Source organism: Elephas maximus, chromosome 14, assembly GCF_024166365.1.
Source record: "Elephas maximus indicus isolate mEleMax1 chromosome 14, mEleMax1 primary haplotype, whole genome shotgun sequence".
Classification (NCBI taxonomy): Eukaryota; Metazoa; Chordata; class Mammalia; order Proboscidea; family Elephantidae; genus Elephas; species Elephas maximus.
The window spans coordinates 23,497,110-23,641,288 of NC_064832.1; the positions used below are offsets into that span (position 1 = coordinate 23,497,110).

The 144,179-nt window shown below is 43.4% G+C and overlaps 1 long non-coding RNA gene across 1 annotated transcript; it reads left to right on the forward strand.

Moving 5' to 3' along the window:
• Positions 1-23,730: 23,730 nt before the first annotated feature.
• On the forward strand, positions 23,731-99,835 carry LOC126058368 (uncharacterized). The gene is made up of 3 exons (XR_007513210.1): positions 23,731-24,047; positions 26,797-26,873; positions 99,331-99,835. It is a non-coding gene; the product is annotated as an uncharacterized LOC126058368 (long non-coding RNA).
• Positions 99,836-144,179: the final 44,344 nt, after the last annotated feature.

Consider the following 144,179-nt stretch of genomic DNA (forward strand, 5'->3'; position numbering starts at 1 on the left):
TTTCCACACCTTTCTTCTTGGGCTGTCTCTTAGAAGAATACTGTTTGGCCCAGTTAATCATTTTCTGACCTTGTCTGAACACTGCTCTTGTGCCAGGCTACCTCCCAGGCTGCAAGCCAGTAGAAATTCCTCCCCTGTGAGTCCCTGCACATGGGCCAGGTCTCATCTGCTGGTGGGCAGAGGAGAGTGTGGCAGGCCGTGCACGGTGGGGCTGACAGCGCCCCTACTAGAAGCCTGGGTATGGCGGACAGCTAGGATGCAATAGATTCTCCTCTATTCACCGACTCTGGGGTGGGCTTAGGGAGTTACTGATACTTTTAGAACAGCTAGTTGTTGAAAAGAGGAGGAGTTTTACAGCAAAAAAGGAATTCAGTAAGATTTCTACCATGATTTGTAGGAAATGAAAAGAGTTTTCAGACTTATTTAGCTCAGGGAACAAAGGTGTGAACTATATAACAGGGAAAGACAAAATCTAAGAAGGCTTCTATTTGTTAGGGTGCTTAATAACACCCTGCTCTGAGCATCCAAAATACTGAATGCATCGAGAAAACAAGCAAAGAGGTCAAAGAGATGGAAGTCAAGATATCAGATTTATTGATTGAAGCCACATTTGAGAATGTGGCTCAGACCAGTAGTCAAATGGTCTAATACTTCCTAATACTTTGTACTTCCTGTTGTTGTTAGTTGCTATCAGTCGGCTCTGTCTCACAGTGACTCGTTGTCTTAGTTATCTAGTACTGATGTAACAGAAACACCACAAGTGGATGGCTTTAACAAAAAGAAGTTTATCTTCTCACAGTCCAGTAGGCTAGAGGTCCAAATTTTCAGGGTACTGGCTCCAGGGAAGGATTCTTCGCTCTGTTGGCTCTGGGGGAAGGTCCTTGTCATCAGTCTTCCCCTGATCCGGGAGCATCTCAGTGCAGAAACCTCAGGTCCAAAGGACAGGCTCTGCTCCCAGCGCTTTCTTGGTGGTATGAGGTCCTCCTGTTTCTCTGTTTCATATCTCAAAAGAGATTGCCTTAAAACAGTATCTAAGCTTGTAGATCCCATCAATATAACTGCCGCTAATCCATCTCACTATCTTCATAGTGATCATAAGGAAATCACCTCAGATGACAAAATGGTAGACATACAATACCAGGAATCAGGACCTAGCCAAACTGACAGATGTTTGGGGGACGCAATTCAGCCCATGACACTCACGTACAACATAAAGAAACATTGCTCACCTTCACAATCATTGGCGTGCTCCAGTCCGTTGTGGTGGCCACTGTGTGTTTTGAATGCCTTCCAAGCTAGAGAGTTCATCCTTCAGCACTATATTAGGCAATATTCTGTGATCCATAGGGTTTCCATTGACTGATTTCCAGAAGTCGATATCTAAGCCTTTCTTCCTAGTCTGCCTTAGTCTAGGAGCTCCCCTGAAATTTGTCCACCGTGGGTGACCCTGCTGGTATTTGAAATATCAGTGGCAAAGCTTCCAGCATCATAGCAACATGCAAACCACCACTAACAGATGGGTAGTGGTAATATTTCCTTTTTTAATACTTTTTAATATTTCCAGATATTTCACTATGGGGCAGTTCTACTCTGTCCTATAGGGCCACTATGAGTCGGAATCAACTTGATGGCACACAACAACAATAACAATACTTCAGTCTGGAAATAGTCATATTTACTTACCTAGTTATAAGCCACACTGTAGTCACTCTGCCCACTCACCCCAATAAGCTTGCTCAAAGAGCCAGAAGTGAGCAGACCATATTCCATGACCAGACAGGAACATGTAACAAGTGTTTCCTTTCCCAGTCTTGACAGGTAAATTCATTCATTCCTTCCTTTTGTGATGGGTGAAAAGAAAGGGCAGATGTCTTCACTTCATGGTTGAGATAAGAATGCAGAGATGGAAAGAATATAACCCTAATAGGTGCCTGGCCAGAGTTCTGTATCTTCTTTTGAAAATTCAATGAGATAATAAATTTACTTATTTAGCAAAAATTTCAAAGCACTTGCTATAAACAAGCAGTCCCTGCCCTCATGGAGCTTAGTGTAGTGGGGAGGCAGGTGCTAAGCGTATCATTAGACACAGGTATACAGTTAGGATTGGGGTAAACGCTTTAACAGAAAAGCACGCGGTACTATGAGAACAATAACAAGGGTAACTCACCTCGTATGGAAATGACGGGATGTCAGGAAAGGCTTCTGTGACGAAAGTTTTTTTGTGCTCTGATCTGAAGGCAAAGATGAGGAGATAGAGCTCTAGGTAGAGGGACAGAGAGTGTAAAGATTCCAAGGTGGCAGGGAGAATGGCCATTCAAAGGATTAAAAGGAAATAGTGTGCGGTGGGACCATGAGCAATGGGGAGAGCACCAATGACAAAATTCCCCCTTCCACTCCAAAACCACTGAGAAGTCCACACCAGAAGAAACGCAGCAACCAGCAAGGCCTGTAAAATATTCCAAGCAGTTAACACTCTCGGCTGCTAACTAAAAAATTGGCGGTTCAAGTCCACCAGGGGTGACTCAGAAGAAAGGCCTGATGATCTACTTTTAAAAAATCAGCCATTGACAATTTCTCACACTCAAAGCACTGTTGTTGTTGTTGTTGTTGTTGTTAGGTGCCATCAAGTCGGTTCTGACTCCTAGCAACCCCATGCACGACAGAACGAAACACTGCCCGTCCTGCGCCGTCCTCACAGTTGTTGTTATGCTTGAGCCCATGGTTGCAGCCACCGTGTCAGTCCATCTCGTTGTGGGTCTTCCTCTTTTTCGCTGACCCTCTTTACCAAGCATGATGTCCTTCTCCAGGGACTGGTCCCTCCTGATAACATGTCCAAAGTATGTGAGAGGAAGTCTCCCCATCCTTGCTTTGAAGCTGCTTCTTTTCTGGCAGAAAATACATCACATGGTGCCTTCACCACTTTTGTGATGAAAACAAGGGCTTTAGACGTAGAATAAACACACAGACATGCACGTGCAAACATGTGCCACAGCCTCAATCTCGTGTTTAACTTGGGGAAAGAGAAAAGAATTTCCTGTGGATTTTTTTAATGCCCCTCTCTGGTTTGACCCGAACTCTGCAGGAAAACCACTGTGACTAAGACACACATAAAGCCTGCGTAAGTGTTTCATGGTTTCAGTTCAATTTCCGTCCTCAGACTTTAAAAATGAGGTCAAAGAAATGACCAGAATATAAAACAAGGAAAAATATTTGATTTTTGCTCAATGCTTAATTTATTTTTCACTGTACCGTTCCAATGATAATATTTATAAAATCCAGTAGCATGAATGCTTCTCCGTAGTAATACTCATCTTGTGCCTTTTGTCTGCTTTCTTAAGACCAATTGTCCACACATTGTAGGTATTAGACAAACATATTTCAATTAAATACTCTAAAAAAAAATCAGTCACTGAAAACTCTACAGAGCAGTTCTACTCTGACAGTTTTAGCATCCAAGACAAAATAAGTTTTTTTTCTTTTTTAAAAAAAGAATTACAAAACAAAAACAGGAGTTTGAAAAAAGAAAAGAAGAATTTCAAAAAGGAGAAGTGATCAACAGCAGGAAATACTGCTGAGAAGTCAGCCAGGGTGAGAATTGAACACTGTCTCTTAGATATAGAGACAGGGTGGCCATTGGTCATGCTGACAAAAACCATTTTAGTGGATGGAGGGAACTGAAGCCAGACTGGAGTTGAAGAAATGGGGGCAGCTGTTAATCAGAAAAGAGAGATGGGGTGTCAGCTTGAGGGAGAGCAGTCAGGGAACTGTTAATTTTAGGCACTTGTAAAGTGCTTAACCCACCACCTGTCAGTGTGTCATCCTGTGGGGGCTTACATGTTGCTGTAATGCTGGAAGCTACGCATCTGGTATTTCAAACACCATAAGGGTCACCCACGGTGGACAGGTTTCAGCACAGCTTCCAGACTAAGCCAATGAAAACACAGAACGCTGTCCGATACGGTGCTAGAAGGTGAGCCCTCTGGGTCGGAAGGCACTGAAAACGCACAGTGGCCACAACAATGGACCCGAGCACCCCAACAATCGTGAGGATGGTGCAGGGTCAGGCAATGTTTCCTCCTGTTATACGTGGAGTCTCCATGAGTCAGAGCTGACGTGATGGCAACTAACAACAGCAACAGAAGTGCTTAGCAGTTTTAGGCCCATTCACACACTCAATTCTATAGCCTCTTTTCTTTCTTTTTGAGAGTACAAGGTCACCTGAAATCTAGGAGTGGATGGATCTTGCTCTCTGGTTGCCAGTAGAGCTAAGAGAAGCAGCTCTAGAGTTAAACTGGATCTACTGATTCTCTCATTCCATGGGATTGTATTCAGTTTATAACCCCAAGGCCCCCTTTGCACTTCTGGATAATACTTTGTGTAATAACATTTCTGAACTCAAAGAACATTTATTGAGCATTTAAGGTATGCTGGCCCTATGATAAGAACGGGGCATCAGGATTGGAGGAAAATTTGTTAACAACTTGCGTTATGCAGATGACACAACCTTGCTTGCTGAAAGTGAAGAGGACTTGAAGCACTTACTAATGAAGATTAACAACCACAGCCTTCAGTATGGATTACACCTCAACATCAAGAAAACAAAAATCCTCACAACTGGACCAATGAGCAACGTCATGATAAATGGAGAAAAGACTGAAGTTGTCAAGGATTTCATTTTACTTGGATCCACAATCAACAGCCAATGGAAGCAGCAGTCAAGATTTCAGAAGACCCATTGCATTGGGAAAATCAGCTGCAAAGGACCTCTTCTTTCAAGTGTTAAAAATCCAAGATGTCACTTTGAGGTCTAAGGTGCGGCTGACGCAAGCCATGATAATTTCAATTGCCTCATATACATGTGACAGCTGGACCATGAATAAGGAAGACCAAAGAAGAATTGATGTCTATTAATTAAGGTGTTGGCATAGAATATTGAATGTATCATGGACTGCTAGAATAATGAACAAGTCTGTCTTGGAATAAGTACTGCCAGAGTGCTTCTTGGAAGCAAAGATGGTGAGTTTTCGTCTCACGTACGGACATGTTATCAGGAGTGATCAGTCCCTGGAGAAAGACATCATGGTTGGTAAGACAGAGGATCAGCGAAAAAGAAGAAGACCCTCAACGAGATGGACTGACACAGTGGCTGCAACAATGGGCTCAAACATAGCAATTGTGAGGAGGGTGCAGTACTGGACAGTGTTTTGTTCTGTTGTACATAGGGTCACTACGAGTTGGAACTGACTGGATGGCACCTAAGAACATCAACAGCAAATATGATGCTTTATTGAAACCAACAACATGAATTTGTAAGAGGGTTGGCTGCTGAACAGAGAGAAAACAACTAGCCAGCATGAATAATGACCCCATTGCCATACTCTTACAAGCATCCTGCTTGCAATACTGAAGGCAAATTACAATACATTGAAATAGTAAAAAGTTAAATTCAAAACACATGACTCCTCCAATGTTCTTACATTTTAAGGAGGAAAACACAAATGTTAAATGTGTGAACACTTAACACAATAAATACCAAATATGGGAGTTCATTTTTTAAAAAATATTTTATATTTTCTAATTCTCTGAATGAAGTTTGAGAGGAGGGTTGTTAAGTCAAGGTCAGAAGAGAGGTCAAAGCTGGCAGAGGGATCAGTAAAATGAGGACAAATCATGGTAGCTCATTAGGGCGATAGACTCCAAAGCATTTACTCAAGAGTCAGGCCTTTGGGGAGAGCTTATTTATGAATGAATTGAAGTCATTTGTCCTCACATAAAAGAACTTACGCATGGAAACATAGTTCAAAGATCAGCTCTAATGACCGAGCTACCCGGCTCAGCAATAAAACTTCCTACATGGAAAAACTGGAGCCCTGGTGGTGCAGTGGTTAAGAGCTCAGGATGCTAACCAAAAGGTCGGCAGTTGAAATCCACCAGTTGCTCCTTGGAAACTTTATGGGGTAGTTCTGTTCTGTCCTATAGGGTCGATAGGAGTCAGAATCTACTCGATTGAAAAACTTAGGAATTCCAAAAGTTCACTTCTTGAAACTCTACGCACCAAAGCCTCCTCCTTGCTCCCAGAGGAGCAGATGGATACTGGTCTGAAACCTGAACCAGTTGTTAACACCCAGTGAAGGTGACAAGTTCAGAGCTTGTAAAGATCCATTACCCTTTCTGCTCTCAGAAGTGCTATTTGTTGAAGACCGTTAATTGACATTCTGCTAGGGCAGGGTCCTTTTTTTTTTTCTTTTTTAAACATTTTATCTTGTTTTTGGTGAAAGTTTACAGGAAATTAGGCTCTCGTTGAACAATTTCTATACATATTGTTTAGTGACATTGGTTATATTCTTCACAGTATATCAGCATTCTTGTTATTTCTGTTTTGGATGTCCTGTTTCCATTAATATAGCTTCCCTGTCACCCTTGCCCTCTCATCTTTGGCCTAGGGTAAATGCTAAAAATTTGGTTTCATCTAGATGATTATTTTGAGGAGCACAGTACTCACAGGTGATATTATTTATTTTATGGGCCAATCTGTCATTTGGTTGGAAGGAGACCTCTGGGAGTGGCTTGAGTTCCCAGTATAAAGAGTATAGGTTTTCAAGGGCGCTAGTCTCGGGGGTTCCTTTAGGGCAAGGTTCCTAACTCCTTTCAGCTTGGTGGTTCTCAGACTTTGGTATTGTTGTTAACTTCCGTTGAGTCAGTCCCCATGCACAGCAGAACGAAACGCTGCTCAGTCCTGTGCCATCCCTGTGATCGGTCGCGGATTAGAACTTTGTGATCGATCATTGGCTGATTTTTGGAAGTAGATGGTCAAGCCTTTTTTCCTAGTTCCTCTTAGTCTGGAAGCGCCTCTGAAACTTGTTCAGCAGCACAGCGACATGCCACCGAGAGCCGGGAGGTACACTGGCCGGGAGTCACACCCGCATCTCCCACGTGGAGGCCAAGTACTCCACCACGGAACCACCGCTGCCGCTTCTCTAACTTCAGGGCAGGGGAATCACCCCAACAGCTTGTTAAAACCCACACACAGGTCCTCACCCCCGGAGTTCGGGATTCAGCAAGGCTGAAGAATTGGCTTTTCTAACATTCCCAGGCAATGCTGCTGTTGCGGATCTGGGTAACACACCTGGAGAATCTCGGCCTAGGCATCCTCGATTCTCCTGAAATTCCACGCACGATGTGTACAAATGTGCCTGGCTGTTTCAGTCCCAGAATGTGCTTCACAGTTTCCAGCAGAACCTCAATGAGAATTAAACAAGCAAGCAAACAAAAGCCAACAACTTTAAGAACATCTGCCAAGGCAAAATATAGACTGAACCCCTAGGAAGAATACTGATCCCCAAGAGAGGGGAACACACAGCAGTAAGAAAAGTGTGTAAAGTCTTTGGATGGAGAAGGGTTACTTCCACCATAAGTGCTCAGACTTGTATTTTTTTTTTTTTTTTCTAGTGTATAGGAGCTGGTAATAGCTGATAGGCACAGTTGAAATAAAGAGATCTGGATAGGAATTAATAGTCTCACCCTGCAGGAATTTATTTTTAATTATAGGTAATTATGCTGAATTGCAACAAGGTGATTTGAAGCATTACACTAATTCAGGAGTAATAAAGTATAAATTAGTGATGCAATCTTTAAAATAGAACCTATCAATCAACACTGGAGCAGCAACAGACAAAAGGCTGTGATCTCACATTATTATTTTATGGTGTCATAGTTAACACTGGCCTTCAACTTACCCTTTATGAGCCCCCAGTGGGCAATGAGAGATGCCAAATACCTATGGCTCCCAGTGGAGCGGAATGAAGGTCCTATATCCCTGCAGGCTGCTCTCCCCACTGGTTGGCTCTTGGAATCACTTACTTTTTAGAGGCAGTGGAACACAAGGAATACAACCATAGACTTGTATTCAGCTAGACTTCGATCGGATCCCTGCTTTGACTTCCACGAGCTATAGGCCTTGGGAAAGTTACTTCAACCTCTCTGAGCACAGTTGCCTCATCTGTGAAATGGGAATGATAGCTGGACGCATAACACTCTTCTGATGATTTAATGATGTAAGTATAAAAAGCCTGGTACACAGTGAGAATTCATCAAATGATGCCATACAGCAGGTTCTGCCCTGTACTATGATGTTGCTAGGACAATCATATTTGGCTATTATGTTTAGAAACTAGAACCTAGTCTTCCAATAAGTCCTTTCAGACACAGTTTTGTTTAGTGGGACGTAGTAGACTACCTAGTTTTCGTGTAACTAACATACAACTTTGAACAGGTTTCAGTGGAGCTTCCAGACTAAGAGGAACTGGGAAGAAAGGCCTGGTGATCTACTTTGGAAAATCAGTCAATGAAAACCCAGCCTGATCACAATGGTCTGATCTGCAATCCATCTCATGGCGATGATGCAGGACCAGGACCAGGCAGCGTTTCCTTCCATTGTGCATGGGGCCAGCCGTGAGCTGGGGCTGATTAGATGGCTGCTAACAACAACTTTTTAACAACACCACGGGGGTTGTGGTTCACAGTGTAAGGACACTATCCGAGCTCGCGGGTCAACTTCTGGGAGGAAGCGATCACTCTATTTGCTAACTACATCCTCTGCCCAGTATGTATTGTCTCCCCTGACTCTAAGAGATCACAGGCTGAAGAAGAAAAGAAGGTGGGGGTGGGGGTGGGGGGCGTAGATTTCAAATCCCTTCCAGAGACTGACTGCTACATCCTATAGCAAGAAAGCTGGTGCCTGTGGCTACCCTACTCAAAGTGAAATAATTCATGAGGAAGGGAAGGAAAACCAGGACTGAGCACTACCTAACGGCCAGTTTTGCTTGCATGTTGTTACATGATGCCCTTTTTGTAGAGGAGAAAACAAAAAAATTTGCCTAAGTCCATTGAGCCAGCAATCAGTAGCCAGGATTAAAGCCCAGCTCTGCCTGACTCTAAACGTCACATGCTGTTGGTTACACCACCCTGCCTGTCCCCCAACAGCTGATTTCTCCTGCTTTATGCCATCACTGTTTTAAGTAGAAGAAAAAAAGATGGTTTGGGTATATAGAGAAAAGAAGCCAGAACGTACATATAATAATCGAAAATACGTACATAAAGCAGCACCTCTCCCCAGACAGCCAGTACAAGGGTTAATGACCAAACCCAACAACATCCATGATCTGTCTTGTACTGTGAGCAAGACCTGGTTTCTCTTGGAACCCACAGGGCTAACAGGGCCCCTGGCAAAGCCAATGACTTCAAGGGCCTGATGAGGGCAGCAGAGAGTCAGAACTAGATGAGAGTGCTTGGCTATCAGACTCCCAGAGAGGAAAGCCAACAAAAAGCTTGGCTTGGCGAGATTTTTTTTTTAAATAAGACTTTTTCCAAGATTTTTTTTTAAATAAGACTGGTTTAATAGTGTAGGTTTAATAAAAATAGCTTTATCTTCTGAGCTATTGCATCAAGCATAATACAAGCATACCTCCTTTATTTAACTCTTTGTTTCCTCTTCCCACCAGGTCTTGGTAACCACTAATCTTTTGTCTTGATGGAGTGGTGCAAATGGTTAACATGCTTGGAAGCTAACCGAAAAGGTGGAGGTTTGAATCTTCCCAGAGGTACCTTGGAAGAAAGGCCTGGTCATCTACTTCTGAAAAACCAGCCACTGAAAACCCTACAGAGCTCAGTTCTATTCTGACACACATGAAGTCGCCATGAGTCAGAATCAACGGCAGCTAGCTTTTAAATATTTCACATAAGTGTGATCATACAATTTATGTATGCCCTTTTTTTTCTTGCCTAGCAAGCTTGAATTCCTGTTCAAGAATTGGGCTTTGTGCGGAGAGGTGGACCGGGGTTAGGGTGCACCTGGAGACAGGATCCAGCCAGGCATTTGCACTTGAGTCAGGGTGGCAAAGGGCCTTCACCAGGGAGCAAGCTGCCTTAGCATAGCTGGTAGAGTTAAGAGCCCTGAAGCTGATGTACACAGCAGACGCATGAACATACTCAACTCTGCTGGCTCCAAGTAGAGGCACAGCCCACCAGCCCACAAGCCAGATGTGGGCTTGTTTGGCCTTCCCAGGGTTCCCTCGTGGCAAGAATATGGAGCTGGGTAGGCACAACCCTACTTAGTTACTAGCCTGGTCCCTGAAGGCACGAGTTGGGGTCTCCTGGTGTTGAGAGGACCTTCCCGTGTGAGATGACTTTGAACCTGTCAACACTACTGGAATGTCAGAAGTCATAGACATAGATGGACTTCAGAGCCTGCACGATGGAATGAGTCACTGGTGAGTAGATTTGCCAACTAAAGAACAAAGACAATGTCCATGTTCTCACTCATATCATAAATGTAAGGAGTGCCCATTGGGGGCATTATGCTCAATCCTGTTGCTACAGAGATATATAAGTCAAAAGAACTGTAGTAGTGTAACTGAGGACATAGAACCTATATGTAAAAAGGCTTGAAACACCACCTGGCATTCAATGCTAAGTAAAAGTTTAGACAGTAAGGGATAGAAGTGTCCAGGTGTTCATTGTGGTCTGAAATAGTGTAGGTAGCCTTCACAAAGGAGGTAGAATATTAACTGGATCCTGGAAAAAGGTTAGTCTCAGAGGAGTAGGACAATAGAAAGGAGGGGATTCCAAGGCAGGAAACTACAAGGGCTTTGGGCAAGAGGCAGGAATGCGTGTGACCAGGCTGGGAGACAATGAGTGAATCAGCCTGGCTGAAGTTGTGGAATTAATAGGGAAAAAGGAACGTGTATCCAGGAATTTTAACAAGCAGCTCACACGCAGATTTGTGAGACCATATGTCATATCATGGCCCCTAATTTTTGGTTTGAGATTATTTTCTCAATTTATTTGGTTTGATTATTTATTTGATCATTTTAAACATAAAATATTGCCTTTATCTATTTTACTTGTATAAAGATTATCCATAAATAATTCATCTGAAATAACAATTCTGCTGCTTTCAAGCAAAATGACGTTTGATGGTTTTAAAACCCCTGAACTAAAACATGCAGTTTTGCAATCACCTTGGAAGCCTAGCAAGGGCTGGTATGTAACATTCTACAGTGACAAAGGAGACAGGATAAGTCATGTGTCTTTGGCAGAGCTGCGACACAATTCCAGAAAATTCTGTGATCCTATCCCAGCTTTGAACAAGTGTGTCTAGACCTAATATGAGTGCCCACAAGATGTAAAAACAGCTACTTAATTCAATTTTGGAAACCCTGGTGGCGTAGTGGTTAAGTGCTATGGCTGCCAACCAAAGGGTCGGCAGTTCGAATCTGCCAGGTGCTCCTTGGAAACTCTATGGGGCAGTTCTACTCTGTCCTGTAGGGCCACTATGAGTCGGAATCGACTAGACAGCACTGGCTAATTCAATTTTAAAAACTCAGTCATCCAGATACTTTTTTTTTTTTTTTCCCTCTAAGACACCAGCCAGCCAAGTGTTTGGACTGCCTTTTTCCAGAGAATGTATTGGTTGACATCACATAGACAAGAACTCTATGTCCCGAGAATGTGGAGTTGCATCCTGATGATGCAAGGAGGCAGCTGACCAAATTCCATCCTGGGTTGGATGAATCCACCCAGGAGAGAAGTGGCTGCTTCTGGTTCAAACCAGTTTTTGAGGCAGCCTAGACTAGGGACGGGGAAGCCAGTATGTTAGTCCTACTCATGTTACTAACTAGCCACGAGACCTGGCTAACTCACTCAGGTTTCCTCATCTATAAGGGAACGATTTAAAACAGTAGATTTCAGAGGTTCCGCCTAGCATTTAAAATTCTACAATTCCAACAACGTCTCTTAAAGAACAGTTCTCCAACTTTGCCATTCTGGGTAAACATAATCTGGTCATGCTGAAATTTCCTGTGCTTGGTAATTACAATTAATTAGCAGAAGTCTTCGGCATACAAAATTAATCACAGTGCAATAAGGATTCTAAAAGCTAGCCAGATGGTGCTGAGAGGAACCACAAGGAGAAGAAACTTGATTTTCAATTCCAAAGCACAGTTTCAAGTGTTTGTAGGTCTCTCCCACTTGGGTAGTTACCAGCGAGTCTTTAGGAGTTTCTGCAAGGGGGATCCAGCCTCGGCTGGCCTGGCTCTGACAGGTTCCGGTCCGGTCTGCAGTCTTCTTTGGAGCCTGGTCAGAAATACACTGTTGATGATCGTGAGCTCGACCTTTCTCTGTTTGAGGACAAAGTCTTCTAACAAGCCAGGTAGAAAGAAGGCTTCCCAATCAAGATGGAGTAAGCCAGGCCCAGGGTGACGGTCCTGTTTGCTGTAAAGCTGAGCCGGAGGATGTTTTAGGGAGAAATGAAAGGAAGGCTTGCAAAGGGCCTCCTGCTGTTTTGCTTCGCCTTGCCCTGGCTAGGAAGTGGGAGAGTTTCGAAGACAGAATTATTTATTAAGCTATTCCCTTCATGTCTGCATATCTTAGGAGTGACTTTTCATCTCAGAAGCTTGAGGTTAGAGTGTACTTTGTAAGCAGATCTGTGTTTTCGAAATCCTGGTGGAGTCTGGTCTCTGTCCTTCCTGTGTTTTCCTTAAATCCGAGTTACCCTCCCTTCTCTTGCTGTCTGATGGTGTGGATTCAGGCTCATGGTTCATCATGGAATTGTTTCAAACTTTACGGTAAGTTCAGAGTGAAAGTAGGGCCTTGGAGGTGAGTTTGCTGGTATGATATATATCATTTTGTTTTACAAACTAGGTTCATTCATTCTGGTCTACCTGGTGTGCTGGTTGCTTTGGGAACAGGAGACTGAGATGGCATCAGATCACATAGATACCTGATTCAAACCTACGTTTCCACCAGGAGACTGGCCCAGATGAAAGGTAGGAAAAGGTGTAATAAAGCGCGTGAGCATTTAACACTCTCCAACAAATGATTAACCACAAAGTGAGGGGAAAACAATACCAGGAACCACAACGTTGGAGCAGGCCATGAGTCATCCGTCAGCCCCGGCAGATTGACGTCACACTGCTTCCAGTGATGTTTTACAAATTAAGGACAAGGTGACCTCCCAGGTCACAGGCATCTTTGGGTGATTTTCTTTCCTCCAGGTACCGTCTCTAAACTCTACAGGTGTGCAAATGCAAAGCGAGGGGGCTTTGTGTAGTGGAAGGTCCAAATTTCAGAACTGCTGTCCTAAAGAGATTTCTCCAAATTTATTCTAAGGAAAAGAAGTTAACAACTTCAAAACTTCAGAACGAAAATCTGTATTTATACTCTAAGAAATCGGTTGTTGTCCAGTCTGCTCTGGCTCATGGTGAGCCCATGTGTGCAGGGTGGAACTGCTCTCCGTGGGGTTTTCAGTGGCTGATTTTTTTCTGAAGTAGATCTCCAGGCCTTTCTTCTGAGACTCCTAAGGATGGGTTTGAACCATCAACCTTTCATTTGTAGCCCTTAACCATTTGTGCTTCTGGGGCATTTATACTCTAGCTGGCACATTTACTCATTTATTTTACTTCTTTCATTCTGCTCCTAGCACTATCCTTGCACTCTGCTCCTAGCACTATCCTTGCACTCTGCTCCTAGCACTATCCTTCCACTCTGCTCCTAGCACTATCCTTCCACTCTGCTCCTAGCACTATCCTTCCACTCTGCTCCTAGCACTATCCTTGCACTCTGCTCCTAGCACTATCCTTCCACTCTGCTCCTAGCACTATCCTTCACTCTGCTCCTAGCACTATCCTTCCACTCGGCCCTCATCCTTTCCTGCTCAAAGTTTTTCCCTATGGCATTTAATCCTACCTGACATTCCATGTATTTTCTACTGACTGCTCCCTACCCTGCTAGTATGTAAACTTTTTGAGAATAGGGGATTTGGTATGTTCACTGCTGTATCTCCAACATAGGTCCTTGCCCAGCTCACAGGAGGTACTCAATAAACATCAATGAGCAAATAAATCTACCATAAAAGCAATCAGTAAATGTTTATGTACGTTTGTGAATAAATAAATGTTGTTGTTAGGTGCTGTCCAGTCAGTTCTGACTCATAGTGACCCTATGTACAACAGACTGTAACACTGCCTGGTCCTGCACCATCCTCCCAATCATTGTTATGTTTGAGCCCATTGTTGCAACCACTGTGTCAATCCATCTCATTCAGGGTCTTCCTCTTTTTCGCTGACCCTCTACCAAGAATGATGTCCTTCTCTAGGGACTTGTCCTTCCTGACAACATGTCCAAAATATGTGTGATGAAATCTTGCCATCTTTGCTTCTAGGGAGCATTTTGGCTGTACTTCCTCCAAGACAGATTTGTTCATTCTTCTGGCAGTTCATTCAATATACTTCTCCAACAGTGTAATTGAAAGGCATCAGTTCTTCTTTGGTCTTCCTTATTCACTGTCCAGCTTTCACATGCACATGAGGTGATTGAAAACACCACAGCTTGGGTCAGATGCATCTTAGTCCTCAAAGTGACATCTTTGCTTTGAACACTTTAAAGAGGTCTTTTGTAGCAGATTTGCCTAATGCAGTATGTTGTTTGATTTCCTGACTGCTGCTTTCATGGGCTTTGACTGTGCATCCGAGTAAAATGAAGTCCTTGACAATGTCAATCTTTTCTCCATTTATCATGATGTTGCTTATTAGCCCAGTTGTGAGGATTTTGTTTTCTTTATGTTGAGGTGCAACCCGTACTGAAGGCCCTAGTAACATTGATCTTCATCAGCAAGTGCTTTAGGTCCTCCCTTCTTTGCTTTCAGCAAGCAAAGTTGTGCCCTGTGCATATCACAGGTTGTTAATGAGTCTTCCTCCAATCCTGATGCCACATTCTTCTTCATATAGTCCAGCTTCTCAGATTATTTGCTCAGCATACAGGTTGAATAAGTATGGTGAAAGGATACAACCCTGCACACACCTTTCCTGACTTTAAACCATGCAGTATCCCCTTGTCTGTTCCAATGACTGCCTCTTGGTCTATGTACAGGTTCTGCATGAACACAATTAAGTGTTCTGGAATTTCCATTCTCCACAATGTTATTAAGCATAAAAAAGAGAGAGGCAGATTAAATGACTCCCTGTCATGTGACTTCAATAAATATTAGCCAAAAACATCATCGTTGTTTTGTTTTTATTGTTATTCAAGTCACCTGAGATTCACTACTTCTCTCCTCCTTGCCATGTTCTCTAGGCCCTTTTCTCCTCACAGACGGGTTGAAGCCCACTAGCCTGCCTGTCCATGGCATAGCACCCTGCAGACCTGAGAATTCCCCGTGGTCCTGGGGCAGGATCCTGACTGTACCTCTCACCTACCCTGGCTGAGTATATACACAATCTTTGTTCAGACAGTAAAGGAAAATGCTGTTGAATGTGTACACAAAGGCAATGATACAAAGACAGGATTTATTATCAGCAGAATCCTTGATCATGAAACAGCAAAAAGGGGGGACAGATTAATTAATCGGTTGGAGAGAACATTTTGAGATTCCATTTTACTTTCAGTAAGACATATATATAATTAACCAATTAGGTAGGCATTCCTTAAAACGGGTTTCAAAAACATTTCATAGCTTTTTAGTGTTTAGCTAATTATTGATGTTTATTACAGATACCCTCAGTTCATCTGAGTTCCTATACTTAATAAAGACACATGAAATAACCATTTAAAAAAATTATATCTTAAGAGGGATACAATTTTCTACTCGTATGCAAATGACGCAGCTTTACAAGTTGGGCCTAATTGCACACGACATTATGGGTGCCTGACCCAATGGGTGCCTGACCCAAGCGGCCCTCAGTTGCACAATAGCCCTAAGTCTCATGGAACAGGGCTGTGAGGAAGGGTCCTGAGAAAACGGGGGCTGGTGGGACTGGAAGGGTCACTTCTGAAGCTGAGAGGGGGCAAGGAGCCCTTTTGCCCCAAGGACACTTGTAGCACATGATCCTAATTTGAGGCTCTAAGTGCTTGGGAGGGGGAGGCAGCTCTGGTGTTTTCTCTCCATTCCACATAAACCAGACCAAATCAGTGCCTTCCAGTCAACTCTGGCTTACGGTGACCCCATGTGTATCAGAGTAGAGCTGAGCTCTGTAAGGTTTTCAATGGCTGTGACGTTTTGTAAGTAGATTGCCAGGCCTTTCTGCCAAGATGCCTCGGGGCAGGCTCGAACCTCTAAACTTTTGGTTAGCATCTGAGCATATTAACCATTTGCGTTACCCAGGGACTTCCTCTTTCTGCATAAAGATGCCAAATGACTCTGGGGAATATGGAGGATGTGTGAGTCTTCAAATCTGGAGACTCAGGATGACCAGGTAGGGAGAGTCTTAGGCCAGAGAACCGTTTGGTTTCTTAATGGATGGACTTCAAAAAAGTGGAATTATGTAAGTAAATACTGCAGCATTTATATAAGTAAATATTATAAAATCCAGGACTTACGAACTGAGAATTTGAACTTTATTTAGGTTTCTGTAACAAAGGTAGATGCCAGAAATGCTTGGAAAATACAACTTTTACTGACATGAAAAAAGAGGTCTAGTATCTTTCTCTCAATCGTGAAGGCCTTTATGCTGATTGAAATGATACCGGCAGTTTTCTTCCACATTTTGAGCAAGAGTAATGGACATAATGTGTATAATCGAAAGAAAGCATGAGTCAGGGCCTCTGTTACTGAGCTAGCTTAATTAGCCGCTGCCTCACTGAACACCCTTCAACTAGGAAGACTCTCTGAGCTTCCCTTCTCTGGAAAAAGAGGCAAGGACTAGGTGTAGGAGTGGATTATACAGCAGGCAAGGTAAGCATAGTGCTTACCTTGCTTACCAGATCATCTGTAGCGAACAATTTCACATTTTTTCACCACATCGAAGATTCTGCTTCTAGGTATGGCTGCCATCTGTCTCTCTCCTAGCAACCACAGCATCTTCCTACAGAATTAAAGCTTCTTCTTCAAATTTACAATCCCTGACAGGAGCGGATGACTCAGTAAGCAAGGTAAGCATGGGCTTATTTGTGTTTACTTACTAACCTGTAGTGAACAATTTCAAAGATGTGGTGAAACTCGTGTGAAATTGTTCACTACAGATGATCTGGTAAGCACCGTGCTTACCTGCCTATTGGATAATCCGCCCCTGCCTGGGTGGTTCTAATACTCCACGGTGATAGCTCCATTTTCTGGTAAGGCAAGTGGTTAGAATAGTGAGGACTTTCCCAGAGGCCTACGTAGTCAGGGCAGGGCATGAATACGGCCAAAAAATATTCAAAGAACTTGCAAAGGCATGTAAATATCATAGAACCCTTATAGCAAATTTAAAAAATCAAGTTATGAAGAGAAGGCTAGAGAGTTGAACCACTTGCTGGTGACCCCATGTGTGTCAGAGTAGAACTGTGCTCCTTAAGGTTTTTGGTGGCTGGTTTTTTGGAAGTAGATCACCAGAATTTTCTTCTGAGGTGTCTCTCGGTAGACGCCAACCTTTCAGTTAGCCACCAAGCACATTAACTCTTTGCACCACCCAGGGACTCCTAAGATGGAGAGGAGAAGAGTTATATACAAGGAAACCTACATAAAGGCAACTTCTGCCACTGAACTTTATTGTTAGTAGAAGAAGAAGCACAAAATATCAAGTCTCATAATTCTCAATAGCTAATAAAATGAAGCATAACAATTTGTCAAAAGAGAGGTACTACTAAACAGCCTCAAAATCTAAAAAGAATTTTTTGTCTATATCGTTATGTAAGAAATGATGAAAAACACATTTACAATACCAGCAAAAACAGATCTTCAAAGATCTAAAATTGTCTTTCAAGAGCTTTTTTTCCTTGTTGTTAGGTGCTGTCAAGTGGATTCCAACTCATAGTGACCCTATGTACAATAGAAATATACCTTAATAACAAGAAAATAACATTGCTAGTAATGACAATAATAGCAAACCAAGGGAGCTGAAATAAAGCCCATGGTTATGTTGCTTTCTGGTGATCTAATTTGATAAAGGGTGGGTCTTTGATGGCCGGTGTTCCCTTAGACATTATTTCTCAAATATCCATAATTTCATAGTGGCTTTTTACATGATAAAGACCATGACCAGATGCGGCCTATAGACAAAAAATGAAGAAACACTATAAATGATTAGTGCCATTACTATTGGCTCTTTTGTTTTCAGCTCATATTCAGCAGACAGTACATTAATTTGAATGGCTTTTCACTTAAACAAATGACCTCATAGACGCCCCCTGCCCCCAGGTTACTCAATAAGTGGTACGGCCTTCTCAGAAGGCAACCAAACAAACTTTGGGGTGGTCCTGCTTTCTCAGGAGGAGAGAAGAGGTTGGTAAAGAAATGAGTATGCCTTATAGTTTGGAACCATCTGAGTGGAGTCAACATGCAGGGTTTGGCCCAGGGTTTGCCCAGCTGAAACAAGTTTCTAAGAGCTTCTGGGGTTCTTTGAGATTTGCCTGGTTTGAGATTGAATACACATATTGTTTTGTGACATTGGTTGCCAACCCTCCAACATGTCAACCCTCTCTCCTTCTTGACTTTGGGTTCCCATTACCAGCTTTCCTGTCCCCTCTAGCCTTCTCATCCATGCCCTTGGCTGGTGTGCCCATTTACTCTCATTTTGTTTTATGGGCCTGTCTGATCTTTGGCTGAAGGGTGAGCCTCAGGAGTGACTTCAGTGAGTTAAAAGGGTGTCTGGGGGCCATACTTTCGGGGTTTCTCCAGTCTCCGTCAGACCAGTAAGTCTGGTCTTTTTTTGTGAGTTAGAATGTTGTACATTTTTCTTCTGCTCTTTCCAGGACCCTCTACTGTGATCCCTGTCAGAGCAGTCGGTGGTGGTAGCCAGGCACTATCTAGTTGTGCTGGAATCAGTCTGGTGGAAGCTATGGTACTTGTGGCCCATGAGTCCTTTGGACTAATCTTTCCTTTGGGTCTTTGGTTTTCTTCATTCTCCCTTGTTCCAGGCAGGGTGGGATCAGTGGATTACATTAGATGGCTGCTCACCAGCTTTTAAGATCCCAGATGCTACTCACCAAGGTAGGATGTAGAACATTTTCTTTATAAACTTTGTCATGCCAACTGAGCTAGATGTCCCCTGAGACCATGGTCCCCAGCCCTCAGCCCAATAATTCGGTCCCTCAGGGAGTTTGGATGTGTCTGTGGAGCTTCCATGACCTTGCACTGGTCAAGTTGTGCTGACTTTCCCAGTATCATGTGCTGCCTTACCCTTCACCAAAGTTACCACTTATTTATTGCCTGGTTAGTGTTTTTCTCTCCCCAACCCTCCCTTTCCTAGTAACCATTAAAGATCGTTTCTGTGTTAGCCTTTTCATGAGTTTTTATAATAGTGGTCTCATACAATATTTGTCCTTTTGTGATTGACTTATTTCACTCAGCATAATGCCCTCCAGATTCATCCATGTTTTGAGATGTTTCACAGATTCATCACTGTTCTTTATCGTTGGGTAGTATTCCATTGTGTATATGTACCATAGTTTGTATATGCATTCATCTGTTGGTGGGCACTTAGGTTGTTTCCATCCTTTTGCTATTGTGAATAATGCTTCAATGAACATGGGTGTGTATATGTCTATTTGTGTGACAGCTTATTCCTCTATGATCTATTCCTAGGAGTGGGATTGCTGCATTGTATGATATTTCTATTTCTAGCTTTTTAAGGAAGCACCATATCGTTTTCAAGAATGGTTGTATCATTTTAAATTCCCACCAGCAGTGCATAAGAGTTCCAAGGTCCCTGCAGCCTAACATTTGTTATTTTCTGTTTTTTTGATTGGTGCCAGTAATATTGGGGTGAGTTGGTGTCTCACTGTAGTTTTGATTTGCATTTATCTAACGGCTAGTGATCGAGAGAATTTCCTAATGTATCTGTGAGCTGCCTGAATATCTTCTTTGGTGAAGTGTCTGTTCACTTCACCTCCACTTTACCAATCATGAAGTCCTTCTCCACGGACAGGCCTCTCCTGATAGCATGTCCAAAGTACATGAGACAAGTCTCGCCGTCCTTGCTTTTAAGGAGCATTCTGACTGTACTTCTTCCAAGACAGATTTATTTGTTCTTCTGGTATTGCATGGTATATTCAATATTCTTTGTCAACACCATAATTCAAAGGTGTCATTTCTTCTTCAGTCTTCCTTTTCATTGTCTGGCTTTCATTTGCAGATGACGCAATTGAAAATACCATGGCTAGGGTCAGGCGTACCTTATTTTTCAAAGTTACATCTTTGCTTTTTAATACTTTAAAAAGGTTTTTTGCAGTAGATTTGCCCAATGCAAATACATCATAGGATTTCTTGAGTGCAGCTTCCACTGGCTTTGATGGTGGATTCAAGTAAAACAAAATCTTTTGATACCTCAATCTTTTCTCCCCTTATCGTGGTGTTGCTTATTGGTCCAGTTGTGAGGATTTTTGTTTTCTTTATGTTGAGGTGCAGTCCCTACCGAAGACTGTAGGCTTTGATCTTCTTCAGTATGTGCTTCAAGTCCTCTTTGCTTTCAGCAAGCAAGGTTGTTTCATCTGCATATTACAGGTTGTTAATGAGTCTTCCTTCAATCCTGATGACCCATTCTTCTTCATATAGCTCAGCTTCTTGGATTATTATCTCACTGCACAAATTGAATAAGTATGGTGAAAGAATACGACCTTGATGCACAACTTTCCTGACTTTAAACCATGCAGTACCCTCTTGTTCTGCTCAAATGACTACCTCTTGGTCTATATACAGGTTCCTCATGGGCACAATTAAGTGTTCCAGAATTCCCATTCTTAGTAATGCCATCCATAATTTGTTATGATCCACATGGTCAAATGCCTTTCCATAGTCTATAGAACACAGGTAAGCATCCTTCTGGTATTCTCTGCTTTTAGCCAGGATCAATCTGACATCAGCAATGATATCTCTGGTTCCACATCCTCTTCTAAATCAGCTTGAATTTCTGGCAGTTCCCTGTCAGTCCACTACTACAACCACTTTGGAATTATCTTCAGCAAAATTTTACTTGTATGTGATATTAACTGTATTGTTCGATAATTTCTGCATTCTGCTGGATCACCTTTCTTTGGAATGGGCACAAATATGGATCTCTTCTACTCGGTTTGTCAGGAAGCTGTCTTCCAAATTTCTCGACATAGACAAGAACATCCAGTGCTGCATCTGTTTGTTGAAACATCTCAATTGGTATTTTGTCAATTCCTGGAGACTTGTTTTTTGCCATTCCCTTTAGCCCAGTTTGGACTTCTTCCTTCAGTACCATGGGTTCTTGATCATATGTTACCCTCTGAAATGGGTGGACATTGACCAATTCTTTTTGGTAGAGTGATTTTGTGTATTCCTTCCATTTTCTTACGATGCTTCCTGCATCATTTGATATTTTCCCCATAGAATCCTTCAATATTGCAACTCAAGGTTTGAATATTTTTTTCAGTTCATTCAGCTTGAGAAGTGCTGAGTGTGTTCTTCCCTTTGGTTTTCTAACTCTAGGTCTTTGCACATTTCATTTTAATACTTCGTCTTCTCAAACCACCATTTGAAATCTTCTGTCTGGCTCTTTTACTTCATCATTTCTTCCTTTCCGTTTAGCTGTTCTACATTGTAGAGCAAGTTTCAGAGCCTCTTCTGACATCCATTTTGATCTTTTCCTTCTTTCCTGTCTTTTTAATGACTTTTTGCTTTTTTAATGTATGATGTCCTTGATGCTGTTCCACAACTTCTCTGGTCTTCAATCATTAATGTTCAATGTGTCAAATCTATTCTTGAGATGGTCTCTAAATGCAAGTGGAATTTACTCAAGATAGTATTTTGGCTTTTGTAGACCTGCTCTAATTTTCTTCAGCTTCAACTCCCTCTTGCTGGGAGGGACTGCAGAACCACATTGCAAAGTCTATAGAGAGAGGGAGGCGTGAAGAATTAGGAGCACTTTGGCAATCTATCACAATGGCACATTCATTTGATTAATTGCTATCCTGTCTAAAAATGAAGACTATGTAACAAGTTAATGAAGTTAAAAAAGGCAAAATAAGAAATTATGCGTAGGCTTTTACTACAACCAGAAAAAAAATATATATATATATATGGTTAGAAGAGAATATATAAAAATGATAATTGTATGAAGGTGAAAAAATTTGTTTTTAACTATTTTTCAAAATAATCTAACACCTTCAGTGGAGAATTCAAACCTCACAGCACATCTGCGTCCAGCGGAAGCTATATTTCGTTTCTTCAGTAGGGTTCTGCTGAAGTGCCCAGTGAATGAAGAAAAGAATTATGGAGAAAAAAAAAATTGACTTATTTTTCTTTTTAGACAAAATGATTCAACCCCCAAATTCCATGCCAGACAATTCTGATGACAGAGGGAATTTCGTGTGACATAGTATTTTTGCTATTTCTAGGGAACTGGAGTGAGAGATTTTAGAGTACAAAGCCACAAGCCTTTGCTGTTAAAGTATTTTGCACAGGAGGGAAACCTTTCATCGTGTGACTAAATCAATGGAGATTATCTCCTCAGCTGGAATTGCCTTTTGTCTGCACGTGTACTTTGTGACCAACCACTCTTCGTTTGTTCAGTAGCCGAGTTCTCACGTGAGTGACTCAAGTTAATGCTGCCTGCTGCACGGAAGTTACCGCACCGATATTGATTTCATGGACTTTTACTCTCTGAGGTCAGTCATTGACCGGCACACTGGACTCAGTCTCATGGGATGACGTTAGCCACCTGTGGTGCTCTCACAAGTTTTGGTTTAATCACGCTGTGGCTCTAACGCAAACCTTCTTGAGTACACATTTCTTCAGGGTTGCTTTCAGCAGGACTCACCTGTGGCCTCACTGGCAAACAAACCATGTGTGTCACAGGAAGTTGAAAGCAAGTTTACACTAGTGACGTGCCTCAGACATGGCCAAAAGGCACAGTTCTTATGGAACAGCAAAGGAGACCAGAATTATAGAATTTCAGAGCTGCAAGCTGATTTAGCTCCTGACAAAAATGAGGCCCAGCGGCATGAAGCTATTTGCATGTGTTCCCGTCCTAAAATTAGTTGCAGTGAGGTTGCTGTAAACCACCTCTCCAAATGCCTACTCTGCTGCACTGTTGCCCCCAGGACTCTCTGCTCTCCGACAGACAGCAGAGGGCTGGGCACCAATCCACCCAAGAGGATGGCTGGTCCAGCAAGAGGAGAACCGCTCTATCTGAGCACAGGCCACACGCTCACCATTTCTCTCTGCCTCTTGTTACTTTCAGAACTAGTGGTGGAGGGAGAATTGGGAAATTCCTCAGTCCTCTTCCCAGCCTCTTCCTACCCCTTCCCCCACCTCAGCTCTCCCCACCCTTCCCTTCTTGGTTTAACCCTATAGGTCAGCAGCTGTGTGTTCCTCAAACCCTCTTCTCCATGTTGCTTAGCAAAACGTGCCCTCAGAGCCTTTTTCACAGTGATGTTTACATTATTTAAACTTAAAGGACACATCTGTTAGTGGGATTTGCGTGTTCACAAGGATTTGAATCTTAAAGGACTGAAACTCTTAAAGGCTGACTTTTATATATGAACCTACGGGAAGGACACAAACTCAAAGCCTCCTAGGACCTAGCAGCTATGTACAGGAGTGAAGGAAGCCAGGTGGGCAGGAGTGACCCTCCAAGGTGGCACCTTTTCAACAGGTATCTATAGGCAACTTGTTAGCAGGATGCTCCTGTAGCAATTAAGAGGTTGGAGGGGTTGGGCTCAATTTGCAACCGACACACCCTGGAGTGGGAAGTCAGGGTGTGGCTCTTTTCCTGTCCTGGCCAGACTCGTCACCCTCTGCTGGGAAAACCAGGTCATGCTTCTCGAGGAGGGATAGTTTCCTTATTTTTTTTTAAATGAAGCTGTAAATCTGGATTTTATGTCAAATATTTTGATTTTTAAATGTTAGAAACTAATTTCAACTGTTGAAACTGTTTGGGGGAAGGGCAAATAATGCCATCAGTGGGTTGAATGGCCTTTTAGGACCTCTGCTGAGGGGGGGAGCTTGAAGAAAGACAAGGTTCCTGAAACCATAGCATGTAAAGCGGGGGAAGGGCATTTGGTGACGAGAAGGAGGCTGATCCGAATCTCCCAGGACAGACTGAAGACAGGTAGGATTTCTGTTTTATGTTTCTTAAAGGAAGACACAGTTTTTCACAGCTGAGTAACCCTGCCTCAGTGAGGGGCCACCCACATGTGGCCACACACTTGGAGACATGGGTGCCGAGAGCAGAGAGTCAGGGGTCTCTGAGGCTGCAGGTACAGATGCTGATGTCCCTGCCAGGCCCAGCTGTCCTGCCCCAGGCCCACCTCTGCCTAGGAACTGTGTCTCGGGTGGGGGAGAGGCATGGAACATTCTGATCGAGATGGCCAGCAATATAGAATCTCAGAATCTGTGTGCTGTAAACAGTCATCTGTTCAACCCTATTGCTTTACACAAATAAAGTGACCCCAGAAAAGGGAGGGACCCCTCTCTCCCTCACCATCACACAGCTGGCTTATGGCTGAGTTGACACTATGCCTCAGGCCCCTGCACACCAGTGCAGAGCTGGTCTAGAAAACCTCCCCATCCCTAGCCACCATCCTAACTCTGGGCAGAGTGATCCTAAAAGGGGATTTGTGAAATAAAACGTCACATGCAGCTTCATCTTGCTACCTTTTTAAAAGTTTCACAAGCCAGGGGAAAAATCCATGCATCCCAGTCTGGGGATCAGAAAAGACAGACGTCAGTCATTTCATACTTTGCTTAATTCTAATAAAGAACTTACCAAGAGTGGGTGCCTTGACGCTCTTTCAAGCATTTGACACACATTACTATATTTAATCTCCATTCCTATCCCCATTTTACAGTTAGGGGGTGGGGGCATTTGTGGTTCAGTGGTAGAATTCTCACCTTCCATGTGGGAGACTGTTTCCGGCCAATGCATCTGATGCATAGCCACCACCCATCTGTCAGTAGAGGCTTGCATGTTACTATGATGCTGAGCGGGTTTCACTGGGATTTCCAGGCTAAGGTGGACTAGCAAGAAAGGCTTGGCTATCTGCTTCCAAAGCTCAGCCAATGAAATCACTATGGGTTATAATAGTCTGACCCACAAGTGATCACGTGGATGAAGCAGGGCTGGGCAGCATGTCGCTATGTTGTGTGTGGGGTCACCATGAGTCAGGGGCCAACTTCAAGGCAGCTAACAACAGTGTAGGGGAACTGAGGCTTTAGGAAGCTAAGACAACTGCCTAAGAGTTCACAATTAGTAATGACAGAGACAGAATTTGACCCAGGTAGCCTGACTCAGAGCCATAATGTAATAAATATGGTATCCATAGCTGAGCTTCAGCTCTGACTCAGCTCCCATGAGACATTAGCTCTCAAAGGTTCAGTTCCCAGAAATCTCTCACCTAGAACACCTCCCAGCACACTGGCGTCTGGGGAGCTGGCCAGCTCTGCTGCAAAGCCCCACCGTGGGCTCACTTGATCATACACATTTTGTCCAGGCTCTGAAACGTGTGCTTCCCCCCTTATGCCAATTAGGCAACACAGATGGTCTGATTCCTCTCAACAGTTAACCGCTCAACATTTACAGAGAAAAATCTGCAAGCTTTATTTCAAATATGAAGTGTCAGCCCAAAGGAAAATTCTCTCAATTATTCTCTTGGCAGGGGGCAGGGCGGAGGGGGCGGAGGAACAGGAGGAATTCCAGTGGAAGACTTTCTGCAACTATGACCAAAATGTCATAGAATGTGTACCCTATAATGGCAGAGTGTCTCAATCTCAGAGGGATACATATAAACAGCGGAGATAATTGGAGTCATCATTCTGACACCTGAAAGGATGACAAGCTACCTTTAACCCACCCATAATCAGCAGAGTGCCCTGTCACTGTGGATCGCTCTCCCAGTCTCTGGAATATCACATTAGCAAGCTGGCTGACCTATTACAGGCCTGTAATTCTTTCATATACTCAGCACCAAAGTGGATAGGATTCAAAACAGCTTCCTTGTCTCTGACTCACATCCAAATGTTTAATAGCAGCTAAGTACCTTACTAAGCAATTGAATAAAATAATGCATTCAAACCCCAGAAAAACCTTTTCGGGCCTCTTTTTATCTCTACATTTTGCTGATGGAGAATGGATTGTAATTCAAATTCATATACTGGGCACATGCCATGCTGTAGTTTTTTTTTTTTTTTTTTTTCCTTTGTAAAACTCAAGCATTCCAAACTATTGGAGGAGTTAAGCAATTTTGATCATTTTGAAATGAGCTGTCAGATTTAATCTCTGCTAAAGAGACACAGGGCAAATGTATTTTGGAGCTTGTTATATAATTTACAGATTATTTTTGCAATTTATATTCCATCAAATCGGGTATATTAGGCTCTCAGAAAGCACGTAATGATCAATTAATTTCAGCAGAGCAACCCCGGTGGCACTTATGGGACAGACATGATTAGACCTTTTTCTAGCTGAGTCCCAAGGTCAAGTCATCAAATGTGACCGATTACATTTTCTAATGGTTTCTCTATGCCCATTAAAGAGCACTCAACTATTCAGACTCTTCTCTGAGCACGACATTCAAAATCTGCTCTGATGGCTCCTGACAAGCAGGAATGTATTCTCTAAACTTTAACCACATAAACAATAGCTAACCACTTGTAATTGAGTTTAAATTGATTTCAGGTGGCTTCAGAGAAAAGCAATTTCTGCAACAGATTAACCTCTTAATTAAAGCATATTAAGAATACTGTCAGGTGTAGAAATTCTGCTACAGCAGAAAATTATGCCTCATTGACATTCATTTAGGGATGAATTGCTGTTCTGTTCCCAGGTAACAAGTTACTTATTTGTGGGTCTCCCTCATTAGGTCAATGCAAGACTGGTTTCAATCTTCAAAATATAGAAGACGGGACAGGGCATGAGGAAAAGGAGTATCTGAGAAGGGTAAGATGAAACAGGCATTGTTGTTTTTACTGACCTTGTACGTAGATCTTCAGAAAGTTATTCTTTTCCAGGAACATGATGCTTCTGCAAAAACCATTGCTGTTGTTAGTTGCCATCAAGTCAGCTCCAACTCATGGTGAACGTACGTATAACAGAACGAAATGTTGCCAAGTCCTGCACCATCTTCATAATAATTGGTATATAAGAGCCCATTATTGCAGCTACTGTATAGTGTCTCACAACCTAGAGGGCTCATCTTCCGGCATTGTATCAGACACTATTCTGTTGTGATCCATTGGGTTTCCACTGACTAATTTTTAGAAGTAGATCACCAGGGCGTTCTTCCTAGTCTGTCTTGGTCTGGAAGCTCCGCTGAAACCTGGCTGCCATAGGTGACCCTGTTAGTGTTTGACATACCTGTGGTATAGCTTCCAGCACCACACCAATACACAAGACACCACAGGATGACAAACTGATAGATGGGTGGTGGCCAGAACAGAACAAAACAATAAATGCCCTTAAGTCCCTGAAGAAGGACATCTTGCTTGGTAAAGTACAGTGTCGGCAAAAACGAGGAAGACCCTCAACGATATGGATTGACACAGTGGCTGTCACAATGGGCTCAAACATAGCAAGGGTGTGAGGACGGTGCAGGATGGAGCAACATTTCATCCTGTTGTACATAGGGTCACTATGAGTCAGAGCCGACTCGATGGCACCTCACAACGACAACAAAACTTGCTGAGGAATGAGGAAAAATATATGCCCACCTCACCAATAACAAACAACTGAACAAGTTTCTGCTAGGTATTCCTCCGTGCACTTGGACGACATCCCCATCCTCCTCATCCTTGCTATCCACAAGTGGTCCGCAGGCCAGCATCACTCAGGAGATTGTTAGAAATGCAGAATCTCAGGCCCCTCCAGACCCACCCCAGACCTGTGAAATTAGAATCGACATTTTAGCAAGATCCTCAGGTAATTCGTTTGAGAAAATCTGCAGTTGGATTCTGTAGTTTCAGTCTGTATCTATACAACATCAGAAACATTTGGTCAATTTGGTAAAAAAAAATAGGCAATAAAGCTGGTTTAAGCATCATGTGGACCAAACAATTTCCTCTGCACTTTTCATTTTTCATCTGTCTCTGGTCTAGACCTTCTTCTTCTTCTTGTTAGCTGCTATCTAACTGGCCCTGACTCTCAGCAACACCACGTTTCATTTAGCAACAGAACAAAATGCTGCCCGGTTCTGTGCCATTTACATGATCGGTTGTGGATCAGACTACTGTGATCCATAGGGTTTCCACTGGCTGATTTTCAGAAGTAGATCAGCAAGCCTCTCTTCCTAGTCTGTCTAAGTCTGGGTGCTCCTCTGAAACCTGTTCATCACAGCTGCACACACGCCTCCACTGACAGACAGGTGGAAGCTGGGCTTGAGGCGGAAGATCTTCCTAGATTCCTGTATTCCATACCCTGGCTGCGAACACCAGGTGAATTCAGATCCAGGACATGGGACATACAGAGAGCACCTGACTTGGACAGCAACTGGTTTTAGAATCAAGATTTATCCCTCTGCGGACTCCATGGTCTGACCCTGGTGCTTTCCACTCTTAGGCATTGAAATCCTTGGCCCATATCCCTGAATGGGCCTTAGCCTCTGTGATCCTGAGCTAGGAATTTTTTGTATTTCTTGCTTTGTTTTAAGGTAGGTAGGAGTTATGTCATGTTGTTGTTGTTGTTGTTAGGTGCCGTCCTGTCAGTGCTGACTCATAGCAATGCCATGTACAACAGAACAAAACACTGCCCCATCCTGCACTATCCTCACAATTGTTGTTATGCTTGAGCCCATTGTTGCAGCCACCGTGTCAGTTTATCTCATTGAAGGTCTTCCTCTTTTTTTGCTGACCCTCTACTTTACCAAGCATGATGTCCTTCTCTAGGGGCTGGCCCCTCCTGATAACATGTCCATAGTATGTGAGAAGAAGTAATCTGGCTGTACTTCTTCCAAGACAGGCTGGTTCATTCTTCTGGCACTCCATGGTATATTCCATATTCTTCTCAAACACCATAGTTCAAAGGCTTCAATTCTTCTTCAGTTTTCCTTATCCATTGTCCAGCTTTCACATGCATATGAGGTGATGGAAAATACCATGGCTTGGGTCAGGCACACCTTGGTCCTTAAAGTGATATCTCTGCTCTTGAACACTTTAAAGAGACTGTTTGCAGCAGGTATGCCCAATGTAATGCATCATTTGATTTTTTTGTTTTAATTTTTATTGCGCTTTAAGTGAAAGTTCACAAATCAAGTCAGTCTCTCATACAAAAATTTAAAAGCACCTTGCTATATACTCCTAATTGCAATCCCCCTAATGAGACAGCATACTCCTTCCCTCCACTCTCTCTTTTTGTATCCATTCAGCCAGCTTCAGACTCCCTCGACCCTCTCATCTCCCCTTCAGACAGGAGATACCAACATAGTCTCATGTGTCTACTTGATCCAAAAAGCTCATTCTCCAACATTACCATTATCTATCCCATAGTCCATTCCAATCCCTGTCTGAAGAGTTGCTTTGGGAATGGTTCCTGTCTTAAGCTAACAGAAGGTCTGGGGACCATGACCCCTGGGGTCATTCTATTCTCAGTCAGACCATTAAGTCTGGACTTTTTATGAGAATTTGAGGTCTGCATCCCACTGCTCTCCTGCTCCATTAGAGGTTCTCTGTTGTGTTCCCTGTCAGGACAATCATTGATTGTAGCCGGGAACCATCTAGCTCTTCTGGTCTCAGGCTAATGCAGTCTCTGCTTTATGTGGCCCTTTCTGCCTCTTGGGCTCATAATTACCTTGTGTATTTGGTGTTCTTCATTCTCCTTTGCTCCGGGTGGGTTGAGACTAATTGATGCATCTTAGCCGCTTGCTAGCGTTTAAGACCCCAGAAACCACTCTCCAAAGTGGGGTGCAGAATGTTTTCTTAATAAATTTTATTATGCCAATTGACTTAGATGTCCCTGAAATCATGGTCCCCAAACCCCTGCACCTGCTACACTGGCCTTTGAAGCGTCCAGTTTATTCAGGAAACTTCTTTGCTTTTGGTTTAGTCCAATTGTGCTGACCATTCCTATATTGTGTGTTGTCTTTCTCTTCACCTAAAATTGTTCTTATCTACTATCTAGTGAAAACCCCTGCCCCTCCCTCCCTCTCTTCCCCATCTCATGACCATCAAAGAATATTCTCTTCTCTGTTTAAACTATTTCTCCAGTTCTTATAACAGTGGTCTTATACAATATTTGTCCTTTTGCAACTGACTGATTTCACTCAGCATAATGCCTTCCAGAATTCTCCATGTTATGAAATGTTTCATGGGCTCATCATTGTTCTTTATCAATGTGTAATATTCAATTGTGTGAATATACCATAATTTATTTATCCATTCATCCATTGATGGGCATCTTGGTTGCTTCCATCTTTTTGCTATTGTAAACAGTGCAGCAATGAACATGGGTGTACGTATATCTGTTTGTGTAAAGGCTCTTATTTCTCTAGGATATATTCCAAGGAGTGGGATTGCAGGATCGTATGGTAGTTCAATTTCTAGTTTGTTAAGGAAGCGCCAAGTTGGTTTCCAAAGTGGTTGTACCATTTTACATTCCCACCAGCAGTGTATAAGTGTTTCAGTCTCTCTACGACCTCTCCAACATTTATTATTTTGTGTTTTTTGGATTAATGACAGCCTTGTTGGAGTGAGATGGAATCTCATTGTAGTTTTGATTTGCATTTCTCTAATGGCTAATGAATGTGAGCATTTCCTCATGTATCTTTAGCTACCTGAATGTCTTCTTTAGCGAAGTGTTTGTTCATACCCTTTGCCCATTCTTTAATTGGGTTACTTGTCTTTTTGTAGTTGAGTTTTTGCAGTATCATGTAGACTTTAGAGATCAGATGCTGGTCAGAAATGTCGTAGCTAAAAACGTTTTCCCAGTCTGTAGGTAGTTTGTTTACTCTTTTGATAAAGTCTTTGGATGAGCATAGGTGTTTGATTTTTAGGAACTCCCAGTTATCTGGTTTCTCTTCTGCATTGTTAGCAATGTTTTGTATACTGTTTATGCCATGTATTAGGGCTCCTATCGTTGTCCCTTAAATATAAAATCATTTTAGATTTTATATTTAGGTCTTTGATCCATTTTGAGTTCCTTTTTGTGCCTGGAGTGAGGTATGGGTCTTGTTTCATTTTTTTGCAGATGGATATCCAGTTATGCCAGCACAATTTTTTAAAAAGATTGTCTTTTCCCCATTTAACTGACTTGGTCTTTGTCAAATATCACCTGCTCATATGTGGTTGGATTTATGTCTGGATTCTCAATTCTGTTCCATTGGTCTATGTATCTGTTGTTGTACCAGTACCAGGCTGTTTTGACTACTGTGGTGGTATAATAGGCTCTAAAACCAGGTAGAGTGAGGCCTCCCACTTTGTTCTTCTTTTTCAGTAATGCTTTACTTATCTGGGGCCTCTTTCCCTTCCATACGAAGTCAGTGATTTGTTCCTCCATCTCATTAAAAAATGTCATGGGAATTTGGGTTGGAATTGCATTGTATGTATAGATGGCTTTTGGTAGAACAGACATTTTTACAATGTTAAGTCTTCTTATCCATGAGCAAGGTATGTTTTTCCACTTATATAGGTCTCTTTTGGTTTCTTGCAGTAGTGTCTTGTAGTTTTCTATGTATAGGTCTTTTACATCTCTGGCAAGATTTATTCCTAAGTGTTTTATCTTCTTGGGGGCTATTGTAAATGGTGTTGATTTGGTGATTTTCTCTTCGATGTTCATTTTGTTGGTGTAGAGGAATCCAACTGATTTTTGTATGTTTATCTTGTATCCTGATACTCTGCTGAACTCTTCTATTAGTTTCAGTAGTTTTCTGGAGGATTCCTTAGGGTTTCCTATGTATAAGAGCATGTCATCTGCAAATAGAGATACTTTTACTTCTTACTTACCAATCTGGATGTGCTTTATTTTCTTATCTATCCTAACTGCTCTGGCTAGGACCTCCAGCACAATGTTGAGTAAGAGTGCTGATAAACGACATCCTTGTCTAGTTCTCGGTCTCAGGGGAATGCTTTCAGACTCTCTCTATTTAGGATGACGTTGGCTGTTGGCTTTGTATAAATGCCCTTTATTATGTTCAGGAATTTTCCTTCTATTCCTATTTTGCTGAGAGTTTTTATCATGAATCGTTGTGGAACTTTGTCAAATGCCTTTTCTGCATCAATTGATAAATTCAGGTGGTTCTTGTCTTTTGTTTTATTTATATGATGGATTACATTAATTGTTTTTCTAATGTTGAACCATCTCTGCATATCTGGTATGAATCCCACTTGGTCATGGTGATTTATTTTTTTGATACGTTGTTGAATTCTGTTGGCTAGAATTTTGTTGAGGATTTTTGCATCTAAGTTCATGAGGGAGATAGGTCTATAATTTTCTTTTTTTGTGGTGTCTTTACCTAGTTTTGGTATCAGGGATGTGTAGGCTTCATAGAATGAGTTTGGGAGTATTCCATCCTTTGCTATGTTCTGAAATACCTTTAGTAGTAGTGGTGTTAATTCTTCTCTGAAAGGTTGGTAGAACTCTGCGGTGAAGCCATCTGGGCCAGGGCTTTTTTTGTTGGGAGTTTTTTGATTACCTTTTTCAATCTCTTCTTTGTTATAGGTCTATGTAGTTGTTCTACCTCTGTTTGTATTAGTTTAGGTAGGTAGTATGTTTCTAGGAATTCACCCATTTCTTTTAGGTTTTCAAATTTGTTAAAGTATAATTTTTCATAGTAATCTGATATCACTTTTTTAATTTCCATAGGGTCTGTTGTAATATCACCCATCTCATTTCTTATTTGTGTGATTTACTTCCTCTCCTGTTTTTCTTTTGTCAGTTTGGCCAATGGTTTATCATTTTGTTGATTTTTTCAAAAAACCAGCTTTTGGTCTTGTTAACTCTTTCAACTGTTTTTTCTTTTTCATTGAATTCTGCTCTGATTTTTATTATTTCCTTTCTTCTAGTGCCTGGAGGTTTGTTTTGTTGCTCTCTTTCTATTTGTCCAAGTTGTAGGGGTAATTCTTTGATTTTGGCCCTTTCTTCTTTTTGTATGTGTGCATGTATTGATATAAATTGACCTCTGAGCACTGCTTTCGCTGTGTCCCAAAGGTTCTGATAGGAAGTGTTTTCATTCTCATCGGATTCTATGAATTTCTTTATTCCATCCTTAATGTCTTCTACAACCCAGTCTTGAGCAGGGTATTGTTTAGTTTCCAAGCATTTAATTTCTTTTCCCTGCTTTTTCTGTTATTGTTTTCCACTTTTATGGCCTTATGGTCAGAGAAGATGCTTTGTAATATGTCAATGTTTTGGATTCATCTGAGTCTTGCTTTATGACCTAATATGTAGTCTGTTCTAGAGAATGTTCCATGTGCTCTAGAAAAGAAAGTATACATGGCTGTTGTTGGGTGGAGTGTTCTGTATATGCCTATAAGGTCAAGCTGGTTGATTGTTGCTTTTAAATCTTCCGTGTCTTTTGTTTTTGGTCATTTAAAAAAAAATTTTATTGTGCTTAAGCAAAAGTTTACAAATCAAGTCAGTCTCTCATACAAAAATTTATATACATCTTGCTATATACTCCTAATTGCTCTCCCCCTAAATGAGACAGCCCGCTCCTTCCCTCCACTCTCTCTTTTTGTGTCCATTCCACCAGCTTCTAACCCCCCTGCCCTCTCATCTCCCCTCCAGATAGGAGATGCCAACATAGTCTTAAGTGTCTTCTTAATCCAAGAAGTTCATTCTTCACCGGCATCTTTTCCTATCCCACTGTCCAGTCCAATCCCTGTCTGAAGATTTGGCTTTGGAAGGACTGGGGGCCATGACCACCGGAACCTTCTAGTCTCTGTCAGACCATTATGTCTGGTCTCTTTACAATAATTTGGGGTCTGCATGCCACTGCTCTCCTGCTCCCTCAGGGGTTCTCTGTTGTGTTCCCTGTCAGAGCAGTCATCGGTTGTAGCTGGGCACCGTGTAGTTCTTCTGGTCTCAGGATGATGTAGCCTCTGTTTTATGTGGCCCTTTCTGTCTCTTGGGCTCATAATCACCTTGTGTCCTTGGTGTTCTTCATTCTCCTTTGCTCCAGGTGGGTTGAGACTAATTGATGCATCTTAGATGGCTGCTTCCTAGTGTTTAAGACCCCGGCACCACTTTCCAAAGTGGGATGCAGAATGTTTTCTTAATAGATTTTATTATGCCAACTGACTTAGATGTCCCCTGAAACCATGATCCCCAGGCCCCTGCCCCTGCTATGCTGGCCTTCAAAACATTCAGTTTATTCAGGAAACTTCTTTGTTTTTGGTTTAGCCCAGTTGTGCTGGCCTCACCTGTATTGTGTATTGTCTTTTCCTTCACCTAAAGTAGTTCTTATCTACTGTCTAATTAGTGAATACCCCTCTCCTATCCTCCCTCCCTCCCTCCTCGTGTAACCATCAAAGAATATTTTCTTCTCTGTTTAAACTGTTTCTTGAGTTCTTATAATAGTGGTCTTATACAATATTAGTCCTTTTGCAACTGACTAATTTCACTCAGCATAATGCCTTCCAGGTTCCTCCATGTTATGAAGTGTTTCACAGATTCCTCACTGTTCTTTATCGATGCGTAGTATTCCATTGTGTGAATATACCATAATTTATCTATCCATTCGTCCACTTGGTTGCTTGGCACCTTGGTTGCTTCCATCTTTTTGCCTTTGTAAGCAGTGCTGCAATGAACATGGGTGTGCATGTATCTGTTCGTGTAAAGGCTCTTATTTCTGTAGGATGTATTCCAAGGAGTGGGATTGCTGGATCATATGGTAGTTCTATTTCTAGACTTTTAAGGAAGTACCAAATTTGTTTCCAAAGTGGTTGTACCATTTTACATTCCCACCAGCAGTGTTTAAGTGTTCCAGTCTCTCCACAACCTCTCCAATATTTATTATTTTGTGTTTTTTGGATTAATGACAGCCTTGTTGGAGTGAGATGGAATCTCATTGGATCTTTCGTGTCCGTACTGAGCTTCTTTCTGGATGTCCTGTCTTTCACGAAAAGTGGTGTGTCGAAGTCTCCTACTATAATTGTGGTGCTGTCTATCTCACTTTTCAATGCTGTTAGAGTTTATGTATCTTCAGCCCTGTCATTGGGTGCGTAAATATTTAATATGGTTATATCCTCCTGGTATATTGTCCCTTTAGCTATTATATAGTGTCCTTCCTTATCCTTTATGGTGGAGTTAACTTGAAAGTCTATTTTGTCAGAAATTAATATTGTCACTCCTGCTCTTTTTTGATTGTTGTTTGCTTGATATATATTTTTCCCATCCTTTGAGTTTTCATTTGTTCGTGTCTCTAAGTCTAAGGTGTGGCTCTTGTAGGCAGCATATAGATGGATGGTGTTTTTTTTATTCCTTCTGCCACTCTCTGTCTCTTTATTGGTGCATTTAGTCCATTTACATTCAGCGTACTTATGGATAGGTGTGAGTTTAGTGCTGTCATTTTGATGTCTCTTTTTGTGTGTTGTTGAGAGTTTTTTTTTCCCCACTTAATTTTTTGTGCTGAGTAGTTTATATATTTTCTTTTCCTCTTCTTCACTGTTATTCATTTTTTTTCTGCTGAGTCTTTACTTTTTTCTTGTATTTTATTTTGATGAGTAGGATAGTTAGTCTCCTTTGTGGTTTCCTTAATATCTACCCTTATTTTTCTAAGTTTAAAACTAACTTTTATTTCTTTATATCGCCTTGTCTTCCTCTCCTTATGAAAGGTCTATGACTACATTTCTTAGCCCTCTTTATTATTTTAATGTTGTCTTCTTTTACATAGTGACATCGCTATTTCCGTTTTGAATTTTTTTTTTTCTTGATTTATTTTTGTGATTTCTCTTTCTGGGTTAACATCTGATTGTTCTGTCCAGTGTTCTAGTCTTGGGTCGATACCTGATATTGTTGATTTTCGGTTTGGTTTTAAGAATTGCCTAAACTTCTATTTATCTGGAAATGTCCTATTTTCACCTTCATAGGTAAGCGACAGTTTTGCTGGATATATGACTCTTGGTTGGCAATTTTTTTCCTTCAATTCTTTATATAAGTCATCCCATTGCCTTCTTGCCTGCATGGTTTCTGCCGAGCAGTCCAAGCTTATTCTTATTGTCTCTCCTTTCTTGGTGAATTTTCATTTATTCCCTATCTGCTGTTAAAATTCTCTCTTTATATTTGGTTTTGGCAAGTTCGATTATACTATGTCTTGGTGATTTTCTTTTAAAATCTATCTTATGTGGAGTTTGATGAGAATCTTGGATTGATATCTTCTCATCTTTCATGAAATCAGGGAAATTTTCTGCCAGGAAATCATCAACAATTCTCTCTGTATTTTCTGTTATCCCTCCCTTTTCTGGTACTCCAATCACTCGTAGGTTATTTCTCTTGATAGAGTCCCACATGATTCTTAAGATTTCTTCATTTTTTTAAATTCTTTTAGTTGATTTTTCTTCAAATATATTGGTGCCAAGTGCTTTATCTCCAAGGTCACCAATTCTGCCTTCCACTTGCATGATTCTGCTCCTCTGACTTTCTTTTGAGTTGTCTAATTCTGTAATTTTATTGTTAATCTTCTGAATTTCTGATTGCTGTCTCTCTACGGATTCTTGTAACTGTTTAAATTTTTCATTAGGTTCTTGAGTAACCTTTTTAATGTCTTCAACTGTTTTCTTTGTGTGTTCCTTGGCTTGCTCTGCATTTTGCCTGATCTCCTTCCTGATATACTACAATTTTGAATTCTGCTTCCAGTAATTCCAGGAAGCCACCTTCATCCAGAAGATCCTTTGATTCTCTGTTTTGAGAACTTGTTGAAGTGATCGTGGTCTGTTTCTTTATGTGGTTTGATACTGACTGTTGTCTCCTAGCCATCCATACGTTATTGTGTTAGTTTATTTTATGTTTGCTTAGTGTATCCTATTTTCTTGCTTTGTTTTGTTTTGATATGCCCAAATGGGTTGCTTGAGTGAGCTAGCTTGATTATTTTTGCTTTTGGAGCTCTGACGTCCTGTCATCAGATGGCTAGAGCTGTTACCAGGTATATGAGCTTATGAGTCCATTCACTTTTCTTGTGTGGCTTCATCTCAGGTGTCCAGGTAGCTGGTCATCAAGTGTGTGGTACAGACCCTGTCCTACAGTCTTAGAGGGGCAGGGGTGTTTGATGTAGGTACCAGTTTATGGTTGCAGCAGGGGGCATGCTCTGAACAAGGCAGGGGCTGAGAACCATCCCCTGAGTGTCTCTGAGGAAAGTATGGCCCTGTTCCCTAGAGCATACAGGTGGGTGGGTTCTGCAGACAAAACATGGGCACCCAATGCTTTTGATTGTAAGGACTGAGGGGTACCAGTTACCCTTGGACCCCTGTCAGGGGTGGCTGGGTGACTTGAGTGGAGCCACAGTCCTTATGTCCCTGATGTGGTTAGGTGAGGGCTCTGTTTAATGGGCAAAGTTGTGTCAAATATCAAACACCTACCTCTCATCACACAGCTTAAAGAGTTGCAGTTTGCTGGCAAGGGCCAATTCCCCTGAAATAGCCCCCGACAGGCATACAGGGGGGAAAGGTATTCAAAGTCCACAGACCATTTAAGTCTGGACAGGAACCGCTTCTGTCCTGAGCTCTCCATGTTAGTGGAGCTGGCAAATTATCTTTCCCCAGTTGTGAATTTATTCCTTCTCTAAGTTCGGAAGCATGGCTCAGACCACTTAAATGGGCCTACATCGGGCCCAGGGAAATCACCAGCCACTGAAGCCAGCTTGGGTGTGGAAGGGGGCACAGTAAAACATACGCAAGTACTTAGCTTTTGCCGAGAGCACTGTTCTTCTCTGGTTCTGGAGGTGTGAGTAGGCTGTGCAGCTGGCTGCATCTCCCTGAGGAAACCGGCCAAATGCTACTACCAGTCCACCACAGCCGCTCCTGGTAATGGTGCTTGAGGGCTCCTAGCAGTTCAGGTCCAGTAACTATTCCCTGCTTCTGAATGGACTCTCCTTCCCCTGCCGTTCAGTCTGTTTTCTAACTTTGCCTTTGATGTTCAGGGCTTCTAGCTTGTCATAAAAATAATCATTTCACTTGATTTTTTGGGTCTTTGTTGTAAGAGGGATCACCAGAAGCATCTGGCTATTCTGCCATCTTGGTCCTGCCTCTCTCCTTTGATTTATTGAGTGCAGATTCCATGGGTTTTGATTGTGGATCCAAGTAAAATGAAGTCCTTGACAACTTCAATCTTTTCTCCGTTTATGATGATGTTGCTTATTGTTCCAGTTGTGAGAATCTCGATTTTCTTTATGTTGTGGTACAATCCATACTGAAGGCTGTTGTCTTTGATCTTCATCAGTAAATACTTCAAGTCACCTTCACCTTTAGCAGGCAAGGTTGTGTCATCAGCATAACGCAGGTTGTTAATGAGTCTTCCTCCAATCCTAATGCCCTGTTCTTCTTATAGTACAGCTTCTTGGATTATTTGCTCAGCATACAGATTGAGTAGGTATGGTGAAAGGGTACAGCCCTGAGGCATACCTTTCTTGACTTTAACCACACAGTATCCCCTTGTTCTGTTTGAGTGGCTGCCTCTTGGTCTAAGTACAGGTTCCTCAAGAACACAGCAAGAGTTCTGGAATTCCCATTATTTGCAATATTATCCACAGTTTGTTATGATCTACACAGTTGAATGCCTTAGCATAGTCAATAAAACACAGGTAAACATCTTTCTGGTATTCTCTGCTCTCAGCCAGGACCCCTCTGACAGCAGCAATGATATCCCTTGTTCCATGTCCTCTTCTGAATCCAGCTTGAATTTCTGATAGTTCCCTGTCAATGTACTGCTGTGACCATTTTTGAATGGTCAGCAAAATTTTATTTGTGTGTGGTATTGATATTGTTCTATAATTTCTGCATTCAGTTGGATCACCTTTCTTTGGAATGGGTACAAACACGGATCTCTTCCACTCAGTTGGCCAGGTAGCTGTCTTCCACATTTCTTGGCATAGACAAGCACATGCTTCCAGTCCTGCATCCATTCATCGAAACATCTCAATTGGTATTCCGTCAATTCCTGGAGACTTGTTTTTTGCTAATGCCTTCAGTGGAGCTTGGACCTCTTCCTTTAGCACCATTGGTTCTTGATTGTATGCTACCTCTTGAAATGGTTGAACAGTGACCAATTCTTTTTGGTACTGAGTCTCTGTGTATTCCTTTCATCTTCTTTTGATGTTTCCTGCATCATTTAATATTGCCCCACAGAATCTTTCAATATATTGGAACTCGAGGCTTGAATTTTTAATTCATTCTTTCAGCTCGCAGAATGCCAAGAATATTCCACCCTTTCGGTTTTCTAACTCCAGGTCTTTGCACATTTCATTATAATACTTTACTTTGTCTTCTCAAGCCACCCTTTGAATCTTCTCTTCAGCTCTTTTACTTCATCATTTCTTCCTTTTGCTTTAGCTGATCTACATTGAAGAACAAGTTTCAGAGTCTCTTCTGACATCCATTTTGGTCTTTTCCTTCTTTCCTGTCTTTTTAATGACCTTTTGCTTTCTTCATGTATGATGTCCTTAATGCCATTCCACAACTTGTTTGGACTTCGGTCATTAGTGTTCAATGTGTCAAATCTGTTCTCAAGATGGTCTCTTAATTCAGGAGAGATATACTCAAGGTCGTACCTTGGCTCTTGTGGACTTGTTCTAATTTTCTTCAGGTTCAACTTTAACTTGCAGAGGAGTAATTGATGGTCTATTCCACAGTCAGCCCCTGGCCTTGTTCTGACTGATGATATTGAGCTTTTCCATTGTCCCTTTCCACAGACGTAGTAGATTTGATTCCTGTGTATTTGATCTGATGAGGTCCATGTGTATACGTTGTTGAAAAAGAGGTATTTGCAATGAATAAGTTGTCTGTCTTGCAAAATTCTATCATGTGATCTCCAGTGTTGTTTCTCTCACCAAGGCCATATTTTCCAAGTACAGATCCCGATCCCTCTTCTTTGTTTCCAACTTTTGCATCCCAATTTTCAGTGATTATCAATGCATCATGATTGCATGGGTGATCAACTTCAGACTGCAGGAGTTGGTAAAAATCTTCAATTTTTTCATCTTTGACCTAAGTGGTTGGTGCACAAATTTGAATAATAGTCATATTTACTGGTCTTCCTTCCTTGTAGATGTATAGATATTATCCTATCACTTACAGCGGTGCACTTCAGGATAGGTCTTGAAATGTTCCTTTTGATGATGAACATGATGCCATTCCTCTTCAATTTGTCATCCCCAGCATAGTATACCATATGGTTGTCTGATTCAAAATGGTCAATGCCAGTCCATTTCAGCTTACAAATGCCTAGGAGATATATATATATATATATACACATATACATATATATCCTTTTTTTAAGTTTCAGGTATACAGAAAAATTGTGTGAAAAAGTATCGAGAGTTCATCTTCCATTAGCATGGTACATTAGTTATAATTTATGAATCAATATTGATACATTTTTATTAACTAAAGCCCATCATTTATACAAGGTTCACTGATTGTATTATACAATTCTGTAGGTTTTGATAAATGTGGTATCATGTGTCCAGCATTACAATATCATACAGAATAGTTTCACTGTTCATCCCTTCCTCCTCCCCTTGAGCCGCCCTGGCAATCACTGATCTTTTTACTATCTCTCTAGTTTTGATTTGTCCAGAATATCATATAGTTGGAATCATACAATATATGGCTTTTTCAAACCAACTTCTTTCATTTAGCAATACGCATTTAAGATTCCTCCATATCTTTTTATAGCTTGATAGCTCATTTCTTTTGATTGCTGAATAACACTCTATTGTATGGCTGAAGCACAGTTTGTGTATCCATTCACCTATTGAAGGAAATCTTGGTCACACCCAATGTTTGGTAATTATGAATAAAGCTGCAATAAATACTCATCTGCAGGATTCTGTGTTGACGTAAGTCTTCAGTTCATTCGGGCAAGAGCCTGGGGCTTTGTTGTTGTTCTCTGAACTTGCATTTTTTATCCTACCCACCTGTTCTCAAGATACCTGCTACCTGCCTAACCTTAGGTTAGTGACATATTGTCACCTCTAACCTACCCAATAGCTAATAGCCTCCAGCCCACCTTTACTGTGGTTTGTGGTTGATAAAGTCAAACAAGAAAGCAGTTGTACCCGATGCCCAGGCGTTTTTAATAACGTTGGGTTAGCACTGTGAATCTCAGCTTTGGCTGGTGTTAGAATTCCCTGAGAGAGTCACAGTTTCTGTGCCAAGGGCCTGTCCCAGACCGATTAAATCAGAATCTCAGGTCCTGAGTATAAGTAGTTACAAAGCTCCTATGTGACTTCACATGCAGTCAGGGTTGGTAAACACTGGTTTTGAGAAACTTCTTGGACCAGCCATGCCCGACCCCACTCCCTCCTCTGTGCTTCAGTAGCAATTTATTTGTCCTGGTATTCTACTGAGGTCCCCAGGTAGCATGAACAGTTTGCAGTCAGCTGCTTACCTAAAGGTTGGTGGTTCAAACCAACCAAGCGGCACTGCAGAAGAAAGCCCCGAAGATCTGCTTATGTAAAGATTACAGCCAAGAAAACCCTATAGAGCAGTTCTGCTCTAACACACTGGGTCTGTGTGTGTCCAAACTGACTCAATGGCATCCAGTTCGGTTTTTGGTTTTGTATTCTACTGGAGTCTACAGGTGCTGCAAACAGTTAACGTGCTTGGCTGCTAACCAAAAGCTTGGCGATTCAAATCCACCCACAGGAGGTTTGGAAGAAAGGCCTGGTGGTCTGTTCCTCAAAAACCAGCCGTTGAAAGCCTTATGGAGGACAGTTCTGCTCTGACACACGTGGTCGCCATGAGCCAGAGTCAACTGGATTGTATTCTATTCCATCTCCCCCCATGTGGAGTCTGTTTTATTCATTCTGTGTGCCTCTCGCTATTCCTGTTAACACAAAACAGCATTTAGAAAATAAACTTTTCATTCACTAGCAGCGTCTTCGTTGCTAACTACACGAAGCTGGCCAGAGGAGGGCAAACAGGTAAGATGGACAAACAGACCTGGCGTCACCCAGCAAAGACAAGGGAAGCAGGTCAGAAATGGCCTGGATTCCTATTCCCTCCGCCTACTGCAGCAGGTACTCCTAGCTGCCCCTGTGCAGGCTCAGACCCCTTCAGGAGTGGGCCCTGGGCTAGGAGCTCCGGCCAGGGTGGCACACTGCTGCCCTCTCTAAAAAAAAAAAATTTTTTTTATACCACTCGTTAATCACAGGCCTGAGAGACATTGATCACAGCACCTGGCATCCTCTCTGCTTTGCCTCCAAAGACTTAGAACTACCGCTGAGGGACACACTGGGTCTGGGGTGGTATTTTTCTTTTTAGGACTGTTTACAAGTGGAGGTACATTTGCTGAATATTATGTTGAATCTCTTCCTGAGTGTTTGTCTGCCTTACCTCTAGGGGTGCAGTGGTCATGAATACTTCCCTTTTTATGAGTCCTCTGCACCAGCCATGCACCATAAATTGGGGTAAGTTAGAGTGGCCAGTGTAATATCCAGCCTGCCTAAGCTCTCTCTTGCACAGTCTTAGCAATACATTGGCTAATGAGTGTAGGTTCTTCCTCCCCCACCTTGCACTCCATCCCGGCTGCAATCCACACAGTAGTTCCCACTCACTGGAGACAAATGAATCTCTCTGTGTAGACATCACAATGGGGTCAGTAACTACTGCAGTCTGTCAGTTTACTGTACTGTAGTGGCTTACATGTTGCTATGCTACCAGTATTTTAAATATCAGCAGGGTCACCCAGGTTTCAGCAGAGTTTCAAGACTAAGACAAACTAGGAAGAAAGACCTGGCAATCTTCTTCCAAAAAATTGCCAATGAAAACCTTGTGGATCACATAGTACACGGTTCGACTCACTGGCTTTGGACAAGCCATCGAGAAGAATCATTCTCTGGAGGAGGATATCATTTTTACAAAGTGAAGGGCCAGCAAGGGCAAAGGAGACTCTGGGAGAGATGTATTGGCACAATAGCTGCAACGATGGGCTCAAACATGCCAGCAATCAGGAGGATGCAGGACTAGGCAGCATTTTGCATGACTTAGAGTCGACTCAATGGCCGCTATCTCTCTGTATCTGTCTGTCTGTCTATCTACCTATCTATCTCTTGCAGTGGCTGAGAAATCAAAAGACTTTCAACTTGAACCTCTTGGTTTACATTTACCTCTCATTTCTTAGGAGAATCAACCATAAATTGGGGTATTTGAGAACTAATGTGGTTCCCCTTAGAACTCTCTGCTGCAAACACTGTTCTCTGAAGGACGGTGTATTGCCTGGAGAACTTCCCATATGCTAGCCTGGGCCTGCTTGGAGGCTAGAGGGATGAGCCTGACCTGGAACACACCATTTGCTGTGTGGAGGGGAGGCTGATGGACCACACATCCACTATTGTTTTTTTTTTTTTTTTCTGAGATATAAGGATGTCAGGGGGCCATACTCTCGGGGTTTCTCCAGTTTCTGGCAGACCAGAAAGGCTGGTCTTTTTTTTTGTGAGTTAGAATTTTGTTCTACATTTTCCTCTAGCTCTGTCCAGGGCCCTCGATTGTGATCCCTGTCAGAACAGTCAGTGGTGGTAGCCAGGCACTGTCTAGCTGCACCGGACTCAGTCTGGTGGAGGCTGTGGTAGTTGTGGTCCACTAGTCACTTGGACTAATCTTTCTCTTGTGTCTTTGTTTTCTTCATTCTCCCTTGCTCCTGACAGAGCGAGAGCAGTGGGGTGTCATAGATGGCTGCTCACCAGCTTTTAGTGCCCTAGGTGCTACTCACCAAAGTAGAACTTAGAACATTTTCTTTACAAACTATGTTATGCCAGTTGAGCTAGGTATCCCGCAAGACCATGATTCCCGCAGCCCTCAGCCCAGTAATTCGGTCCCTCAGGGAGTTTGGATGTGTCCATGGAGATTCCATGACCTTGCCTTAGGCAAGCTGTGCTGGCTTCCCCAGCACTGTGTACTTTTTCACCCTTCACCAAAGTTACCACTTATCTATCATCTATTTAGTGTTTTTCCCTCACACCCACCACTTCCCACCCCCACATAACCATCAAACATTGTTTCTTTTTGTGTGTAAACCTTATCCTGAGTTTTTATAGTAGTGGTCTCACACAATATTTGTCATTTAGTGACTGACTTATGGACACCTAGGTTGTTTCCATTTTTTGCTCCTGTGAACAATGCTGCAATGAACATGGGTATGCATTTGTCTACTCGTGTGACGGCTCTTATTTCTCTAGGATATATTCCTAGGAATGGGATTACTGGATCGTATAGTATTTCTTTCTCTAACTATTTAAGGAAGCACCCTGTCATTTTCCAAAATGGTTGTACCACTTTGCATTCCCACCAACAGTGTGTAAGAGTTCCAGTCTCCCTGCAGACTCTCCAACATTTGTTATTTTCTGTTTTTTTTTTTTTTTTCTTTTGATTCATGCCAGTAATGTCGGGGTGAGGTGGTATATCATTACGGTTTTCATTTACATTTCTCTAATGGCTTGTATAGCAAGCATTTCCTCACGTATCTGTTAGTCACTTGAGTGTCTTCTTTGAAGTGTCTGTTCATTTCCTTTGCCCATTTTTTAATTGGGTAATTTGTCTTTTCATTGTCAAGGTGTCGGATTTTCCTGTAGACTCTTTAGAGATTAGACCTTTGTCAGATTTGTCATAGCCAAAAATTTTTTCCCAGTTCGTAGGTTCTCTTTTTACTTTTTTGGTGAAGTCTTTTGATGAGCGTGTTTAATTTTTAGAAGATCCAAGTTACCTAGCTTATCTCCTGGTGTTTTGTGTTGTTGGTTATGGTCTGTATTCTGTTAATGCTGTGTACTAGGGCCTCTAGAGTTGACCCAATTATTTCTTCTATGATCTTTTTAGTTTTTGGTTTTATATTTAGGTCTTTGATCCATTTTGAATTGATTTTTGTGTGTGGTATGAGGTATAGGTCCTGTTTCCTTTTTTTGCAGGTGGACATCCAGTTGTGGCACCATATTTCTCAAAAAAGATTGTTTTTGTCCCCATTTGATGGAATTTGGGCCTTTGTCAAAGATCAAGTGACCATAAGCAGATGAATTTCCATCTGGGTTCTCAATTCTGTTCCGTTGGTCAATGTATCTGTCATTGTACCAGTACCAGGCTGTTTCAACTACCATAGCTGTATAGTAGGTTCTGAGGTCAGGTAGTGCAAGTTCTCCTACTTTATTCTTCTTCTTCAGTAGCACTTTACTTATCCAGGGCTTCTTCCCTTTGCATATAAAGTTAATGATTACTTTTTCCATTTCTTTAAAGAATGCTATTGGTATTTGGATTGGGATTGCATTGTATTTGTAGATTGCTTTGGGTAAAATCCACATTTTCACAATGTTAAGTCTACCTATCCGTGAGCATGGTATATTTTTCATTTATGTAGGTCTCTTTTGGTTTCTTGCAGTAGTGTTTTGTAGTTTTCTTTGTATAGGTCCTTTACATCCTTGCTTAGATTTATTCCTAAGTATTTTGTTTTTGTCAGGGGCTATTACAAATGGTTAGGTGCTACAGCTGCTAACCAAAGGATCAGCAGTTCGAATCCGCCAGGTGCTCCTTGGAAACTCTATAGGGCAGTTCTACTCTGTCCTATAGGGTAGCTATGGGTCTAAATCGACTCGAGGGTTCTGGGTTGGGATTATAAATGGTATTGTTTTCCTGATTTCCTTTTTGGAGATCTCTTTATTGCTATATAGGAATTCAACTGATTTTTGTACGTTTACCTTGTATGCTGCTATGCTGCTGAATCTTTCTATTAGTTCCAGTAGTTTTCTTATGGAGTCTTTCAGGTTTTCTACATATAGTATCATATCATCTGCAAATAGGGACAGTTTTACTTCTTCATTACCAATTTGGATGCCCTTTATTTCTTTTTCTTGCCTTATTGCTGTAGTTAGGACTTACAGCACAATGTTAAATAGAAGGGGTGATAAAGGGCATCCCGTTTTGTTCCTGTTTTCAAGGGTAATGTTTTCAGCCTCTCTCTATTAAAAATGAGGTCAGCTGTTGGTTTTGCATAGATGCCTTTTATTATGTTGAGAAATTTTCGTTCTATACCTATATTATCAAGAGTTTTCATCAGGAAAGGGTTTTGAACTTTCTTGAATGCATTTTCTGTGTTGATCGAGATGATCCTGTGATTCTTTTATTTATGTGGTGGATCATGTTGATTGATTTTCTAATGTTGAACCATCCTTGGATACCTGATATGAATCCCACTTGGTCCTGGTTTATTATTTTTTTGATATGATGCTTAGTTCTACTGGCTAGAATTTTGTTTAGAATTTTTGCATCTGTATTCATGAGATATATTGGTCTGTAATTTTCTTTTTTTGGTGTCTGCCTGGTTTTGGTCCCAGGGTTATGCTGTCTTCATAGAAACAATTCAGAAGTATGCCTTCCTTTTCTATGTTCTAAAGTAGTTTGAGTAGTACCAGTATAAGCTCTTCTCTGAATATTTGGTAGAATTCTCTAGTGACGCCCTCTGGGCCAGGGCTTTTTTTTTTTTTTTAACCTTTCAATCTCTTCTCTTGTTATGGATCTGTTTAGATTTTCAGTTTCAGCTTGTGTTAGTTTGGGTAGGTAGTGTGTTCTAGAAACTTGTCCATTTTCCCTAGATTTTCAAATTTGTTGGAGCTTAGTTTTTCATAGTACTCTGTTATGATCCTTTTTATTTCAGCTGGGTCTGTTGTAATGTCCCCCATTTCATTTCTTATTTGGGCTATTTGAGTCCTCTCCTGTTTGTCTTTTGTCAGTTTGGCCAATGGTTTGTTGATTTTGTCGATCCATTCAAAGAACGAACTTTTGGTTTTGTTGATTCTTCCTATTTTTCTATTCTCTGTTTCATTTATTTCTGCTCTGATCTTTATTATTTCCTTTCTTCTGGTGGCCATGGGCTTCTTTTGCTGTTCTCTTTCTATTTGTTAAAGTTGTATAGATAATATTGTGATTTTGTACCTTTCTTCTTTTTTGATCTGTGCATCTATTGCTATAAATTGACCTCTGAGCACTCCCTTTGCTTGTCCCGAAGGTTTTGGTATGATGTGCTTTCATTCTTGTTTGAGTCTAGGAATTTTTTTATTCTGTCTTTGATTTCTTCTATCACCCAGTGGTTTTTAACCAGGGTGTTATTCAGTTTCCATGTATCTGATTTTTTTTTCCTTGCTCTTCTTGTTCTTACGTCTACTTTGATTGCATTGTGATCAGAGAAGATACTCTGTATTATCTCAGTATTTTGGATTTTGTTGAGGGTTGCTTTGTGGCCTAAGATGTGGTCTATTTGGGAGAACATTCCATGTGCACTGGAAAAGAATGTGTACTCTGCTGCTGTTTGGTGGAGTGTTCTATATACGTCTATGAGGTCAAGTTGGTTGGTCGTGGCCTTTAGATCTCCTGTATCTTTGCTGAGTTTCTTTCTAGATATTCTGTCCTTTACTGAGAGTGGTGTGTTAAAGGCTCCTACTATTATTATGGAACTATCAATTTCTCTTTTCAGTGCTGTTAGAGTTTCTTTACTGAGACTTTATGTTTTTCATTTTCATTTTGATGAGTAGGTTTGTTAACTTTCTTTGCGGTCACCTTGAAATTTACCCCTATCTTCCTAAGTTTAAACCATTCTTTTATTGCTTGATAACACCTTCAGTTTCCCTCCATTTGAAAATTCTATACTGACACCATTTATTCTCTTTTATTGTTCTGACGTTGTTGCCATTTACACATTGATGTCTCTGCTTCCCTGCTGTAAATTTTTTAGCATTGTTTTATACTCGAGAGCTCATTATCTAGGTTGGTATCTGGCTGATGCTGTCTTATGTGTCAGATTCAGGCTATTGTCTGATGTTGGTTCTCTTACTGAAAGACTCCCTTTAATAATTCTTGTAAGTTTGGTTTGGTTTTTACATATTCCCTTAACTTCTGGTTACCTGGAAATGTCCTAATGTCACCATAATATTTTAGCAAGAGTTTTGCAGGATATATTATTCTTGGTTGGCAGTTTTTTTTTTTTTTTCTTTCAAGGTTTTATATATGTCATCCCATTGCCTTCTTGCCTGCATAGTTTCTACTGAGTAATCAGAGCTTAGTCTTATTGTCTCCTTTTTGTATGTGACTTTTCATTTTTCTCAAGGTGCTCTCAGGATTCTTTGTCTTTGGTTTTATCAAGTGTAATTACGATATGTCTTGGTGTTTTTATTTTGGGGTATAACATATGGGGTTCATTGAGCTTCTTGGATAGTCAGCTTTTCATCTTTCATGACAGAAGGGAAGTTTTCTGTCAGCAAATCTTCAGTGATCTTCTTTGTGTTTTCTGTTTTCTCCACCTGTTCTAGCACTCCAATCACAAGCAAATTTTTGCTTATGATTGTATCCCACCTCGTTCTCAGGGTTTCCTCATTTTTCTTCATTCTTTTCTCTGATTTTTCCTCAAAGTGGTAGCCAAGGATTTGTCTTCAGTTCCACTGATCCTGTCTTCTATTGTTTCGAATTTGCTCCTGAAGCTTTCTATTGCACTGTCCATTTCTGACATCTTGTTGTTTATCTTTTGGATTTCTAATTGCTGTTGTTGTATGATTTCTAGTTGTTTATTTATTTTGGCATTTTTTTCCTGTGTTATTTTCCTGATTTCTTCCATTTTTTGTCTGTATTTTCCATCATTTTCTCTATTTTTCCTTACTTTTGTCTTCATTTTCCTTCCTCTGTTGGAGAACCCTGGATATTAGAGTTCTGAATTCCCCATCAGGTAGCTCCAGTGCCTTTTCTTCTAGCAGACCATCTGATGTTTTATTTTGGTCGCTTTCTGGAGCCATCTCCTGGCTTTTTTTTTGTTGTTGTTGCTGTTTTGTTTTATGTTTTGGTATTGTCTGCTGCCCCCAGGACATTCAGGAATTATTTTCTTCATTTATTCATTGTAGATTTGATTGTTTTGTCTTTTTTTTTTTTTTAATAAATTTGGTTATGTCTGGGCAGGTGGGCTGGGTACGTTTTGTTGCTTACTTACCTGTGGGCACAATACTCACCACCTTGTCCAAGTGGGCAAGGCTGGTCATTCAGCTATGGTGCTGCAGCGTGGGTCCAGCAGCGGTGGAGGAGTAGGGATTTGGCATGAACTGGGGTCAACAGAGCAAGGCTGGGGGGCCAGTGCAGGGCCGGGCCCATGGGACCAAATCAGTACTGTTCAGGGGCTTAGCACTCAGAGCATGGTGCATATAGGCAGGAGGGAAAGGAGAGGATATGATGTACAGAGATAAGTGGGTGGGTGAAAGAAGAGAAAGAAACAAAGACCAAAAAAAGGAAAAAATAAGTAAAAAGGATAAAATGAAAAAAGTAAATAAAATGGGAATGCTGCAGAATTCAGAGGGTGGGGGTGGGGCAGACCTGGCAAGGCTGTGTGCTGGCAGCTCTCTAGCTGAGTGGTGTGGCTTGGCCTGTCAAGAAGTAGCATGGGTGGCACATGGCGCTAGGTGGGCCTCACCCACACTTATTCTGATCTGATGTCTCAGCCTTGAAGTCCAAGTGCTGGGCCAAGGTGCCTGGATTGAATTGTGAAAACCAAACAGGTGCTTGTCACTTCAGGCTCCCTGATTATCTGGCTTTAACCTCTGGACACCCACCCGGCCACTTCTCTGCCTGCTCTTGCTTCCCTGTTTGGACCTCTGAACTCTACCCTTTTCCAGCCTAGTTGGATGTCAGTCTGTGGGCATGCCTTCTGGTTTGGCCGGACAATTTGGACTTGGACTCAGCTTTACCTTTGTGACTCACACTGATCAGTCCTGATTCTTATGTCACCACCTGGCCCTCTGGCCACAATCTCCAGGTCCCCTTACACCTCTAGATTGTCAACATCCAAGCCTGACCTCCTTTCAGTCCTAACTCCTTCTGGTCGTTTCTGACTAATGATTCTTGGGACCAGGCACAGAAGGAGCCACCTACTCACTTCTCGGTAGAGAGTCAGGTCTGCACTGGTGCAGCTGCTTGCCCTTGAAACCCAGGGCACAGCTGGAGGTGAACAAATGATCATGAGAAAAATTGAATGTATGAGTAATGTAATGAAAGCATGAGTGGTCTGATGGTTAATACTATGTGTCACCTTGGCTAGGCCATGATTCTCAGCATTATATAATTATTCTCCATTTTACAATCTCCCATAAGTAATATAATGTAATTACCTCCATGATGTGATCAGCCCATCAGTTGTAAGGGGCATTTCCTCAGCAGTGTGACCTGCACCCAATATATATATATACGGACATTCTGGCAAAGCTTGTTTTCTTGCTCTGGATCCTGTTTCCAGCTCATCATCATCTGACCTCCAGTTCTTGGGACTTGCTTGTCATTTGACCTGCCAACTTTGGGATTTGCCAGCTCTGTAGCCCTGTGAGCCAGCAGCCTGCCGTCTGACTTGCTGATTTTGGGTTCATCAGCCCCTGAAACCACGTGAATCAGGAGAAGCCGCCAGCCAAGGCCTGACCCATGGTCTTTGGGACTTGCTAGCCTCCACAACCATGTATGTACACTTCACTAGTTATATATATATATATATATATATATATATATATATATATATATATAACCCAGTGTCATATATATACATGTATACATATATACACTTCACTAGTTTTGCTTCTCTAAAGAAACCAGCCTGTGACAGGTGGTATTAGGGGAAAGGGGAGAACAAGCATAACCAAGACTGGCCACAGATTTCAAATACTAAACCAAAAGGAACTTAGCTCATCATCTCTCTCCCAAGTCAGATGAACCTGAATCCTACAGGCATTTATATACTGCCCCCAGAGTCATCTAATTTCACAATTATTGTAAGATGACTCTGCTCTTTCCCCAGCAAATGACAATGAAGAAGTTGAAATAAAAACTAAAAGGGAATAATCGATAATAGCTTTTAATGAGCACTTACTCTGTGCCAGGCACTGTGCTAAACCCTTAACACATAGTAACACACTAAATCCTTAAATGATACATATACTAGTGCTATTACCCCCCAGATGAAGAAACTGTGGTGAGAATTTTCTTCCAAACCTGTGCTCCTAACTACCTTATTAAACTCCTCTACCCAAGAGCGAGACTCTCTGCCCTTAGTTTACTCTTTCATTTTAACCTCAAGAAGTGGTGGCTTGGTTGGCCGTTCCCTGCAATTGCCATGTGGTATGTTTTTATCTGCACTTCTCTCAGGTAGCATCAATAAAATCTCTTGAAAAGGGAAAGATTAAGTTGATCAACTATAAAACCAGTTGTCATTGAGTCAACCCCAACTAACAGTGACCTCATGTGTGTCACAGTAGAACTGTGATCCATAGGGTTTTGTGATGGTTAAGATTGTGTGTCAACTTGGCTGGGCCATGATTCTCAGTGTTTTGGTAGTCATGTTGAGGTCACTTCCCTGTTGAGATTTGATATGTGATCACCTCCATGATGGCATCTGCTGTGAGTAGCCAGTCGGATGAAGGGGAGTTTCCCTGGGCATATGTCCTGCATCAAGTGTGGGCAGACATTCTGGGAGGGCTTGGAGGCTTTTGCTCATTCTGGATCCTGCACCTGGTTTCTTTTCTTCTGACCTCTGGTTCTTGGGACTTGAGCTAATAGCTTACCTATGGTCTTGCCTGCCAATCTTGGGATTCATCAATCTTCACAGCCTGTGAGCAAGAACCCTGCTATCCAACCTGCTGGTCTTGGGTTCTACAGCCCCTGTGGCTACATGAATCAGGAGAAACCACTATCCTGACCCATGGACTTGAGATATTACATCCTCTACAAATGTGTGAGCCATTTCCTTGATACAAATCTCTCTCTCTATATATGTATATTTATACACTTTACTGGTTTTGCTTCTCTAGGGAACTCTGCCTAAGAGAGGTTTCAGTGGCTGATTTTTCAGAAGTAGATCACCAGGCCTTTCTCCCAAGGTACCTCTGGTTGGACTCAAACCTCCAACCTTTCGCTTAGCAGCCTACCATGTTAACCATTTGCATCACCCAGGGACTCCAAGTTGACTAGGTCAAGTAATTCCAGCCCAAGCATCATGGGAAGAGGATGGGACTTGGGTTTCCTTCCCTGCTTGGATGTGTCTCCTTGAAAATTACTGGATGTGCCTCAGTTTGCTATCTGGCTACACAATGGGCATTCTAAGACCCACCTGAGAATGCAATACCTCCATAGTGGTGTTCAAAAATCAGATGAGCTACTTAGGTAGAAGTGCTGTATAAACTATGACACTATCAAAAATAAAAGTTATCACTGTGTAAAAAAGCAGTGCAACTCTATTTTTTCACTAAATGAACCATATTAGAGTCATGAAGCCCAGATCCTTTATCACTGGGTTCATTCCAACAGCACTTCCCACAAGCATCTAGCAAGGCCCTAACTGTGCCAGGCATTCTATAGATATCTTCTTTTTTCAGAGACAACAGACAACACATTTGTGACAAATTACTTCTGCCTGTTCTCATACATTGGCAGGTCTTACCCCTGCTGTGGACTAGATAGCTAAAGATGGAGCTGGGTAGGACTCTGACACCGTGGCTGGCTTCCACAAGCACTGCGCTGCCCTCATCTTGCCTGTCTCACAGATGTGCACACATCCCAGATGTGTACAGTCAAGTTGCATTTCACAGGAGCCATTTTGTCATGTGGTGTCCCCACAAGAGAGTGTCCATGAGTCAGAGCACCCATCTACCTTAGAGCAAACAGTCATAATGCCAGCCCCACTGAGCATGAGTCAGGGAGGGTGGACTTACAGACAGCCTCAGTCCCAGCTGTCTACTTTTTTCCGTCTAGCTTCATTTCCTGGGGCTTGTTTAGCCTTTAAACTTTTTTTTTTTTTTAACTTTATACCCATATTTTGATATTTTCCTATGAACACTTTAGCTAAGAAAGAGGCAGAGAGGCAGCACTTTTTTTTTTTTTTTTTTTTTGAGAAATGCAGTGAATATAAACAGCCATGATAGACTATGGTATTTCTCACGAATTTTTTCAACTACTTATTTCCCACAAGATTTTAACAGAAACTTTTTAATGGGATATAATTCATAGAGTTTGCCCAATTTAAGTGTACAATTCAATGTCTTTTAGTACTCTCAGCTCACAGAGTTATGCAACCATTGCCACTGTCAAGTTTAGTACATTTCTTTCACCCAAAGAAGAAACCCCGTTCCCACCAGCAGTCACTGCCCATTTTCCCCAGGCCTCCCAGCCCTAAGCAACTATCGGTCTACTTTTTGCCTATAGCTTTCTACATTTTTGACATTTCATATAAATGGAGTCATATAATATGTGTTCTTTTATGACTAGCTTCTTTAACTTCAGCTAATGTTTTCAAGATTCATTCATGTTGTAGTTCCCAGAAATGTTAACACCTTCTCAATTAGGAACTCAGACTCATGCTGTTTCTTCTCATGAAACGTTGAATTGTCTTTTTGTTGACTTTCATCCCTTGGAATAATAATAAAAAGTAGGCTTCAGTGGGCGTCTACCTATGACAAGCATTCCACACACAGCGTCTTGCTCTCACTACGTATAAGAGAGCAATTACAATCCTTATTTTGGAAAATATGAACCAAGAAAGGTGATGCCCTTGTTATGTGATGGAGCCAGTATTCTAACTCAGGTCTCTCTGATTCTAGATCTGCTTTTTTTTTTCTACCTCACATGGTAGGGCTGTCTTGGCAGAAAGGAGCCCTGGTGGGTCAGTCATCAACAGCTACAGCTGCTAACCAAAAAGTCAGCAGTTCGAATTCACCAGCCACTCTTTGGAAACCCCATGGGACAGTTCTACTATCTGTTCTGTAAGGTCCCTATGAGTTGGAATTGACTCGACAGCAGTGGGTTTGTTTTTGTCTTGGCAGATGAGGCAAAGCTATTACCAGCATCATCCTAAACAGTGTAGGGACGATCCTCTGTACCCAGCCCTGGTCCATGCTGCCCTGTCGCTGTGGTTGTGACAAGCACCAGGGGAGGAGAAGAGAACAATCCCTTCACACCAAGTGCCCTCAGACAGACCCAGACAGGAGTTGAGGGGAAGGCACCATGGTCCAGAGTATGGAACTCTAGAGGACAAGAGACCTGGCTTGAAGTCCCAGATATGCCAGTTTCTAATTGTGTGTACCTTGGGCAGTTACTTTCCAAGTCTTTATCTTCCCACATGCAAAATGGGAGGGCAGTTCTTATGTTACAGTGTTGCTATGAGAATGAAGTAAAAAGATGAGTGTTTAACATAGCGTCTAGCACAAAATAAGTGCTGAACAATGTTTGCTACTCTTGATTGTTGTTACTGCACTGTATAAAGGCTGAATGGCATTCCACTAGTCACCCAGAGAAGGATGCATTTAGGGCCCCTAAACAAACACATATACACACATGCACACCCATGTGTACATACAAATATATACACACACACATATGAACATATACATACACACATATATACACATGTTCACACATATACGCACATACATACATACATACACACATATGCACACATACATACACACATACACATGTACACACACCTGTGAGTTGGGAGTGAACACCTTGTTGGCCTTCTAGTATCATCTCAGAGGCGTCTGGCTCATGAGAGGAAAAGGTTTAAATTCAAGAGGGAATAAGAAGGGAGCAAGGCCTACACCACTGGGCAAGTCCTCTTTGGAGCCTGGAGGAGTCAAGGGGCTGCAAACCTGCCAGGTGTTACTGTAGCAGACTCCTGTAGGAGGGCACACTTCATACAATTCACTGAATCTTGCAAAACTATGAGTGCCATAGTGGAAAGTCCGCCAGGTTATGTAATTTGGAGCAAAGCTCTTCTTACTGCCCCTACTATGATGTTCAGCTCTGGCCAAGCCAAAAGCAGTTGTTGGCAAAAAAAAAAAAAAAAAAAAAGAGAGAGAAATCATTGAAATAATTTTTTTTCTGGCATGTGGCAAAAGGCAGAGATGCACAAAGTGAACCCTAGAGGAGATTTTCCCTAACCTTTTATTAAAATGATTTCTGGCTTTGGAAAAATGGCATTAATGAAGACATGTAATTCATAATGAGGCTCATTTAAAAGCTGTTAATTGGGGGAAGTAACTTCCTGTGAAAGTTTGGGGTAAAGAGTATATCCTTCAAATGTACACTCATATGCACACAAAGATGTAGGAGAACATTCAGTGTCACATTTTTTAATAATTGTGAGGAACAACTGAAAAGCCCAAAAGTAGCAGAACGGTTAAGTATGGCACGTGCATCTAACAGAATGCCATAAAAACAACCAACCGAACCCATTGCCAACGAATCTATTCCGATTCTTAGTGGCCCTATAGGACAGGGTAGAACTGCCCCATAGGGTTTCCAAGGGGCGGCTGGTGGACTCCAACTGCTGACCTTTTTGGTTAGCAGCAGAACACTTAAATTGATGACATATGTTTCTATTTATACAGCATGCTTTGCGATACTTTAAGGTGAAATGAAACAATCTAGTAGACTAATTGGTATTTGGTTTCTTAAAAATGTATAAAAATGGTCTGGGAGGAGACACATTGTCTTAGTTTCTTGGTGCTGCTGTAACAAATACTGCAAGTGGAAGGTTTTAAAGAACAAGAATTTTTCTTGCAGTTCTGTGGGCTAGAAGTCTGAATTCAGGGCGCTGGCCCTAGGGCAAGGCTCTCTCTCTGTCAGCTCTGAGGGAAGATCTTTGCCTCAGCTTCTGTAGCCCTGGGTTCCTCAGTGATCTCCTATCTTCGCCCCTTTGCGCTTGCCAGTCTGTGTTTATGTTCTTCTAATCGTGCAAAAATGAGTAGGTTTAGACACACCCTGCTTTGCAATGGTCTCATTACATCACAACGACAAAAAACTCTGTTCCCAAAAGAGATTACTTCCACAGATAAAGGGGTTAGGATCCCAACACGTATTTTTAGGGGACACAATTCAGTTCCTAACACATATCAACCTGTTTGTACTGGTCATGCTTGTGAAAAGGACTGAGCTTGACATGGGGTGCCAGGAAGAACTCCACTTTTTCTATCTATACTTCTACCCTGTTTGTATTTTGACAAGCATGTAGTTTCCACTTGCTCACTCACTCTGCGGCTCCTTGCTGCCTGCTCCTTTCTCTCTCTCAGAATCAACCCAGTTGCTGTGGAGTTGATTCCAACTCATGACAACCCCCTGTGTGTCAGAGTAGAACTGTGTTCCGTGGGGTTTTCAGTGGCTGATTTTTCAAAAGTAGGTCACCATGCCTGTCTTCCAAGGTATCTCCGAGTAGACTCAAACTTCCAACCTTTTGGTTAGCAGCCGAGAGTGTTAACCGTGTTTTGCCCCACCCAGGGATTCACTCAGGACTTGACTCAAATATCAGCTTCATTGCCCATTATCTAAATTACAGCTACCACCTACTTCCCAATGCTCCCTGTTCTGCTTCCTGCTTTCCTTTCCTCCTTAGCACAAATCAGCATTTAACATTCTATATATTTTATCTATCTTCTCTGTTATCTGTCTTCCCACACAGAAATATAAACTCTCTGAGAGCAGATATTTGTGTCTGTTTTCCTGGCTCCTGTTTTCCTACAGCCTAGGAAACGTACAGACTGAGATATGTGTGATTGACCAAAGGAGCGAGTGGGGAATACATTTATGATAAACAGTTAAATACATATGTATAAGTAAAAACATAGTTGTAGACATAGTAAGTGTTGAGAGATTGATACAAATCAAAGACCAGCATCAAGATACTGACCCCTTGAGACCACAGGAGGACCCCTATGGAACTGGGGCTTCAAACCTTTTTCGTTACTTCCTTACTGTTGTCTCTTCATCCTTTTTCCTCATTTGGGTTTACTTTTCCTTGATTTTTTTTTTGGGGGGGGTATTCCTCAGTAGAGCTCTAATATTTATAAAACACAAAAATCGATCACTGAGGACAATGAGGCTGCTTAAGTATTTCAAGTTCGGAGTTACAGAAGGAGGCTTCATCTCATGTCAGGTTCAGAGCCCTCTGTGGGTAGCTGCATCTCACGTCAGGCTCAGAGCCCACAGTACTTCTGACTGTACTGGATTGAGAAAATGTACTTTGTACAAGTAAGTTCTTGGAGATAATAGCTTTTGAAACATTATGGTGAGTGGAATTTGTCAATCACAAAGGGACAAATATTGTAGGGTTTCGCTAATATGAAATATCTAGAATAGGCAAATTTAGTAGTGGTTACCAGGGCCAGGCAGGGACAGAAAAAGGGGGGAATCCTTGTTTAGGTAGTACCAAGCTTTTGTTTACGGGGTCAGAAAATCTGGCAATGGATATCAGTGATGGTTGCACAACATGACTGATGTAATTGGTTTTATTGAACTGTATGTGTGAAAAAGGTTGAATTGGCAAATGATGTGTTTCCTACACTTTTACAACTACATATATATACATTTTTTTTAAAAAAAAAGTCATCTCATAAGCTCAGGTAATGGTCCAGTTAAACTGAAATGGCAAGAGAAGCTTTACTTCAAGATTTGCGTAAAACAAGTACATAAGCCTATTTGCCTCGGAGTCGATTTTGACTCATAGCAACCCTCTAGGACAGAGTAGAGCTTCCCCATAGGGTTTCCAAGGCTGTAATCTTCACAGAAGCAGACTGCCACGTCTTTCTCCTGCAGAGCAGCTGGTGGATTTGAACCTCCATCCTTTCGGTTAGCAGCTGAGCCCTTATCCACTGCATATAAAAAAAAAAATTTTTTTTTTTAATAGGGCAGCACAAATTCTTGAGTTAGTTGTCTCCAGTGAATTCACTTTTGATATGTAACAAATTTATGTCTGTGTTGTTAATCAGAGCTTTTTAGTAGTAAGAACTTACTTCTTAAGTAAAATTTGAATGAAATGGTTGCAGTTTATCCGAACCACAGTAGAGCTATGCAGACAATGTTGAAAGCCTATGTGCTAAAGGTGCTTTGTCTTGGTGACCTGTTGACACCTTTTCCCTATTTGCAATTTCATTGCTTCTTAGCTAGAGCTGACATCCCAAAGTTGTTTAATCCAATGTGTTACACGAACATTAAAAACAAATGAGGAGTCCAGCCTGACATGTTCACACGTCCCCACCCCCCCACCCCCCCACCACCCCACCAACCACAACATACACACCTTTCTCAAGAGAGTATAACGCTGCCAGATACAAAGTTTGGTAGCAATTCCTAGCCCCCAGATGGTTTCACGAGTTTGGTTTGATGACAGGTATTTAAGGTCAAGGTTGATAAGAAGCTTAGGCAGCTTCTGTTTCTGAACTCAGTTCTCTTACCCTCATTGAAGCCTCCACTGCAGCAGCAAATTCCTGGGATATTTCAATGAGATCGTTGTTATTAGTCCATCCTAACTTGTGTTGGTGCCACAGAATGTGCCCTTAGAATGAATTCCCAGTATCTCCTCCTGCTCTCCATGTTGGGCTCTTGTCTTACTACCTGGTCTCATATCAGACCTCACTCCCTCTAGCGAGCCCTCAAGCTTTTTTCTCACCACCTGGCCTTGGCACCTGCTGCTTCCAGTTTTGGATGCTCTTCCACCAGGTCTTTTCATCATTTACCTTCTCCTTTTAATTGGGATATTCTCTGAAAGGCCGTCCCACTACTGCCTCACCTACCCATCAGGTCCTATCTACATCAGTCTTTTTATTTCCTGGCACATCTCAGTCTTTAATTATCGTGCCTGTTGCTTTCTTTATTTGGATATTACCCATCCTCTGTCACTAAAACTTAAATTCCGTAACGGCAAGGATTTTGTGTTGCTTACCATTCATGCGAGAGTTGGACAATGAATAAGGAAAACTGAAGAAGAATTAATATGTTTGAATTATGGTGATGGCAAAGAATATTGAATATACCACGGACTGCCAAAAGAATGAACAAAATCTGTCTTGGAAGAAGTACAGCCAGAATGCTTCTTAGAAGCAAAGATGACGAGGCTTCGTCTCACATACTTTGGATATGTTATCAGGAGAAGAACATCGTGCTGGCTAAAGCAAAGGGTCAGCAAAAAAGTGGAAGGCCCTCAAGGAGATGGATTGACACAGTGGCTGCAACGATGGGCTTAAGCAGGATAACAATTGTGAGGATGGCGCAGGACCAGGCAGTGCTTCATCCTGTTGTGCATAGGGTCACTATGAGTCGGAACCGACTCGATGATATCTGACAACAGGTGTTCAATAAATATCTACTGAATGAATGAATGAATGGAAACTCCCCCCGCCCCCCCCCCCCCCCGCCAACATAGTAAGGAGAACCCAAAGGATTGGGCCAAGGACTGGTAATTTAGAGCATAAAATATACACAGTAGTAAGTGACAGAAAGCTTAAGGGCCAAAAGACATAGAGAGAGGCAATTATAATTAGGCATTATTATCTAATCCAACCAGGATTTTTTTTCAGGGAATAATGGAAGAAGTAGCCTTTCTAAACAAATAATTAATTTAGAGGCAGTCTACATCAGGAAAGTCTGATTTCATGTAGCGGGTCCCCAGCTATTGGGCTAAAGGTCTGTAAAACAACCCAGATGGCTTATTGAAGTCAAAAGTTCAATAAAACTGGACCAGACCCTGGTCTATGGGTTTACTCTACGCGTCTACGGGGGCCAGGTAAAAGTTTAGCAATCAGAATTGGGGAAGAAGACCTGAAGGAATCCAGAATTGAATGAGAGCTCCTTTGTTTAGATCTCTCCTCTGTTTACAATACAAAGATCAAATATTGGGGCTAAGGATTGGAGCAGGGCTGAGCCTCTGGGTGTGGACTGGGGTGAGGGGACAACCCTATGTAGGACGGACTGGGTAGCTGTCTGGTACCAAAACAGGGGAGCAGATATTTGTCATCGTGGTGATGTTAAAAAGCACATTTGGCGTATGAAATACTATAGCCAAAGGGCACGGAGCATGGTAAAGTCTGCGTCACAACAAGGTACTGTCTAGGCCACACACACACCCCCACTTTCCTGCTCTTATGCCTTTGCATCTGCACCGTCTCGCCCCTGAGATACCTTCTCCCGCTTTTTGTCTGGGAAACACCTGCTCACTATTCAGAAGTCAGGTCAAACCCCAGCTCTGTTGTGAGCCCACATAGCCACGCTTCCCATAAATGCCTTCAATCTAGTCAAACCCCACACAGGCGGGTCTGGACCGGTGGCTTGGCACACCCTTTTGGGCCTGTTCTGTGCCTGAAACAACTCAATAAGTGTGCCGTAGCAAGTCCTCGTGAGCCGGGAAACCCAGGAGGACCTGGCCCAGGCCGTTCTGTCTCCGGCTCACACTCTGCAGACATGTTGGCATAGTGAGAAGCAAGAACGTCACTGCCATTCTGAGCTCGTGTCTCAGTCACCGCACTTCATGAACAAAATTGACAATAATTGCAGCCCGAATGTGATGCCTTGGCCAGGTATCCAACGTGTGGCAAACAGACTAACACTTGGGCTGTGGGGGATGCCCATATTTGTCAAGATCTGCTGCCCTCCCTACCTGCTCCTTGGGTTCATGGTTCACCCTCGCTTTGACTCAAAAACAATCTGCCCCAGTTCTGATTGCTGGCAGCGTCTGTGTGCCCTGTGGCTTTGCTCAGCCAGCTTGTCGCTCCGTCAACACTCGCCGTGTGCACAGAAGACAGCACAGTGCTGGGTTTTGTGAAGAAGCACAGAGAAGGCAGTCTGAGGAGCCCGACTCAGGGGGACTCCAGCTCTGCCAGCCCACACCTGGGGACACCAACAGCTGTTAGCAAGAGACTCACTCAGGCAAAGGAGCCTTTCAGATGGGAAGAGGAAAAGAAACCTATATGTTAGATGGGTGACGAGAAGATTGAGGTATGAAAACTCTTAAGTTAAAATATTACATATAAATCCCCCAAATTCCAAGTTCCTCTTTCTTTCTGAGTTACACTCTCTGAAACATATGAATATAAGGTACTCCCTTAAGAACCTGCTGGTGTGACCCATGTGCTACAGATGTATTAACTGTGTTACAGGCATGCGATGATTACCGTTAGTGGGAAGTCCTCACACATCCAAGTCTGACAGGCCCGGGCTTACATCCCGCCTCTGCCACACCGATCATTCTATGTGACATGAGACAAATCACTCCATCTCGACACCTCAGTTTCCTCAGGGGCAAGATGAGTTTACTACCTGGCAGCTTGCAGACTTTGAGGATACGCTTTCTGAAATACATCCTACTGCATTTCCAAGGCTTATTGCCCCCAAGGAAGGGTAAAGTTAATTCCACTTAGACCAAAACCAAAACTCAAAAACCCATTGCCCTCAAGTCGGTTATGACTCATAGCGACCCTATAGGACAGAGTAGAACTGCCCCATAGAGTTTCCAAGGAGCGCCTGGTGGGTTTGAACTGCCGACCTTTTGGTAAGCAGCCATAGCACTTAGCCACTACACCACCAGGGTTTCCACTTAGACCAAAGGAGGTCATAAAGTAGAAATACGTAAGTAAGTAGAAGTAGGCCATAAAGTCCAAATGGAGGGTGATGTTCTGCTCCTGTCCTGAGAGCCCGGCACACAGGGTCGATGAGTGGAAATTGACTCAACAGCAATGAGCTTAGCACATAGGAGGCACTCAATAAATGTTGAATGAATGAATAAATAAAATTATCATAGTATTTTAAAATTCCTGGTGGGAAGGGGGAAAAAAAAACCTTCCCTGAATTCCAACTAGGGAGTGATGAGGAAAAAAAGCAGGAACAGAAATGCTAACGGCCACATTAGCTTGAGACTGCAACAAGCAGAAAAGCGAAAATCTGAGTGCTTAGTTATAAAATGGGAACAAAGCAGCCTTCAAATGGGAACGGGATCACGTCCTTGTGAAGCAGATGGATGGCTACTTCACACCCCCTCAAGACTGGTGCCTAGTTTTTGATGTAATAACAGCACGGCTTTCAGCCCTCCCCAGAACCCTTCAGCCAGCAACACTTCAAAGGAAAGTACAGAAGAGTCTGGCTGACACCAGTGCCCGAGGATCCTCGCCATGTACAGCATCTGGGCAGAAACAAGAACATCTGTTCTCAGCAGGAACCCTATTCGCTTCATCATTTGGCTTTCAACAGGAAAAAATGTACAATTATGATACATGGGCATAATTGGTGGCAAGGTGGCAACTCCTGCCCTGCAGCTGGCTGAGTATGCTGTAGCCCAAGGATACCGGGAGATGTGTCCACACGGCAGGGGACGAGCCACCCGCTAGGTGCCGTGTTAGGACTTGAAGAAAGAAGGAGAGGTGAAAGAAGAGGAAGAAGGAGAAAGAAGAAAGGAGAGCAGAGAGAGGATGGGAGGCAGGAGAATGCAGCCTCGACACTCTGAGTGAGCCGGAGTGTGAGGACGAGGAACAGGGAGGCAGATAGAGGGAAAGTAACCGTGCTTAGTCTCCCAGTGCTGCTGTAACAAAACACCATGACGTGAGGGGTTTGGAAGAACAAGAATTTATCATCAGGATGTCAGCTGTGCTGATTCCTTCTGAGGCCTGGGGGAAGACTCTACTCCACGCCTCTCTCCCAGCTTCTGGTAGCTTCCAGTGCTCCTTGGCTTGTACCTGCAGCATCACCAGGTGCCCTTCCTCTGTCTGTGTCCCTTCTCTTTTATAAGGACACCATTCAGGTGGAATTAGGACCTGGTCTATTCCAGTATGACCTCATGTTAACTTATAACATCTTCAAAGACCCCATTTCCTAACAAGGTCCCATTCACAGGTACAATGTTTGGGACTTGAACATAGCTTTAAAAATCCAAGACCAAACTCACTGCCGTCGAGTTGATTTCGACTCATAGCAACGTGTCTTTGGAGGAACGCAATTCAACCCAGAACACGGTTCCTGCCAAATAACAGGAATAGTAATGTCCCAAGCATGGAGTCCCTGGGTGGTGCAACAGTTCACATACTCGGCTGCTAATTGGAGGTTCAAGTACAGCCGGTGGGGCCCCAGAAGAAAGGCCTAGTGATCGACTTCCGAAAAATCAGCCATTGATAATCCTATGGAGCACAGTTCTCCTCTGGCTCATATGGGGTCATCATGAGTCAGAACTGACTCGATGGCAGCTAGTTTAATGTCCCCAGCACTAAACATGGCCTCCTGGGTTCACACCACAGCTCCACCACTTCCTCTGTGTGCCTAAGTTTCCTCAGTCCACGAATGGAGAAAATCGCAGCACCTACATCAGAGGGTCAAGATGAGGGTTAAATAAGTTAATACAATAAAGGGTTTAGACTAGCAGTTGACTTGGAGTCGGCCCTTGGAAAATGCCGACGCCATTATTATTATTACTATTATTATCACTATTATTATCACCATCATTTATCAGATCACATTTAACCTTACAGCAAAATGAGCTAGGTGCTGGTGTTGTTCCCAAGGTCACGAAGCAAGAGCATCGGCATCAAAGGGCTCAGACTCAGCTCTCTGTGTCTGAAATGTATAGGCCACTACTGCCCCCAAGACTGCTCCTTGAGCTTAGCGCTGCTACAATGAAAACAACAGAGACAGAGTGTGGATGAAGGCTTACATCTTCATTTGCTATGTGGAAGACCAGGGGAAGTCTCCCTTCCTGTTGTCATTGGAAGTTGCCATCAAGTTGGCTCCGGCTCGTGGCGACCTTGTGCATAATAGAAGGGTATGTTGCCTGGTCCTGTGCCCTCTTCACCATGATTGCCGCGCTCAAGTCCATTGTTAGCGTTACCTCTTCACCATCATTGCTGTGCTCAAGTCCATTGTTAGCGTTACCGCCACTGTGTATTCTGAGTGCCTTCCAACATAGAGGGCTCATCTTTTAGCACTGTATCAGACAATACTCTGTTGTGATACATAAGGTTTTCACTGACTAATTTTAGGAAGTAGATTGCCAGGCCTTTATCCCTAGTCTGTCTTACTCTGGAAGCTCTGCTGAAACCTGCCTACCATAAGGAATCCTTATGGTTTTTCAAACACCAGTGGCACAGCTTCCAGTGTCAGAGCAACACACAAGCCACCAGAGTCAGACAAACTGACCGACAGGTAGTAGACATTACCATTAGGCACGTACTGTAATGTGAATTAAACCCAAACCAAATCCACTGCCGTCCAGTCGATTCCGACTCATAGCGACCCTGTGTAAGGAGAGCCATACAAATCTGATTTCTGGAAATTATCCATAGGAAGCAGTAAAAACATAAGCCCCTTCACCCCTCTCCCCCCATACGCAATCAGTCACCAAGGCCCTTTTCACTTCCCAGGACTCTCTCCTCCCGCTCCCCTCACTATCCTCATTCAGGGCTCTCATTATCTCTCACTGGGTTGACCTCAGCCAGCTGCCAGGATCTTCCCAGAGGTTCCTGCCTTGAATCCTTTTAACTCACTCTTTAGGCAGAAGCTGCACAGCCCTTCTTTGAGGTCTTGGTTTGTAGTAAAATTCTGATTCACGTGCATTTCTTTATTCTACTCTACAGTATAAGCACATTACTTTGATTTTTTTAAAAAAGCACATATTTTAAATTACTTGCCATTTGGTTAAATGGATACTCCCAAGCCTTCCCGAAACTTCTTTGCACCCTCTGTGACTCGCGCACATTAGGGGCTCGACAGATGCTCGTGGAACTGAACCAGTGATGTCAAGGACGTGCCTGTGGGAGAAGACCAGGAGTTAGTATGCAAAAGTGACAATAACTGGTAAATCAGGGAGTAAGATTACGGCTGTGTTTCTTCTCAATTTCCCAAGTACAGAGACAGAATTTTTCTATAATTTTTTTTAATTTAAAACTTGTTTTAAAATAAAAATTTGCATGAAAGTGTTGCAAAAAACACACACATAGCCAAGCATCCTTGGTTGCTACCTGTGATCACTGTTTACAAAGCCCGTTGTTGTTTTCGAAGGGCGTTTCTGCACCAAGAAAGAACAGGTGCCCCAAAGCCTAAGAGATCACATGCCACCCGAATGCACAGCATTAAGGAGCTCTGAAGCCAGAGGAAAACACAATCAGGCCCGTTCCAATGCAGGGCAAGAGCCACACCCCCCACCCCCCTCCTGGAGTCAAAGGCCATAGACGCAGGGCAAGCTAGGTACCTGGCCTGCCTCTCCATTCTGAGAGTCTCAGCTTTTTTGCTGTCCTTGTCTTCTTCATCAGGGGCCCAAAAAGGATCATCCACTGCTACCTACTTACCTAAAGCTCCTTAATGATTCTCTAAAAGTTTCAAAATGCAAAATGAGATTCCTGGTGATGGCTGCCGAAAGCAGGGTTTGTCCTGTGTTTCTCACCCACACCAAAAATCACACCCGCTACCATTGAGTTGATTGCAACTCATAGTGACCCTATAGGACAGAGTAGAACTGCCCCATAGGATTTCCAAGGAGTGCCTGGTAGATTTGAACTGCCGAACCTTCGGTTAGCAGCCATAGCTCTTAACCACTATGCCACCAGGGTTTCCTTCTGATCCATGGGGGAGGAAAAAAGAACATCAGGTTTGTGAGGTTCAATGCTGCAAGCAGTGATTTATTTGCTCTGAGCAGCCATGGCTTTTAGGGGGCAATAGGAGCACAGTGGTAGAGCTCTCACCTTCCATGCAGGAGACCCAGTTTAATTCTCAGCCAGTCACCTCATGCACAGCCGCACCTGTCATCAGTGGAGGCTTGTGTGTTGCTGTGATGTTGAACAGGCTTCAGCAGAGCCTCCAAACTGAGAAAACTAGGAAGAAAGGCCTGGAGATCTACTTCCAAAAATCAGCCAGTGGAAACCCAACGGATCACAGCAGTCCTATTCATAACCAATTGTGGGGGTGGTGCAGGGCCAGGCAGCATTTCAATCCATGGTTCATGGGGTCACCAGGAGTTGGGAGCAGCTAACAACAACCACAGCTTCAGGTTAGTGACGTAAGCAAGGTGAAAATTCTATCAGGTGTGTGTTTTATTCCACACACTTTTGCCCCCAGAGTACCTCAGGCTTGGTTGGAGCCGACTTTAAGCTGGCAACTCACAAGGCACCCTCAGCCAACAAGAGGCTGCAGTTCCAGCAATTCACATCACGAATGGCACAGCTGTTCAGGATAGGTCTTTCTCACACCCCATTACCAGGTATGATATCATTCCAACTTCTTCTCAGAGCCCCCTGCCTAAAGGAAAATATTTTTCCTTTTCTTCAGAGCACAGTGGTTTTCCCATTTTTTTGGTTTTATTTCCTGTTTGCAGTCTAAGAGCCAACAGGGCAGGTGGGCGAGGGAGGTAACCAGCCTGACTGAGGCAGGAAACACACTCAAAGTGTAGGGTCTGGGGGAGACAGGCCCTGTGCAGACAGCCTGACACCTGAGAACTAGCAGCCCTCGGGGCATGCAGTGACATCAGGTCCAGGTACTAGGAGTCATGGCTCTGAAAATGAGAAGCACAAGAACTTTTGCCAAATTCTGGTAGACCCTTTTCAGGACCCAAGACCATGACTCTTCTAAAGTTCTCAAGGAGTCCCTGGGTGGTGCAAATACTTAACGTGTTTAGCTGCTAACCAGAAGTTCGGAGGTTTGAATCCACCCAGAGGCACCTCAGAAGAAAGGCCTGGTGATCTGCTTCTGAAAGATCAGCCATGGAAAACCCTATAGAGACAGTTCTACTGTGACTCAGATGGTGTCGCCATGAGTCGGAACTGACATGACAGCAACTCGTTTATTTCTTGTTTCTTTTTGCAGTTCTCAAAAACAACAAACAAAAATAAAACCATACAACCATCACAAAAAGACAATGATTAAGAGGGAAGGCTCCATAGACATGGATTTATCTTCTAGTTCTTGCCTTTATTAGCTGAGAGGTCTTAGACAAGTTCCTTGACCTCTTTTTTCTCATGTAAAAAAAAAAAAATAAGGATAATAGTCCAAATCTCATAAAATTTATGATAAGGATTAAATGAGATAATTCATGATAGTGCATGTAAACTCACAGCTCAGCACCCAATGCCTGGTAAATGCTTAATAAATGTTATGTGTCATTAGTGTTAGTGTCATTGTTTCAGAATTATCAGCCAAGAAATACCCAAGGATGGCACACATTTCAGACCCTCGCAGCTGCCACCCAGCTTTTCTCTTGTTACCTGCTGTCGAGTCAGCCCCAATCAGGGCATGTGCCATCTCTGTGATCAATGGTGGATTAGGCCATTGTGATCCACGGGGTTTTCGGTGGCTGATCTTTGGAAGCAGAGCACCAAGACTTTCTTCCCAGCCCATCTTCGTCTGGAAGACTATGCTGAAACCTGTCCAGCATCACAGCAACATGTACGCCTCCGCTGACCGAAGGGTGGTGGTCACACATGAGGTGCGCTGGCCTGGCATCAACCCAGGGCTCCCGCAAAGAAGACAGGAATTCTACAACTGACCCACCACCGCCCCATCTCCCGAGTTTGGGCACATGTGATTCCTTACATGGGAGTCCCTAGGTGATACAAACCATTAAAGCACTCGGCTGCTAACCAAAAGGTTGGAGGTTCAAGTCCACCCAGGGGTGCCTCAAAGGAAAGGCCTGGAGGTCTACTTCTGAAAGATCAGCTGTTGAAAACCCTGTGGATCACAATTCTACTCTGACACACGTGAGGCCCCTGAGAGTCTGAACTGACTTGATGGTAGCTGTATTTTGTTTCTTTAAATTACTTACATGAAAAGAGCCCTACTCATTTCCCATCTTCCCCCTCCAGCTCCTGGCCCAGTGTGCCTGCTCTCACCCTTGTCTCCTGCACTCATTGCACTGATCCTATAGACCCGCATTTGTCCTTTACTCCTTCCTGGACACTTGGCCCCCTGTCTCAGTTCCCTCCTTGGTGTCCAGGATGCTGCTTCACACACACTAGGGCCTCAATACCGTGCTCGCATAGTGGAATTCTTGCCTTAGCTCCAGCAACTTGGAAAGCGAACTATTGATTTCATGGTCTGAGACCTTTGAAGATTTTCAAAGGCTTAGAGCAACTTCAGAAAAGTTCAAAGGCTCAGTTCATCGACCAGCTTATTCTGTTCTCAAAAGTAATTTACACTTCAGTCAAGGGAGGCCAGGGGAAAGGTTGGTCACTGGGGAGATTCTGCTTCTTCACAGACTTCGTGATGTCTGAGAGAAGGAACTTCCCCTGGTCCAAATTTCCCCATGAACATAACACTATTCCTTTCTGTGGGCCCAGAGTGGACCCAATTCCTGCTCCCTAGCAAGCGGATGTCTGGCTCTGGAGCAGTAAAGCTTGTTTGGCACTCCTGGGCCTCGGTCTCCTTTCTGCACGTAGAAGTTTGCAGTTCTGTTACACCAAGAAGCCAAAGCAGGTGGAGCTCAAGCCGCCGCTGCTGGTGTCATTTTTCTCCCTATGCTCCCTGCCTCCTTCCAGAGTCTCTTCTTACCTTTGTAACCACTTATACTTTAGTCTCCATTTGTTTTAATTAATTCATTAATTTTTTATTGTGATGAGTGTGTGTATATATATGTGTGTGTGTGTGTATCTATATATGTATATGGGAATCCCGGTGGCGTAGTGGTTAAGAGCTACAATTGCTAACCAAAAGGTTGGCAGTTTGAATCCACCAGGCTTTCCTTGGAAACCCTATGGGGCAGTTCTAATCTGTTCTATACGGTGGCTATTGAGCCCGAATCAACTCAACAGCAACACGTTTATATATATATACACACACCCAGTGCCGTCGAGTCGATTATATATATAAACCAAATATATATAAAAAAACCAAATCCGTTGCCATTGAGTTGATTCCAACTCATAATGACTCTATAGGACAGTGTAGACTGCTCCTTAAGGTTTCCAAGGAGCAGCTGGTGAATTCAAACTGCCAGTCTTTTGGTTAGCAGCTGAGCCCTTAACCACTGGGCCACCAGGGCTCCATATACAAAAAAAAAAAAAAATACCCTTTTGGCATTTTTTACATGTACAACGTGATGAACCCTGAAAACATCGTGTTGAGTGAAGTCAGTCGATCGCTGAAGGACAAATATTGTATGGTCCCGCTTACATGAAACACCTGGACCAGAGAATGCACAGAGGTCTATCAGTAGCCGCCAGCGCTGTGAGGGAGGGGGAAGAGGGAGTTGTTGGTTGGAGGTCACTGAGCTTATTCTCAAGTTTTGTTTTTCTTTTTTTAATTGTGTTTTTGGTAAAAGTTTACACAGCAAATTAAGTTCCCATTTAACAATTTCTGTACATTTTGTTCAGTGACTTTGGTTACATTTTCTGAAATGTGTCAGCATTCTCATTATTTCCGTTCTAGTTCTTCCATTTCCATTAATCTAGCTTCCCTGGCCCCCCTCCGCCTTCAATATTTTCATCTTTGCTTTAGGGTAAATGTTGACTGTTGGGTCTTGTTATAGATTCTTCTTTTTTAAAGGAGCACAGTACTCACAGGTGATATTGTTTATTTTATGAAATATTCTCAGCTTTTGGAGGTAGATTTGGTACTACCAAGATGTCAGGTTATTAATTATGGTGCAGAATCCTAGCACTGGCAACAACAACAACTAAGAGAACGAGTAGCCTTTAGAAAAAAATTTTTTTTTTTACAATACATTAAGTGAGAAGCCACATTACGTGAAACGAGTCCTTCTCTGCACTGTTGTAAAATGGCATCACTTCTTGTGGGTTTCTAGGTAGGAACGCCAGGATGAGGCTGTCATAAAAGTCAGCCAGAAGACAGGGAAATGAGAGAGCCATAGATCAGAACCCTTAGACACAGGAATGGAAAACTCCAGAGTCTCTGCTTCTTGGCTGTGATGCCATTTTGTGACAGGCAGCCCATTGTACATAGAGCAGGTCAGTGAGCTGTGGCCAGTAGGGAGGGTCCTGCTTCCCTCCCCTCTAGGCCATATAAGACACTAATTCTTTACAAATGTTCCCAAGATTTGCATAGAAATATTAGCAAGTAACTCCTTATAAAAACTAATACTTGTAGACCTTCCAAAAAACCCAGAAGCTAGTTTCAGCTGCTCAGAAGTGAGGGCATTTAGGCAAAGCCTGGAGGTAGAGATTTCAGTAGGTGCCACCAGAGCCTGGGCTCAGTGTAACCCACGTGCCCCGGGAGCTCCTGGTGGGAAGACCCAGTCCCAGAAAGGGCCGCGCCACTGCCACAGCTCAGCGGCCCAAGCGGCTTGTTCTCACTTATCCAGCCCATGTGTAATTTCAGGAAAACTTATTCTGTAAACTGCAGCTTTTTTGACACATAACTCAGCAAACGCAAGTTGTTCAGCAGTGATTGCAAGTCTGAGTAAACCTGTCATCTTTGCTGTTAGCCCTTCCTATCTTTGTTTCATTAAGAAAAAAAAAAAAGGATCCAGGCATTTCCAAGAGAACATAAACTCCCAAAGCTGAGAGATTCAAGTTTTCAAGTTTGGTGAAGATGCTGAACCTAAGAAGTAGATTCTCAAGTTGGCAGAGTGTTTCTCTCCCATATCTCTACTAGATTACCATCCAACCCCAGAGGCTGCGACTCAGAGAATGTGTAACCCAGCCTGTAAACACAGCGTCTCCACACCACAGCTCTAGACTCCTTGCTAGACCAGTACAATTTAGGGTCATGGCAGATAAGGGAAGGGGACCATGCAAGCTCAACTTCTAAAGCTATTTATTCTCTGCCGAAGTTTAGGTAGATGCCCAAAGGGCTGCCTTCTCTATTTTCTCAAACTAAACTGCTGACAACTAGGAAATATGAACACTTGGCAGGATTTCAGAGTCCAACAATAAGCAAATTGCATGAGAATGTTTTCTGTGGCTCTTCTATAGTTTTTCTTATTTTACGTTGTGACTTTGCAGAAAGCTGCGGACATTTTGTCTGTGCCCACTCCCAGACCCACTTGAGCTGAGGTAACCGAGGACCAGGGTAGAGGATCACTGTTGGTCTGTGGTCATGCCTCTAGGAAGGGTCCACCACTAGCCAACCCACTACAGGACTTGTGATTGGAACATATTATCAAGACTATTATGGGAATTGAGGGGGGCAGTGGCAGTTCAGTGGTAGAATTCTGTCCGTCCATGCGGGAAACCCGGGTTCAATTCCCAACCACTGGGCCTCATGCACAGCCACCACCCGCCTGTCAGTGGAGGCTCGTGTGCTGCTGTGACGCTGAACAGGTCTCAGAGGAGCTTCTAGGCTAAGATGGACTAGAAAAGAATGTCTAAAAACCAGCCAATGAAAGGACATCAGTCTGATCCACAACCGATCATGGGGATGGCACAGGACTGGGCAGTGTTTCATCCCGTTATGCATGGGGTCACCATGAGTTGGGGGCTTAACTGATGGCAGCTACCAACACCAACAACTTCATGGGAGTTGAGGGGACTGGAAACCCTTGTGTGGACAGAGAGGCACCAAGCAGAGCTGAGAAAAAGTCATCTCCCCTCTCCTCTTCAGCACCCCCTCCCGATGGCTAGGATGGCCGCCATTTCTTTACAGCTGCATTCACTTGTTCACTCCCCCCAGCCTCCCTGGTCAGTTTTTCCATGACCCAGGTCTTTCCCAGTCCTTGCCTTCTATCCAAACTCCTTAGTTGTGTGTACCTTTTCCTTAGGGATCTGACGTCACTTAATGACAGTGAGATTATCTGATAAAATAGTTCCTGCTAATGTGCTAAACCTGCCAGGGCACACCCACATTTATTCGGTTCTTTCCAGAGAAGATATGTTAATCCAAGAAGTAGTTCTAACTATGAAAGACCAGGGTTGATATTTTGAGGCCATGTGTGTTAACCAGGAGCCTTTTAGTGACAAGGAACAGAAAGCCAACTGGAATTCATTTGAATGGAAGAAGAGATGATGTGATTTACGCGCCTGAGGGGGAGGGGGTGGAGTTTGCCTCAAGCACAGCTGAAGACAAACCCTATCCAGGCTTGCACAGACTCCCATCAGGCTCCCGCCTCTGCGTTGGCCCCCATTTTATCAGCTTCTCTACTTGGCAGGGGCTGTGACCCCTGTCAGCTCTGCAGCCACACATCCTTAAAGCTCTCCATCAAAAGGCAAGGAAATGATTCCTTTTCTCAGAATCCCAGGGAAGGACTCAGATTGGCCCAGCTTAAATCCCATGCTCGTCCCTGCGCCAATCCAGTAGCCAGGAGATTTTGCCAGTGTTTTCGTTTCCTACTGCTCCTGTAAGAAATTACCACACACTTAGTGCCTTAGAACAATACCCACTTATTATCTTTCAGTTCCAGAGGTCAGACGGTAAGTTCAGTTCTCACCAGACTAAAGTCTAAAAGCAAGGTGTTGGCAGGTTGTGTTCCTTTCTGGAGGTTTGGAGAATCTGTGTCCTTGCTCATCAAAGTTATTGGCAGAATTCATTTCCTTGTGACTGTAGAACTAAGCTACCTGTTTCCTTGCTGGCTGTCACCTGAGGGCTATTCCTAGCTACTAGAAGTTGCCCACATTCCATGGCTTCTTCTGTCTTCAAAGCCAACAACAGCAGGTCAAGTCCCTCTCACGCTTCCAGTCTCTCTTGCCGCTTTGTCCACTATCATGTCTCAGACCTTCCTGCCTTCCTCTTCCACTTTTAAGGCCCCATGCGATTCCACTGGGCCCACCAAGACAATCCAGAATCATCTCCCTGTTTTAAAATTTTAATTCCATCTGCAGAGTCTCTTTTGCTATGCAGCATAATGCATTTAGGTCGAGCATTACAGTGTAGACATCTCTGGAGAGGGCCATTATTTAGCCTACCACAATCAGGCTTGGGCACACAACCACCTGTATAGCCAGGGCCAAGGCTCATGACACTGACATCTCCAACAGAACTAGGTAGAAGAGGGGGAGGACAATTTCCCTAGTGAAGGACAGGATGCTGATAGGAGGAAAAAAGAGAGAGAGAGAAAAGGTATCCATGAGAAGCAGATTGAGCCTCACTGAAGTCACTGCTCAAAGTTATTGATGGGCTTTTTCAACGGGAATGTATTATTCCCAGTGGACAGTGCCTATCACCTTGTTGGGTGAATAAACGAATGAAAGAGGAAGCAGGGCAGAAGCTGAGAATTAATCTGTCACCACACTCACCCACCTCAAAGTGCCCAAAACTTATAGGACTTACCTGTAAGAAAGGAGTCCCTGGGCAGTGCAAATGGTTAACCTACTAACCAGAAGGTTGGAGGTTCAAGTCTACCCAGAGGCACCTTGGAGGAAAGACCTGGTAATCAACTTCTGAAAAATCAGTCATTGAAAACTTTATGGAGCACAGTTCTACCCTGACACACGTGGGGCCACCACAAGTTGAAATCGACTTGATGGCAACTAGTTTAACTGTGAAAAACACAGAGGAAATGGCAACTATTTGTATTAATTTGGTCCACATATGCTCACATATGGCAACTGAGGGCAGACAGGAAGAAGGTGACTGGGATCTGACTCAAGACTCATGCGCTTGGGTAGACCAGGGACTAGAATAGAGGCGGTTGGCCAGAGAGGCTAAATACAGCACCCATGAAGAACAGAAACTATTAGCTTGTGGTTCAAACTCCTGCTAACCAGCCACACAAACTTTGCTAAGTCTCACTATGTGCCAGCTTCATCAACTGTAAAGAAAGAATGAGACCATCACAGATGTCAACGAGGTGACTGCCAGCACTCCTCACTCTCACACCAATAACTGACATCTATAGCAACCACAGCTCTCTTTACACTGAGCCCTGAGCATCCTCAGAATCCTTCTCAAGATACTGCTCCAAAAGCCATTACTACAGCAACGATCCAAATGCAGCAAGTCATCAAACCTCTCTGCCATTCTAGGCTTAGGGAATTTCTAAGCTGCCTGCTAGATTTGACATTTCGTAATTCTAAGGTTCTAACACACAGCACCTGCTTAGGACCACGGAAGAGCAGCTCCAACTCCTGGTTTTGAACACCTAGGATAGGTTGAGAACAAAACTACCTGGAAGAACAGGCAAGAGCATGGGTGGTGCGAGCAGTTTGCCATCAGCTGAACCCAAATGTTGGTGGTTAGAACCCACCCAGTGGCTCCGCAGAAGAAAGACCTGGCAATCTGCTTCTGTAAAGATTACAGCCAAGAAACCCTATGGAGCACAGTTCTATTCCGTAACACGTGGGGTTGTCAGGAGTCGGGATCATCTGCACAGCAGCTAACAACAACAGAAAAGGCAAGTAGAGCTGAGACGACCCTCCTGATTAACCCCAGGGCTTAACTGACAGTTTAGGTAGGAAATCGAGTGGGAAATAAAATAAATTTCCCTCTGAACCAGAGGTCTTGAAATGGTACGTAAGTGCTTCACAAAAGGACAGCAATAACCCCTGACATGAGATAACTGCCTTGAGATGACATGGATGAGTGATCTTGGCTTTCACCAGGAGTCGATGGGCGCAGATAAATTGGGAAACATTGCAGGTCTTTCCCTAGAAACTCTGAAGCGGTGATTTAGGTGGAAGTTTATTAGGCAGTGGTCTCAGGATTAACACCCATGGGTAAGGGAAGGAAGTGGATAGGCCAGAGGGTAACTTTGAGCTGTGGACCACACAGGGAGCACTGAAACTGGGCTGGCCTTTCAGAGATGGCCCCAGTTTGGACAGGGCACCAGGCCTTCATTTGCTTCCATTGACCAGTCATTGGGTATAGCCTGCCCCTGGGAATGGGGTGTACCCTTGGATGAAGAGGCACTCTTCACAGAAGGCAGTTCCCAGGGAGAGAGGGCAGTTCCTGAGAGGGTGGACAGCTGAGGCTGTCAGCTGACAGCATCCCCAGAAGCTGGGGGAATAGTTCCTCCAGTCATTCAGGGGGTTCTGGGCAGCACCACATAGGAAAAGAGGCAAATGTCATCTCCTGCCTGGGTCGTCTTCTCAGGTGACCAGCAGTGCCCATTGGCACTACTTGTTACTGTTCATCAGCACTGCAGAAGCTCTTCTCTGCATCTTCTTGGACAGTCAGTAGCTTCTTCAGGTGCTGACCCATGGCTGATTTTTTGGTGGTGCTCGGTCAAAGAAATGACCAAGAGTGGGAACGTTACTATATGGAAGGGCTTATTCTAATGGATGGAGGATAGAGGTCATAAGTTGTTCTATGCTAATTTTATACTGAAAAAATAGGTGGACAAATAATATTTTCCATATAAGTTCTATAGAGATAGTTTAGCCCTTTCCTGGGCTTTGGGACATACAACATCCAGCTACATTTTCCATCTCTGAGGTTTTCTTGGGAAACTGCTTTCCCACTTATAGTGAATGCTGCTGCAAGGCAAGGACCCGCGCAACTGTTTGAAATGGAAGAAACGGGCTTGCGTCACAAATTACTGTTTTTATAGGGTGTCTTAGTCATCTAGTGCTACTATAACAGAAATGCCACAAGTGGATGGCTTTAACAAAGAGAAATTTATTCTCTCACAGTTTAGGAGGCTCCCAGTACCCAGTGCCATTGAGTCGAAGTCCAAATTCAGGGTGCCAGCTCCAGGGGAAGCTTACTCTCTCTGATCTGGGGGAAGGCCCTTGTCGTCAGCCTTCCCTGGTCAAGGAGCTTCTCAACGCTATTCGCCTGGTTCTTGTTTCTTGGTGGTAGGAGATCCCCATGTCTCTCAGCTCACTTCTCTGTTTTATATCTCAAAAGAGATTGGTTTAAGACACTACCTAAGTTGTAGATTGAGTCCTGCCTCATTAACATAACTACATCTAATCCTGCCTCATCAACATTATAGAGGCAGAATTTACAACGCATAGGATAATCACTTCAGATGACAAAATGGGGGACAACCACACAATACTAGGAATCATGGTCTAGCCAAGTTAACACATACTTTTAGGGGGCACAATTCGATCCATGACACAGGGTAATGCTGGTTCAATGTTTTTGGTAGGAAAATTATGGATTTTGATAAAAATTATTGAGCACACGTATGTCCCTCTGAACTCTGAGATTGGATTGGTAGGATGAGTCAAGAAAAAAATGCATAGTATGTACCGACGGTTTAACCACACTCAGTGATTTGGTATGCATCCCGTTAATGAAAACACATAGTATCCACAAAAAATTCAAAGCAGAAGAAAATTGAGCCTTGAAAGGATTAGACATCCTTTTAACACACTCTGGCCATTTGTCTGTGGATGAATGAATGGAGAAATGTAAAATTTATATGTACCCAGTGCTGTTGAGTCGATTATATGTAGAGGCCATTTAAAAATGTATTTTGAGTTTTTTTGCATATTTTAGCTGCCTTGTAGAGATTTTACATTTTAGATTAGAATTCTAGGAAAAGAAAAGTTAGAAAAAAAAAAATCACCCATTGTCATGGATTGAATTTTGTCCCCCCAAAACATGCATCGGTTTGGCTAGGCCATGATTCCCAGTATTGTGTGGTTGTCCACAATTTTGTAATCTGATGTAATTATCCTATGTGTTGTAAATCCTAACCGCTATGATGTTAAAGAGGCAGGATTAGAGGCAGTTATGTTAATGAAGTAGGACACAATCTAAAGGATTAGGATGTATATTTAGTCAATCTCTTTTGAGATATAAAAGAGAGAAGTGAGCAGAGAGGAGAGGGTCCGCATTACCACAAAGCAGGAAGAGCCAGGAGTGGACTATGTCCTTTGGACCTGGGGTCCCTGTGCTGTGAAGCTCCTAGACCAAAGGAAGACTGATGATAAGGGCCTTCCCTCAGAGCCTAAAGAAAGAAAAAGACTTCCCCTAGAGCCAGCACTCTGAATTGGGATTTCTAATCTCCTAAACTGTGAGAGAAAAAATTTCCGTTTGCTAAGCCCATCTAGATAACTAAGACAGTCATATTCCTATTGCCCACAAAAATAAAGTATTGACTTCTGATGTATTTCCTTTCAGTCTTTTTTCTCTGTAAACATGGGAATTTCTTTTAAGGTTAGGGTCATATGATATATTCGACTTTGTATCTGTATTTTTTACTAAACATGATATCAGAGCATTTATCATTTTAAAAGGAAGAGACATTATGAATTTAATAATTAATTGTCTAATATTGTATTACATAAACTGTTGTTGTTAGGTGTCGTCTAGTAAGTTCCAACTCATAGCCACCTTATATACAACAGAATAAAACACTGCCCAGTCCTGCACCATCCTCACAATTGTTATGGTTGAGCCCATTGCTTTGGTCACTGTGTCAATCCATCTCGTTGAGTGTGTGCGTCTTTTTGACTGACCCTGTACTTTACCAAGCACGATGTCCTTCTTCAGGGACTGATCCCTCCTAACAACATGTCCAAAGTATATGAGACACGGTCTCGCCGTCCTTGCTTCTAAGGAGCATTCTGGCTGTACTTCTTCCAAGACAGATTTGTTCATTCTTTTGGCAGTCCGTGGTATATGCAATATTCTTCCCCAACACTGCAATTCAAAGGTGTCAATTCTTCTTCGATCCCCCTTATTCCTTGTCCAGCTTTCACATGAATATGAATTTCATGAACTACCACACCAAATATTTGCATGTAAATATCTTCTTGAATGTCTGGCTTCCCAATATTTTTCTTTGTTCATACAATTTCCTTTCTCCTCCCTTTCTATCCAAATTTTCCACATCCTGCTAGTCTCCATTCAAGCCCTACCTCCTCAAATAAGGCTTCCAGGCATTTCTGTGGAATTATAACCTGACCTTTCTTTGGATTTATATACTGTGCTTTCTATATCAATACCTGTATCAGTTGCGCTCAGGTCAACTCCGACTCACAGCGACCTCACTTACGTCAGAGTGGAACTGTGCTCCATACAGTTTTCAGTGGCTAATTTTTTGGAAGTAGATCTTCCGGCTTCCTTCAGAGTCACCTCCGGGTGGACTCCATTCTCCAGCCTTTCAGGTAGCAGCCTATATTATGTACTTAAACCCATCCTTTATGTGATATGTATTGTACCACTGTCACGCTGTAGTTTCATTTTAAGCCTTATTTCCTATTTTGATTGTGAACCTCTCGGGTACAAAGACTGCACCTTATATTCCCCGCTATGTTTTGAATGATCACTCCTTGCTGATAGCTGATTGATTGATTGGCTAATTGATTGGCTGGTTTGCTGGTTGGTTTACTATTTTCTGAAAATTAGGACTCAATCCCCAATTGTCTGTGGAAATAGCTTTTTTCTCCTACTTATCCTTTGCAGGGCGTTGGTTTGTGACATTTCCTCAGCAGGACTAAATTGGATGCATTGTGTTCCTTTCTGTTATGCTGGTTTCCCTGCTCTGTGTGCCTTGACAGCAGGATGGTTCTATTATGTTATGTCCTATTGTGTTCTCATAATGGCTTAATTACTGTGTATGGGCTCTCACTGAGAACTGGGGAGAGGGTAGATTCTGTAAATAAAATGTGCTATAGGTGACATTAATATGCTGCCAGATTTAGTTGTGTCTATACTGCACAGGCTCATATTAAAATTCAAAGTGTTGCCAAATACATGTTATAGGTAAAGAATCTATTTTAAATTCCTTTAGAGGGTAAATTAAGCTTCAGTCAAAACATGTTCCAAAAAGAGGAACTTGGATGTTCTGAAGTGCCCTGTACAACATCACCCTAGCAGGACGCGTGCTTTCTCTCTCTGCAGGAGATAGAAGGCTGCCCTGGCCAATGCCTGGAGACATCTTAAAGAAGATAGTCTTTTTCTGGCCAAGCAAAACCTTAGGTTATCATTACTAAATCAAATTTATCTGTATTTACAAGTATATACAAGACCCTATCTGATTCACTGGAAACCCTGGTGGTATAGCGGTTAAGTGCTATGGCTGCTAACCCAACGGTCAGCGGTTCAAATCCGCCTGCCAGGCACTTCTTGGAAACTCTATGGGCGCAGTTCTACTCTGTCCTATAGGGTCGCTATAAGTCAGAATCAACTCGATGGCAACAGATTTGATTCAGGTTTATCTGATTCACTATAACCAGCTACTCTCAAGTGAACTCGGGGGTGGGGGTAGAGGGTAAGAGGGAGAAGTGCTCCTCAGGTAGTAGTCACTTCTTGTTTATAGAAATGGGAAAGGTGACACCGAAAGTGGGTGAAGTTTGCATAGCATGATGACGTAACTGATGACAATAATCTATACATAGGGAAAAGGGATGAATGGGCAAATGCTAGGCTGTGTATGTTTTTTGCAACAATAACAGCAACCAAATAAAGAGGAGGGCTACAGATGCTGATACTAATTAGACATAAACAATCATTTTATGGGATTAGTTTTCTTGTTTAGGGAGCTTGGGGCCATTGTCTCATGGGACAATTCAGTCAATTGGCATAATATGATTCTTAAAGTTTATATTCTACCTCCCAGTATGGTGAGTGGTGTCTGGAGTCTTAAAAGCTTATAAGTGGCCATCTAAGATACAACTATTGGTCTTTATTCATCTGGAACAAAAAAGGAAGAAGGAAACCCAAGAATCAGAGAAGAAACTGAACTACAGGACTAATTGTCTACATGAACCACTACCTCCTATACCTTGAGATCAGAAGAACTAGATGGTACCCAGCTACCACTACTGAAAATTCTGATCAGGAACACAATCTTGACAAAATGGGATAAAAAAATGTGGAACAGAACTTCAAATTCTTAAAGAATCCAGACTTACTGGACCTATTGAGGCTAGAGGAGTCCCTGAGACTTCGGCCCTCAATTGCTCTTCAAACCTTGAATTGAAACTATCCCTTGAAGTCACCTTTAAATTACGTAAGAGTTTAGGCCAAAGAGTAAAGACCGTCACCCTCAAGTATTATGTTACTTGAAGTAATAATAATAATCTATATATGACCAAAGGGTCAACAGCTATTTTAAAGCATAGATGAGAGGGTTATGGGGCCAGGAGATTAAGTAAATGGAAGTGAACCAACTAGAACAGAAAAAACGAGAATGTCAACACAATGTGAAGACTGTAACCAATGTCACTGATAATTATGTCTAGAAAGTTTGGAATGGGAGTGTTTTTTTCTGTGTATATTTTCATTAAAAATAAAATTAAAACCATAAGAAAGAAAACCCTATGGTGCAGTTCTACTCTGTAACTCATGGGGTTGCCATGAATCAGAATCAACTTTAAGGCAATGAGTTTTTTTGTTTGTTTGGGTAAATAGTAATATGTCCTCTGGACTGAAACTATTAAATTGATACATAATGGGTCAGAGAGATATTCAAAGTCAATCTTAAAGAGAAAAACTATACCTCAAGAGAACAAAGAAGATTCTGAGACTGAGCTGGGCTCCATGGAAGAGAAAGTTTTATTTGAGGGCATTAGAAGAAGGGAAACTCATTGCAGTCAAATCTATTCCAACTCATAGCAACCCTAATGACAACCCTACAGGACAGAGTAGAACTGCCCCACACTGTTTCCACGGAATGGCTAGTGGATTCAACCTGCCAGCCTTTTGGTTAGCAGCACTGCACCACCAGGGCTCCAGAAGAAGGGATATTGGCTCTTTACTTCCTACCACATGGTAACCAAGTAGTGGACACTTATGGAGCTGAAGAAAAGATGAGGCTGGACAAACAAAAATATTTGTTCCAGTGATGGGATTGTGAATAACTTAGGTCTTGGATTTTTATTTTTATAGTAATATTAATTTTGCTATAAAACACATGAAGTTAAAAATATGCAATAGTAGGAAGGACTTGTCAGCAACGGAAGGATAGGATAAGAGGAATAGCAAAGGCAAACATAGACCCTGCCAGTGGGAAACAGTGTCCGTCCTGGTTGCTACTGCAGCATAATAAACTAACTCAAAGCTCAGTGGCTTAAAACAACCATCATTTTATCAAGCTTGCAGATTCTATTGGCCATGGATTCAGACTGGGCATGGTGTGGATAGCTTGCCTTTGCTCCATGAGGTCTAGAACCTCAGCTGGGAAGGGCTGAAGGTTGGGATGACTCAGCAGCTGGGAACTGGAATCATCTGGAGACTCCTTTCTTAAACATCTGGCCCTAGGCTGGGCTTTGTCATAGCATGGTAGCCTCTGGGTAGACCAGACCAGTTGCCATTAAATCATTTCAAACTCATGGCAACTCAATGTATGTCAGAGTACAACTGTGCTCAATAGGGCTTTCGGTGGCTGATTTTTCAGAAGTAGATCTCCAGGCCTTTCTTCTGAGGTACCTCTGAGAGGACTCAGACTTCCAACTTTTCAGTTAGCAGCCGAGGGCATTAGCCATTTGCACCACCCAGAGACTCCAGCCTCAGGGTAGGCATACTTCTGATATTGCAGCTCAGGGCCCCAAACACGAGTGTCAGTCATCAAGGCAAAGCCCACATCACCATTTATGACACAGCTTCTGAAGTCACTCAGCACTGCTTCTGCCATAATCTATTTGTCCAAACATTCAAAAGCCCGTTCAGATTAAGGGAAAGGTAATTAGATTCCACCTCCTGATGGGGGAGTGGCAAGGTTGCATGCAGACCATCAGGTGAGACAGGCAATATTCCTGCTGCCGTCTGTAGGAAACGCAGCCTGCCAGTGTCATGTTTAAGGACACAACTTGTCTGATCAGATGTCGGGGTGCATGCTGTTACTCACGTCATTTAATATGAAAATCTTGCAACTGACTGTCCTTGTTCTGATGATCTGGTAATTTGGCTTCTCGTATAGTTCAATTTTTTTTTTTTTTTTTTTAATAGTTCTACAAGGAGGAAGAGGGCCTAAGAGCCACAGGACAGTCACAGTTCTCACTGTGAATGAAGAGACTTGCTCTTCCATTTCAAACATCAGTTCCTCCAGAGAAGTGTTAATGTGAGTCACTTTGTGCTCGCCTCCTCTCAGCCTGATCTGATTAATGCTGGGACTACAAGCTTAGTGCTCCAGTCCAGAGTCAGATGGCCACAGTAGATGCTTCTCTGTGGGGCTGGCTGGGGAACGTCCCCCAACCATCACCCAGCATTCCTGGGGAACTAGCCCACCTCACCCACCATCACCCGGCATCCCTGGGGAACCAGCCCACCTCCCCCAACCATCACCCGGCATCCCTGGGGAATCAGTCCACCTCTCCCAACCATCACCCGGCATTCCTGGGGAACCAGCCCACCTCCCCTAACATTTACCTCAGCATCCTTAGTCACCGTGTGAGTGTTGGGGTGTTTTTTTGTTTTCCTTTAAAAAAAAAAAAAATTTTTTTTTTTTTTTTTTTCTGAAACGTAGAATAAGGTGAAGGACAGTCAGTCAGAACTGAGGAGAGGAAGCTGTGAAACGAAACTGAAATCTGCAGGGGGAGGAAGGAGGAAGGCAGTGACTGGAAGAAGAAATGAGTGGCTTGTGGTGGCAGCCGTGCAGCCCAGGAGGCCGGTCTGCAGTGCTGAGTGGCTTTTCCCAGGCCCCATCACTCCCAGGCCCTTGCTAGCTGCTTAGGGGGGGCCCACGCCTCCTGCAGGCTGCTTCCCCCTCACACTCACAGCTTCACACAGCCAAGTGCCAGTGAGAAACGAACCTCAAGGATTGAGACTGATGCCTGTCCCGTCAGAGAAGCCCCAGGACACAAGCCACGCAGGCCTCCAGGGGCTTCAGGCCACTAGAAGCCCCATAGAGGCTCTGGTCTTCCTCATACAAGTAAATATGTTTATCTAACAAACACTTATATGGGTCCTACTGGGTGGCACAAACGATGACGCACTCCACTGCTAACAGTAAAGCTTAGGTGCCTCAGAAGAAAGACCTGACAATCTGCTTCCAAAAGGTCAGTCCCGAAAGCCCAATGGAGCAGCTCTACTCTGCACACCTGGGGTCGCCACGAGGCAGAATTGACTTGACAGCACCTGGTTGTGTCCTGAGTGCTTTGCAAATATTAGCTCAGTTAATCTTCATAACCACCCTTGGAGATAGGTTCCATTACTGTCTGTATTTTACAGATAAGGGAAAGGAGATAGATTAGACGATTGAGTGCCCACATGGATCTACCCCGTGAGTGCGAAGTCTAAGAGTCAAGTCCAAACAGGTCACTGTGCTTGTCTGCCTGGCAGAATTGGGGAGGTGAGTACCAGGGCCCAGAGGAAGGAAGGGAGGAGTAAGGTGCCCACAAGCATAGCCACCATGGACATGGCAGGGGCGAGTCACACAGGACAGCCAAGGAGGACTTGGGGTGCTGTCCTCCCTTTTCCACCCCCAGTCTGCCTCTGCTCAGTCAGCTGCCCTCTCCCATGCCTGGCTGTAAGTCGTGGGGGCATCGGCCCAGGGTCACTGTGGGAGTTTACAAGCCTTGCTAGAAGGACTGAGAACACCCCTACGATGCTTCAGTCTTCACAGATGTCTGTGTCCGCTGGTTGTCTGCGAGAGTGAGGGCGAGGGTGAGACGGAGGAGGAAGGTGGGTAGGGTAGCTAGATAAAATACAGAGCGTCCAGCTAAATTTGAATTTCAGATAAACAGCCAATAATCTTTTAGTATAAGCTATGCCCCACACACAATTGGTGACAAGGTTACACTAAAAATATTATTCATTTTTTTAATCTGAAATGCTAACTTCCGTGCTATACTTTGCATGATAGCTTGCCCCACAATTTTGTTTGTTTGTTTTTAATTTTTTTTGTGCTTTAAGTGAAAGTTTACAAATCAAGTCAGTCTCTCACACAAAAACTTATATACACCTTGCTGCATACTCCCAGTTGCTCTCCCCCTAATGAGACAGCCCACTCCCTCCCTCCACTCTCTCTTTTCCCATCCATTCTGCCAGCTTCTAACCCCCTCTACCCTCTCATCTCCCCTCCAGGCAGGAGATGCAAACATAGTCTCAAGTGTCCACCTGATCCAAGAACCTCACTCCTCACCACCAACCCTCTCCATCCCATTGTCCAGCCCAATCCCTGTCTCAAGAGTTGGCTTTGGAAATGGTTCCTGTACTGGGCCAACAGAAGGTCTGGGGGCCATGACCACTGGGGTCCTTCTAGGCTCAGTCAGACCATTAACTCTGGTCTTTTTATGAGAATTTGGGATCTGCATCCCACTGCTCTCCTGCTCCCTTATGGGTTCTCTGTTGTGTTCCCTGTCAGGGCAGTCATCGGTTGTAGCACGGCATCATCTAGTTCTTCTGGTCTCAGGCTGATGTAGTCTCTGGTTTATGTGGCCCTTTCTGTCGCTTGGGCTTGTAATTAGCTTGTGTCCTTGGTGTTCTTCATTCTTCTTTGGTCCAGGTGGGTTGAAACCAATTTTTTTAGATGGTCACATGCTAGCATTTAAGACCCCAGATGCCACTCTCCAAAGTGGGATGCAGAATGTTTTCTTAAGATTTTATTAAGCCAATTGACTTAGATGTCCCCTGAAACCACGGTACCCAAATTCCCACCCTGCTATGCTGGCCTTCGAAGCATTCAGTTTATTCAGGAAACTTCTTTGCTTTTGGTTTAGTCCAGTTGTGCTGACCTTGCCTGCATTGTGTGTTCTCTTTCCCTTCACCTAAAGTAGTTCTTATCTACTATCTAATTAGTGAATACCCCTCTCCTACCCCCACTCCCTCTCCCGTCTCATAACCATCACAGAATATTTTCTTCTCTGTTTAAATTGTCTAGAGTTCTTATAATAGTGGTCTTATACAATATTTGTCCTTTTGCAACTGACTACTCAGCATAATGCCTTCCAGATTCCTCCATGTTATAAAACGTTTCACAGATTCATCACTGTTCCTTATCGATGCGTAGTATTCCGTTGTGGAATATACCATAATTTATTTATCCATTCATCCGTTGATGGGCACCTTCATTGCTTCCACCTTTTTGCTATTGTAAACAGTGCAGCAATGAACATGTTGTTGTTGTTAGGTGCCATCGAGTCAGTTCTGACTCACAGCAACCCTATGCACAACAGAACAAAACACAGCCTGGTCCTGAGCCATCCTTACAATCGTTGTTATGCTTGAGCTCATTGTTGCAGCCACTGTGTCAATCCACCTCGTTGAAGGTCTTCCTTTTTTCTGCTGACCCTGTAATCTGCCAAGCATGATGTCCTTCTCCAGGGACTGATCCCTCCTGACAACATGTCCAAAGCATGTAGAACGCAGTCTCGCCATCCTTGCTTCTAAGGAGCATTCTGGTTGTACTTCTTCCGAGACAGATTTGTTCGTACTTTTGGCAGTCCATGGTATATTCAATATTCTTCACCACAATTCAAAGGCGTCAGTTCTTCTTCGGTCTTCCTTGTTCATCGTCCAGCTTTTACGTGCATGTGATGCGATTGAAAATACCATGGCTTGGGTCAGGCACACCTTAGTCTTCAGGGTGACATCTTTGCTCTTCAACACTTTAATTGGGATATTTGTCTTTTTGTAGTTGAGTTTTTGCAGTATCATATAGATTTTAGAGATCAGGCACTGATCAGAAATGTCATAGCTAAAAACTTTTTCCCAGCCTGTAGGTAATCTTTCTACTCTTTTGGCGAAGCCTTTGGATGAGCGTAGCTGTTTCATTTTAAGGAGCTCTCAGTTATCTAGTTTTTCTTCTGCATTCTTAATAACGTTTTGTATACTGTTTATGCCATGTATTATGGCTCCTAACATTGTCCCTATTTTTTCTTCCATGATCTTTATCATTTTAGATTTTATATTTAGGTCTTTGATCCATTTTGAGCATGTTTTTGTGCATGGAGTGAGGTATGGGTCTTGTTTCATTTTTTTGCAGATGAATATCCAGTTATACCAGCACCATTTGTTAAAAAGACTGTCTTTTCCCCATTTAACTGATTTGGGGCCTTTGTCAAATATCAACTGCTCATATGTGGATGGATTTATGTCCAGATTCTCAATTCTGTTCCATTGGTCTATGTATCTGTTGTACCAGTACCAGGCTGTTTTGACTACTGTGATAGTATAATACCCTCTAAAAGCAGGTAGAATGAGGCCTCCCACTTTGTTCTTCTTTTTCAGTAATGCTTTACTTATCCAGGGCCTGCTTCCCTTCCATATGAAGTTGGTGATTTGTTTCTCCATCTCATTAAAGAATGTCGTTGGGATTTGGATCAGAATTGCATTAAATCTATAGATCGCTTTTGGTAGAACAGACACTTTTATAATGTTAAGTCTTCCTATCCATGAGCAAGGTATGTTTTTCCACTTTTGTGGGTCTCTTTTGCTTTCGTGCAGAAGTGTTTTGTAGTTTTCTTTGTATAGGTATTTTATGTCTCTGGTAAGATTCATTCCTAAGTATTTTATCTTCTTGGGGGCTACTGTAAATGGCATTGATTTGGTGATTTCCTCTTCGATGTTCTCTTTGTTGGTGTAGAGGAATCCAACTGATTTTTGTATGTTTATCTTGTATCCCGATACTCTGCTGAACTCTTCTATTAGTTTCCGTAGTTTTCTGGAGGATTCCTTAGGGTTTTCTGTGTACAAGATCATGTCATCTGCAAATAGAGATACTCTTACTTCTTCCTTGCCAATCTGAACACGCTTTATTTCTTTATCTAGCCTAATTGCTCTGGCTAGGACTTCCAACACAATGTTGAATAAGAGTGCTGATAAAGGGCATCCTTGTCTGGTTCCTGATCTGAAGGGGAACGCTTTCAGGCTCTCTCCATGTAGGATGATGTTTGCTATGGGCTTTGTATAAATGCTTTTTATTATGTTGAGGAATTTTCCTTCTGTTCCTATTTTGCTGAGAGTTTTTATCATGAATGAGTGTTGAACTTTGCCAAATACCTTTTCTGCATCAATTGATAAAATCATGTGATTCTTGTCTTTTGTTTTACTTCTGTGATGAATTACATAAATTGGTTGTCTAATGTTAAACCATCCCTGCATACCTGGTACGAATCCCACTTGGTCATAGTGAATTATTTTTTTATATATTTGTTGAATTCTATTGGCTAGGATTTTTTTGAGGATTTTTGCATCTAAGTTCATGAAGGATATAGGTCTATAATTTTCTTTTTTTTGTGGTATCTTTACCTGCTTTTGATATCAGGGATATGGTGGCTTCATAGAACGAGTTTGGTAGTGTTCCGTCGTTTCCTATGTTCTGAAATACCTTTAGTATTAGTGGTGTTAACTTTTCTCTGAAAGCTCGGCAGAACTCTACAGTGAAGCCGTCCAGGGCAGGTTTTTTTCTGCTGTTGGGAGTTTTTTCATTACCTTTTCAATCTCTTCTTTCACTATGGGTCTATTTAGTTGTTCTACCTTTGTTTCTGTTAGTTTAGGTAGATAGTGTGTTTCTAGGAATTCCTGCATTTCTTCTAGGTTTTCAAATTTGTTAGAGTACAATTTTTCATAGTAATCTGATATGATTCTTTTAATTTCAGTTGGGTTTGTTGTAATATCACCCATCTCATTTCTTATTCTGTTTATCTTTTGTCGGTTTGGCCAATGGTTTATCAATTTTGTTGCTTTTTTCAAAGAACCAGCTTTTGGTCTTGTTAATTCTTTCAGTTGTTTTTCTGTTTTCTATTTCACTTAGCTCTGCTTCAATTTTTATTATTTGTTTTCTTCTGGTGCCTGAGAGTTTCTTTTGTTGCTCTCTTTCTATTTGTTCAAGTTGTGGGGATAATTCTTTGATTTTGGCTCTTTCTTCTTTTTGTATATGTGCATTTATTGATACAAATTGACCTCTGAGCACTCCTTTTGCTGTGTCCCAAAGGCTCTGATAGGAAGTGTTTTCATTATCATCGGATTCTATGAATTGCTGTATTCCATCCTTAATGTCTTCTATAAGCCAGTCTTTTCTGAGCAGGGTATTGTTCAGTTTCCAAGTGTTTGATTTCTTTTCCCTGCTTTTTCTGTTATTGATTTCTACTTTTATGGCATTATGGTCAGAGCAGATGCTTCATAATATTTTAATGTTTTGGATTCTGCTAAGGCTTGTTTTATGACCTAATATGTGGTCTATTCTACAGGATGTTCCATGTGCACTGGAAGAGAAAGTATACTTGGCTGCTGTTGGGTGGAGTGTTCTGTATATGTCTGTGAGGTCAAATTGGTTGATTTTGGCATTTAGATCTTCCATGTCCTTATTGAGCTTCTTTCTGGATGTCCTGTTCTTCACCGAAAGTGCTGGGTTGAAGTCTCCTTCTATTATGGTGGAGCTGTCTGTCTCACTTTTCAGTGCTGATAGAGTTTGTCTCATGTATCTTGCACCCCTGTCACTGGGTGCATAAATATTTAATATGGTTATACCTTCTTGGTGTATTGTCCCTTTAATCATTATATAACGTTCTTCCTTATCCTTTATGATGAGTCTAACTTCAAAGTCTATTTTGTCAGAAATTAATATTGCCATTCTGTTCTTTTTTGATTGCTGTTAGCTTCATATATTTTTTTCCATCCTTTGAGTTTTAGTTTGTTTGTGTCTCTAAGTCTAAGGCGTGTCTCTTGTAGGCAGCATATAGACGGATCTTGTTTTTTAATCCATTCTGCCACTCTCTGTCTCTTTATTGGTGCATTTGGTCCATTTACTTTCAGGGTAATTATGGATAGGTATGAATTTTTTTTTTTTAATGAATTTAGTGCTATCATTTTGATGTCTTTTTTTGTGTGCTGTTGAAAGTTTCTTTTTCCCACTTAAGTTTATGTGCTGAGTAGGTTATCTTTATATATTGTCCTTTCCTCATATTCGCTGTTGTTGATTTTGTTCCTTCTGAGTCTCTATTTTTTTCTTGTATTTTACTTTTGATATGTAGGATAGTTTATCTCCTTTGTGGTTACCTTATTATTTACCCCTATTTTTCTAAATGTAAACCTAACTTTTATTTCTTTGTATCACCTTTCTTCCTCTCCATATGGAAGATCTATGACTAAATTTTTTAGTCCCTCTTCATTGTTTTAATGTTGTCTTCTTTTACATAATAACATTGCTGTTTCCCTGTTTTGAGTGTTTTTTTATCTTGATTTATTTTTGTGATTTCCCTTTCTGGGTAGACTTCTGGTTGCTCTGCCCAGTGTTCTAGTCTTGGGTTGATACCCGATATTATTGATTTTCTAACCAAAGAACTCCCTTTAGTATTTCTTTTAGTTTTGGTTTGATTTTTACGAATTCCCTAAACTTCTGTTTACCTAGAAATGTCCCAATTTCACCTTCGTATTTGAGAGACAGTTTTGCTGGATATATAATCCTTGGCTGGCAATTTTTTTCCTTCAATTTTTTATATAAGTCGTTTCATTGCCTCTTGCCTGCATGGTTTCTGCTGAGTAGTCCGAGCTTATTCTTATTGACTCTCTTTTGTTGGTGACTTTTTGTTCATCCCTAGCTGCTCTTAAAATTCTCTCTTTATCTTTGGTTTTGGCAAGTTGGATTGTAATATGGCTTGGTGGCTTTCTTTTAAAAGCTACCTTATATGAGGTTCAATGAGCATCTTGGATAGATATCTTCTCATCTTTCACAATATCAGGGAAGTTGTCTGCCAACAAATCTTCAACAATTCTCTCTGTATTTTCTGTTATCTCTCCCTGTTCTGGTACTCCAGTCACTCACAGGTTATTTCTCTTAATAAAGTCCCACACGATTCTTAAGTTTTCTTCATTTTTGTAAATTCTTTTATCTGATTTTTCTTCAAATATTTTGGTGTCAAGTGCTTTATCTTCAAGTTCACAAATTCTGCCTTCTACTTGCTCAGTTTTGTTCCCCTGACTTTCTACTGAGTTGTCTACTTCTATAATTTTATTGTTAATCTTCTGAATTTCTGATTGCTGTCTGTCTATGGATTTTTCCAGCTTATTATATTTTTCATTATGTTCCTGAATAATCTTTTAAATTTCTTCAACTGCTTTATCTTTGTGTTCCTTGGCTTGTTCTGCATATTGCCGCATTTCCTTCCTGATGTCTTGAGGGGCTCTTTTGTATTCTGCCTCTGGTAATTCCAGGAAGGCACTTTCATCTAGAAGATACCTTTATTCTTTGTTTTGAGAGCTTGTTGAGTTGATCATGGTCTGTTTCTTTATATGACTTGATATTAACTGTTGTCCCTGAGTCATCTATAAGTTATTGTATTAGTTTATTTTATATTTGCTTACCGTGTTGCAGCTTCTTGCTTTGTTTTGTTTTGATATGCTCAAATGGGTTGCTTGACCCAGCCAGTTTGATTATTTCTGCCTTTGGAGCTCTGACGTCCTTTCCCCAGATGGCTAGAGCTGTTATCAGGTTAATCAGTCTAGGAGTCCATTCACTTTTCTTGTATGAACTCAGCTCAGGTGTCCAGGTAGCTGATCATCAAGTGTGAGGTACAGGCTCTGTCCTACAGTCTTAGCGGGGCAGGCCTCACTGGTATAGGTACTGGTATCTGGTTGCAGCAGGGTGTCACGCTCTGAACAACGCAAGGGCTGAGAATTGTCCCCCACTTGTCTCTGAGGAAAGCGTGTCCCTGTTCCCTAGAGTGGACAGGTGAGTGGGTTCTGCAGATGGACCATGGGCACCCTATGTTTTTGGTTGTAAGGAGTGGGAGGTATAAGTTATCAATGGACCCCTGTTGCTGTTGGCTGGGCAACCTGAGTGGAGCCACCAGTCCTTAGGCCCCTGATGTGGGTAGGTGAGGGCCTGGTTCAAAAGGCAAAGCAATGTCAAACATCAAACACCTACCTCTCCACTGCATAGCTGAATCAGTTGTAGTCTGCCAACAATGGCCTATTCTCCCACACAGGTCCATGCAGAGAGAAAATGTACTCAAAGTCCACAGACCATTTATGCCTGGACAGGAGCAGCTTCTGTCCTGAGCTCCCCTGTTTAACTGAGCTGGCAAATTATCTTTTTCCCCAATTGCAAATTTATTCCTTCTCCAAGGCTGAGAGGATGGCTCTAGGCACTCAACAGGGCCTATCCCAGGCCCAGGGAAATCAGCCACTGAAGCCAGCTTGGGAGTGGGGTAGGGAGTGTGGTAAAATATATGCAAGTACTTAGCTTTTGCTAATAGTGCCGTTCTTCTCTGGTTCTGGAGGTGTGAGTAGGTTGTGTAGCTGGCTGCTTCCCCCTGAGGAAACTGCATCCAAATGCTAGTGCCAGCCCTCTGCCACCACTCCCGGGAATGGTGCCCGAGGGTCCCAGCGATTCAGGTCCGGTAACTCCTCTCCGCTTCTGAACTGTCTCTTCCTCCCCCTGCCCCTCAGTTTGTTTTCTAAGCTTGCCTTTGATGTTCAGAGTTCCTAGCTTGTCATATATATACTCGTTTCATTTGTTTTTTCAGGTCTTTGTTGTAAGAGGGCTCGCCAGAGCATCTGTCCATCCTGCCATCTTGGCCCCCCCACCCCACAATTTTTTCATTTTGAAAACTTTTAAATCTCTAGAAAACTGCAATAAGAGAACAATAGACACTCATTTTGTTATATTTGCATTGTCTTTCTCTCTCAGTGTGCATCTGGTGAGCCATTTGAGAGCTGGCTGCAGATGCCATGACATTTCACCCCTGAGTACTTCCCTGTGAAGAGCATTCTCCTCCTTAATCACAGTCTTGTGACCCCACTCGGGAAATGTAACATCGATACCATGCTATTACCCAACATACAGTCCACATTCAGATGCCTTCAATCGTCCCAATAGTGTCTGTGAGAGCACACACGCACACACACACACACGCACGCATATGTATGTATACATATATAATGAAACCAGCAAAAGTCAGAGCTTGCGTAAGGCAGAAACCTGTCAGAGGCGGAAACTCAAATATTTTCCACTAAAACAAATGACAGAAGTGTGGTAAGACCACTCCCTGTCAAAGGTGGAAAACTTGCAAGACTCTGTAAAATAAGGCAGTCCAATCAACTTCCAGCTCTCACGGGTTTCACTGTGTGTGTATATCACTGTGTGTGTATATAAACCCCGGTGCTGTCGACACATACACACATATACATGTGTATATATATATATATATACTTGTGTGTATATCTATGTGTATATATACATTTGTGGTTAAGTGCTACAGCTGCTAACCAAAAGGTCAGCAGTTCAAATCCACCAGGCGCTCCTCAGAAACTCTGTGGGGCAGTTCTACTCTGTCCTCTAGGGTCACCATGAGTTGGAATCAACTCCACAGCAACAGGCTTCTTTTTTTTTTCATATATATACAAAATGCATATACACACGTAGATATGTATCTATGTACACACATACATATGTGTGTATGTATATACATATATTTGCACATATATACATAATCTTTTTTTTTTTTAATCCAAGATCCTGTCAAAGATCCCCAATGAATTTATTTGTTGGGGTCCTCGATTCCCCTCTAATCTAGAACTACCTTTTTAGAGCACCCACTGCATTCTAGACAATGTGCAATGTGCAATGGCACACCTTATCTAATTTCATCCTGTGGGATAGAGGTTACCTCCTTTTACAAATAAGGAAATTGAAGCTTATTCAGGTGAAGTAACTCAGCCAGGGTCACCTGGCTGATAAACGGCATGGCCAGTGCATGAACCCAACCCTGGCTCCAAAGTCCACCCTCTTTCTTTTACGTTAGGCTGCCTGAACTCTGTCTTCAAGGGCCAACACTGCAAGAATGATACTGTGCTTGGAACCTGAGACCCATCCCAGGGGGTGAGAGAAAGTTCCACAGGAAAATATGAGATTTTAAGAGAGAAGCAAACTGGGTTAGCTAGGGAGGCAGAATCCTGTCAAGGTTAGAAGTAAAGTCTTGACATCACATAGACCTGTGTTCAAATTTAGGTTCCTCTATTTTCCAGCTAGGCTCCTTCACCCTTTCTAAATCTTCATTTTCCCCTTTGTAACATGAGAGTAACAGTGACCTCACTAGATTCTTGTGAGAACTGTATTAAATATTCACATTAAGTCCTTAGCACTGTGCCAGCTAGCACTCGATAAATGGTAGCTACTTTTCCACCATCTCTCTGTTTGTCATACTGTGGTGCTTGCGTGTTGCTATGATGCTGGGAGCTATGCAACTGGTATTTCAAATAGCAGCAGAGTCACGCATGGTGGACAGGTTTCAGCAGAGCTTCCAGACTAAGACAGACTAGAAAGAAAGGCCTGGCCATCTACTTCTGAAAATTAAGTAATAAAAACTCTATGGAGTGCAACAGAACATTGTCTGATATAGCACTGGAAGATAAGCCCCTAGGTTGGAAGGCACTCAAAACACACAGTGGCTGCAATAATGGACTCGAGCATTCCAACAATTATTAAGAGGATGCAGGACCAGGCAAGGTTTCTTTCTGTTGTACATGGGGCCGCCATGAGTACAGGCTGACTCAACATCAACGAACAACAGTCACTCTTATTACCTGATGGATAACAGGTGCCTAAGGGTTGCTGCTAACAGAAGCCACAGCAAGGCCTGCTGCTGCCGCTACAAGGGATTGCCAATCTGGAGAGCAACCACTAGTGCTCATGCACATGGGCTCCACCACAGAAGAGGGGCTAGCAAAGGAGCTTGGCGTTCAATTTGCATTGCTGCACTCCAGTGAGATGGGCCTCCCTCCCTGACTGGAGGTCCTTCAGAAGGAGCAGAGGACATTCAGGGGCTGGCACAGCCACTGGGAGGACTGTGACCCACCGCCCCCCCAGACTTAGGCAGAGAGCAGGGCTCATGCCCCATGTCTCCGACGTGGGCCCAGATTTCCTGAGGGTTTGGAAGCCCAGTAGTTTTGTGGTAGGTGCAGGTGGGCTACAGACAGCTGAAGTATAAGCAGGCCCCCGTTCCCAGCAGGAGGGGTCACCTCACAAAGAGAGACAGCTAGATGAAGATGGGATAAGCCTTCCGGAAGGAAGGCAAGGAGCTTTCACTTTACACAGGGGTGGGGGTCATAACAGCAGATCCCTGAGCTCAGACCCTCAAGGGTCCTGTAACTACCATCCTGTGCCACCCTAAATCCCCACTGGAAATAGGCAGGACATAGGACAGCTTTGCAGAGTCTTTGTTGAGTCATGAGTCTGACTCATGATTTATCTCTACAATGATTCAGACTCACCCTTCCTCACCTGAAATTCTTGGATTCCTGTGCTAGTAGAGGGTCCCTGGTGGCAAAAATGGTTAAGCACTTGGCTGCTAACTGAAAGGTTGGAGGTTTAAGTCTACCCAGAGGCACCTTGGAAGAAAGACCTGGCAACCTGTTTCTGAAAAAATCAGACTTTGAAAACCGTTTGGAGCACGGTTCTACTGTGAGGCACACAGGGTCACCATAAGTTGGAATCGACTTAAGGCAACTGGTTTGCTTTTTGTTTTTGTGTTTTGTATTAGAATGAGTGTGCAGAGGCTGACAGAGCAAGCCAAGCCGACGGTTCTGTTGCTTAACAGGGGCGGTGCCCAGTTAGAATGCCCATAAACTCGGCAGAGGATTCTGCCTAGGCTGCTGCTTTCTCCGTGGAGGTGGCCTGAGCAGTCCGGGTGGCACCAGGGCAGAGCTGGGATTAACCTCTGTCCTGAACATGGGGCAGTCTAATTGCGTGACCCTGGCACCAGGTAGTGCCCTGTACAAAGAGCTGCCTGGCTTCAGGGAACACGGAGAGCTGGCCTCTCTAGGGACCTCTCCGGGCCACACAGAGAGCTGCTAGTGACGGGCAGCGCGCAGCCAGCTCAGCCGCACACACTTCAGGGCCCAGGCTTCGGGTCTGCACTCCTTGAGGGGGGCAGCAAAGCTAGGTGGTCCCCGTGGCCCGCTCTCAACCGCTTCCACAGGAGGGAGGAGGCTGGCGTTGTCAGCCCAACCTCAGACCACCTAGCACTTCCTGGCCTCGCTCCAGCTCACCCCCTTTGTGGAAGTGGCAGGCTCAGAGTTACAGGAGTGGCAGCTTCAAAGCCACCTTTCTGCAGTGCTCTCCCAAGCAACTAGCAAGTCAGTTGCCAAGCTTAAAAAGATGCATGAAATAGTGTCCATATCAGGCCATCTCTCTGCAGTCTGTTCGCTATTATGCATTTATTTCTCTCACTCCTTAGGCTGTGTAAAGGGGCTGTGACCCAAGCAATATTAGCCTTCTTTACCAGGGTCAGGAAAATAAGCCCCTGTGGTACAGCAGCTTAGTTAATGACCCAGGGCAAGGCAAAGTCTCAGATTAAGCCTCCACGCTGTGAATCAAGGTCCCAACTCCTGGGAGATGGCATTTTACCTATTTCTTCCTGAATTCTTCATTTAGTTATTTTCTAGGACATTTTATCTGTTGTGTTACAAGTAAAACACAAATGTTCTAATAATTTTGAAATGATTTTCAAGCTTGACTTGGGCATTTTATGTGTGTCTGGGCAGGGGCACTAAAAAAAAAATCAGGCACTAGGCACTCTTAAAATCAGGAGAAATGAATAGCTCCACGCTGTGACAGCCTATGTATTTGCTAGGAGTGAATGGCAGAGATCTGCATTTCGTTTTTACAGTATTTCATCAGACACCTGGTAAACCATGTTAGGTGATTTTTTTTTTTTTTTTTTTAAAGGCAGTTTTTCCTAATTCAAAACTCAAGGCACAGGCAGGCAGTCAGCAGCCACTCTGGTGGAATGTGCTCATTCCGGGGGACATCATTACTTCTATGCCAGGGCTGAGCTGAAGTTTTCAGAGGGATTGATAGTTTCCAGCAGGAAAGTCAGCGGAGCGTGGTGGGAACAGGAGGCTCCAGCTCTCTCAGTTTAACACCCTGACCCTGGAATCTGAAGGCTGCAGGTAAAGTTTCCCAGGGCTTGAGAACCTTGCACTCAGCTCTCCTTCCCCTTTTCTGAATCTGTCTTTGCCAGTGAAGCCAAGAGTGTGCGCCGGGAGGATAACTGATGATTTTAGCATCTTTCCTGGCTCCTCATTTTTCCTTAGAGTGTCCTGATTAGGTCTCAAATGAGTATGTTAGCCTGCGGGGCTGCAGAAGTGTCTGAGAGGAAGCGTTGAGAAGAGGTGTCCAGGACGGCACACCACATTGACCCTACAGGGATTAAACCACGTGTGCTCAGGAAGCAGAGAGGAAGGGAGGGAGAGGGAGGAGAGGAATTGATTTTGTATAAAAACTCTATATAATACACTCTGCATTACTGTGTGTGGTAGCAAGCATTCGCGTGTGTTACTGTACAGGTTTATGTACACACGCCACTCACACTGCCATCCATTTTAGGATGATGTAAGGGGGTTTCATGGTGATATTTTTTAAAATACATTATTTTTTATTAGTAATTATAAAAATCTCTGAATACAAATACATGTTATTCCACATACAAACCAACTCAGCGGCAACTGGTTTTCAATAATTAGTAGTATTTCTTCTTTCAGTGAGTGTAAAATTCAAAATTTAGTCCTTTGGTCAAATAGTAATTTTGAATGTACAAAAGCATTGCCTCACATACTAACCTTAGAATATAGTCCCTGAAAAAAGATACAATTTCACTTTTTTTTAACATAAAAAGTAGTTTAATCATGCTAATTTGTAGAAATGTGAACTCAAAAGTTATTAGACTGAAGGACGAGGGTTGAGCTAAATAATGATGGCAGGTACCCAAGTAACTGAGTCAACACATGAAATGAAGAAAAAGGCAGAAGAGTAAGAGGTGGCATAAGAGATCAGCAGAAACTGGAACTGTTCTCCAAAGAAACAAGCAACTTAAACAGTGTGCATCTGCTCTACACCGACTGAGACACGGGAAGGACGCAGGACTCAGTGTCCCTGGATGGCTTCACAGAGTGCAGCAGTGTCTGAGAGGAGCTTAGATTGTAATACACATTTTTCCCGTAGTCCCTGCCCTTGTCCTTGTCATCATCATCACTTCATTGCCACCATCATCGACAAACATGTGAGTGGCTTCCCTTGCCTGACAGAGGTCAGAGGTCATTTGATTTCAAGGTATGAAGCAGCCTAGAGAACCCTGAATAGCTGGGGTTTATCACAGAAAATCTGCAGGGAGTGCAGCCAGACCTCAGAAGGCCTGGGAGATTGTCAGGCTTTTCTGAGGCTACATGGTAGCTCATGTCTGATTGTTTCCTCTCTGCAAACCAGCCCCTGTGCTCACTGCCCACTCACACATGGCCACAAGGCCAAGCCTAAAATGGAGGCTTCAGTCACCAGACCTACATGACGTTCCAACTTTGGACCATCATCAGCTGAGTCCTGGTTTCTAGTGTCTTGTAGATGAAATTCCTCAAGAAAGAATAAGAGAGAGGGAAACCAAATAAAAGCAGCCCACCTCATAGGTCAGGGGCTACACTATTCCACTTTATGACTGGGGCCGAGTTGGGACACACGTTATAACAGCACCATTCAGATGGAGCTGCAGGTGAGAAGGCATTTAAGTTAACCTGGGAAGGGAGTTTGGGTACCATGGGGCAGTAGATTAACACCTCCACGAGAGCCAGGAATGGTGAGATGTTAGTGAATGAACACAAGCATCCAAGACTAAGGAACTTCTAAGACATCTCCTGAAATGAACAAATTAGTATTCTAATGCCTCCTCAATAGCAATAACTAATGTGTGTTGACTTATTCCTGTGTTCTAAGCACTATGCATGTGCTAGTAGGCATTACTGTATTTAATCCTCACAAACCTATGAAGTGACTACTATTATTAACCCCAATTTACAGATGAAGAACTGAGACTCAGAGAGGCCAATGAATTTGTCTGAGCTAGTAAGTGACAGAGCACAGACATAAACCCAGGCCTCTGACTCCAGAGCCCAACGACTTACCTGTACACTTTTTTAATTTTTATTGGGAGTCTCTAAGTTGTGCAGTTAACATGCTCAGCTACAAACCAAGAGGTTAAAGGTCCAAGTCCGCTCAGGATCACCTCAGAAGAAACGCCTGGTGATCTAATTCCAAAAACTCACAGTAGAAATGGAGCATGGTGCTACTCTGACACACATGGAGTTGCCCTGAGTCGAAATCAACTCAATGGCAACTGGTACTGGTAACTTTTTAAGACTGATTTCCTTTTATTTGGCCTGTTTTTGAGGATTTAAATGCATGGGCACTAAATAAAGTTGACAGTCATTCTACAGTATTCTCTAGAAAGTTCCTAGAAGACTTTGTCATTTATAGCCCAGGTTTGCTAATATTTAATGCTACAAAGTTCTAATGTTCAACCTATGTCTCCAAAAGGCATTTAGAACTTGTATCAAACATCGCTGGCCAACTGTTTCCTGAACATCTTATGTGTGCGGACACCAGAGCAGGTGCCGAAGACACAGAGGGGGAAAAGACAGTTACTGACCTCTGTACAAATCCCTTCATACACCAAAATTATCGGGTTCTCTGCCTGCTCTCATTTCTCCAAAAGAAATCCCTGCGATTTCTTCAGTCCTACTTTTCAGCCCTTTAATCATTTTCATTTGCTTTCTCTGGATTTTCTTCAAACCTCTCCGTGGTTACTTCATCTTACTTAAGAGGTTAGGGTGGGAGGAATAACTCAAAGCTCCTGCATGCTGGGTGCTTGTTTATGAATTCCAAGGTGACTATTCTCTTTTTCTTAATAAGAGCAAAACACAACTGACTTATGTTTAGCTTGCGTACTACTATGGCCCCCAGCTCTTTTTCTTCCATACTTGTACATTGCCAGTCCTTCCTGGCTGTTTTTATGGCCTTGGTTTTCATTCCCACATAAATTACCCAGCCCTCTCTCTGTTATGCCTCATTCTGTTTTCTATCACTCCCCTTCACCAACTGGTCAGAAACATGTTTAGTTTTAATCCCCTGTTTTATTTCTTTCTTTCCATTGGCTTTTTCATTTTGAAGAATTTCTAGAAATAACTAGTCTTATCTAGTCCTTGGCCTAAAGTTGGGACTCATTTTTGCCCATTTCATCTTTAAAAAGCTGTAAGGGTAGAGTTACCACATCTCTTTTGATAAGAGATAAACAATATTCAGAAGAAAGAAATCTATAACGTGCCACGTACTGGGTTCAGTACTTTAATGACATTTTCCCGTTTATTTTTTATGATATCATGATTATATGGGTTTTGTCATTATGGTTTTTCAGATAAAGAGACTAAAGCTCAGGAGATTTTGTTAACCTGACTAAGGCCACGATGTTAACAAGAGGTAGAATGGGAATTTTAACGCAGTTCTGGCTGCCTCCAAAGTCTGTGATTTTTAATCCTTTCTTACATTTATTCGTTCTCACTGTCAAAACATTTCTCTTTGGCAGACTCAGGGTTTATCCCAGCTCTGCTGTCAACATGTTGTTAGACATGGCAGGTAAGTCAATTCATTCCTTGTGTTCATTTTTCTTTTCTCGAACAAGGAGATGATAATATCCATCCTACCTGCCTCACAGAGTTGTAAAAGGACCAACGTGGAAGCACTTCAAAAAGTAGAAAACCTAAACAAATCCAGGCTGTTATTACTACTCATCTTGTGCATTGTCCAGTTTGGGGTTCAGAACATTGCTCCTAAATCATAAAAGGTATATAATAACTCTCTTAAGAAAGCACTATATCAGTTAGGATGCTTTCAACTGCTAGTAACAGAAAGCCCTGCCTTCGCTGCCATAAACAATCAGGCAGTTATTCACTTAGTAAGAAGGTTCCAAGGTGGGTAGCTCCAAGGTTAGTTAATTCATGGCTCCTTGACACCATTAATGACCACAGTGTCTTCTGTCTTTCAGATCTACCACCCTCAACAGGTTGGCTCAAACACACGCTGGATCATTTCATGGTAGCAAGATGGTAGATGCAGACTCTGCCATGACATGAAAGTGTCTACATCCAACTGAAGGAGCTGAAGGTGCCTGCCTCTTCCTGATGGCCTACTTTTTATAAGAAAGAAAAACCTTTCCCAGAAGCCACCACCCCTAGCAAAAATGCTTCCACATCTCATTGGGTAAAACTGCACCACATGGTCTTCCTTAAACCAGTCCCTGGAAGGGAAACGGAATTACACCATGATCGGGTTACTGAAACACATGACTGTGTGGAGACAGTGGATCATCCACACAAAATCAGGGTTCTGTTAATTAAGGAGGAAAGGGGGAAGGGCTGTTGGTTAGCAACCAGCAATATCTGCTATGTAAAGTGAATTAAAAATGAGCTATGATTGACTCTAGTCTCTCCAATCTCAGAGGACCCCTAAAAGAGAAGAGGGCAAAATACGCTTCCATTTCATTTCAACCCAGTTCTAGTTTAAAGTATTAAATTTCGTTTTACGTTCAGAGGCTAAAGATCCTTCTTTTTCCTCCCTGGGTCTCTCACTTTCTCTTTATTTTGGTTACAGCTTGTACTAATCAGAGCCAGAACGCTGAAGGGCTGATTAACGTTTTCTTTTCTAGGCTTTCCCAAGTGAAACAGAGGGAGGGACTCTAGGATGGGAAGACTCTTCTTAGTGAAACTAAAATGCAAGTTCCTCATTTGTCTCCTTCACAAATCACATCCCCCTCAACAAGGCAAATAACTACAACCTTGCCGCTCTTACTACTTTTCCAACTGATTCGGTCTCTAATGAACACGATCCCTCTTAAGACAGTTGTTCTAAATGAGCAAGGTGGCGTTACTTAGTGTGCGGACTTTTCTGGATTTAGTTCTGAGATCTGGGTTTCATATCCAGTGACTTGTACCTTCCAAAAGAGAAGCTTTAGCAGTCCAGAAGGACCTCAAGGTTAATTACATAAGAACGGGTAATCGCTATCCACAAGTGATCACTGGGCTGTAAATTCATAGATGCTGAGTCTTAGCTCAAGAATATTTTTAGCTTTGAAGTCCACTGGCTTTTCCTGTCTTTCACTCCCTTTGTTCACCCTAAAATTAACATTAATTAACATTTGTTTCCAAGTGCACTATGCCTCCACCATATAATCAGGACAAGTTTCCTAATATTTTTTTAAGGTTGATCTTAAAGTCCCTGCGTCTATCTCTGAGTAAAGATCAACATTTGCAGCAGGGAGTTTATCAGGCTTTTTTTGGGCCCTGGGGATACCTAAGAGTGCCCATGTGGTCACAGACCCAGAGACCTCCACAGCCCGCACTTGCAGCAACATTCTTCCAATGGAGCTGAGAAGAAATATGTTTAGGCTTTGTGTTCTGGGAAAATGACATGGCACAAAAGCAATAATATTTCAATTATTGCCACTTAGAGACCACCAAAATAGTTATAAGCAGAGACAGACAATCTGGGCTATCTAGTCATTTTCTAAATATTTTAGAAACCACACTGAAACCTCAAACTGGATACAATTCCTTGGCTTTCTGATACTAACACTTGTGACTGTGGCTAGAAAAGTGTCAAAATACTGGCAGAAAGATCTTTTCCTCACTCTCTGGCGAACAGAGGAAAAGGAGGATACTGCATGACCCCTACTAACTGCCACTAAAAAATAGATCCACTAATGCTATCGGCTCGGAGGTACACAGTACGAAACCCGCTGATGCCCAGTCGACTCTGACCCATGGCAACCCCGTGTGTGTCAGAGCAGAACTGGGCTCCATAGTGTTTTTATGACGGATTTTCCAGAATCAGCACTCCGCGTCTTTCTTCTGAGGCAACTCTGGGTGGACTCGAACCTCCAACCTCTCAGTCAGCAGCCAAGCACATTAGCTGCTTGCACCACCTAGGGGCTCTACCCAAGTGTACGAGGCTATGAAAATAACAATGAAGCAGTTTCTTTGTGATCAAAAATTGGAACTCTTGGAGCTTGTTTACAGGGTTTAGCACTTTTAAGAAGTGTTAAGGCTCCTGGCTCTTTTTTGGGCATCTGGAAGTAACCTGTAAATTTGTATAGTGGTTCCTTGTTTTCAGTTTTCAAAGCACTTTCCACTTCATCATCTCATTTGAGTCTCAAATTCTGTGAGTTAGAGAAGGCAGGCATTGTTCATGGTGCTTTAGAATTGACAATAAGGTTAAGGAGTTTAAGTAACTTAACCGAGACCACTGAGGTGACCATACGTACCAGTTTCCCCAGGACAGTGCCTGTTTCCACGTGTTGCTCCACAGTAAATGTTAAAAGGCCTCCTTCAACTCTCAAAGGTGTACTGGTTTGAATGATAAGGTAGTTATCGTCCTAGCCATAGGTCAAGGTCAGAACCCAGACCTCTCGCTCTTGGTCCAAGGCTACCATAGCCACACCTCTAACACGGTTACTGAAACATCATGGCGGTCAGCCAGTAAAACAAAGCATATCCTCCTCTAGCTCACCAGGGATTACAGCAAGTGACGAATCAAGTGAAACTCCCCTGGACCCAGAACCTCTTCCTGGTGACAATGGTGGCTCCAAAGGTGACTCTTTCTGCTGACTCACTGTGGCCAAAACAACCCAGACTTTCCCAAGGCTTCAAGTGTCAAATGAGATTCAAAATACCCAGCACTAATCACTTTGGTCTTACTAATTTACCCAAAGTGAAATACCCTACCCTTTAACTGCCACAGTCTCAGACCAGTTATTTATTTTAGTGCAAAATTTAGCCCCCGTTCACACTAACCTTAGATTATCTAACAGTAATATATGGAAAAAGGAGTTGGTGTCCTAACTCTGAGGTGACTGAAAAATTGTGTACCTATTAGACAAAATAGTAAGAGCAAACGCTTGTTAATCACACGGTCCAGGGAGAGGGGGAAGCACTAGTTTGGGGAGACAGTAATCTCATTTTAAGATTGTTATTTTAAGATATAAATCTTACAGGTGTACATCTCAGAGAGACTAGCTATGTCTTCTGTTTTCTGTTTTTTCCTCCCTACTAAAGGGAGAGAAAGGTAATAACAACCAAATATTTGAGGATAATCTGTGTTCTTAAGACAGAAAGAACTAGAGAAACTCAGTATTTACTTTTAAAGGATCAACTTATGAGCTCAGTTGTCCTTGATTTTTCTGCATTCATCGGTCTAATCTTTCTCTCCAACTGACTCTTTCAAGGAAGAATGTTGTTAGAATAAAGATCCTTATCCTGCTCCTTCTAATGGTATTTCTCATCCTACCCTAAGTTTATGCACTTTTGGGTGATTCTCCTACTGAGCATTTGAAGGCAAGCTTGTGAATAAGTAATTGAATTGGATCATCACCTCCGTTTTGAAAACCACTCTAACTTTTCCCCTTAAGAAATCCCCTCACCCATCCAGAGAAGGATCTTCCTGGGTGGAAGTGTTCAGGGACACCCACCAAGCTTTGCTTCTTCACCTCATCAGCTCTTCCCTTTCCATAAAGCCACCCTATTCTCTACCTAATCTAACTTCCTGTGGAAAGCTTTCCACTAATTGCTTAGCAACCCTCTCCCTGGACTACACTCAAGACAGAGAGGAACAAGCCTTGGCTTGTCGTTTGCTATATTAAAAACAGAACAACACTGAAAACTCAGGCTAAACTGTATGTCCCAAGGTTACCTGAAGGCCACTTAAACAGGAGAAACTCCTATTAAAAGTCACCATAGCCTCTTGGTAGAGTGAGATTAGCACCCATTGAGAAGACCTGGGCTTAAATCACAACTCTGCTACTTATTAGCTATTGTGACCCAGAGCAAATTTCTTATTCTCTCTGAGGCTTGGTTGTTGTTGTTAGCTGCCATCAAGTGGGCCCCCAAATCATGGTGACCCCACACACAACGGAACGACATGCTGCCTGGTCCTGCACCATCCTCATGATTGGTTGCAGATCAGATGATTGTGATTCATAGGGTTCTCACTGGCTAATTTTCAGAAGTAGATTACCAGGCCTCTCTTCCTAGTCCATCTTAGTATGAAAAAGCTCCATTGAATTCTGTTCAGCATCATAGCAACACACAAGCCTCCACTGACAGACAGGTGTGGTAGCTGCAGGTGAGGTACATTGGCCAGGAATCGAACCTGGGTCTCCTGAAAGGAAGGTGAGAATTCTACCACTGAACCACCACTGCCCCTCCATCTTCAGTAAACGTAGATGATGTCTACTGCGACTTCTCCCAATAGCGGTTATTTGTGCACACAGTTACCAGGGCCAGGAACTGCACTTGATGCTTTGCACCCACTGTCTCTAATCCCTGCAACCACCTTGTGGAGTAGGCATTGTTATCCCCATTAGACACATGAGGAAACTGAGACCCAGGGACATTAAGTGACCACCCAAGGCCACACAGCACAAAAGAGCTGGCCCTTGGGTTTGCCTCTTAGATTCAAAGTCTTTCAGCTCCAAAGCCAGGCTGTACCCATTAGTAAACATTGCCTCCTCTCCCAGGGTAGCTTGGAGCATCAACATGCCAGCTTACTTAAGGAATGCCATCCAGGTCAGAGCCATCTTTGGAAATCCACTTCCTCTCTGTCCTCCACCTCCCTGCCTCCCAGCTCCTTCTCTGGCTGCTCGCCAGCACCCCCTACATTGTAAGAGCCAGGGATGCATACCGTGCACACTTGTCTGTGCTCTCAGACCATGTCACCATTAGACACTGTGCAAAGGCAGTGGGCGGAAATCCAGCCAGACTACCCTGGGCCAGGAATTCTTCAAAAATAATTATTTCACAGGTCAGTAGGTGCTGCCAACCAAACTGCTCCAGTACAGATTTTGCCGATTCCTAAGATCCCATCTTCTATCCTTCACTCTAGCTGAACCAAGCAAACATGCCCTCACCCAGTTACTTTCCCTCTTTTCTATCCTAGCCTTATTATTTCAATTACCATCCCAAACAAGACACCACGAATGAAGAAGGGGGAGGAACCACAATGGTCAACATCAGACTTAATAATAACAATTATATAATTATATATCCTTCATCTAATAATATACAATTACCCAGTAATCACTATTAAACAGTGTAGTGGTGACCACTGAGGTTTCAGAGCCCTTTGATTATTGTTATCACTGATACTGAAGCAGAAGATCCTTCTCTACCAGTGTTTCTGCGCATCACAGACATCCTTTCTGTGCAGCTTGGCCTCGTACACTGTATATTTATGTCTTCACTCTTTAGCTGAGGTCTCCATGGGAGATCCAAGCCTTAGACTAAGGCCATCTCCTGGGTCTCAAGTAATGTTATATGTAAATTATTTTTTATTGTGATGCAAATACACACAACAAAACATTTGCCAATTCAAGTTTCTACATGCACAATTCAATGACATTGATTACACTCTTCATGGATATGCTTCATCTCCAAGTAGAGACAGTATCTGGAGAAGCTGCCTTTCTGTGGTGGTTGATGGGAAAATCTCACATCAAAATAGCTAGAATGAGAGCATGACTCCAACTTGCTTCCACCTGGCTTTGAGATACTCAGAAAAAGAGTAAATATTGATAACTCCCAAGTAAAATTAAAGCAAAGTCCTCAGTTCTACTGACTTTGTCATCTCTGGCAATTCAGATTCTCTAATCTGATGTCTGTACTCCTGTGGAGGCAAATATTCAATTTTATCTTTTCTTCCCAACTTCAGGACATCTTTTTTGTTGGTGGGTAGGTGGAGTGGGCACAACAACAGTATAAAGATTCTTTCTGACAATTGTTTATGCTATCGTTTACCAGGAAAGGTGATTTCTTGGCTAAAGACTATACAGCAGACTTCCAAGCCCTAACTTTCCCATTTCCCAAACTGCTTGTGGCTGTCCAGAAGATTTATCTTGAGGTTTACAAAATGACCCCCACACATCCATCAGTTTGTTGCACATGGTGGCATGCATACCAGCGGGGTCACCAATGGCAGACAGGTTTCAGCAGAGCTTCCAACCTAAGACAAACTAAGAAGAAAGTTCTAGTGTTCTACTTCTGAAAATTAGCCAATGAAAACCCTATGGATCACCACAGAATATTATCCAAAATGGTGGTAGAAGATGAGCTCTCTAGGTTGGAAGGCAGTCAAAACACACAACAGTGGAAAAGAATGGACTCGAGCATACCAACAATCGTGAAGATGGCGTAGGACCAAGCAACATTTCGTTCTGTTGTACGTGGGGTCACCATAAGTCAAAACCGACTTGATGACAACTAACAACAACTACAAACTAAAGCAAGGCAAGTTTCCCTTTCCTGGGTGTGAGACTTGTTACTCTCTAGTTCTTAGGGATCCACTTTGCTTGATTCATAAGTTCTTAGGGATCCACTTTGCTTGATTCATAAGGTAATAGAACAAGCTAAAAAGCAACCCATGTCTCTAAGCTAAGATTTCAAGCTTGGGGACCAACATAAATGAGAAGAATGTGAATTCATTTCCTTCAAACTAAATTTATCATTACCCATTACCCATTGCCATCGAGTCAATTCTGACTCATAGCGACCCTACAGGAGAGAGTAGAACTGCCCCATACAGTTTCCAAGGAGTGCCTTGTGGATTTGAAATGCCAACTTTTTGCTTAGCAGCCGTAGCTCTTAACCACTGCGCCACCAGGGTTTCCAATCAGCATTAGATGATTTTTTTTAAAAAAGAGATAAAGCAAATGACTTTTCTATTCATCGTCGTAAGCCATAAAAACTGTTTTTCAGCTTGATCTACAAAATAACACTAAGAGGCTGATCCTTTCAGCAGATAATAATCTATATTATCCTCAAGCCTGAAGGAATACTACATGATGGTGATAGAATCTGGCATATGAAAGAGTTTTTGAGGTCTTTACAGCACTGTGCTTGTGACTCTAGAACAAGACTTGTCAAGAACAAATATAATTAATGACAAGCAGAAGAATGTTCTGTGTAGGACGCACTCCCACCTGCGCCAGATGATGAATGATGGAAACACATACCTCTTTTCTTTCATGCATTTCATGTGTTCATGCCTCCCTCTTCCCTATAACAAAGTCAGCCTGGGCATGCCACGTGGGACAATGACACAGAGCACTTAGTGCCAATCCAGGGGGATAACTAAAGCAGCTCCTTCCACCTCTCTGTCCACCAGGCAGGTGAGCTTGCCAGATCTAAACCCAAGCCTAAGTATTAAGTTTCCATTTTGGGACTGGGGTTTGGGATATCCTGAGCTCTATAGCAAGTGGCCACCACCTGTCTGCCAGTTTGTCATACTGTGGTGGTTTACGTGTTGTTGTGATGCTAGAAGCTATGCCACTGGTATTTCAAATACCAGCAGTCACCCATGGTAGACAGGTTTCAGTGGCGCTTTCAGACTAAGACAAACTAGGAAGAAAGACCTGGTGATCTGCTTCCAAACATTACCAAATGAAAACTTTATGGATCATAACAGAATATCTTCTGATATAGTGCTGGAAGATGAGCCCTCTAGGTTGGAAAGAAATCAAAATACACAGTGGCTGCCAACAATGGCCTTGAGCATACCAACAATCATGAAGAAGGCACAGGATTGGGCAATGTTTCTTTCTGTTGTGTATGGAGTCACCATCAGTCGGAGCTGGCTCGAGAGCAACTAACTACAACAATAGCAAGCAAAGGAACCCTCCTGCTCAGCACCCTTTTTTGGATTCCTAGTGCATGTGCAAGGACACCTGAACTTCCTGTGGCCTAGAAGGCCCTCTGTGAGCTGTCTCTTCAGTCTCAACAGACAGCAATCTTAACCCCAATCATGAGAGTTAGCAACACTAGCTTTCCAGTCCCAGTCAAGCTCTTTCCTGTTTCAGCGTCTTTACATACCCCTGACCTACGGATCTCTGGACACAAGCCTACGGGGGCCTCCTGCCTGCCACCTGACCTACAGATTTTGGACTTGCCAGCCCCCACAATCACATGAGCCAATTTCTTATGTGTGTATATATATATACACACATATATATCATTGGTTCTGTTTCTCTAGAGAACTCTAAGACAGCCACATAATTACTCTGCCCACATTCTGCATTTCCTAGGGCATTCATCGTGGTTTCACATTACTTTTGTACACTGGTAATACAAACAGGACAGGGTAGCTTTCCCCTCATGCATTCATAGCCTTTAGCTAAAAATGATGACATTAATCTACTTACCCTAAGGGGCTAACTAAAGAATGTGTAAAAAGGCAATTAAGAAATATTCCCAAGTAATTGAAAAAGAAAAGCATACTAAAAATTATGTGCATAAAAATTAATAAAGTGCACAAAAGAATTTATGATTGCTGTAGAGTTGGTTTTACCAGGCAAGAGGGCACTTTAAGTGGGCCTTGGAGACCTGGGACTTATTCTTCACTACGTCTTCTAGTTGGATAGTTAAGGTTCACAGTGTACTAGGATGTTACAGAGCATGCCCAAGCCATAAGTCTGTCCCTCCAAAATCATATGGGATACAGTGGAGGGTGCATACCTAACATTCCCGTCCACAGAGCCCCCGCACATATACCGATTCCTTTTAATAGGTAGGATTCTCAGGGTTGTTTTCTGGTTTTATTTCCATTTTTTTCTTGGTTGTAAGACTCCTAAACACCCAAGCATAGACTCAGATCCCTTAGGGGAAGACTGTGCTAGTTCTAATCTACTTCTGGGGTTAGTACCAAAAAAAAAAAAAAAAAAACCGCATTGCCATTAAGTCGATTACAACTCATAGAGACCCTATAGGACAGAGTAGAACTGCTCCATAGAGTTTTCAAGGAGCACCTGGTGGATTTGAACTGCCAATCTTTTGGTTAGCAACCGTTAGCTCTTAACCACCATAGCACCAGGGTTTCCCCAGGGGTCGGCAGACCTCACTTAAAATCCTTACATTCTTCATAGTAGTGTTACTGGTCCTTTTTTTTCTTTTGGTAAAAATTAGCATAGTAGTTACTGTTACTCTCTTCCTTTCTTCATTTTTGTGGACCTCACCCTTTTCCCAAAAAAAGCCGTCTCCAACACCAGCTCCCAGAACACTGATTAACCAGTCAACCAGTTGCCATCCAGTCAATTCCAACTCATGGCGATCCCGTGTGTGTCAGAGTAGAACTGTGCTCCATACAACCCTCAATGTCTGATCTTTCCAAAGTAGATTGACAGGACTTTCTTCTAAGTCACCTCAGGGTAGACTTGAACCTCCAACCTTTGCACATTAATCATTTACACCACCCAGCAACTCTAAGCACTGATTGTTGTTGTATGCCATTGAGTTGATTCCACCTTATAGCAACAGAGTAGAACCGCCACCGTAGTGTTTCCTAGGCTGAAATCTTTACAAGAAGAGATCACCAGGACTTTTCTCCCGCATAGCCACTTGTGGGTTTGAGCCACCAACATCTGGGTTAGCAGCCAAGTGCTTAACCATCACACCACCAGAGTTTCCTGGCACTAGCTAGTCTAGGATAATTGAGGTAATCCCACACCTCTTGCCAGTGACTGGTTCTGGAGTCTAAGCTTAAGCCAGTCAACAACTCATGACATCCCCTTGGTGATAATTATTGGTCCAGGCACAACCGGTGCATGACCTAAATTGGCCCAACCAGACTGACATGAAGGAGAGTTCTTCTGAAGGAAGACAGGGCCCCCCTCCTTCTCCCACCCCAAGGAGAACAGCAAAGAAGCACATAGCCAACCTTGTGGCTGGTAGTCATTATACAACCTTCAGGGAAAAAAGCTTAAGAATGAAACTAATGCTAAGGACATTGCAGCAGAAAGACAGAAATAACTGGGGTCCTTGATAGCATGGAATCATTGGATCAATGACTGAAGCACACTCCACCTTCTTGCTGTGAGAGATGATCTATCTCCTCATTGTTGGAGTCGGGTTTCCTCCTGGAGCCCAGAGCATCCTAACCAACCATTTCTTCATCACAGAACTTAGTGTTCTGCGAAGGAGGCACCACTGTTCTCTTTTCAGAAGGCTGAGTAGTTGACTAATATCTTCCCTTTTATCTTAAACTACTTCCTGAAACATCCTCCCAGCCCACCACAACCATCAAGAAACCTTCTTCAAAGGTTGGTAATCTTTATGCTAACTTCAACAATGGCCCTAGGTCCCCTTCCACCATGTTTCCTTCTTTTTCCCTCTCCTGTCCCTTCCTGAATGGGGCAGTGGTAGTTCAAAGGTAGAATTCTTGCCTTCCATTTGGGAGACCCAGGTTTGATTACCAGCCAGTGCACCTCATATGCAGCCACTACTATTTGTCAGTAGAAGTTTGTATGCTGCTATATGATGCTGAACATGTTTCAGTGGAGCTTCCAGACTAAGACGGTAGGAAGAAAAGCTTGGTGATCTACTTCCGAAAATCAGCCACTGAAAACCCAGTGGATCGCAATGGTCTTATCTGCAACTGATCTTGGAGATGCCACAGGACCGGGTAGCATTTCATTCAGTTGTGCATGGAGTCTCCATGAGTCGGGGGTCACCATGAGTCAGGGCCAACTCAATGGCAGCTAATAACAATAAAAATCCCTTCCTGAGTCTCTCAGTCAAACCTCTTTCCCTCCCTATCCCTTGACCTACACACACCTACACCATCTCTGCCACTTGTACAGTTTATCCAAGATGGCCTATGGCACAAGTGCTACATGATGTTTATGACAACTACTTGCTAATCTCTCAGAAGACACTTGGTATGTGGGAACCTGCAGTTTATCTGGATGATCAATTAATTCATTTTCTATCCTTCTTAGTAGGCATAAGGGCCTTAGAATAGAATTTTGATCCATATCCATTCTTAGCCTAAAAGGAAAGAGCTGACAGGGCTTACAACTGGCAATGGATCAGTTCCACCTCAAGGAAATCAACAGGGAGAAGCTAATGAAACGGAACAGTTCTTGTATTAACCAGTTAGCTATTCAGCTTAGGACAGATGTGGAAAATAAGCCCATATGAGACAAATTCATTGAAGTGAAATTACCCATTCATCACCTTGATATCTGAGCAGACTAACGTTTCGAAATTATTATAATTATGATCATGGGGATAAAGAGAGCCAAACTTTCCAAAGAAGACTTGAAAAAAAATTAAAAATTCTAGTGCTACCCTGTGAGATGAAAATAATGAGCTGGTCCCAGATCCCCAGGATATCAGCAATTGCTCTAAATCCTTCCCGATCAGGAATCTGTGACTCTGAACTCAACATTAATTCAAATGCAAATAATATCTCTTCCCCCTGAGAATCATTATTTCTGATTCAGCAGGCAGTTTAATGGGAAATCTGCAGGTGCACTGCAGACTTTGAACCAGAGAAGTTGTTCCAGCTCCAGACCAAAGCTTTGGCCCCGAATGGCATGGAATGGCATCAGAGAGCCCACAACTGCAGTTCCTTCACTCCCCCTGAAATTATAGAGTCCCCAGGAAAGGCAGACGAAACTCAGTACTGTGTATATCTATTACCTGCAGCTAGAAAACAGCTCTGACCTCTGTCTGCTTCTCTCAAACACATATTCCATGCTGTAGTAGCTATTACCACCCTATCCCTTTGCATGGAGCTTCTTATTAAACACTATCTGCAGAAGACGCTGAGTTGCCAGTTCTGCCACCTTGAGGGGACTCACACAGGATAAAACATGGGAAACCCAAGAGGTAAGACAGCCTCTGGAACTGGGTGGCCTGGGGCTGAATGTATAATGCTGGGCAAATTGCATAGCCTCTCTGCACATCAGTTCTTCCATCAGCAATAAAAGGATATTAATCAGTCTTACAAAAAATACAACCAGAATGCACCTTAGATGCAAAGATGTGAGACTTCAGCTTGCTAAAGTTCAACAACATCATCAGGAAAGACCAATCCCTGGAAAAGGGCATCATGTTTCATAAAGTGAAGTGTCAGCGAAAATGAACGAAACTCCCAGTGAGATGGATTGATGCTATAACCTCAACAATGGACTCAAACATACCACCAATCATGAAGATGGGGAAGGACCATCTTCACAATGAATCAGAGACAACTTGACGGCATCTGACAACCACAAACCTTATAGGATCATAAACCAAAAAAAAAAAAAACAAAAAACCCATTGCCATCAAGTTAATTCTGACTCATAGCAACCCTATACCACAGTGCAGGTTAAAAGAGATAACAACAGAGGTGGGGCCAAGATGGTGGAGTAGTCAGATGCTTCCTGTGGTCCCTCTTACAAAAAGATCTAAAAAAAAAAACAAATAAATTGATTATGTATGACAGTCTGGGAGACCTGAACATCAAGGGCAAAGTTGACGAGTTGGACTGAGTGATGGGGGAGGAAAAGATTGTTCAGAGGCAGCGAGGAATTACCAGGCCTGACCTGGTGGGAACCAGGACCTCACTGGCCAAATCTGCTGGCATGAGTGCAGTGGACAAGCAGTGGCGATAGGGACGCGTTTCCCACAACACGAAAGACCAAGTGGCGGAGAGTCCACTCGTGCCTCCAGAGTCAGCGAAAGGCAGTGTTCAATCGGCAAAAGACAAGCACATGCGTCTAATCTACCACTCAGATCAAAAAACACCCCTTTGGGAAAAAACTCTCTCCCATTTAACTGACCTCTCCCCACTCTGCACTAGGTCCCGAGTTGGCTTCAGTGACAGCTGCTTTCCCTGGGCTGGAAGTAGGACCTGTCGTGTGCCCTGACCCATTCTCCTGACCTTGGAGAAGGAACAAACTAATAAACAGGGAAAAAATAGTCTGCCAGCTCCTCTAAGTCAGGAATTCAGGGCAGAAACAGTTCTTTTGCTTAGGCACAGGCACAAGGGGTCCGCAGACTTTGAATGCCTTTCACCCCTGCATAGACCTGTGTGGGCCCATTTCAACAGTGTAGGCCCTCATATACACAGTACAACAGTGTATATACCTAAAGTCTAACTTCAGCTATTTCAGCTATATGGTGGAGAGACAGGTTTGTGGTGTTTCACACCGCTCTGCCTATTAAGCAGGGTCCTCGCCTACCCACATCAGAGGCCTGAGGGCTGGTGGCTCCACCCATGCCAAGTAACCACCCACAACAGGGGTCTAAGGAGAAGTGGTGCCTGCCAGTCCATACAGCCAACAGCACTGGGTGCCCATAGTACAGCTGCTAAAAACCACCAACCACCAGGACAGGAATACACTTTCCTCACAGACACTCAGGGGTGGTTGTCACCTCTCTCCCTTGCTCAGTGAGTGACCCTCTACTGCACCCAGAACCGGTGCCTACACCAATCACCCCTGTTCATCTAAGACTGTAGGTGAGAGCCTGCACCACACATTTGGTGACTGACTACCTGGATACCTGAGCTGAATCCATACAAGAAAAGTAAATGGACTCTGGGGCTCATATACCTAGTAACAGCTCTAACCACTTGGTCACAGGATGTTAGAGCTTCAAAGGCAAAATAATCAAATTAGCTCACTCGAGCAGCCTATTTGGGCATATCAAAACAAAACAAAAAAGAAGCTAGGACACAATAACACAACGACAGGGCTCCAAAATACATAAAACAAACTCTAACAGCATTGAAAAGAGAGACAGCTCCACAATAATACTAGGAGACTTCAACACACCACTTTCAGTGAAGGACATAACATCCAGGAAGAAGCTCAATAAAGACACAGAAGATCTAAATGCCACAATCAACCAGTTGGCCTCATAGACATATACAGAACACTCCACCCAACTGCAGCCAAGTATACTTTCTTCTCCAACGCACATGGAACATTCTCCAGAATAGACCACATATTAGGCCATAAAGTAAGCCTTAACAGAATTCGAAACATTACGAAGCATCTTTTCTGACCATAAAGCCATAAAAGTAGAAATTGATAACAGAAAAAGCCAGGAAAAAAAATCAAACACACAGAAACTGAACAACACCTTGCTCAAAAACTACTGGATTATAGTAGAAATTAAGGACAGAATAAAGAAATTCATAGAATCAAATGAAAACGAAAACACTTCCTACCAGAACATTTGGGACACAGCAATAGCAGTGATCAGAGGTCAATTTATAGCAGTAAAAGCACACATCCAAAAAGAAGACAGGGCTAAAATCAAAGAATTATACCTACGACTCAAACAAATAGAAAGAGAGCAGCAAAAGAAGCCCTTGGGCACCAGAAGAAAGCAAATAAAAGTTAGGGTACAATGAAATGAAATAGAGAACAAAAAAAACAATTGAAAAAGTTAACAAGACCAAGCTTTGTTCTTTGAAAAGATCAATAAACCACTGGCCAAACTGACAAAAGAAAAACAGGAGAGGAAGCAAATAACCCAAATAAGAAATGAGATAGGCAATATCATGGCAGATCCAACTGAAATTAAAAGAATCGTATCAGATGACTATGAAAAATTGTACTCTAACAAATTTGAAAACCTAGAGGAAATGGACAAAATTCTAGAAACACACTACCTACCTAAACTAACATCCAGAGGTAGAACAACTAAATGAACCTATAACAAAAGAAGAGATTAAAAAAGGGAATTAAAAAATACCCAACAAAAAAAAGGCCCTGGCCCTGAAGTCTTCACTGGAGAATTCTACCCAACTTTTAGAGAAGAATTAACTCCACTACTACTAAAAGTATTTCAGAGCATAGAAAAGGCCGAAATACTCCCAAACTCATTCTATGAAGCCAGCATATCCCTGATACCAAAACCAGAGGTAAAGACACCAAAAAAATATATATATTACAGAATTATATTCCTCATGAACATAGACGCAAAAATCCTCAACAAAATTCTCCCAGTAGAATTCAACAACATATCAAAAAAAAATAATTCACCATGGCCAAGTGGGACTCATACCAAGTATGCAGGAATGGTTTAACATTAGAAAAACAATCTATGTAATCCACCACATAAATAAAACAAAAGACAAGAACCACATGATCTTATCAATTGATGAAGAAAAAGTATTTGATAAAGTCCAACACCCATTCATGATAAAAATCCTCAGCAAAATAGGAATAGAAGGAAAATTCCTGAACATAATAAAGAGCATTTATTCGAAGTCAACAGCCAACGTCATCCTAAATGGAAAGAGTCTGAAAGCAGTCACCTTGAGAACAGGAACCAGACAAGGATGCCCTTTATCACCACTCTTATTCAACATTGTGCTGGAGGTCTTAGCCAGAGGAATAAGGCAAGAAAAAAAAATAAAGGGCATCTAAATTTGTGTGGAAGAAGTAAAAATTATCTCTATTTGCAGATGATATGATCTTATACACAGAAAACCCTAAAGAATCCTCAAGAAAACTATTGCAACTAATAGATGAATTCAGCAAAGTATCAGAATACAAGATAAGCATACAAAATTCGGTTGGAGTCCTCTACACCAAAAAAGAGAACATTGAAGAAGAAATCACCAAATCAATACCATTTACAATGGCCCCCAAGAAGATAAAATACTTAGGAATAAATCCAACCAGAGACATAAGAGACCTATACAAAGAAAACTACCAGACAGTACTGAAGGAAACTAAAAGAGACCTACATAAGCAGAAAAACATACTTGCCCACGGATAGAAAGACTCAACATTGTGAAAATGTCTATTTTACCCAAAGCAATCTATAGATACAATGCAAATCTGATCAAAATTCCAATGGCATTTTTTAATGAGATGGAGAAACAAATCACCAACTTCATATGGAAAGGGAAGAGGCCCCAGATAAGTAAAGCATTACTGAAGAAGAACAACAAAGTGGGAGGCCTCACACTACCTGATTTTAGAACCTATTATACCATCACAGTAGTCAGAACAGCCTGGTACTAGTACATCAACAGATACATAGACCAATGGAACAGAATTGAGAATTCAGACATGATTTCATCCACTTATGAGCAGGTGATATTTGACAAAGTCCCAAAATCTGTTAATAGGGGAAAAGACAGCCTCTTTTAACAAACAGTGCTGGCATAACTAAACATCCATCTGCAAAAAAATGAAGCAAGACCCATACCTCACACCATGCACAAAAACAAAATCGAAATGGTTCAAAGACCTAATATAAAATCTAAAATGATAAAGATCATGGAAGAAAAAAAAGGGGACAATGCTAGGAGCCCTAATACATGGCATAAACAGTATACAAAACATTACTGACAATGTACAAACACCAGAAGAGAAACTAGGTAACTGGGAACTCCTAAAAATCAAAGACTTAACACTCATCCAAAAACGTCACCAAAAGAGTAAAAAGTCAACTTAGAGACTGGGAAGAAAAATTTGGCTATGACAAATCCGATCAGCATCTAATCTCTAAAACTCTACAAGATACTGCAAAATCTCAGCAACAAAAAGACAACCCAATTAAAAAATGGGCAAAGGATAAGAACAGTGACTTCACCAAAGAAGACATTCAGGCAGCTAACAGATACATGAGGAAATGCTCATTATCATTAGCCAGTAAAGAAATGCAAATAAAAAGTACAATGAGCTACCAGCTTACCTCAGGAAGGCTAGCATTAATCAAAAAAAAAAACACAAAATAATAAATGTTGGAGAGGTTGTGGAGATACTGGAATACTTATACACTGCTGGTAGGAATGTAAAATGGTACAACCACTTTAGAAATTGATTTGGTGCTTCCTTAAAAAGCTAGAAATAGAACTACCATATGATCCAGCAATCCCACTCCTTGGAAGTTATCCCAGAGAAGTAAGAGCCCTCACATGAACAGATATATGCCCACCCATGTTCACTGAAGCATTTTTTACAGTAGGAAAAGATGGAAACAACCAAGGTACCCATCAATGGATGAATGGATAAATTATGGTATGTTCACATAATGGAATACTATGCAACGATATAGAACAATGATGAATCTGCAAAACATCTCACAGCATGGATAAATCTGAAAGGCATTATGCTGAGTGAAATTATCAATATTAATAGGACAAATAATGTATGAGACCACTATTATAAGAACTCAAGAAAAGGTTTAAACACAAATGAAAACATTCTTTGATGGTTACGAGGGTGGGGGGGGGGAGTGAGGGAGAGAGTTATTCACTAACTAGGTAGGAGACAAGAATTATTTTAGGTAAAGGGAAGGACAACACACAATACAGGGGAAGCCAGCACAACCAGACTAAACCAAAAGCTAAGAAGTTTTCTGAATATAACCAAACACTTTGAGAGACGAGTAGCAGGGGCAGGGGTCTGGGGACCATGGTTTCAGGGGACATCTAGGTCAACTGGCATAACAAAACATATTAAGAAAACATTCTGCAACCCACTTTGGTGAGTGATGTCTGGGGTTTTAAAAGCTAGCAAGTGGCCATCTAAGATGCAACAACTGGTTTCAACCCAGCTGTAATAAAGGAGAATGAAGAACACCAAAGACACAAGGAAAATATGAGCCCAAGAGACAGAAATGGGTCACATAAACCAGAGACTACATCACCCTGAGACCAGAAGAACTAGATGGTGCCTGGCTATCACCAATGACTGCCTTTACAGGGAATACAACAGAGAATCTCCAAAGGAGCAGAAGAAAAGTGGGATGCAGAACTCAAATTCTAGGAAAAAGACCAGACTTAATGGTCTGACTGAAACTGGAGGGACCCCAGAGGGCATGGCCGCTGGACTCTCTGTTAGCCCAAAACTAAAACCATTCCCGAAGCCAACTCTTCAGACAAAGATTAGATTGGACTGTAAGACATAAAATGATTCTGGTGAGGAGTGCGCTTCTTAGCTCAAGTAGACACATGAGGCTGTGTGGGCAGCTCCTGTCTGGAGGCAAGATGAGAAGAGAGAGGGGGACAGGACCAGGTTGAATGGACACGGGAAATAGAGGATCAAGAGAAGGAGTGTGCTGTCATATTGTAGGGAGAGCAACTAGGGTTGTGTAACAAAGTCTATACAGGTTTTTAAATGAGAAACTGACCTGAATTGTAAACTTTCACTTAAAGCACAATAAAAAAAAAAAAAAAAGGCAAAAAAAAGAGAGAGAGAGATAACAAGCTTTTCACAGGCAACATAGAGAAATGATTAAGAGCATGGACTCAAGAGTCAGGCTTTACCAGGGTTCAAATCTGAGCTCTGCCACTTGCTTACAATATAAGCCTGGCTAATTAACCACCCTCTTTTCCCAGATGTAAAATGGGAGTGATTATATTAACACTCTCTCGTGGTTGTTATGAAGATTAACACGTTTAAGTAATTTAGACCTGACATAAGCCTTGTGCCCATAGTGAGAACTCAGTGACATTGTATATTAGTAACAGAATTACTGTTAGCCTTTGTGTCAGTGGCACTGACACCGCAGTGGAAGGGAGCTGGAAATAATATTTCCCAGTCTAGAACAGAAAGGGACCAGTTCCTTTCAGTTAGAAGAATTGCCCTCCTAGCAGGCCCTTTTCAGCAGGCTCCATCCATGCCACAACAGAAGTGTGAGGTGACACCTCAGTGTATCCTGGTGACCCAGACCTGCCAACTAAAAATACAAAAGGTACTCAGACACCACTCTCAAATTCCCAATGATAAGTCCATAAATGCATTTTCGAGGTAAGCAAAAGGGAGGCAGCTTTAGCCAAGTAGGAAGTCACTACATGTTTCCTATGTAGTGATGACGGGTCAGTGTGGCCACAGGCAGACGAGGCTGTGCTTCCACACCGAACAAAGCCCAGTCACAGATCACATTCCAGAATCTCACACAGACACAGCATGTCAGAGGGATAAACTGTACTTGTCCAAGAAATGTAAACATGGCCTTGGTCCTTGGTTTTCAAGCTTATCGGTCTATGAAGACTTGCCTCGGAGTACGTGGACATGGTGGTCAAGTCTGCTTTTTTAAGCAACAGCTGAAAAAAGTGTCACCTAAATTATTCAAAGACCATGGTTGTAAGAGATGTACTAATTCAACAACTGGGAAGTAGTATATAGCCATGTTGGTAGAATGCCATAGAGCTAACCCTAGAAATTGTGTATAGAAAAGAAAAATAGAAACGTGATTCATGGTGGATATTGGTTAAAACAAGCCTGCAGAAAATCGGAAAAGGCTACTTAGATACAAAAATATCACTTCCTAATTTTTGTTTCCTGATTTTGTTCTTTTTTTTTTTTAATTATGATTATTTGATAGACATATATTGAGTTTTCTTAAACCAGGACTTGTGTTTTCTATTAGTCTTTCACCTGATTTTCACTTCTTGTATTCTGGATGACAGTAGTAAAAACTTAAAGGTATTACAGATAAGTAAGAGTTTAGGTGACTTTCTGTCATACATAACTTTCCTTCAGTGACTTCAGGGCGAATGAGTCTTAAAGTACCTGCTCGGTAGATATTAATCATTGCATCTTGCAATAGCTTGCAGATATGTCATTGTCAAAGGTTACAATTTCATTATGATAGTCTTACAATGTGATTAGAATCTTGGATTGGCTGAAGCCATTTTATTTTCAAGAACAAAATTCAAAGCAAAAAGAAAAAAAGCATTACGAGAAGAAAAAAAGAAAAAGAAGTCATCTCCTTCACCTTTCGGTTGAGGGAATGACTAGAAAACACCTGGTTGGCTAAAGCCTTGCAATAATTTCTTCCTCTGATTGTTGTTGTTGTTGTTGTTAGGTGCCATCAAGTCGGTTCCGACTCATAGCGACCCTATGCACAACAGAACGAAACACTGCCAGATCCTGAGCCATCCTTACAATCCGTGTTATGCTTGAGCCCATTGTTGCAGCCACTGTGTCAATCTACCTCGTTGAGGGTCTTCCTCTTTTCTGCTGACCCTGTACTCTGCCAAGCATGATGTCCTTCTCCAGGGACTGATCCCTCCTGACAACATGTCCAAAGTATGTAAGACCCAGTCTCGCCATCCTTGCCTCTAAGGAGCATTCTGGCCGCACTTCTTCCGAGACAGACTTGTTCGTTCTTTTGGCAGTCCGTGGTATACTCAATATTCTTTGCCAACGCCACAATTCAAAGGCGTCAACTCTTCTTCGGTCTTCCTTATTCATTGTCCAGCTTTCACATGCATATGATGCAATTGAAAATACCAGGACTTGAGTCAGGCGCACCTTAGTCTTCAGGGTGACATCTTTGCTCTTCAACACTTTGAAGAGGTCCTTTGCAGCAGATTTGCCCAGTGCAATGCATCTTTTGATTTCTTGACTGCCGCTTCCATGGCTGTTGATTGTGGATCCAAGTAAAATGAAATCCTTGACAACTTCAATCTTTTCTCCGTTTATCATGATGTTGCTCATTGGTCCAGTTGTGAGGATTTTTGTTTTCTTTATATTGAGGTGCAGTCCATACTGAAGGCTGTGGTCTTTGATCTTCCTTAGTAAGTGCTTCAAGTCCTCTTCACTTTCAGCAACCAAGGTTGTGTCATCTGCATAACGCAGGTTGTTAATGAGTCTTCCTCCAATCCCGATGCCCCGTTCTTCTTCATTTAGTCCAGCTTCTCGTATTATTTGTTCAGCATACAGATTAAATAGGTATGGTGAAAAAATACAACCCTGATGCACACATTTCCTGACTTTAAACCAATCAGTATCCCCTTGTTCTGTCCAAACAACTGCTTCTTGGTCTATGGAAAGGTTCCTCATGAGCACAATTGAGTGTTCTGGAATTCCCATTCTTCGCAATGTTATCCATAGTTTGTTATGATCCACACAGTGGAATGCCTTTGTATAGTCAATAAAACACAGGTAAACATCCTTCTGGTATTCTCTGTTTTCAGTCAGGATCCATCTAACATCAGCAATGATATTCCTGGTTCCCTGTCCTTTTCTGAAACTGGCCTGAATTTCTGGCAGTTCCCTGTTGATATACTGCTGCAGCCATTTTTGAATGATCTTCAGCAAAATTTTCCTTGTGTGTGATATTAATGATATTGCTCTATAATTTCCACATTTGGTTGGATCACCTTTCTTGGGAATAGGCATAAATATGGATCTCTTCCAGTCAGTTGGCCAGAAAGCTGTCTTCCATATTTCTTGGCATAGATGAGTGAGCACTTCCAGTGCCGCATCTGTCTGTTGAAACATCTCAATTGATATTCCATCAATTCCTGGAGCCTTGTTTTTCACTAATGCCTTCAGAGCAGCTTGGACTTCTTCCTTCAGTACCATCGGTTCCTGATCATATGCCACCTCTTGAAATGGTTGAATATCGACTAATTCTTTTTGGTATAATGACTCTGTGTATTCCTCCCATCTTCTTTTGATGCTTCCTGCGTCGTTTAAGATTTTCCCCATGGAATCCTTCACTATTGCAACTTGAGGCTTGAATTTTTTCTTCAGTTCTTTCAGCTTGAGAAATGCCAAGCGTGTTCTTCCCTTTCGGTTTTCCTTCTCCAGCTCTCCTCTGATCTATCCTCTGATTGTAGGTCAATTTAATCTCCAAGGTTTTTCTATCTCATTATCAATTTTAAGAAATATGAAAATAAAACTAAGGCATAAATCACAGGCCCTTATTTATCAGAGATACATCCGTTAATCTTCTCATCAGTCACCTGGCAACATTTATCCAGTTTCTCTTTCTGTGTTGAGTTTCAAAGGTGAGGGGAGTTTCCAGACCCAAGCTTCTATCATTTCTTCCTGTTTCTTCTGGCAGCATGTTCTTGAATGATGTTCCACCTCTAAGTCTGTTCCAGCCCCACATGTCCCGTATTACCTGAATCACCATCAGGAAAGCATCCCTTTCACTTGGTTGCCATGTGGTCTGGGGCCTTCTCTCAGTGGTAAGTGAAACAGAGTTTATGGTGGGAAGGAGCTGGCGGGTTTTGATCAAGACTGTGAATAGATCCACCAGTCTCCTACAATGCGACATGGAACAGAAAGCCCAGCTGGATGTTTCCGACCCACTTTCTCTTGTTTTCTACAGAAGCACTGTCCTCCTGCCCTACCTGAATACCCCCAGAACCACCACCACCAACTTCCTTCCCATCTTCTCCAGGGAGGTCAGGGGACTCTGAAGTCTGACAGGGGCCCTGGGCACTCATTTCTGAGCATTCGGCTTTTACTGTTTAAAACCAGAAAGCAGCCAAACACCAGGAGACTTGCTGACTTGAGGTCCTGCAAAGCGGTCTATTGATTTGTGTTTGCACATGGATGGGCGTGGGTCTTCACTACTCCCGCCCTGGTGTATGTGCATGCAGGCTGCTCATGTCGTAGCTCTTGCTCCAACAACCAAGTAAGGTAATATGACATTCAGAAAATCTTGGCTCCACTCCTTGTTCTATAAATGTTCCAAAATCACGGAACAAAGGTTGCAGGAGAGAGGTTTTATTTTGAGGTCGTGATGCTCTCCTATGACAGTTTGCAAAGTACGCAGTTGACTCTCGGGGTACTAGTCTTGCTGAGAATTCTTCACCCATAACAACTGCATCAGTGTGCGTTGGCACTTCCCGATCTCCCCCTCCGTCCCACCGGGACCACTTGCCCTCAAGCCGACGCCAACTCACGGCAACCGCTTGTCTCGCAGAGCAGAATTCGGCTCCATGGGGTTTTCAGAGGCTGATTTGGGGGAAGTAGATCACCAGGACTTCCTGTCAAGGTGCCTCCGAGTGGACTCAAACCTCTAACCTTTCATTAAGCAGCAAAGCTCATTAACCATTTGCATCACCCTGGGACTCCCCATCTTTCCTGCCCCTACCAATATTACACAGATTGGAGATTTTGCTGGATCAGGGGTTCACAGACTTGAGGGTATATCAGAATCACCAGGGGAACATGTGAAAAATGCCAGCTCCCAGCTCCCGTCCACCAGGAATTTGATTTGGGAGATAAAAGGTAGGAAGAAGGGACAGGAAAGCTGGATGGATGGAAACAGGGAACCGGAGGGGAGAATGGGAGAGTGTTGACACATCGCTAGGTGGCAACCAATGTCCCAAACAATCTGTATACTAACTGTTTAACAAGAAACGAATTTGCTCTGTAAACTTTTACCTAAAGCACAACAAAAGAAAGAAATCTGAATTTGTAGCTGGCAAACCAGCGGCATCTAAAGCAGATAGTCCAGGACCCTACCTGAACGTGGCCTAAGTCATAGCTGACACTTTTCAAGTCCTCAGGAGAGTCTCGTCTTTCTCGGCATTACCAGGGTAGATTCTTTTCTTTCTTCCTTACTAGGTCCTCAAGATTAAATGTTGTCGTTGGACCCCTAAAATATCTTAAGTCCTCATTGAAGCAAATAATACGATGTTTGGGGATCTTTGGGTTGCTCTTCTTCATTTCAGGAAAGGCTTTCACATATCTATTATGTGCCAGGCACTGAGGACGTGGGGATGAGAGGAGTAGGCCCTGCCCCAGGAGCTCAGGAGCATGCGTGGGAGAGGTGCAATTTGTCTACCAGAAACGGCCGTCACCAGTTCAGACCTGCCCCAGGTGCTGCCACCTATAAACCTGACTGAACTGGGACTTTCCAAACCCACATTCTCTTAGACTTCATCATAGTGAAGCCAAGAACGCTTGCACCTCACACAGTGAGAGAAAGGACATATGGCCCAATCACAGGGCTGCTGCCATACTTTGAAAGGACCTCCTTTGCTTAAAGGACAGCTTTCCAGAACCTATTCCCTTTTTTCACAACTAACTTCCTCACAGGATCTAATGAAAAGAGATTGCTGTCTTTCTCAAACTGAAGTCCTTGATATCTCCTCTTGAGTGCCAGGCTTTCTTGCTGTAGCAATTTGGCTTACTCCCAAATAAAATCTTTGTGAAAATTTGTATAACTTGAATCCAGGATCCATCATGTAACAAATTAAATAAGCTGCACAATGTGGCGTACGAGTTCCCATTAGGATGAGAGGCACAGGCTGCTATGTGAGAGCAAAGGTAGGGCCCTAAGACAGGAGGTCAGGAAGGATCAGAAGAGGTGGCATCAGATAGGGGCTTTGGATAAGGAAGAGATTAACCAGGCAAAGGAGACGGAGAGGGAGCAGGGCTCGCAGAAGCACAGAGCAGAGCAGACCCAGCACGTTCGAACAATTGCAAGTAGTTAAATATAACGAGAGCATCAAGGCATGTGGGAAGGGTGACAGGAAGAAGGCTGAGGTGGCCAAGCAGGATGAAAATCACGCTGAGGAGCTTGGGAAGTATTCATGAGAAAACAAGGAACCTTGAAGATGGGTCAGATAGGGTGAAAGGCTGAAATTTAGATTAGTACCTCACGTGTTGTTGTTCTGATTAGCTGCCATTGAGTCAATCTCAACAAAATTGGACAATTGTGACCCCATAGGGTTTTCACTGGTTGATTTGAGTGCATAGATTGCCAAACCTTTCCTCCTAGGCTGTCTTAGTCTGGAAGCTCCACTGAAACCTGTTCAGCATCATAGCAACACAGAAGCCTCCACTGACAGATGGGTGGTGGCTGTGTTTAAGGTGCACAGCCGGGAATCAAACCCAAGTCTCCTGCATGGAAGGCAGAAATTCTACCACTAAGCCACCACCACCCCATTACCTCAGATAAAAACCAAAACCTGTTGCTGTCGAGTAGATTCTGATTCACATAGTCAGGCTCAAATAGCAATGCCTACAAACACCAAAAGCCTTGGCACCATGTTCCTTTTCTTTAAGGAATAATTCTCCAGGCCTGTTTAACGCTTCTACTATATGTGGGAATCTGTTGACAATTTTAACCTGATGGCGCTGCCATGGCACCTTGATTGTCAATGATGGAGAGCTTTGCCAGCAGAAACAAAGGACATGCTGTCACTGGCATGATTCAACTCAGCTTTATTTCCTCATTTTACAAATCTTCCTTTTGTTAAATCTGTCTTCTCCTTACAAGCTAGAGTCTCCCTGATGGGATTTTTCAAGTCATCCTAGGACAACATATTTTTAGCTTAAAAGTTGTGGTTAGCTATAAATTCCTTAACAGCCTTCAAACCCTCCATCACCAGACTGGCCGTGCCCTCTTGTGCCCTAATCTCAAAGGTTAGAGGCCAGGCCTGCCACACAGTTGCCTAAATCTGTTCATTTGCTCAAAAATATTCCTCTGCCTTCTAGTAAGGCTACCCTTCCTCCAGCTCCCTTTGCCTGTCAAAACCTGTCTGATTCTTTAAGCTCAAGAGGCTAAGCTTAGTGATATTTTCTTAGATGGCCTGAGCAGAACTGGTCCCGCATCTGGGCTGCAGACAAATGTCCTCTGTGTGGTGGTCTACTAGAGCTTGGCCTGCACTGGAGTCGCCTGTGCACAAACCCGTGTTGTGTGTCACTGGAGGGCAGGAGCCTGCCTCTGTCGACTGTCTCCCTTACTCCTAGTTTAGCAACCACAATGTGGCTGAATTACACCGGTACAGGGCTACTTCTCCATATTCCAGAAACTGCTGCCCTGATAACTACCTAATGAGAGCTACCATTTACTGATGCTTATAACGGGCCAGGCACTAAGCTAAATTTTTGCTCATGTGTTTGCGTGTGTGTGTGTGGAGAAAGAGAGTGCTGGGTGGCACAAACAGTTAAGCACTCAACGACTAGCCGAAAGGTTGGTGTTCTGAATTTATTTAGAGATGCCTCAAAAGAAAAGCCAGGCAATCTACTTCCAAAAGGTCACTCTGCACACATGGGGTCACCATGAGTCAAAATGAACTCCACAGTGACTGGTCTGGTTTTGGTTTATAACCATATGCCCCTGACCCCCTGGCCCCTTGTCCCTTTCCCATGGGTCCCACTACACTCATTAATGAACACAGGGTATAATGAGCATTGAACATCCTGGGAGTGACTGGAAAATGACATTCTCAGCCCTACAAAGATGTCTAAGATGCATTTGGAAAGTATATACACACACACATTTATATATATATATACACTGTTGTTGTTGTTAGTTGGTCTCAAGTGGGTCTGACTCAGCATAACTTTATGTATCAAAGAATGAAACGTTGCCTGGTCCTGCGCCATCTTCATGATTGTTGGTGTGTTCAAGTCCATTGTTGCAGCCATGGGGTATGATGAGTGTCTTCCAACCTACAGGGCTCATTTTCCAGCACTAAATTGGACAATCTTTTGTTGTGACCCATAAGGCTTTCATTGACTAAGTTTCATGCATAGATCACCAGGCCTTTCTTCCTAGTCTTAGTCTGGAAGCTCCACTGAAATCTGTCCACCATGGGCGAAACCCTGCTGGTATTTGAAATACAGATGGCATAGCTTCCAGCATCCTAGCAACCCTGAAGCCACTACAGTACAAGAAACTGAGAGAGGGGATATATATATAAATAATATATATATACATATATATATTCTTAAATAACCCCATGTAGACAATATTACCATCTCCCCTTTAGAGATGAGTGAACTGAGTCTGAGGGAGGTTAGGTGACTTGCAGGAGACTGGACTGCTGAATGGGTAGGCTGTCTGAAACCATCTCTCTCTGATGACGAAGCCCACAACCTTACATACTTCATTGTCTTGCTACACCCCTGCTCCAGGTCACTCCTGGTTGAGCAGATGTGAAAACTTTCAATTCATTTTGAGTCTTCACCACTAGTCATATTGCAAAGTCTGGCTGTGGATGTCAGGGCGTGAGGAAGATGTAACAACAGAATCTCGTGGAGTCGCTATACTGTGGAATAAAAGAGAAAATCAAATCAGTGGTGGAGTCAGAGAAAGAAGGGGCAGAGGAGCAGAGGAGCAGAGGAGCACAGCATTCCAGGCTGCCAGGAGCAGCCCCTGCACTTGTGCATTACTGTAGCACACTCACGCTCCCTGAGCGGCTGTCGGCCACGCTGGCCCGTAAGCTCCAGGGGGTAGCAACGGTGTCGATTTGATCCACACCTGAATCCCTAGTGCTTACTTAGCACAATATCTAATGAGAATAATGACAACACCAACAGTAGTTACAATCGTTAACTTGCTGTAGAATAGGCTCTGACTTGTGATGACCTTACGTATAACAGAACAAAACATTGCTCTGTCCCATACCATCTTCAGGATCATTCGTATGCTCAAGTACATTGTTGGGCCCACTATGAGTTTTGAGTGCCTTCCAACCTAGGTGGCTCGTCTTCCTGCACTATATCAGACAATAAATATCCTGCTGTGATCCATAGGGTTTTCACTGGCTAATTTTTTCCAAATGACAAGCCTTTCTTCCTAGTCTGTCTTAGTCTGAAAGCACTGCTGAAATCCGTCCACCACAGGTGACCATGCTGGTATTTCCAGTGGCATTGGCTCCAGCATCACACAAGCCACCACACAGCTTACAAGCCAATCGAAAAACTGAAGGATGGGTGGTGGGATAATGCCCGTAGCCAACATTCACTGAGCACTTACAATGCACTGGCAATGCTTTAAGCATGTCTACAAATTATCTAATTCTCACAAAACTGTGTGGAGTGGCTTAGTACTCTCATCCCCGCTTCAACAGATGAGGACACAGAGCCCCTATGTAGCTCTAGGTCACACATCTGAGACAAGCCAGGGCTGGAATATGAATACAGACATTACGACACCAGGACCTGCCTGTAACCATCACACTACACCACTTCCCACAGCATCTGAATTAGACACTTAATAATTACCGGGTGAATGAAGCAAAGACTAACGGAGGGGCTGATCAACAGTGTCCCGAACTATAAGGAGGTAAAGGGGATGAGAACTGAAAAGGGCCTTTGGGTTTGGAAACTGAAAGAAGGTTGGTGACCTTCCAAAGAGCTGTTGCAGGGGACATGGTGAGAGGCCACTGTCTGTCCCCGGGTCTGCTGGAAGCATCCAAGGGGGTCTGCCGGGTTCACCTTGCCGGGTTCCCCAGCACCACGCCAGGCTCCTAGTCAGCACTCAGGAATATCTACCAAGATGGGGTGCCACATGTCCCTGACTCCCTCGCCTCTTTCCCATGGGTCCCCCTGCCCCCATTAGGTAATGAAAGTTGACGCTCCTGGGAGTGACTGATAAAATGACATTCTCAGCCCTACAGAGATGTGTAAGAGAGGAAATGTTGAAGACAGAAACCAAAAAGTCTCAGTTTATAACTTTGAACCAGGGCTAGGGTGGGAGGAGAGCTAGCTTTCGTTGGCTACAGCCACCACATCAGAAATAAGTAAAACATGAGAACTGCAAGCCACATGAAGAGCAAGCACGCCGACCTCAGCGAGCTCCTTCATACTTAAGAAGCCTCTCAGTAGAGCGGAGGCCTCCCAAACAAAAAACAAGCACCACTGTTCTTTATAGTCTAACTCACCTCAAGAGACTCATAAGCCAGAATAAGATAAAGAGCAGCTTAAATGTGGACCCCACCCCACTTCTTTCAACATGTACTGCCAGAACAAGACTCTGCTGAGCAGCAGAGGGCTGAGGAGGGAGGCAGGGAGGGAAGAGAAGAGATGAAAGACCGTTCTCCGGCATTACTGTCATTTGCATATTGTAGGAACCAGGCCCAGATGGTGAGCAGGGATGTGGCACCAAGCTTGATGGGTGGGGGGCTGGCCAGCTGGACCATCAAGTTCAGGCACACTCTCAGCTCCAGAAGGCTGTGCGTTTCTCTGGCTCAAATCTCAGGGAGTGCACTGACATCTATTATTCAGAAAAAGATTTGATATTGGGCCGAATGGATTTTTCTGTGTGTTCCTTTCTGACCATGGAGAGACCTCCCATTGAGAACAAATATGTCTACAAGAAGGGTCACTCCCTTGGCAGGGAAAACATGGTCCCAGCAGAACCCAGGTGCCTGGTGACAGAAAGCTAAAGGAAAGCACCAGAAGCAAGGTAGCCCAGAGCTCGTGGAGAACACCACCAGGCTGGCACCAATGGAAGCAAGCAGGGGACAGCACAAATCAAGGGAGCATTCAAAGTCACTTACACTTGGCTTTCAAGTGCATTTTGGGGCTTCCGTTTAGTTGAGGGTGTGTCTGGCATTTCTATAATTCACACCACATGAGGCCACAGTGTGAGCATCTGCATCAGTAGGAGGTGGAAAGCAGTCCAGTCTTCCTAGCTGGCTAATGCCCAGTTAACCCCAGCCCCTGACTCTACACTGCCGGGCGGGGGGGTGGAGGCGAGGGGGGCTGGGAGCGCAAAGGCCCAGATTCCCCAGATAATGCAAAGCAGCCCAGCCTCCCGCTTTGAGGGAATATTTTCACCAGGCCCAGGGATTTTCTGCCTTCTACCAGGAGGGATCCATAGGGTTGATGTGTTCTGTGGTGTTGGTGAAGAATATTGAAGACGCCATGGACTTCCAGAAGAACAAACAAATCTGACTTGGAGGAAGTACAGCCAGAATGTTCCTTAGAAGGATGGACATGGCATCAGAAAAAAACAATCCTTAGAAAAGGACATTATGGTTGGTAAAGTAGAGGGTCAGAGAAAATGAGGGAAATGCTCCATGAGATGAATTGACACAATAACACAGCAATAGGCTCAAACATACCAGCGATTGTGAAGATGGCACAGGGCTGTGTCACCTTGAGTCGGAATCAACACAACAACAGCTAACAAGAACACCAGGAAAGAAAGAAACAGGGGACAAATGACTACCCTAAGGGCCCTTCCTTCCTGGGAGTTCAGGGCAGGAGGGGAAGCTGTGGCCGAGGACAGGAGACGTTCAGAAGCCCCGTAAGTTACCTATGTCCATTGAGTCCGCATGAGGAGAAAAAGGCCTTTGTTTTCCACATACATTGAACACTGCACAGAGAGGTCATGGAGCCAGGCAACCCTGAGCTGTTGTGGAGACCTGGAAAAGAGGGCCCTCAGCGGGAGGGGGCTCAGGTCTCCTAACAAAGGTCAGCAGCAGTCCTTTCCATGTTCTCTTAAGTGGGAAGGTGGATGGGTACAGAATTGAAATGTGTAATACTTACAAAGCGTTTTGCTAACTTATGGAAATTTTAGTGCTGATTTGGGGGGGCTAAAGACACATAAATGAAATGTATGTGTTTGTGTACACAGGGAGGGTTAGGGAGAAAGGTGGGAAGAGAAAAAAGAAGTAAAACAGCAGAAGCTGGTTTACATAGTCACAGACAGATTCACAAATAAGCCGTATTACTTAAGACAACGTTGTCCAAAGACCAGGCTGGCATTGGTGGTGGGATGGGACAAACTCCCACTCATCTACAGAAAATTATAAAGAGGAGAAAAAGGAAGGACCAGAGTTTATAATGAGAATACATTTATGTCAGTTTAACAAGGACGAGTGTCCTTGCCAGCTAAAGATAGATTAGTTATTGTGAGCTTTATTTTCTGAAATGCTGATGAGAGCAGATGAGAGTTCTTTTCAACAACCTTGCTGTTAGTTGCCATCGAATTGGCTCCGACTCATAGCAACTTTTTGTGTAACAGAATGGAATGCTGTCCGGTCCTGTGCCATCTTCATGATCTTATTTTCTACCATGATATCAGACAATATTCTTATGTGATTCATAGGATTTTTGTTAGCTAATTTCTGGAAGCAGATTGCCAGGCCTTTCTTCCTAGTCTGTCTTAGTCTGGAGGCTCCGCTAAAGCCTGTCCATCATGGGTGACTCTGCAGGTATCTGAAACACTGGTAACATAACTTCCAGCATCACAAAAAAGGAGATATTACTTAACCTGATGTTTCTTCAAAACAGAAGCTTTGTAACTTGAATAAATTGCAGAGTGGCAAAGTCAGGGTTCAAATCGAGGCGTGGTTGACTGGGCTCCAAGGTACCTGGTACCCCCTCTCCTCGGTTATCACCGAGCGGTACAGGCTGCCAGCCCTGAGAACAAGCCGGGAGCCCCCTCCTCCAGCCTCCCGTCCTGCGCAGGAAGGCTGCCTGACCTGCCCAGGTGTACTCAGCGAGCCCGGGATGGAGCCAGGACTGCAATGCTCCTTCTGCGCCCCCACCACCTTTCAAGAGCACCTCTGCACACACCTTCCTGCCCCTAGGCACTTGCCACATGGAAGGACAGCCAGTCACCGCGCCGTCCAGACCCGGGGTGAGAGCACTACTGCCTCATGGAACACAGCTCCAGGCCTACAACCAACCTGTGCTGTCAAGTTGATTCTGGCTCATGGCAACCTCATGTGTGTCAGAGCAGAACTGTGCTCCACAGGGTTTGCAATGGCTGATTTTGCAGTAGATCACCAGGCCTTTCTTCTGAGGCACCTATGGGTAGGCTGAAACCTCCAGCCTTCTGGTTAGCAGCCTCATGCATTAATCGTTTGCTGCCCAGGGACTCCCCAGGCTCACAGAGCAGCTGCAAGATGCTGGAAGTGCTCAGCTCTGAGGCCATCGGCTCTGTTCCAGCTCAGGCCCTGCCCGAGGGTTGTGGGCCACAGAGACAAAAGGGCATTGTGTGTGTGGCGGGGCGGGGGGGGGGGATAGCTGGGGAGAAGCGATCCCTCCCTCTCCCCATGCTGGCCTTCCCAGCTGTCTCAGGGTAAAGGAAGGAACCTCCACCAAGAAACTACCGTCCTCTGTATGTGACAGGAGACCAGGGCTGATTGATTATTAGATTTCCTCCCAAGGATGAAGAGCTTCACTTAGCCTGCATTGTGTCACTGGATACAATGCCCCCTGAGTATATAGATGCTGCCTTATCACAGTTCCCTTGATTCCCTTCAAATGGGAACCTTTAAAAAGAGTCCAGTAACATTTTCTGAAAGGAACTCCCACTCTTTTTTTTAGAACAGGAATAGAATCATTTGTTTCCAGAAGGGGGCCCTCTAAAAGGAGCTGGCCCGGAGCAGAAACCACTTTAATAGCATCTTCTCTTTGCTGAATTGTGTCTTCACTTCACACTGAGGCTTTATTCTCTGCCCCTTTGACGCAGCAGCTGCCTTTCACATTCCAGCTCAGAACAGGCTGGCTTCAGGCTGGAACAGGCACCAGCTTCCAAAGCCCTTTCTCTGGATGACTCACGTTCGCCTGTGTGGGCCTGTGGGCCCTGCCATTGCTAGACTTTTGTTTCCTTTGCAAACTTCGATGCTGGACCTAAGCATCCTGCCTTACAATTGAGTGAAATAATTAATTGCACAGTGGAATGTCTGGTTCACATCTAGTTCAGGTTCATCCTGTTATCAGCTCGGCAGACAGAGGAAGTGACATCAGACTCCTATCTCTGGGTTGAGCGGGAGGTGCATACCAAGACGGTGTGTGCTGTGCAGGGCAGGAAGCTTTGGGCTCGGACCTTCTCTTAAACTGTTCTTCTTTTTTTTTTTTTCTTCATAGGCTGGGTACCTGGTTGCTTAACTAGCAATTTAAATACCACTCCCCAAATGGTGAAAAAGGCCTTTTATGAGCTCTGCTCTTCACCTGGATGGTTACAAAGCAGTGGAGATAAGTTCCCCAAAGTGTCTTGAAATTTCAATCCTTGTGTACAGAGGACACATACACAGAGGGGGGGAAAAAAAATCTCCACTGGGCCATCTTTCAGGTAAGCAGTGGAGCTGGTCTGTTGAACACTAGTCGCCAGGGTCTCTTTCTGCCAAGTGTCCCAAGCTCCCAGTCTGTTTCGAGGCTGATTTTTCCCTCCTCTGTAAAACAGTACTTTATAAACTGGTTATCTTTGGGGTTTTTTCTCAGTGAATGACAGGTCTGGGAACTCTCTCCGTGGATCTGAATGGCGTGCAAAATCATTTTACTTTTAAGACAGAAGACGTTGGCTCCCTGTAGCTCTCCTGAGAGCCTCTGCTTTCTCCTCCAGGTCCCTTCCCCCTCCCCAGGCACTAAATAAAACGCTTAGAAAACGAGGGGCACAGCTGCCCTTTCTTCCCATTAAAACAATCAAGAATGATGGTGAATTTAATATATTTGATTAGAGAAACTCCAATTTGGCGCACTTGAATCAGCTGCCTTTGTCTTCAGCTCCCGATGGCCTGATTTCAGTGGAATGTCCTGTAATGTCCACTGCCAGCTCGCTCAGGCTGGGAGAAAATGCAGCCTCTGAAAGCATTTCCTTGGCACCCTCAGAACCAGGGCATTTATGCTGCGCAGGACGCCAGGCCTACTTCTCACTAATCAGAGGGAATGCCACTTCATTAAATCACAGCCACTCACTGATGACCCTCAGCTGTAGCCCGAGGGGCCTGTGGTTCTCCTTAGCAATGTTAATTTTGCAGCGACTTGATTGCTTTTCTTAGTTGATATTCACTGTTGAAATTCAGGCCTGAATCCTGGACAAGTACTGCCCAGGAGATTCTAGTGCTAAAGCTGCACAGAAGAAATTCAAGAATAATAATTCCATTTATATATTGAGTGCCTTTCTTTCAAACAACAAGTACAAATCTCATATTTTTGTTGTTAGTTGCCATTGAGTCAGCTCTGACTCACGGTGGCCTTCTGTATGACAGGAAGAAACATGGCCCGTGCTTTGCCGTCTTCATAATCCTCCCGGCCTAGGGCGCTCATCGACCAGCGCTACATGGGAAGTTCTGCAGTGACCCATGGGCGTTTCACTGGCTGATTGTCAGACGTAGATGCCCGGGACTTTGTTCCTAGTGTATCGGAGTTTGGAAACCAAAGCCAAATTTCAACTCATGGTGGTGCCGTGAATTTCAGCGTAGAATTGCTTCACAGGATTTTCTTGGCTGCAGAGGAGCCTTGGTGGCACAGTGGTTAAGGGTTTGGCTGCTAACCAAAAGGCTGGCGGTTCAAATCTACCACCAGCACCTTGGCAGCCCTCCGTGGCAGTTCCAGTCTGTCCTACAGGGAGACTAGGAGTGGGAATCGGCTTGATGGCACGGAGTTTTTTGGAATCTTTACAGAAGCAGATCACCAGGACTTTCTTCTGTGGTGCCGCTGGGTGGGCTCAAACGGACAATTTTCAGGTTAGTAGACAAGTGCAAACCACTTGCAACACTCTGCTGAAAACTATCCACCATGCGTGGCCCTACTGGTAATTGAAATACCGGTGGCATAGCTTCCAGCATTACAGCAACACACAAGCCACCACAGGACACCAAACTGACAGATGAGTGGTAGATAAACCGGATAGAAAATGAAAACACGGTGTCATAATTTCTCCCCTTCCCATTGCCACCAAGTCAATTCCAACTCATAGTGACCCTATAGGACGGACTGGACCTGCCTCATAGGGCTTTCTACGCTGTGATCTTTACGTTCTGAGTTGGAATTGACTCAACAGCAATGGGTTTGGTTTTGGTTGGAATCTTTATAGGAGCAGACTGTCCCATCTTTCTCCCACAGAGTACCTGGTGGATTCGAACCGCCAATCTTTTGGTTAGCAAGCTAGCACTTAACCACTGCGCCACCAGGGCTCCCTAAAACTCCCCTAAAGTCTGAAGTGCTGTCCAAGCAGCTCCCACCTTGCAGGGTGCTCCAAAAGAAACCGATCTCATGGGGCTCCGGAGGCTTGGAAAATGCTGCTCGTTGGCGCTCAGAGTTTATGCACCTAATTAAATAGTCTAAATAGACACATACTCAGTAAATTAAGGGTGACAGTTTAAATTACTATCAGAGAAATATTGAAAACCTATAGAGCTCATCTGGGTTTCTTCAGCATTTCAATCCCTTCCATTGCCAAAGTCAGAGATTGTACTTCAGAGGTGCCAGGATGTTAAACTCATCTTCTATGCTTTTATCAGGAAAAAGTCCTGCCTCTCTGGTCTCTGTCCCAGTCGGTCCCCTCCCTGGCTGAGCCCCTGCCCAGTGACTTCTCTGCCTGCTCTTCACGGTCAGAAACCAAGGCGCGGACAGATATCCAGCGCCCTGGCCCACAGCCAGGGTAGAAACAGTGTCCAGGTTTCTGGGTTTTAGCGTTCGTGCCCGACCTGTGAGTCAGCTGGTCAGCAGCACTGACCTGGGACCCAGGGCACCAAGGAGAGCGAGAGGCACTGGGAGGAGGACACCCTGTCCCGCCTGGCCCTGTGGTGCGCAACCCGCCAGGCTTTGGGAGTGTGTGTGCGACAGAGGCCGGCGCTTCGCTGGGAGACCAGTGTGCGCACCCCGGACTTGGCAGGTACACAAGCCCCAGTCCTCTGAGGAGGCCCTCTGGGCGTTGGGCAGCAAGATCTAGCATGGCCTTCCAGAAGGACCAGTTTTACAGAACAGCATCCGCACCAGGATCACAGCGGCGAAGGGGGGCTCTGGGGAGAAGACGCTTGGTGTTTTGGTGTGAGCCAGTGACCCCTCGCTCCTCTCAGGAGGAGCCTAAGGCTCTCTCAAGGCCACGGGAAAAGAACACTGGCAGCTAAAGCCACACAGAGGCCCCGCGGTGAATACAAAAGCTTTGGTGGCAAAAGGCTGCATTTTGCCTCAGTCCTCATTGTAGAAGCGGCGTTTTAAAATTCCCGTTGTGTAAGAATTAATATGAAAAGAATCTTGTATCCTATTATGGCGTTGTGTTATAATAATGGAATGCTCTCCCCGCCCAATCTGGCTTACCGTCCCCCAGACCTTGCCAACAATTATTCAGTTCCGCAGTGTGTGAGCGTCTCTGTGGGGACAGCCTCCAAGGGCCTGAAAGAAAGAAGCGGTGGATGCTTGCCGCTGGAAGGGCCGGTGACACTGCACCAGCCCAGCCCCCACCATCCAGCCCTGACACAGGGACACACAGAGACGCACACAGCTTGCTGGGCAGTTCCAGTCCTCTCTCTGCGAGCTGGCTTGGATCTGCATGGGAAGTTTAATACTCAGACAACTGCAGCTGGGCGGACTGCTCACTGCCTTTGACACCACACACAGTGGGTTCCAGAAAAGGAAAACAAAATTCTCTTTTAAATGCTGTGCTGTATTCTGTTTGGAATGGAGAGCTGGGGCAAAGGTTTTCCTTCACACACCAGAACAGAGGTACTTGTTGCTGTCCTTTGACTTTGTTTGGTAACTAGAGTTTGTCCTCCTGAGCATAAATATTTAACAAGAATTCTTCAGAATTTACAAATTCAAAGAGAAATTCTGAACCACCAAGGGAGAAGAAGATTTATTTTTAAGTCATCAAGTGTTTTGAAGGATTTTCGGGTAGGAAATGGTGACAAGTTCTCTTCTACCTCTGCAGAACACAGCAAGGAAACACAAACTTCCACTGCAGCATGAAGGATTCAGGTTAGACATGAGAAAGCTTTTCCAGACTGAGGAATGTTCCACTGGAACACATCACTGAGGGAGGATGCTGGAACATTCTGAAGGCTGCATCTACCTGGGCTGTTTTACGAGTGGCGAAGGGTGGAACCCTCAGATTCTAGGGGGAGTCCCTCATTGGTTCAGTAGTGGTAATGGTGTTTTAAGATTCCTGGTTGTTAAGCTCTCATTATTCCATCTTTTCCTTACATCAACTCCCTTAAAATAGCTCTATTTGGAGGGAGAACACTGCCTTCCATTTCCTCTTGATGCTTCAGCCCCATGTGTGTTTTACGGTCTCTGTTTAGGAAGTGCCTCCCAGGGTCCCTCTTCCTTTCCCGCCTGTGACACAGCACACAAAGGCAGAGTGTCTGACAATGGCCCTGGAAGGTGTGTCTGGTTGAGGTTTATTTTCCCTTTTCTTAATAGAACTCACTAAGTTGCATGCATGCTTTCAGCAGCCGGGCCAGCCCTCCTCCACAGGAAGGTGATGTCAGCAAAGCCAGGAACCTTTCAGAGCCCAGAAAGCCCCTGAGGAGGAGGAAGTACCCAGGGATTCCCACTGAGGACTCACTCTGAGTGCAGAATGCCAGAGAGGAGGGCTCCTGCCCAGGAGCAGAGAGGGTGGGAAATCAGGTGTGGGCTTCCCTGAGGCCAAAGCTGCCAGTGGGCACAGCACATCAGTGATACAGACTTCCTGAGTGCAAAATCCATGGCCCTGCTCAGCGGCTAACCAAAAGGTTGGAGGTTCAAGTCCACCCAGAGTACCCTTGGAAGAAAGGCGTAGTAATCCACTTCTAAGTAATCAGTCACTGAAAATCCTATACAGCACTGTTCTACTCTGACATACATGGGGTCACCATGAGTCAGAGCTGAGTGATGGTGACTGGTTTAGGGGGCTACTTTTGGGAAGCAAGCTGAATAAAAAACATCATGGCTCTACCTAGAATCCCCAAAAACCAAACCCATTGCCATCGAGTTGATTCCAACTCATAGTGACCCTATAGGACAGAGTAGAACTGCCCCATAGAGTTTCCAAGGAGCGCCTGGTGGATTCGAACTGTCGACCTCTTGGTTAGCAGCCATAGCACTTAACCACTACACCACCAGGGCTCTACCTAGAGGGAAGCCAAATGTGAAAAAATGCAAATCCTATTTCCTTGGCTCACACCCCTTCCCTGAAGCCCTCATCCATATTTGTTCTGTTCGGGTATCTGGGCCCAAGCACCAGCTTCTGGCTCCGTCAGTATTCACCCGCAGCCCCCGGAATGCAGCCCCAGCACAACCCGTTCCGGTGAATTTGGAAACTCAAATTCCATCCTGGGCGTCTCCTGACATTTTCCCCTGCAATTTGCGTACTTCCTTCGTCATCACCAGTTATCACTACCAAAGCATGTACCACTGCTCAGGTGTAGAAAAGCCACCTGAAAGTGCTCACATGCACTCCCTCCTTACGGGAGATATTCTAAAATAATTCTGCTAGCATTATAAATAAAGAAGTTATTTTAATAAATGTAAGTATTTTGGCTTTCACATATTATCTCTATAGCTTGCATGTAATTGACACCATTACATATAATAAAGGGAGGGATTATTAATATAGTTATCAGAATTAGTAATTACTAGTGCTGAGCCCCCCCCCGCCCCGGCTCCCACAGGTCTGTCAGTTTGTTGGACGGTGGGGGCTCATGTTTTGCAGTGATGCTGGAAGCTAGGCCACCAGTATTCAAAGATGCGTTTCATTGGGCAAATCTGCTGCAAAAGACCTCTTAAAAGTGTTGAAAAGCAAAGATGTCACCTTGAAGACTAAAGTGCGCCCGACCCAAGCCATGTTATTTTCCATTGCCTCACATGCATGCAAAAGCTGGACGATGATTAAGGAAGACCAGAGAAGAATCGATGCCTTTGAATTACAGTGTTGGTGAGGAATATTGAATATATCCTGGACTGCCAAAAGAATGAACAAATCCATCTTGGAAGAAGTACAGCCAGAATCCTCCTGAGAGGCAAGGCTGACCAGACTACATCTCACATACTTTGGACATGTTATCAGAAAGGACCAGTTCCTGGAGAAGGACATCATGCTTGGTAAAGTAGAGGTCAGTGGAAAAGAGGAAAACCCTCAACGAGATGGATTGACACAGTGGCTGCAACAATGGGCTCAAGCATAACAATGATTGTGAGGATGGTGCAGGACCGGGCAGTGTTTTGTTCTGTCGTGCATTGTACATAGGGTTGGTATGAGTCAGAACCGACTCGACCACACCTAACAACAATGCTGAGTCCTGGTGGTGCAGTGTTTAACAGCTACAGCTGCTAGCCAAAATGGCAGCAGTTTGAATCCATCAGCTGCTCCTTGGGAACCCTGTGCGGCAGTTCTAGTCTGTCCCATAGGGTTGCTATGAGTTGGAATCAACTTGACAGCAATGGTTTTTTTTTTTATAATTTTTGGTTAGTGCTGAGTTATGAGACACTGGTGGCTCAGTGACAGAATTCTTACCCTTCATACCAGAGACCCAGGTTCGATGCCCAACCAATGTGCCTCATATGCGGCCACCACCCGTCTATCTACCAGTGGTGGTTTGAGTGTTGCTGTGACACTGAACAGCTTTCAGAAGAGCCTCCAGACTAAGACAGACCAAGAAGAAAGACCTGGTGATCTGCTTCCTAAAAACAGCCAGTGAAAACTCTACGAGCCACAACAGTCTGATCTGCAACCCATTGGGGGGATGGCTCAGGAATGGGCAGCGCTTCGTTCCATTGTGCATGAGGTCACATGAGTTGGGGGCCGACTAGACAGGCAGCTAACAACAACAACAACAACAACAACAGCAGCAGTGCTGAGTTAGGTAATATCCAAGTCGAATACAAAGCAAATGAATGTAAGTTTAAGGTCTAAAATATTCAAATTAACATTTAAGCGTCTGTTTAAATATGTGACTATCCCTAACCGCCACCACAATGCCGCCAGCCCGTGGCTTCTCCAGACACAGACTTCCCTCATCCCCGGCCCCTGCAGAGGTCAGTGTGGGACCAACGGGTCAACGACGGCCTTCCTGGCTTACTCTCACTAACTCCAGATGAAGACTCTAAGTGCACCCAAGGCTCCCTCAGATGCCTAGCTAGACTCCAGCCTGCATCAGGCTCCCCTCCCAGGATGGGCTGCCCGACAAAAACCCTGGCACATCTCTGCCAAATGTCCCAACCTCGGGGGAGCATTAAGACAGTGGGCCCGCTAGCGCCTGGCCCAAGGAGGCCTAGGACAGCTACAATACAAGGTGCACACCAGCACAGGGTGGACGTGGACGGGTTAGCAGTACACAGATAGTATCTCCTCCCACATACTTGTCCTTGTCCTTGTACCCCTTCAGGAAATAGATTCTGCTGGGGTGGAGTCTATAGGTTGAGCTGTTGTGCCTTTCTGTGGGGGAGGAGGGCATGTGTGTGAACGTGGGTGCCTGCCCAGCCTCCAGAGCATCTGTCAGAAGGAGCCGGGCTAGTGACCATTATTCTCACCATTATTAGAATTATTGCTGTTATTTTTGTTGTTAGTCTAGTACCTAGCACTCTATGATGTATCTAATAATTTAACTGAATAATGACCATAAAGAAATGGTTAATAATAACATGACAGATAGAAAAGAAACATACATGTGTAAGCAGAAAAAGTAAAGGAAGGACTTGCTAAGATGTACAGGTCTTCACCTACTAGGAGTGTGGCACTCGGATGCTACGCTTAGGGTATGTCGCTGCTACGAAGTCAGCCCCTAACTCACGGCGACCCCACGCAAAACAGAACAAAACACTGCCCGTTCCTGCACCGTCTCCATGATTGGCTGTGGACCAGACTGCTGTGATCCATAGGGTTTTCACTGACTAATTTTTGGAAGTAGATCACCAGGCCTTTCTCCACTGAAGCCTGGGCAGCATCACAGCAACACTCAAGGCTTCACTGACAGATGGGTGGTGGCTGCACGTGAGGTACCTTGGCCAGGAATCGAACCCGGGTCTCCTGCATGGATGACGAGAATTCTCCCACTGACACGCTGCTGCCTCGTGTACTTAGAGTATGCACACTACCTATTATGTGTGTGTGGGCCTTGCGTCCAGCAAGTTTCTTTCAAAACCAAATGACTACAGTTGGAACAATTGCAATTCCCACAGAAGTAGGATGCTGAAGTAGATATAATTAACAGCATGCTGAAGTAGATATAATTATAAAAACACTGCTGCGGTGCCCAGAGCCTTTTCTCCAAAGCCAGTCATGGTGTCTTCACCAAATCAGTATTTCTGTGTTCCCAGGGTAGTAGACAAGACTAAAAGGCCACCAGACTACATACATTTGTTCCAGCCCATAAGGACAGCCGGCACTGATGAGGGTCAGGACATCAGGGAAAGGGACAGGTTGCAGGAAGAGCACAGAAAGGGTGAGTCACTGTGTGGTCTCTGAGCTTCACCACGTTCCGTCGAGGGGACCGTGGACGAGCTGACAGCAACGAGGCCATAACGCACTTGCTGCCTCTGACTCTGTGGACCGAGCCTGCAAGTCGTCCAAATGACACCACAACAGTGCTAGCACACACTTATTATAATAACCAGACTGCTGAGCGTGCGACAGCAAGGAGACTGAGCAGCTATTAAAGGTGCTGTCGGCCACGCGTGCTGACTGTATTCAGCTGAGTGCGGGCTCCGATGGCTGTGGAGTGATCTATAGCAGGGGGATTCATCTAAGGGGAGACTGGGCACCAAGAGGCTGATGGCAAGACCACCCTATTTTTAGGTTAAAAAATGTAGGATAGACCCCGCAGTAAATATAATGACCTTGCACATCGGTCAGCTTTGTCCAGGCAAAGGGCTAAAAGGGTGTGGCATCAAAGGGCTGGATGTATCTCTGAATCCAATCCATCCCAGCTCCCACTCGAAAGCAAGTGAGCCCACAATTCTTCCTAGGAATATTTCTAAGTTTCATAATCTTGTATTTTTAAGCATCGAGCGTCTTCAAAAAGTAGTCCAACATGTTCATTGTTGTCATTACCCTAACTCCTTGTTAGCGGCCATCGAGTCAGTCCCCAACTTATGAGGACCCCATGCACAATGGAACAAGATGCTGCCTGGTCCTGCACCATCCCCATGATTGGCTGTAGATCAGATCGTTGTACTCCACAGGGTTTTCATTCATTGGCAGATTTTTCAGAAAAAGATCACCAGGCCTTTCTTCCTAGTCCATCTTAGTCCAGAAGCTCTGCTGAAACCTGTTCAGCATCATAGTAACATGCAAGCCTCCACTGACAGAGAGGTGGTAGCTATGCGTGAGGTGCATTGGCCAGGAATTGAACCCAGGTCCCTGCATGGAAGTGAGAATTCTCCCACTGAACCGCCACTGCCCCCGCACTTTAACTCCCACCCCTCTACTTTAGTTTTATATTGCTGCTGTAACAAATTACCAAAAACTTCGTGACTTAAAACAATTTATTTTCTTACAGTTTTGGAAATCAGAAGTCGGTACAGGTCTCCCCAGTCTAAAATCAAGGTGTTGGCAGGCTGGGTTCCATCCCGAGGCTCTAGGAGAGAATCCATTTCTTAGGTTGTTGGCAGAATTCAATTCCTTGTGGTTATAGGACTGAGTTCCCCACTTTCTTCTTGGCTGTAACTGATAACTGTTCCCAGCTCCTAGAGGTCACCACATTCCTTGACTCTTGGCCCGCTTCCCCCGTCTTCAAAGCCAGCAATGGTGGGTCGAGTCCTCACATCATATCTCTCTGACCCACTTTTTCTGCCTCTTCTTTCACTAAGAAGGATTTACATGAATAGATCAGGTCCACCTGGGTAATCCAGGATAATCTCTCCATCCTGAGGTCTACACCCTCTGCAGTTTCTTTTGTCATGTAAAGTAACATTTCACAGGTTCCAGGGATTGGGGAGGCACATTTGGGGGTGGGGGTGGGAGTGCCGTTATTTTGCCTACCATACCTCTTTAACTCATTAGTATATGACCCTGCAGCCACCATGCTTCTGAATCCACTTCCACTGAAGTCGTCTTGAACACTTAAAAGCCAAATCCATCCTCATCCTTATGTGACCGTTCTGCAGCGTTTGATGTTGGCATAACCTAATACTTGGCAGAAGACCGCTGCCTGCTGTTCTCCTCCTGCCTTTCGGACCAACCCGTGTCGTTCATTTCTGCCTCTGTCTTCTCTCTCTGGGTAATGTGCCTTCACCTGTACATCCCAGGTCTGTGGCCAGCTCTCCTGGACCTGGGACCTGAATCATAACTGTCTTGTGAGCAGCTCTGCTGGGATGACTGGTAGGCTCTTTTCCACCCCATTTGCTCTGTCTACATTGTGTGTCTCCCTATGACGGCAGCAGACCTTGCTCTTCCTTGCTCTTCCTTAAATGATTCTTAGATTCTTTCCTCCTTCATCTGACTCTGCTGTGACACCCTGCACCCCACCACCTCAATCCAGCCTGGTCAGTCACCATGCCCTCTCTGTTCTACCTCCTAAGTATCTCTTGAATCGACCCTATCCTGTCTATTCCTGCTGCCATTGGTCATGTTCAACAGTTGTAGATGACTGAAGCAGCCTCCCTTCCTGTGCCTGTCCCACCCACACCCAGCCACTCTTCACACAGTCATCAGACACAGACATGATCTTGTTACCACTCGATTTACAAACACTGGTTGCTGCTGCCCATTGCCTAACAGTATCAAACGTAGGCCACAGCTCACAACACCCTGTATACACACCACACATCTAGCCTCCAACTATTTGCTAGACTTTCGACCTGCCCTTCTTCCACTTGCTATTCACAGAGATGTCTCCAGACCAGCAACAGCAGCATAATTTGGGAACATATTAGAACTATGGAATCTCAGACCCTGCCCCAGGTTGACTTAATCTGAATCTGCATTTTAATAAGACTATTATGCAAATTCAATGCACATTAAAGCTTAAGACATGTTGTCCTAGAGTGATGGTCTCCAGAGTGGGACATGAGAGGCAACTTTAGAGTATGGAAACATCTTTTTAGAAATTCTCTTTATTTTTATTTGTAATCTCCTCTCTTTTAGTGTGGATTTTACACATATTTGGTAAATCATGGCCGTTTTAACGCAGTACTCAGAGCTTTCATGTCCCAGTGCTTTTGTTGACACAGTTTCCTCGGCCTGGAACGGCTTTCCCCCTCCACTAACGACAGCTAGCTTTTGCGCCCTTCAGCATCACCTCCTCTGAGAAACCCTCCACATCCTCTCAAGCAGATTGTCACTCCTGCCTCCAGGATCTTTTATAGACTCTCTTATTTCATTGCTAGTGTTCGCATGATTATCTTATCCATTAGATCACGGGCTTCTCAAGGGTAAGAACCATGCAGTGTCTATCTTTGTTGGAGTTGACCCTATGGCACCTGTTTTATTAGACAAAGAGAATTGTTTTCCAATCTCTTTCCTCAGGTAACATGTCTGGCTAATTTCTAGATGATGTCACACCAGCTAGACAGAAAGCTAGAGGTAGGCAGGGCTTGATCCCCAGTATCTATCACAGAGATATTTTGTTAGCTAAACAAATGAAGATCTACCGAAAATTTTCTGCTATATTTTAAATACATTTCTATTTTTCATGTCTCTATTAGAAACAAGTGGAGACCCTGGATGGTATAAATGGTTAATATGCTCAGCTGCTTATGAAAGGTTGGAGGTTCAAGTCCACCCAGAGGTACTTCAGAAGAAAAGCCTAATGATCTACATCTGAAAAATCAGCCATTAAAAACCCCATGGAGCACAGCTCTCTTCTGACACATATGGGGTCACCATGAATTGGCGTTGACCCTATGGCAACCGTTCTATTAGACAAAGAGAATTGTTTTCTATTCTCTTTCCTCAGATAACATGTCTGGCTAATTTCTAGTTGATGTCACACCAGCTAGACAGAAAGCTAGAAGTAGGCAGGGCTTGATCTTTACCTGACACCCTATGTCTGTCAGCTCTGTGTCCAGTCGGTGTGGATATATGCTACAAGGGAGAGAGTGAAAGAGGGAGGCAGATGTTCTGGAAACAACCATCTAAGAATCTATTGCTTCCTACGGACTTTGACCTTCATAAATACTTGATGACCAATAGCTCATGAAGCAAAGTCCTCATTTCAAAAAAAAAAAACTATTTTTTTTTTATTTGTCTGCTCCAGGATAATAATAATAACATCAGCTAATTCTGACCCTAATTGATAAGTTACTAAATGGCATTAAGTTCATTAGTGGCATAGTCTAACAACTAGAACCAAAATGGCAGCTAATAAATTTTTCAGATAGGCATACTTTTCTAAATCATTGACAGTGAAATTTATCGTGTATGAAGAGGTCAAAGAGATGCAGGCGTACCTCGTTTTATTCTGCTTCGCTTTACGCACTTTCGCAGACATTGTGCTTTTATAAAGCGAAGGTTTGTGGCAACCTTGCATCCACCAAGTCTATCAGCACCATTTTTCCAACAGCAGGCACTCACTTCATGTCTCTTTCTCATTTTGGTAATTCTTGCAATTTTAAAACTTTTTCATTATTATTATACCTTTTACGGTGATCTGTGATCAGTGATCTTTGTGGGCACCATGAACTGTGCCCACAGAAGATGACAACCTTAGCTGATAACTGTTGTGTGTGTTCTGACTGCTCCACCACCTGGTCGTTCCCCAGTCTCCCTCCCTCTCCTAAACATCCCTATTCCCTGAGACACAATAATATTGAAATTAGGCCAGTTAATAACCTTACAATGGCTTCTAAGTGTTCAAGTGAAAGGAAGAGTCGTATGTCTTTCACTTTAAATCAGAAAGCTAGAAAAGATTAAGCCTAGTGAGGAAGGCATGCCAAAAGCTGAGACAGGCCAAAAGCTAGGCTTCTTCTACCAA